The sequence below is a fragment of the Cetorhinus maximus genome, chromosome 13, assembly GCF_964194155.1.
Source record: "Cetorhinus maximus chromosome 13, sCetMax3.hap1.1, whole genome shotgun sequence".
Classification (NCBI taxonomy): domain Eukaryota; kingdom Metazoa; phylum Chordata; class Chondrichthyes; order Lamniformes; family Cetorhinidae; genus Cetorhinus; species Cetorhinus maximus.
Window position 1 is genome coordinate 70641460 of NC_135891.1, and position 143770 is coordinate 70785229.

General features: G+C 45.4%; 3 protein-coding genes and 1 non-coding gene across 5 annotated transcripts in view; 2 read left to right on the forward strand and 2 right to left on the reverse strand.

The window, feature by feature from the left end:
• Positions 1-4322: 4322 nt before the first annotated feature.
• trnat-ugu (transfer RNA threonine (anticodon UGU)) lies at positions 4323-4395 on the reverse strand. Its single transcript has one exon. It is a non-coding gene; the product is annotated as a tRNA-Thr (tRNA).
• A 549-nt stretch (positions 4396-4944) lies between these two features.
• On the forward strand, positions 4945-56678 carry LOC144688683 (deoxynucleotidyltransferase terminal-interacting protein 1-like). Its single transcript, XM_078555517.1, has 13 exons — positions 4945-5101; positions 20251-20321; positions 21591-21687; positions 28045-28143; positions 29159-29227; positions 31923-31979; positions 33391-33452; positions 35022-35067; positions 35812-35870; positions 36886-36946; positions 50883-50954; positions 53176-53231; positions 55858-56678. Exons 1-13 carry the CDS (start codon positions 5036-5038, stop codon positions 55964-55966), a joined length of 924 nt encoding a protein of 307 aa, XP_078411643.1. The 5' UTR covers positions 4945-5035; the 3' UTR covers positions 55967-56678.
• Positions 56679-67109: 10431 nt separating this feature from the next.
• LOC144688684 (ubiquitin-conjugating enzyme E2 C-like) lies at positions 67110-77088 on the forward strand. Its single transcript, XM_078555518.1, has 6 exons — positions 67110-67547; positions 68531-68558; positions 68735-68821; positions 69722-69926; positions 75765-75824; positions 76861-77088. The coding sequence occupies exons 1-6, from the start codon at positions 67450-67452 to the stop codon at positions 76908-76910; spliced, it is 528 nt and encodes a 175-aa protein (XP_078411644.1). The 5' UTR covers positions 67110-67449; the 3' UTR covers positions 76911-77088.
• Positions 77089-136756: 59668 nt separating this feature from the next.
• The window catches only part of LOC144688685 (E3 ubiquitin-protein ligase RNF182), a 7444-nt gene continuing 430 nt past the window's right edge, over positions 136757-143770 (reverse strand). The window contains exons 1-2 of one of the 2 annotated variants that reach the window (XM_078555520.1): positions 143738-143770; positions 136757-137843 (exon numbers count right to left, since the gene is read on the reverse strand). The exon at positions 143738-143770 is cut by the window's right edge and continues 430 nt beyond it. In XM_078555520.1, the coding sequence (XP_078411646.1) occupies positions 136923-137654 (732 nt within the window). In that variant the 5' untranslated portion in view covers positions 137655-137843; positions 143738-143770 and the 3' untranslated portion in view covers positions 136757-136922. Of the gene's footprint in view, positions 137848-143093; positions 143497-143737 lie in introns of those variants that run through there. The other variant, XM_078555519.1, reaches the window with a different exon arrangement.

The window sequence follows — 143770 nt, forward strand, 5'->3', positions numbered from 1 at the left end:
CCTTTGACAGTCTGCTCGGGGAACCATCGGACAGGATCCTACTAGGCTTTGAGGAAGTTACATGTGGATCACTGCCTGATGGACTTGTGGGCAAAGGTGTGTTTCTGAACAAATATTCCCATGAGGGACAGGTGGAACGGCACATTCTGACTGCTTGGAGCGTTCTGCAGCAACATGGTCAGATCCATCCTTCACATCAGGGAAAATGTGGAAAATTGTCCAGGTACGTTCTGTCCTCAAAAAGCAGGACAAATCCAACCCAGACAATTACCGCCCCATCAGTCTACTCTCGATCATCGGCAAAGTGATGGAAGGTGTCATCAAGTGTTATTAAACAGCGCTTAATCAGCAATAACCTGCTCACTGATGCCCAGTTTGGGTTCCGCCAGGGCCACCCAACTCCTGACCTCATTACAACCTTGGTTCAAACATGAACAGAGGAGCTGAACTCCCGAGGTGAGGTGAGAGTGACTGCCCTTGGCAACCTGGCAGCATTTGACCAAGTGTGGCATCAAGGAGCCCCAGCAAAACTGGAGTCAGTGGGAATCAGGGGGCAATCTCTCCACTGGTTGGAGTCATACCTAGCACAAAGGAAGATGGTTGTGGTTGTTGGAGAGTCAGCCCAGAACATGCAGTTGAAAGGCAGTTTCAGTTGTTGGGGCATATAGAGATAATCCTGTCATTTGCTTCCTGCAGTGTAAGGATTCCAGGCAAATCAATGACTTAGTACCTGGTAATGAAGTGGATAGGTCAATACATCAAACGATGGCTACCATCTGGATGAGTGCAGATCTGACAACAAGAAGCTCAACACCATCCGAAACACATTAGATAGAGGTGTTTATAATCATGAAGGGTTTAGATGGAGTAATTAAAGAGAAACTGTTTCCAGTGATTGAAGAGTTGATAACCAGAGAGTCCAGATTTAAGGGAAAACAACCAGAGGCAACACGAGGAAAATCTTTGTTCTGCAAATGAGTGGTTAGGATTTGGAATGTACTGCCTGGAAGGCTGATCGATCCAGATTCAACAGCAACCTTCAACAGGGAATTGGATAAATACATGAAGGAGAAAAGAATGCAGGAGGATGGGAAAGAACCGGAGATTGGAACTAACTGGATTGTTCTTCGAAAGAACCCCTTCTCTGCTGTACTATTCTATAACTGCATGATGGGTACAGAAAGATTCAGAACAGAAAGGAGAGGTAGAGAAACGACAGGGAGTGAAAAGATGGCTGCACCTGCACCAAAAAGAAACAAAGGGCTGCAAAATTTGGCTCCATAGTCCAGTTGCTCCTGGTTTTGCCAGAACAGTCCTGAATTTTCATTGAACATCCTGATGACCTGACAATGTCCTCAAAATCGTTCAAATTGTCCTTTTTCCCTTTATTCTTTCATGGGATGTGGGTGTCACTGGCAAGGCCAGCATTTGTTGCCCATCCCTAATTGCCCTTGAACTAAGTGGCTTGCTAAGCCATTTCAGAGCGCAGTTAAGAGTCAACCACATTGCTGTGGGTCTGGAGTCACATGTAGGCCAGACCAGGTATGGACGGCAGATTTCCTTCCCTAAAGGGCGTTAGTGAAAGAGATGGGTTTTTACAACAATCAATGATAGTTGTCATGGTCACATCACTATCTCATTACCATAACTATTAACCCATTATTCTACATCTGCTACTTCTTGGAACCAGACCTGAGCCTCAGAGCAGGGCGAGGATGGCACTGCCAGTGTCTGTAAATGTGACTGTAGCCGTGAATTTCTTCATGTTGGGATCCTTCCAGGCTGGCAGCAGAAACGTATCAAACATCTCCCAGTTCACCATCCACTGCTGCATCAGAGAGATGACAGAGGCTCTTCATACCTGGAGTTCATTGTGTTTACTCTGAATGAGAGAAGCATGTGGAAAGTGTACTGGCTTTGCTGGGATAGTGACTTACCCATGGTACAGGGTGCCAGTGACTGCACACATGTGGCTTTGTGGGCACCACATTTCAATTCTGAGATGTACTATAACCATAAAGATTACCACTCACTGAATGTGCAGTGTGTGTGTGTACCCATACTCAGGACATCGTGCTGGTGAATGCCAGTGCCAGTCCCCCATTCCCTCCATCTTTCAGCCACCACATCAAACCAGAGGCTGGCTGCTGGATGACAAGGGCTATCCGCTCTACTCTGGGTGAGATTCCCCTCCACAACCCAACCACACGTGACCAGTACATGTGCAATGAGAGTCACAAGAAACCTCATCGAACACACCATCCGCGTGCTGAAGCAACAATTCCAGTGAGGGCCCTGATTCATTGTGGTCTGCTGTATCCTAGACAACCTCAACATCATGAGGGCATAGCCCTGACACCAGGGATTCAACAAGAAAGAGGAGGAGAAAGAAGAGAAGGAAGAAGGGAAGATGAGGGAGGGGAGGATGAGGAAGGGAGGAGGAGGAAAGAGGGGAGGATGAGGAAGGGGAGGAGGGGAAAGGGGGAAGGCAGTCGGCACATCACTGTTTGGGCCAGGTTGCATGTGAGTGCCTCATTCAACTCCAGTTTCAATCCCAAATCTCCTTTGGACAACAGTCCCACACATTAACATTTCCTCTGTTACTCACCATCACAACCATCTCTTCATCACATTCCTGAATTAAAATCCACCACAAAACAACCAATCCATACCAACTTTATCCAACAAACTCTCCAATATTCCACACAAAACTCCATTATTCACCCTGTGCAGGATGTCCTCGAGCAGCTCTGGGTCTTGTGGACCTTGCTTCAGACAACACCATCATGACATGGACAGCAGCAGCCTGGGCTAGTTTGCTGAAAGGCATTAGCAGGGGCACTGGATGAATGCTGTCAGCCTGAGAGAGGGCAGCGTGTTAATGCTCCATGGAGGCACTGCCACTCCCCCATGATCTTTTGATGTAATCTGTAGAGGACAGATTGCTGGAATGCCATGACAGCCTGCCAACCCCTTTGAACAATATCTCACTATACACTGAACCCCCCTCTACACTACTTCTAAACTACACACAGTGTCAGTGATCTGGTGGTTGTGGGTGTCAGGTCAAGTGGCAATGTTTATTCTGCATCAGTCTCTTTCCTCTCTAGGACTTCAGTCTCCTACATAACACACTGGCTAAGCAGCAGTTCTTGAGTACTTGGGGGGTGCTGGGTGGGGAACTTGAGGTGCATGCTTACGCTATCTGCAGCTTGTTAATTATAACAAGTTGTGGGATATGGGGGAAGTAGTATGTGAGAGGAGGAATAGATATGTGCATACTGTCATCCTCTGTAATTTCAGCCCCTACCTTGGTAATGGCATCAGTCATGGCTGCACCAAGGATTAGCAGCACTCTCTCTTCCAAGAGGGTGAAGGCTCATGGCTATGGTTGTCCTGCTGGTTCGGTGCCACTTCTTCTGATTATGGGTTACCTTGTCCTGTGTGTGGGGATGGGAGTGTGAGGTATGGGGTGTGATTGAGAGAGATTGTTAGTAAGTGAGTAAACGGAGCAGTGTATGAGTCTGGTGGTGCAGTTAGAATTTGACATGTGAAGATACATTCACCACTGGTGTGAGGTCATTAAACTTCTTTCAGATCTGTGTCCAGGTCCTCAATGCTAGACTGCTGGCATTGACCACAATGACAACCTGCTCCCACTGCCACTGCCACGTGGAAGAGGCCTTCTCTCCTCATGTCCAAGGGACACCTTTCCCTACTCTCTTTGTGTTTCCTTCTCCCTATTCCTGTCTCTATTTCCCTTTTCACATAAATAAATCGGATAGAAGCAAAATATGTGACACCAGCCCTAGATCACTAGGCCACTTCTTTCACATCTACACCTTGCACACAGCGCAGAAGGCGGCCATTTGGCTCTTCATGTCTGTACCGCTTCTCCGAATGAGCAGGTTCAATGGGACAGTCCGGCCAGGGTGATGGTTGGGACCAGCTCTGAAGAAATCATACGGACTGGAAATGTTAACTGTTTCTCTCTCTCCACAGATGCTGCCAGACCTGCTGAGTATTTCCAGCATTTTTTGTTTTTATTTCAGATTTCCAGCACCCGCAGTATTTTGCTTTCATCGTGATTTTTGGGGCCTTTAATTCTTTTGAAAACTCTCTCCTCCCTCCTTCTCACCATTCCACCCCTCAACTCTCTCTATCCCACTAATTCTCCCTCCAGCCTTCCCTTCCTCCATCATTTCCTTTATATTTCTATTAATTTCTCTGCTCCTTTCATATCTTTCCATCTCGCTTCTGCTCGTGTACACGTTCCCCTTCCACAGAAATAAAACAGATTTTTGATGTTAAAATTGCGGGAAAGGCCCCAGCGAGATTTGAACTCGCGACCCCTGGTTTACAAGACCAGTGCTCTAACCCCTGAGCTATGGAGCCAGTTAGATTAGCAATGGGAAAACCGGACCTGAAGGAGCTGAGGAACCGGCAGTCCCGGGTTTGATTTCCAGGGGGCAATATCGTCGGAGACCATCGGCCCACCGCCGGTATATTCGCGGAATATGCCGTTTCGCGGAGATGCTGCGATCAGGAGGATGGAAACTGTGAGGGACTTTTCATTTGAATTGCAAGCCGGGCCTAAAAGGCCGCTCCCTGCATAGTCTTCATCATTTGGTCGGTAAAATCGGCCATTCGCAGCCCGCACACAGAATCCGGACACCTGCCACGCACTAAAATGGCGGCATTACCCACTGTAGGGAGCAACAGGACACACCCTCGCCCCGCTTCAATATGGCGGATCCACCCTCGCTCCGGTTCGACATGGCGGACCCACCCGTGCCCCGCTGCAACATGGAGGATCGACGCTCCCCCTGGTTCAATATGGCTGACTCACATAAACATGGTGGACCCAATCGCGCGCTGAGCAGCGGAAGTGGTATGGATGCCTCGCACAAAGATGGTGACAGGACTACTTCCTGTGGGCGGGTAAGGCCTTTGCGGCTTTGTCCCGGAAGTGACGCGTGGGTGATTTCCAGTGGGAGCTGAGAGTCCGGCACCGGCGGCTGGAGGTCCTGTTACCATGGGAGCGAGCGGAGAAGGCGGCAGCCCGGCTGGAGGCCTCCCGGAACCTGAGCAACCCGGCACGGTGAGGAGCGGGGCCCGGCCTGGGCTCGTTTCCGGTCAACAAACCCCCACCCCAGAGCAGCTCTGCCCTGGGGAAGAGAGCGTTAAACCCCGGCGAGTAGAGGGGGTGTCCGGGAGGGGGGAGGGTGTCGGTGAGGGCTGTGGGCGGGGGGGAGATATCTGGGGTGGGGGCTGCAGAGGGGGAGGGTGTCGGTGGGGCTGCCCGGGGGAGGGGGTTCCTTCTCAGGGCACTTGCTGCTTCCTTACTCCAGAGAGGTGGTGTGTGTCTGTGTTGATATTGGGTGCTGTGTGGTTGGCAGGTAGCACTGTGGTATTTGAAGAGTTGGATTAGTGCAGTGAGGAGCCCAGTGTTAGGGTTGGTACCCATTGAGATTTCTATTTATTTCTGGTTCATGGAATCAACTCACTGCAGCAAAAAAAAATCATATTAAGGCAAGCACACAATTCTGTCAATGTAAGATTTCCATTGCTCCACAATTGGCTGTCATACCTGGGCATTAAGCTCCAGAATTCCATCCTTAAACTTCTCTGCCTTGCTCTCCATTAAACCTACCCCTGCACCAAGCTTTTAATCACTCTTCAGTTGTCTCCTCATCTAATTCAGTGTCATCTTGTCTGTAAATGCACTGTGAAGCACCTGGGATACTTTACTATATTAAAGGTGCTATGTAAATGCAAGTCGTTGTATTTTATTCACCTATTACTGCTGACAGCTTGTCAGAGAAAGCTTTGCAGCTCACAGTCACTTCCCTTTCTAACCAGGGAGTGACAGTCATCTATGCTGTACCCTCAATCTGGAAGAAAACAGAAAATGCTGGAAATACTCAGCAAGCCTGGTAGCATCTGTGGAGAGACATCAAGAGCTAACATTTCTCTGCGCTTTCATCAGAACCCAGTTGGTCATAGACCTGCCATTAACCCTGTTTCTCTCTCATAGATGCTGCCTGGCTTGCTGAGATTTCCAACATTTTTAATTTTATTTATTTCAGATTTCCAGCATCTGTTGTGTTTAGCTTTTATCTTGATCATAAGAGATGTGAATGTTTTAAATGTAAATTGAATTGCCTGCTCCTGGTGACAGTGAAACAGATTTGTTTTTTGTGTCTCAAGTGTGTGTGCGCGCACTCTGGTTTGAGGGTCTCTGTCAGTCCAGCTATCAGCTGTAGCTCAGTGTATCACTCTGGCCTATGACCTGGATGGTTGTGAGTTGAAGCCACATTCCGAGTTGGCACTCCGAGTGCAGCACTGAGGGAATGTTACAACAAGCACCGATGCATTGCTGTGGGTTTGCCTTCGATGTGTTTTTTTTGTATTCACATTGCACCCTTAAAATAGTAAAATGTTCCAAACAGTTTAGCAGGGGCATTATCAAACAACATTTGACACTCAGCCACATAAGCAGACTTTAGAACAGATGAGGAGAGGCTGAGTTAGATAGATTTTTGACCTACAAGGGAGTTGATGGTTATGGGGGACAAGCAGGAAAGTGGAGTTAAGGCCACAATCAGATCAGCCATGATCTTATTGAGTGACAGAGCAGGCTCGAGGGGGCGAATGGCCTACTCCTATTTCTTATGTTCAAAGAGGTAAATTTTAAAGAGTGTCTTAAAGGAGTAAAGAGAGGTGGCGAGGTTTAGGAAGCAAATTCCTGAGTTCAGAGTCTAGGCAACCGAAGGCACAGTTGCCAATGGTGGAGTAATCCACTAGAGGTTAGGGTTGTTAAACTGAGCTCCTGAGTTCACCTCCCTGGAACATTTTTGATTCAGGCTGTGTGTTTTAAAATGTGTCACCTGGCTCAGTATGCTGCTAGTTTTCCTCCCTTCTCCTTACTGGAGTGCCAGCTATAACCCCTGGTACTTCATTCATTGTATCATGTGTAAGCCTGAGGCCATAACAGTGACAGGCTGTGCAACCTGAGAGTGCTTCAGAGAGCTCTGAGCGGTGACAGCTGAGGTGGGAGGAGTGCACTGTCTGTCTCTAGTTCCACTACTCCATGGGCCACAGCATATGTTCAAATGATTTCTCCTGCTAGTTATATGGCCAAATATGTGTTTTACCTATGAATCTCAGAATGACCACGCGATGCCTAGGTTTAAATTTTTAAATTTATTATAAAACAAGCCTTTTCAAGTAGAAAGGCAAAGCTTATTAACATACAATATGAAAGTATAATAATTCTTTCTAAATACCCTAACACTCTCTCTCTCACACACCATAAAATAAAATATAGGAGTTCTGCCAAATGGTTAAAAGTCAACAGTTCAAGGGAAAAGGATAGATGATGGAGTCCTTGAAATGGCGTCCGGGTTATACAGTTGGTTTCTCAGCACTGGCCTGTGAAACAATCGATAACTCTTGCATTACTTTACAGGCAGACTTCGAGGAAACCTTGCAGTCAGTCAGTTTCAGAGCGTAGAGCGACTTCGGAGCAACTTTCATTCACTTTTTGCTTTTGACTGGGTCTGAAGATTCAGGACCTGTTGTCTTTACCTAAGCAGTTGATCCGCCTTGTTTTCTGCCAAAGCAAAACCAGCCTACCAGCTTTTAAACACGGCTTAGAACCAGCCTACCAGCTTTTAAACACAGCTTAGAACCAGCCTACCAGCTTTTAAACACGGCTTAGAACCAGCCTACCAGCTTTTAAACACGGCTTAGAACCAGCCTACCAGCTTTTAAACACGGCTTAGAACCAGCCTACCAGCTTTTAAACACGGCTTAGAACCAGCCTACCAGCTTTTAAACACGGCTTAGAACCAGCCTACCAGCTTTTAAACACGGCTTAGAACCAGCCTACCAGCTTTTAAACACGGCTTAGAACCAGCCTGCCAGCTTTTAAACACGGCTTAAAACCAGCCTGCCAGCTTTTAAACACGGTTTAAAACCAGCCTACCAGCTTTTAAACACGGCTTAGAACCAGCCTACCAGATTTTAAACACGGCTTAAAACCAGCCTACCAGCTTTTAAACACGGTTTAAAACCAGCCTACCAGCTTTTAAACACGGCTTAGAACCAGCCTACCAGCTTTTAAACATGGCTTAAAACCAGCCTACCAGCTTTTAAACACGGCTTAGAACCAGCCTACCAGCTTTTAAACACGGCTTAAAACCAGCCCACCAGCTTTTAAACACGGCTTTCCAGGCATGACTTTTTTTCAAAGCCATAAACCACCATGTGACCCTTTTATAAACAGTCCACCAGGGTCAAGAGGTTTCCAGCTTCTTTAAAACTGCTCAATTACCTTTTCTTGTAAAATGCTGTCTTTTCCAGGAACAGCAGCAACCAGAGTCCTTGCATTAACCCTTTAAGGGACAGTGTCTTTTAAAACACAAATTCTTCCAGAATGTTCTTAGCCCTTGAAGATGAGTCATTTTCTGTGACACTTCCCGCCTTGGAGAAATTAAAAGCCAGATTTATGTGTTTCATTACAAAGCATAAAAATACTAACGTATATCCATGCACTCATTCATTCACTCCTTACACAAAACTGATTGCTATTCTCGGTATCATTTTGGCCTTTATACAATTTGAAGCAAAGTTAAATTCTAGACAGAGCGTCGGCAGTTATATTGTTTTTCCCTGCAATATGGACAATCTACAAGTGATAAGGCTGTAGTAATAAACCCCATCAAAATAGTCTGGCATTCTGGTTTTTAATTTTTTCCACAAAGGCTAGGGGATTGTAATCAGTATACACAAGTGTCTCCCTGTATCCATGGCGGACATATACAGAGCTAATAGCAAGCCCAAGGTTTCCTTTTCCACTGTAGAGTATCTTTTTTGGTGCTGATTTAGCTTTTTGGAAAAGTGTCCCACTGGCCTTTCTATGCCTGATTCTTCATCATGCACCAGGACTGCACCTACGCCCAGGTCACTAACATAAATTGCTACTTTGAAGGGTTTAGTGAAATTTGGAGCAGTCAACACTGGTTCATTGTTCAAAATTGTTTTCAGCCTTTCAAAAGATGCTTGGTACTCCCCTGATCATGCTACCTTGGCTTTCTTTTGTAGCAGTGGAGCCGCTATAGTGCTGAAATCTGGCACAAATTTACGGTAAAGCCCACACCTACCCAAAAACCTCATGATCTCCTGCTTAGTTTTAGGGGCAGGGAACTCCATCAAAACCTGTACTTTTGCTGTTCTTGGCAGCACTTTGCTTTCCCTACTATATGCCCTAGGTATGTTACCTGCGCTTTCTCAAATTCACTTTTGGCAAGGTTTATTACCGTGTCAGCTGACTGTAGTTTTCTAAACAAAGCTTCTAATATTTTTAAATGGCTCTTCCAAGTGTCACTATATATCAGTACAGTAAAGTCCTGCCATTCAGCGGGGTTATGTTCCCGTGATATCTCGCAAACGGCAACATTGCAAATGAGGAACATGTTTTTAAATAGGATTCAATTGGATCGGTGCGAGCCATGCGAGGACAGTACTGGACTCCCTAGCAAAAAATGTCGTGCAGTCCTGTAAAGGCAGTACCTGAATGGGGGGAGCTTCTGAGCAATACATCAGTGAAGTTTTAATATTGAATAGAGCTGTTATTGTAGCTCCAGACCCAGCAATTCTGACATTTCCGGGTTAACCCCTTCATTCAGGCTGTACTGCAGCTGAAACTATTTCAGTCTCAGCTCTGTCATGGCTGTCATCTCCCCAGGAAAAGGAGAGAGAGAGAGAAGAAACTGCAGATAAGCGAGAATTTCTCACGTGGTGAGTGATGCTGTCTTCAAAGTAAAAGCGCAGGTAAGTGAATTCGCAAACAAGGTGGGACTTTACAGCATCAAGATAACCCACGCAGTTAGGAACACTGGCTACCCCTTGGTTCGTTAGTTTCTGAAAAGTTGCTGGGGCGATTTTTGCCCGAATGGGCATCACTTAGCATTGGAAAAGACCGTCTGGTGTGACAAAGGCTCATATTTCTTTAGCTTGGGGTGTTAATATCCCTTCAGCAAATCTGTTTTGGTAAGAAACATGGCACTGCCTTGTCAGCGCAGTCTTCCAAGCAAGAATTGGGTAGGAAAATGCTTTTGTGGCTGCATTGTGATGCAGAATCTGGTTGAACCATCTGGTTTAGCACTAACACAACTGGTGAACTCCAGCTCCTTTGGCTGGGTTCAATGAGGTGATTTTCCAACATGTATTGGATCTCTGCTTTTACCTGAGTCTGTTTCTCTGGTCCTCAGCGGTAAGGATGCTGTTTTATAGGAAAGGATTCTCCTCCATCCACATCATGTATGGCTGCATTTGTACATTCTGGTTTATTCCTACAGACTCCTTTAAATGCGGTGAGAAGCCTTGTTAGGTGGTCTTGGCAGAAATTGTTCTCAAGGGAAATGGCTTCAGAATAACCATATCCAATATGAGCTAATATATACTGGCATCCCATTTTTGTTTTCGGTAATGGTCCCACACAGTCTACCAACACCTTACTAAATGGTTCTACAAAAACTGGCATGGGAATTAAAAGTGCCGGTTTGATTGTTGGTTGTGGTTTTCCCACCACCTGGCATGGATGGCATGTTTTACAAAACTGTGGAGACCTGGCCAGTAAAAATGCCGACTTATACGTGCTTGAGTCTTTCAGATCTCTACACATCCTGCCATTGGAATCTCATGAGCTATCCTTAATATTTCCTGATGATATTTGGGTTGTACCACTACCTGATAAACAACCACCCACTCTTTGTCCACAGGTCTGTGAGGAGGTCTCCACTTCCTCATCAGAACCCCACTTATAGTTGCATTCCGGAACCCCTTCTGCTTCAGCTTCGGTTTGAGCTGATTGTGTCACTTTAGTTAACCCTGGATCGGCTTTCTGAGCCTCAATCAGGCACGACTTGTTGAACATTTCCTTCAGATTGTCCAAATCCTCAAAGAAAGTTTCAGATAGCTTTGTGGTGCCAGTTTTACCTCTGACGATGGAACTTGTTTAGCCATTGCTTGGGTCACTACGCAAGAAAGAAAATACCAGGAACCTTTTCCTGCAACTGCTCTGTCTCCTTGACCTCACTTGGTCTTTCCATAACTACTGGAGAAGCTACTACTTTCGCTCTGGCCAAATCATTTCTGAGGACGAAGTCAAGTCTGTCGATAGGCGAACAATGAAGAACTCCTGCTGTTATCATTCCAGGCATTAGGTCACACCTAAGGTACTAATCCCCGCCAATACCATTCACTAAAACCTTGACATTTAGTGAACTCTCTGGTGGAAAAGTCAGGCCTTTCCCCAGCAAAAGAGTTTGGGTAGCCCTTGTATCGCTAAGTAAAACTATAGATTTATCTGCTATATTTGAGGGTTAAGGAGTTCACGTCCGCTGTACTCAGCAGTTTTTATACTTGGCTTTACAGCTGCAGTCAGAGCTACAGCCTGGTCTGCAGTACTTTTGGTTTGGGTCCCTTTCTCTACACTTGTGTACTCCAGTAAGTCCCATAGATTTACCCCGTAACTTGCAGCAATTTGCAAGAAGGTGTCCTACATTGTGGCAAGGAAACACTTAGGCCTTTGGACGTTACTACCACCTTCAGAACTTTCCTTTCTGGTCTGAGGTGGAGATTTCAGCACATTCCCAGGGTATTTTGCCATCCCTTTGTGTTAGCTGCATCCTACGATTTGATCATCTGCAAGTTTTGAAATTATACTTCTGATTCCAGGGTCCAAGTTCACGTAAATAGCGGCCCCAGCACCAATCCTGGTGGAACACCTCTTCTCACCATTTGCCAATCTTAGTAATACCCTTTCACCCTTACCCCGTTTTATGTTTTTGTAATCAGCTTGCTTTTCATTCTGATACTTGTCCACTGACTCCATATGTTCTGACCTTAGCCATTAGTCAATTCTGTACCTCATTGAAGGCCTTTTGAAAATCCAAATGTATTGTGTGTGAGGATGGGTGTTATTTTTTAAAATATTTTTGAGGAATATTGTGTCATTCTGTAAAGAAGGCTGTGTGTGTGTAAATTATTAAGCTGAGGAAAGGTTAATAGAGACAACCTGTCTGGGGGAGTTGAGAGGTAAAAGGGGTAAAGGTGCTAAATGCATGCAGTTGTAATGATAAGTGATGGTAAAGTGGATTTATCAGGAAATAGGTTGGGTTTAGAAATTTGCATTGAGCTAGATAATGACTTGGTTTTTCAGCTGTTAAATTTCAAAGGGGGTTAAGGGACTTTTACAACTTAAAGGTTTCATAAGTAAAGGGAAGGTTATTAAATTTTATTTGTCAAGAGGGGAAGCAATAGGAAAACGTGAAAGATTTTATATTTTGGAAAAGTTGAGTTCTAAGAGGTGCTGAGGACAATGGAATCGAAGATGAAAGGGAAAAAGGATATTGAAGAAAAGATGTTGAACTGAGTTGTGTTGGCTGTGTGGGGGAGGTACCAGATCTGTGCTAAAAGGTGTGAAATCTGAAACAGCCACCCAGTAACCAGAAAAGTCTGTTTCAGGAAGCAGTCTTGTTTCGAATATTCTTGGATTTGCACAGCAAAGTGGAAGAGAGTGAGAAGTTGTGTTGTGTACCTTTACAAAAGTGACAGCAGTTTTGCCTTGGGTAATATTACTGGGTTTTTAGAGTTAAAACTGTGTAAGGGAGTGTTGCAAAGAAGGTGTTCTTTGAGAGTTCTGACAAAGTGGGTTCTTTAGGGGGGGGTATTGTAAGACTGTTTTAACTGTATAACTTTAACCTTGTGTGCTTAAGTTTTCTTTTCTGAATTTAATTTTTAAAAATCCCAGTAACACTTTTGGGATCTATGCTTCTGGGATCAGTAGGTTACTCGTCGTTTTCATAAAAAGGTTATGATCAGTAAGACAAGTTTCCCCCTGGGATTTGGCTTGCTCAGCGAATAAAACCAGTTGTGGTCATAACCTATGTTATTGTATTACCCTTATCTAACCTTTCTTTTACTACCTCAGACTTCAGTAAGATTTGTTGAAATGTATAAACAATGAGGATAGAAACAGACTTCAGGAGAACATAGGTTAGTAAAATGGGCAAACACAGGTCAGATAAAATTTAATGTCGAGCAGTGTGAAGTGATGTATTTTGGCAGGAAGAATGAGGAGAGGTATATAAATAAGGAATGTAAATGAGGTGGTGTACAGTTTTAAAGCAGGTGCAGAACAGAAGTTGGAGTGGTGGTGGTGATGGTGTACACAAAGCTTTGAAGGTGGCACGGCAAGTTGAGAAGTCTGTTAAAAACCATATGGGATTCTGGGTTTTATAAACAGATATAAAGCACAAAAACATCAAAGGTCTGGGTGACCTTTATAAATCACTAATTAAAGCTCAATTGCAGTATTATGTCCAATTCTGGGCACCACATTTTAGGAGGACTGTCAAGGCACCAGAGAGGGTGCAGAGGAGATTTACTAGAATGGTACTAGGAATGAGGAACTTCAGTTATGTGGAGAGACTGGAGAAACTGAGATTGTTCTCCTTAGAACAGAGAGGTTTAAGAGGGGGGGTGGGGGGGACTTATTAAACGTCTACAAAATCAAGAAAACGATTTGAATGAGTAAATAAGAAGAAAGTGTTTCCATTGGCAGGAGGACCAGTAACCCAGAGTGTGCAGATTTCAGATCATGGGCAAAAAAACCAGAGGAGGAATACAATGTTTTTTTAAAACCGCAATTTGTTGTGATCTGGATTGCACTGCTTAATAAAAGGACACTGAAAGCAGATTCAATAGTAACTTTAAAAACAAAATTAAGTAAATACTTGAAAGATTTGCAAGAAAGTAGGGGAAATGTTTGATGGGGACAATGTAGAGGGAGCTTTACTCTGTATCTAACTCCGTTCTGTATCTGCCCTGGGAGTGTTTGATGGTGACAGTGCAGAGGGAGCTTTACTCTGTATCTAACACCGTGCTGTACCTGCCCTGGGAGTGTTTGATGGGGGCAGTGCAGATGGAGCTTTACTTGGTATTTAACCCCTAGCTGTACTTGTCCTGGGAGTGTTTGACACTGAAACTGGGTGTCTAACATGGAAAGTGTTACACTTCCATAGAGTCAGAATTATACAGCACAGAAACAGGCCCTTCGGTCCATCATGTCTGTGCCGGCCATCAAGCACCTATCTATTCTAATCCCATTTTCCAGCACTTGGCCCGTAACCCTGTATGCTATGACGTTTCAAGTGCTCATCTAAATACTTTTTAAATGTTGTAAGGGTTCCTGCCACTACCACCCCCTCAGTGTTCCAGATTTCAACCACACTCTGGGTGAAAAAATATTTCTTCAAACCCCCTCTAAACCTCCTGCCCCTTACCTTAAACCTGTGCCCCCTGTTTATTGACATCTCCGTTAAGGGGAAAAGTTTCTTCCTATCTATGCCCCTCATAATTTTGTAGCCCTCTATTAGTTCCCCTTTCAGCCTTCTCTGCTCTGAGGAAAACAACCCTAGCCTATCCAGTCTCACTTCATAGCTGAAACGCTCCAGCCCAGGCAACATCCTGGTAAATCCCCTCTGCACCCTCTCCAGTGCAATCACATCCTTCCTATAGTGTGGCGACCAGAACTGCACACAATACTCCAGCTGTGGCCTAACTAGCGTTTTATACACCTCCAACATAACCTCCCTGCTCTTATATTCTATGCCTCAGCTAATAAAGGCAAGTATCCCATATGCCTTCTTAACCACCTTATCTACCTGTGCTGCTGCCTTCAGGGATCTATGGACATGTACACCAAGGTCCCTCTGATCTTCTGTACTTCCTAGGGTCCTACTATTCAATGTGTACTCCCTTGTTTAAGTCCTCCCAAAATACATCACCTTACATTTCTCAAAGATTAAATTCCATTTGCCACTGCTCTGCCCATCTTACCAGCCCATCTATATAGAAACTAGGAGCAGGATTACGCCATTTGGCCCTTCGAGCCTGCCCCATCATTCAATGTGATCATGGCCGATCCTCTATCTCAACGACATATTCCCGCTTTCACTCCATTGTCCTTGATACACCTAATATCCAAGTCAGTTTCTTTCTTGAATATACTCAGTGACCTGGCCTCCAGAGCCTTCTGTGGAAGAGAATTCCACAGGTTGACCACCCTCTGAGTGAAGAAATTTTTCGTCATCTCAGTCCTAAATGACCTGCCCTGTATCCTGAGACTGTGGCCCCTGGTTCTAGACTCCCCAACCAGGGGAAACATCCACCCTGCATCCAGTCTGTCTAGCCCTGTTAGAAGTTTTACGTTTCAATCAGATCCCTTCTCATTCTTCTAAACTCTAGTGAATACAGGCCCAGTCAAACCAATCTCTCCTCACGATAGTCCTGCCATCCCCGGTATCAGCCTAGCGAATCTTCACTGCACTCCCTCTATGGCATGTATGTCCTTTCTTAGGTTGGGAGATCAAAGCTGCACGCAATACTCCAGATGTGGTCTCACCAAGGCCCCGTATAACTGCAGTAAGACATCCCTGCTTCTGAACTCAAATCCTCTTGCCATGAAGACCAACATACCATTTGCCTTCCTAATTGCTTGCTGCACCTGCCTATTTACTTTCACTGGTGTAAAAGGACATCCAGATCCCTTTGTACATCCACATTTGCCAATATACCACCATTTAAATAATACTCTGCCTTTGTTTTTCACACCGAAGCGTATCCATTTATTTATCCATGTTATACTGCGTATGTCATGTTTGCCCACGCACACAACTTGTCTAAATTGCCCTGAAGCCTCCTTGCATCCTCCTCACAACCCCGCCCAGTTTTGTGTCGTCAGCAAACTTGAAAATATTGCACTTGGTTCCCTCATCCAAGTCATTTATGTATTTCATGATTGGCTGGGGCCCAAGCACTGATCCCTGCGGTACACCACTAGCCACTGCCTGCCATCTGGAAAAAGACCCATTTATTCCTATTCTCTGTTTCCGGTCTGCCAACCAATTCTCAATCCATGGGGTATATTACCCCCAATCCAATGTGCTTTAATTTTGCCTACTAGCCTCTTATGTGGGACCTTATCAAAAGCCTTCTGGAAATCTAAATACGTCACACCCACTGTTTCTCCCTTATCTATTCTACTAGTTACATCCTCAAAAAACTCCAGTAGATTAGTTAAGCATGATTTTCCTTTCATAAACCCACGCTAGCATTGTCTAATCCCGTTAATGCTTTCCAAGTATTCTGTTACCATGTCTTTTATAATAGACTCTAGCATTTTCCCTACTACTGATGTTAGGCTAACTGGCCTGTAATTCTCTGTTTTTTCTCTCCCTCCGTTTTTAAATAGTGGGGTAACATTTGCCACCTGACAATCTGTAGGAACTGCTCCAGAGCCTATAGAATTTTGGAAGATAAGCACAAATGCATCCAATATTTCCAGGGCCTCTTCCTTTAGTACTCTGGGTGTAGATTATCAGGCCCTGGGGATTTTTCAGCCTTTAATCTCATTAATTTCTCCAGCACCATTTTTTTTGCTGATACTGATTTTCTTCAATTCCTCCCTCTCACTAGACCCTTGGTTCCCTAATATTTCTGGCAAATTATTTCTGTTCAAATCTTCTGCCATTTCTTTGTTCCCCATTATAATTTTCCCTGTTTCTGACTGTAAGGGACCTACATTTGTCTTCGCTAATCTTTTTCTCATCACATATTTATTGAAGCTTTTACAGTCAGTTTTTATGTTCCTTGCAAGTTTACACTCATACTTCATTTTCCCCTTCTTCATCAATCTTTTTGTCTACTTTTGCTGAATTGTTAACTGCTCCCAATCCTCAAGCTTGCTCCTTTTTCTGGCAATTTTATATTTTTGGATCTAATACTATCCCTAATTTCTTTTGTAAGCCATGGTTGAGTCACATTTCCTGTTTTACTTTTGTGCCAGACAGGAATGAGCAATTGTTGTGATTCATGCATACATTCCTTAAGTATTAGCCATTGCCTATCCACCATCAACCCTTTTAGTAAGGTTCCCCAATCCATCATTGCCAACTCGCGCCTCATACCCTCGTAGTTCCCTTTATTTAGTTTCAGGGCCCTAGTTTCGGATTCAGCTTCTTCACTCCATCCTAATGAACAATTCTATCATTTTATGGTCGCTCTTCCCCAAGGAAAGGCACAACAAAATTGTTAATTAATCCTTTCTCATTGCACAATATCCAGTCTAGGATAGCCTGCTCTAGTTGGTTCCTCAACGTATTGAGGAAAAACCATCGTGTACACACTCCAGGAAATTCCCCTCCACAGTATTATTGCTAGTTTAGTTTGTCCAATCTATAAGTAGATTAAAGTCACCCATGATTACATTTGAAACCTTATTACATGCGCCTCTAATTTCCTGCTTAATGTCTTCCCTTACATATCCATTACTGTTTGGGGGCCTATAGACAACCCCCACTAACGTTTTCTGCCTCTTGGTGCTTCTTATCTCTGCCCAAACAGATTCCACATCATGACTTTCCGAGCCAATGTCCTTCCTCGCTATTGCATTGATTTCCTCCTTTAATAACAGTGCTACCCCACCTCCTTTCCCTATTTGTCCTTCCTAAATATTGAATACCCCTGGATGTTCAGTTTCCATCCTTGGTTACGCTGCAGTCATGTCTCCATAATTGCAAATATGTTATAACTGCTTATATCTATTTGTGCTGTTAATTTATCTACCTTATGTTGAATGCTCCGCGCATTAAGGTACAATGCCTTTAGATTTGTCTTTTTAACCTTGTTAGTCATCTTAGCTTTATTTTGCACTATGACCTCATTTGTTTTTCGCCCTTGTTTTTTCTGCCTTCCGCTTTTGCTTCTTTCTTTTGTGTCTTTTGTTTCTATCCTTGTTTCCCTCTGCTCGGTCTCCCTGCTCAGGGTCCCATTCCCCTGCCATTTTAGTTTACACCCTCCCCGACTGCACTAGCAAACACCTCTCCCCCCGCCCCCCTTTGGCCCTCCAAGCCTGCGCCAATCATATTGCCTGTCAAATAAAAACATTTTGCACTTCCAGGGTCCGTATCCCTCTATTCCCATCCTATTCATGTATTTGTCAAGCTGCCTCTTAAACACCACTATCGTACCTGCTTCCACCATCTCCTCTGCAGCGAATTCCAGACACTCACTACCCTCTGCGTAAAAAAACTTGCCCCACACATCTCCTCTAAAGTTTTCTCTTCTCACCTTAAATCTATGTCCCCTAGTAATTGACTCTTTCACCCTGGGAAAAAGCTTCTGACTACTCTGTCCATGCCACTCATAATTTTTTAAACTTCTATCAAGTCGCCCCTCAATCTCCGTCGTTCTAGTGAGAACAATCTGAGTTTCTCCAACCTCTCCTGATAGCTAATAACCTCCAGACCAGGCAGCATCGTGGTAACCCTCCTCTGCACCCTCTCCAACATCTCCATAGCCTTCTGGTAATGTGGCGACCAGAATTGCACGCAATATTCCAAGTGTGGCCTAACCAAGGTTCTATACAGCTGCAGCATGACTTCCCAGCTTTTATACTCAATACCCCTGCCGCTGAAAGCAAGCATGCCATATGCCTTCCTGACTACCTTATCCACCTGCGTTGCCACTTTCAGTGACCTGTGGACCTGTACACCCAGATCCCTCTGCCCGTCCATGCACTTAAGGGTTCTGCCATTTACTGTATAATTCCTACCTGTATTAGACCTTCCAAAATGCATTACCTTGCTTTATATATTCATTTGATATATCCTGTTATTTCTACTCGCTAGCACGTAGCACTGATAGTAATCCTGAGATCACTACCTTTGAGGTCCCACTTTTTAATTTATGGCCTAATTCCCTATATTCAGCTTGTAGGGCCTCATCCCTTTTCTTACCTATGTCATTGGTATCAATATGTACCATGACACTGGCTGTTCGCCCTCCCCCATCAGAATGTCTCGTAGCCTCTCCAAGACATCCATGACCCTGGCACCAGGGAGGCAACATACCATCTTGGAGTCTCTTTGCAGCTGCAGAAATGCCTGTCTGTTCCCGTTACTATTGAATCCCCTATCACTGTAGCCCTGCCATTCTTCTTCCTCCCCTCTTGTACAGGAGAGCCACCTATGGTGCCATGGATTTGGCTCCTGCTGCTTTCCCCTGAGAAGTCATCTCCCCCAACTGTATCCAAAATGGTATATCTGTTAGAGAGGAGGACGGCCACAGGGGACTCCTGTACTATCCGCCTTCCTCTACTCTGCTTAGTGGTCACCCATCCCCTTTCTGCCTGTTTAGCCTTTACCTGCGGTGTGACCACCTCTCTGTCCTCGCGCTGCTTTCAGCCCCGAGTCTCCCTGGAACTCTGGCTCTGTCCTCACGCCACTTTCAGCCCCGAGTCTCTCTGGAACTCTCACTCTGTCCTCGCACCTCTTTCTTCCCCAATTCTCCCCGGAACTCTCACTCTGTCCTCGCACCGCTTTCAGCCCCGCGTCTCCCTGGAACTCTTGCTATGTCCTCGCACCGCTCTCAACCCCGAGTCTCTCCGGAACTCTCACTCTGTTCTCGCACCGCTTTCAGCCCCGCGTGTCCCCGGAACTCTTGCTCGGCTCAGAGCTGTGACGCACTCCCAGGTTGCACAGCCCATCACTGCTCACTGCTAGAGCTGTGACATATTCCTGGGTCACACAGCCTGTCATTGCTCCCTGTCAGAGCTGTGACGCACTCCCAGGTTGCACAGCCCATCACTGTTCACTGTCAGAGTTATGACCACTCCCGGGCCCTATAGCCCATGTCATAAACGTTTTAATTACTAAACTTGAAGAATGGGCAAATGGAACATTAATTTTGCTGTAACTGAGGTGGTCCATTTCGGTAGGAAGAATAAGTAGGCCATACACTCTTTAGAAAATAAATGGAGTACAGGAACAGGGGTCTTGGGGGTACAGCCACACTAATCACAAAGTAGCAACCCGGGTGAATAAGATCTTTTTTTTAAAAAAGCCAACAAAGCGCTCGAATTAAAAACAGAAAATGCTGGAAACGCTCAGCAGATCAGACAGCATCTGTGGAAAGAGAAACAGAGTTAACATTCCAGATCGCTGATCTTTCATAGAACTGGGAAAACTGGGGCCGAGGGCACCTCGTGAGGCCCAAGGGTGCGGGGCAGAGGGTGCCACGTGGGGCATGTTTTTGCTGAAGGCGGCGGGGGAGGGGGGGGCGCTTGATGCTGGAGGAGTTGTTGTTCCGGTGATCTTACCATGTTTCCCTGTTTTGCAGAACCCCTGGAACATCATGATTAAGCACCGCCAAGTTGCTCGAAGGGGTCGGAGATCACAGATGGCAGTGAGGTAAGGCATCTTTATTGATCTCAGTGCTTGTGAGTGCACTGACTTCATAATCCTGGACCCAGAGATCTGTGGATTGGATGCCAAGTTGGGAAGTAGAGCTACTAATAAATCAGTTAACTCTGGCAGGCACTGTTAAATGACAAAGTTACCAGATTGTTCTTAAAAACCTAACTGGTCCACTAATGCCCATTTTTAATGGTAATCTGCTACCTTTACTTGGTATGGTGTACATGTGACTCCAGTCACACACTGTGGTTGACTGTCAGCTCACTTCAAGGTAACAAGGGTTGGACAATAAATAGTGTTGCGAGTGTCTCTCATGTCCAGGAAGACGCACATACCTTCAGCCTTTGTATCTTTCTGTGTCATGTAGTCATCATTTGTTGGTGTGTGTGAATCTTTCTTTGCAGTTGAAATCATCAGGCTTTGAAACCTTTTGATTTTTATCTAAAAAGGAAGAATGTGCAGGGTTATGGGGAGAAGGCAGGAGAATGGCACTAATTGAATTGCTCATTTGGAGAGGCAGTGCAGACACACTGGCTCTGATTCTGTAATCCAGATCAGGAGGTTAATTGGGACATATCAATCCGGGGTGCACTTGGCCCTGCTCTCTCTCTCTGTCTCAACCTTTATTGATACTCTGCTCTTCATTGCTCTTCTTTGCCTCTCAGAACCTCCCTCTCCTTAGCTAGAATAATTCTTGTGTGCTCTCCATCCTTACGTTTCATTGTTGAAATCAAAAGTCCTTGAACTGACTTGATCTCATTCTTCAGCAGAGGCTAAAAACATTGAATTCCTGAACTCCCTCAACTCCTCTCCTCTTATAGCCTGTAGCTTTTTGAACCCAAGCTTGGCAGCATCTAAATACTACTTGGCCAACCTTGTCTTTTCTTTTTGACCATGGTGCTGTTTTTACTTTGGATTGAGGCAAAAGCACCTTATGCTGATCATCAAATCCTTTGAAAGGGGACACATTGTTTAACTTGGATTACATGAGGCAGACTCTCATTAGGATTCTGTGTTCAGACACCCTCCACATTTCCAACAGGTCTTTGTAACATTATGTTGGTGTCTTGGATTTGGTGGAAGTAAAACTGATGACTGCCTGTGAGCACTACAGGATGGGAATGAAATAACACACATTCACCTGCAGGTTATTCGTGGTTCTGTAGGAACTGTGGACTATCAGGGCCTTTGAATGTACTATTAAATGTTTTTTTTGCCATAGAGTTTACAAAGTTGAAATATCACACTGCTTCCTTTTGTCAGCTTCACCAATCCAAACATATCCATGGATCTATTGCGAACTGTTCTGCAGCCTCACATCAATGAGGAGATCCGCGCTGTGATCAGCAAGTATACCAAGGTAAGCTCTTCCAGCCCACTGCATTTTACATTACAATGTGTGGGTAAAATTCTGTCTACCCTGCTCACCCTGTGGGTTGCTGGGTTAACTGCCACATACCAATCTCAGATTTAGGGGTATATATTGGTCCTGTATTTGGCTATTTTTTAATATACCACCCACTGCTTCTGTGGCTTCAGCCAATAAAGCTTTTGACCAGTTTGCTATTGTCAGTCTCTCTCATCTCTTTAAAGTTATCCTCACCAAAATCTGAAATCTTAATAACTGTTAAGATTTTGCTTTACAAATTTAACACAAAATTTGATCATGTTATGATGGCACCGTTAGATAAATGTCCCTTACTGTTAGAACTAAGTCTGGCTCATCACTAAATCTACAATGGCCTACTCTCACATTGACAGTAGAGCATATTGCTCCAGAAAATTTTCTTGAATGCACTCAGGGAATTTGCTTGAGTGACTCTGCTTTTATATACCAATTCTTATAATCTTAGCATTATATAACAATTGAAATCTCCCCTTAAAACAATTTTGCTTTTGCTACAAACCTCTCTTATCTTGGAATTAATATATTTTGTCATTTCATTTCTGTTTTGAGGAAGGATGTAGATAACTCCCATTACAGATTTAAACCCTCCCTTGTTACTCAATTCTAATCATTCTAATCTGCTGATGGCTGACCATTACTAATTTTAAGATACCGTGTTCCATTTGTGTCCTTAATCAATGATGGTAATTTTTCTCCCCTTCCAGTTTCCATCTTCTTTCTAAAGACCTTATCAACTGGATTTTTTTTTGTTCACAGCATGTGAACATTGCTGGCATGGCCAGCATTTATTGCCCGTCTCTAATTGGGAAGGTGGTAGCGAGCTGCCTTCCCGAACCGCGGTCGTCCATGTGGTGATGGTACTCCTATAGTGCAGTTAGTTAGGGAGTTCCATGATTTTGACCCAACAAAGAAACCTAGAGGTCCAGGTTCATAGATCATTGAAACAGGTACAATAAAAAAATCGAAAAGGCTAATGGAATGCAGGCATTTTTTAATAGATGACTAGAATACAAGGGAGTAGCAGTCATGCTGCAGTTATATGAAGCACTGGTTAGACCACACCTGGAGTTACTGAGAGCAGTTCTGGCCACCACACCTTAGGAAAGATCTATTGGCTTTGGAGGTTTGGTTGGAAGGATGTGATGAGTGGAGTGCCACAGGGATCAGTGGTGGGGCCTCAACTCTTTACAATTTATATAAATGACTTGGATGAAGGGACCGATGGTATGGTTGCTAAATTTGCTGATGACACAAAGATAGGGAGGAAAATAAGTTGGGAAGAGGATATAAGGAGGCAACAAAAGGATATAGGTTAGGTAAGTGGGCAAAGATCTGGCAAATGGAGTATGATATAGAAAAATATGAAGCCCATTTTGGCAGGACGAATAAAAAGGTGGCATATTATCTAAATGGTGAGAGGATGCAGAGGGATCTGGGTGCCCTAGTGCATGAATCGCAAAAGGTTAGCCTGCAGGTACAACAAGTAATTAGCAAAGCTAATAGAATGTTATCGTTTATTGTGAGGGTAATTTATTATAAAAGCAGGGAGGTTATGCTTCAGTTATACAGGACATTGGTGAGACCAAATCTGGAGTTCTGTGTACAGTATTGGTCTCCTTATTTAAGGAAAGATGTAAATGCATTGGAAGCAGTTCAGAAGAGGTTTACTAGGCTAATACCAGGAATGGGCAGGTTGTCTTATGAGGAAAGGTTGGGCAGGTTAGGTTTGTATCCACTGGAGTTTAGATGGGTAAGAGGAGACTTGATTGAAACTTTTAAGTTCCTGAGAAGTCTTGACAGGATGGATGTGGAGTGGATGTTTCCTCTTGTAGGAGAATCTAGAACTTAGGGTTACTGTTTCAAAATAAGGGGTCACCCATTTAGGATAGAGATGAGGAAAACATTTCTTCTGAAGGTTGAGAGACTTTGGGATTCTCTTCCTCAAAGGGTAGTTGAGGCAGAGTCCTTGAATATCTTGAACGTAGAGATAGATAGATTCTTGATAAGCAAGGGGGTGAAAGGTTATCGGGGGCAAGCAGGAATATAAGGTTAAAATCAGGTCAGCCATGATTTTATTAAATGGCGGAGCAGGCAGGCCCGGTCAAGTGCCTACCTTTCCTAATTCGTATGTTCACATGAAGGTGTACAGTGTAAATTTACCAGAACAATACCTGGACTTCAAGGGTCAAGTTACAAGGAGAGATTACACAAACTAGGATTGTATTCCCTTAAATTTTGAAGTTTAAGGGCTGACTTGATCAATGTCGTAAAGATATTAGGGGGAACAGATAGGTTAGATAGAGTGAAACTTTTCTTGTTGGTTGCTGAGTTATGACTAGGAGGCAAAGTCTAAAATTTAGAGCCAGACTTTTCGGGAGTGAAATCAGGAAACGCTTCCACACACAGGCATGTAGAAGTTTGGAACTGGCTTCTGCAAATGGCAATTAAAGCTAGAAGAGTTGAAAGTTTTAAATCTTAGATTAATGGATTTTTGTTAGCCAGAGGAAATGAGGAAAAGGCGTGGATATATGCAGTTAGGCTTCTGATCAGCCATGATCTCATTGAATGGCAGAACAGGCTCAATGTGCCAAATGCTCAACTCGTATTGCTATGTTCCTAAGAATGTTGTCCAGGTCTTGCTGTGTGCAGACATGAGCTGTCATTATATGAGGAGTTGCAAATGGAACAAAACACGGTGTAGTCAACAACCAGGCTTGTGCTATGTATGATTCTAACCAGTGGAAAGTTTCCTCCTTGATTTGATTGACTTCAGTTTTGCTAAGACTCCCTTCATGTGACACTCAGTCAAATGCTGCCTTTGTCAAGGGCAGTTACTCTCTCCCTACTTTTTGGAATCAAGCTTTTTGCCCATGTTTGGACCAAGGCTGTAATGAGGTCAGGAACTGAGTGGCCCTGGTGGTACCTACACTGTGCATCAGTGAGCAGGTTAATGCTGTGTAAGCGCCACTTGATAGCACTGTCGACAACCCCTTCCGCCACTGTGCTGATGATCAAGAGGAGGCTGATAGGGCAAGAATAGTGAGCTTCTGTAAGTATTTAACAAGAAAAGAATAACTAAAGTGAGCAATGGTCCTGCAAAGAGTGAGAATGGGAAATAAGGAAATAGTCTTTTGGTATTAAAAAAAGTGCTGGAAAAATTCAGCAGGTCTGGCAGCATCTTTGGAGAGAGTAACAGATTTAACGTTTTGAGTCCATATGACTTCTTCAGAGCTTTTGGTTGTACAGAACTTGAGTATTGCTGAGAAAAGACTTTGTCGAAGCTTTTCTTCTTGCACTCATCAGGACAATCGCAAGAATACCAATGTCAGGTGAAGCAATGACTTTATACTATGAGAAGAGAGTGCTGATTGGTTGGCAAGTGGACTCTGATTGGTAGAGGTGTGCCATGGAGAATGCACCAGCTAATGGTGACTGACAGTTAACTGCCAAGCATTGTTTGAAATTTAAACCAGGCAGCTTAACTCTGAATGGTCAAGGCATTGCCCTGAGGAATGAACCAGCGAATGGGCTATCACTAATTTTGTTTAGCTGAAACAGACACAGTATGTGTATATGTTCTTTCTGCCTGCAAGGAGCAAGGGCCTGTGTATTAATATATGTAGCTTCCAGTTATTTGCATACAGAACATGTATACACATTGTGCCTGTTTCAGCTAAACAAAATAAGCGATAGACATTCGCTGGTTCATTCCTCAGGGCCATTGCCTTGACCAATAGAGTCAAGCTGCCTGCTTTAAATTTCAAACAATGCTTGGCAGTTAACTGTCAGTCATCATTGACTAGTGCATTCTCCATGGTGCGCCTCTACCGATCAGAGTCCATTTGCCAACCAGCCGGCTCTTTCTTCTTGTACAGTATAAAGTTGTTGCTTCCCCTGACTTTGTATTCTTGCATTTGCCCTGGTGAGTGCAATGCAAAAAGCTTTGACAAAATGTATTTTATCAGCAGTACTCAAATAAGGAAATGGCGGATGTACTGAATAATTATTTTGTCTGTCTTCACTGTAGAAGGTACAAATAACATCCCAAAAACACTTGTAACTCAAGAGGTGAAAGGGAGGGAGGAACATTTACAATCACCAGGGAAAGGATACTGTGAAGATTATTAGAACTAAAGGCTGACATGTCCCCAGGACCTGATAGACTTCATCCTAGGGTCTTAAAAGAAGAAGCGGCTGCTGAGATAGTAGATGCGTTGGTTGTAGTTTTCCAAAATTCCCTAGATTCTGGAAAGGTCCCATCAGTTTGGAAAATAGTGAATATAGTTCTCTTCAAGAAAGGAGGGAGACAGAAAGCAGGAAACTATAAGCCAGTTAGCTTAACATCTGTCATAGGAAAAATGCTAGAATCCATTATTAAGGAAGTTATAGCAGTGCACTTAGAAAATCTCAGTGCAATCAGGCAGAATTAACATGGTTTTGTGAAAGGGAAATAGTGTTTGACTAATTTATTGCCGCTCTTTGAGGAAGTAACAAGCAATGTGGATAAAGGGGGACCTGCGGATGCGGTGCACTTGGAGGCAGCACATCAAAGGTTATTGCACAAAATAAGAGCTCGTGGTGTAAGGGGTAATATATCATGGATAAAGGATTGGTTAGCTAACAGGAAGCAGAGAGTAGGGATAAATGGGCCATTTTCGAGTTGGCAAGAGGTAACTAGCGGAGTGCCACAGGGATCAGTGCTGGGGCTGCAACGATTTACAATCTATATCATTGAATTGGATGAAGGAGCCTAGTGTATTGTAGCCAAATTTGCTGATGATACAAAAATAGGCAGGAAAATAAGTTGTGAAGAGGATATAAGGAATCTGCAAAGGGATTTAGATAGGTTAAGTGAGTGGGAAAAAAATTGGCAGATGGAGTATAATGTGGGAAAATGTGAACTTGTCCATTTTGACAGGAAGAATAGAAAAGCAGAATATTAAATGGAAAGAGATTGCAGAACTCTGTGGTACACAGGGATCTGGGTGTCCTGGTACATCAATTACAAAAGGTTAATATATAGGTGCAGCAAGTGATTAGAAAGGAAAATGCAATGTTGACATTTATTGCAAGGGAAATGGAATATAAAAGTAGGCAAGTTTTGCTACAGTTGTAGAGGGTGTTAGTGAGACCACATTTGAAGCACTGTGTATAGTTTTGGCCTCCTTATTTAAGAAAGGATATAATAGCATTAGAAGCAGTTCAAAGAAGGTTCACTGTACTGATACTTGAGATGGGGGAGCTACCTAATGTGGACAGGTTGGGCCTGTATCCATTGGAATTTAGAAGAACAAGAGGTGATTTTACTGAAACCTATAAGATCCTGAGGGGAATTGCCAGGGTGGATGTTGAGAAGATGTTTCCCCTGTGGGAGAAACTGGAACTAGGGGACACAGTTTAAAAATAAGGAGTCTCCCATTTAAGATGGAGGCACAGAGAATTTTTTTTCTCTCAGAAGGTCCTTAGTCCGTGGAATTCTCCTCCCCAGAAAGCAGTTGAGGCAGGGTAATTGAATATTTTTAAGGCTGAGTTAGATTCTTGATTAACAAAGGAGTCAAAGGTTATGGGGACTGGACAGGAAAGTAGAGTTGACACCACAATCAGATCAATCATGTTCTTATCAAATTGTGGTGCAGGCTCGAGGGGCTGAATTGCCTACTCCTAATTTATATGTTCATATGTATGTTCACATGTTTGTAATTGCTTGGATTACCTGGGCAATTTTCCACATTGTTGGGTAGATGCCAGTGTTGTAGCTGTACTGGAACAGCTTGGCTAGGGGCGCAGCTACTTCTGGAGCACAAGTCCTTAGTATTATTGCAGGGATGTTGTCAGGCTCATAGCTTTTGCAGTATCCAGTGTGTTCAGCCATTTCTTGATATCAGGCTGCTGCTCCTGGCATACATTTCTGCAATTCCAATCATGACAAGCTTTCTGCCATGTGTCAGTAATGTCTTCAAAGCTATATTTGAGCCTCTGATTCACTTGATTTATATCTTACTCTCCTTGCCTTAGTATATAAAACTCTTATTTAGGTCTAATCTCTAAGCTGTCCTCTTGCCCTGATGTTGCCTTCACACCATTTAACTTAAAAGGTTTCTTATTTGTCACTCCTTTAGCTTTTGTTATTTTAGTATTCCCTTCACCTGGGTCTGTGGGCTGTTTACAAGAGTCTGTGCCCTGTTCTGTGAATGGGTTGGTGGGTTCAAATGAACTTTTTGCTCACTGGGTTGAAGTGTTACTGTTTAGGTGCAGAACAGTCCCTGAAGTCTTTTTGCATGTTTTGCTGCTGACTGAATCTGTTTTCAGTTTTTTCAGAAGGCTGCATGGAATGTGAAGGAGAATATTGGGGAAGACGTGGATCCTGAGCAACTAGTGCAGGAAACCTGTAAAAACTGTTTGGAACAGGTAGGGAAATGATGGGAGGAGAGGAGAGAGCTGCTTGTTACACATAACGCCTTCACTTGGATTTCTGCTAATTATATTTTACAGTGCAGGGACTATCTGGGCTACATCTGGATCTTTCCAGCACAAAGAGTCAAACTTTAGTATTCATGCTGGAAGCAGAAAATAAAAGGAAAATAATCTTTATTCAAATGTATGGAGGGCGCAGAATCCTTCCAATGTTAAAGAATGGATGTTATTAAACTATTCTGCAGGATTATGGGGTTTAAAACTATATATTAGCCGCCTTGGAATTAAGTATATGAAGTTAACCGTTGCTAGCAATAATGACACACTCGGTTTCACATTTACAATTCAATGTACTGGAGAATTCACCTCGGAGGTCAAGTCTTGGCAAGTTCTGAAGTATTTACTCTAACACCCCTCTTTTGCTTTAGTACAGATTCATATGTTATCAAAGGATTGCCTCAGAAGCCCCTATCAATACTTTGACTTGACCAAATTCCCAAGCGATGCTCTTGGAGAAGTTGATATTTAAAACCATAGTTCCTCAACTTGATGGCCAAAACATAGCCATGGATATCTCACTGCTGGAAGACCTGAAAGCTGAGTGAACAATGATAGATTTAGCCTCTGTTGTCTTGTTTTTGCTTTTCATTTCACAAAAATGGAGACTGAAACCACCATTTCCAGCCTTCTAATGAAAAGTTACTTAACATACAAAAGCTAGAAGTTAGTGTTTAAGAATTAACCACTTCTTCACGCTGATTAATGAAGATTATCAATCATAATGTTTGAGGAATTTGGGTAAGCAGTCAAGAAAATGCAGTTAGGGTGGAGAGCTCCAGTGGATGCACAAACAGGATGGGTCGAGTGACCACCTCTTGTGTTGTAATGTCTGATGATGTCGTTACATGCTGGCGAATTACTTGGATGGGAGAGGGTTCTTTGTTCTTTTTGTGTGTACTAGTAATTGTGAGCCAGTACCTCACTGTCTTATCCCCTCTCCCTGCTGCAGGCTAAGATGATGTATGCAGATGGAGGGAAGATGATTACCAAACCAATTGGAGAGCTTTCTGCCATAAAGGTAGGCATAGATTTTAATTCTGAGCACAGGACAACCAAATACAATTAATACCCTGCTCCACTGAATGTCAGGCCAAATCTGGAATAGTCACAATGCTGTTTCTTTCTGTTGTTATAGACAGGAGGGGGGTTAATTCAATCAGCACTCATTTTTCCACTCCCCCACCCATCCGTCAACAGCTGTTTTTGGTGCATTTCCCTCTTTATAAGTGGTGGCGTATTTTCCAACCTCTTGGTTTTGGTGCAATCCAATTTTCTATTAATAACCCCCAAGCAGACTATGGATAGGATGAACTCAAAGGATTAGTTTATTTGTGCGCATTCAAAATGCGAAAGGTTGCAAGTTTGCCTCCACACTCAGACTGTAAAGAGGGAATAGAGAAAAGAAAGATTTACAGTGCAGAGACCACAGATAAAAGAAATATTGTTTCACATGGGTTCCAAAGCCTAGAATCAAAGTCCAATGAGGAATTCCTTCTCTGAGTTCAGTCAGTTGAAAACTGATGCCGGATAATTCACTTTTCCGGTGGTGTTGACTTCACATGATGAGATAGGCATGAGAGATGAATCAGTCTTGTAGGTGATGGTACAAAATTTCCAGCCGAAGCAGTGTAGCTGGGGCCAGGCGTTCAACCTGGGCAGAGCTCTTCTGTCAGGCGGCCAGTTAGATGGGAAATAGCAGACTGAGCTTTTCAGTTCAGTAAGGCAATATTACTGGTTCCACAAACCAGAGGCCCATGCCACATGGCTCCCACCTCTCCACACTGTCTTTGACAAGGGATATGTATCCGCTGTCTGGTCCCTGAGTTTAAATGTCTCAATCATTAAGAATGGAAAGGAAGGTTGTGGGGCTCTTTGTCTTAGCAGATGAGCAGACTCCTGTTGGCCAGCCTGGGTTATGAAATGCAGATGGCCTTTGTATAACTCTTTGAATTTGGCTTGTGCAGCCCACAGGGGAGTCGTTAGTGGCTCCCCAGGGATAACGATGTGTGAGTTTCCCCGATACTGCCAGGTAGCTTCCTTTGTTCGGGGTAGGGGGGGCGGGGTCACAGTCAGACATAGATTCAGCCATTTTTAAAGGTGTTTGTCCAGTTTTTAAAATTTTTGAAACAGCCAAGAGGATATCTATATATAATAAAAATATACATTATGGAATCTTAGTCACCTCACACTGTACAGAATGTTCACTAGCCATTTGATAGTTGGCAGAGAGCTGGTCACTGTACCAAGCTGCCACCATTCAGACCTGCTAAACCAGCCTTAAATAATTCCATCTGGGGTCAGGTCTACCTGTTATCAGGCATGTCACAGGGAAGAACTGCTGCAGCGGCCTTTCCTGTTAGTCTGAGAACATTATCGGTCAGCTTGGTGAAGTCTGCAGTCTGGACACCGTCCTTACAACTGAAGGAAGAGACAAGTCTTGGGAAGTAAAAGGACTCTGAGCCTGTACTCTAAGGGGACTTTGAAAACTAACAGGTTGAGCCATGTACCTGATGACTGACTATTCCTGTTGTAATAAGTGTTCAAAATTCTTTTTATCCTGTTAAACCTTGGTAAATTTCAATTGATTCAGCTTTATTTTGACTTCCAAAGATGTGGTTTCAAAGCTGAATGCATTCTTCAACCTTGCCAGAGAGCTTTTGGAGAGATTCATCTATCAGTTTGGTAGTGACTCGAATGCAACAGTGGAACATCACTCAGCCCGTCATTTCTACTGTGTTTTAGTACAGTGTTAGTACATTTCCCATGGCATTGCTTGCAGGCTGGCACAGGTTGTAGGTGAAGCTTCAGCACCACCTCGTGATTGCAGCCTGTAATTACTACATGATCAGGACCTGTTTACATAGGGCTTTACCACTTTATGTACATTTTCAACGCGAGATGTTGACTAATGTTAAAAACCATGACAACCAGAAATTATATGTGTAGACAGGAAATGTCTGCACCCCTATTTTTATGGGTACTCAATGAATTACCACACTTTTTTGTTCCTTTTCCTCTCATGAATACACTGCTCATGAGAGAGCGTAGTTTCCCATGAGTGGCAGCTCTTCATAGTGAGCTAGACAGTGAATGTTGGCAGGCTAATTCACAATAGAGGTCATGACCACCATACCAATTCTATCTATACACCTGGGTTGCCAATAGGGGTCAATGGATAGCAACCAAGTGTGAAAGACCTAGCCGTTTTGATTTGACTGCACGATAGTCCAGGAATGCTGGGGCTAAAGGGTATGGAAACTTAGTTCAGTGAAATGGGATGACAAGGTCGTGGATCCTCTGGTTCAACTCAGACAGTTCCCAGGGAGTGGGGTGAGTCAGGGGTTAGAGGATGGATTTTGTGACTGTAACCCTGTTTATTCTGTGGCACTATTTTGAAGAAGAGCAGGGCAGTTCTCCTCAGTGTTCAGGCCAACATCTGTCTATCAACCAACATCTATCATTCATCCAGCCTCACTATAGCACATTGCCTGTTCATGATCATCTACCTGATTGTGGATTCTTGCTGGCTTCCCCATTTCCTACTTGACAACCGTGGGTACACTTCAAAAGTACTTCATTGTCCGTGAAGTGTTTGAGATGTCCTGAGGTCATGAAAGATGCTGTATAAATACAAGTTATTTTGTCCTACTTTTTCATTTTCAGCTTGAAAACAACCAGTGTGATATTTTAAAGTAAAATGTGTCTTATTACAGCGCTCACGACAAATGGAGGATGACCTGAGCCAGAGAGGGAGTCCAATCCCAAAGAAGGTCAGCATGAGTGATGTTGGACATGAGAAGCTGAATGAAGGACAAATCCAGTAGTTTGGAGTTTGTAGGAATTTAGGAATGTGGTAGTCCCTGCTGGGCAAGATACTAAGATTGCTTTTCCAGGGTTTTGCCCTGTCCCTTCTGAAGGCATTGCCCCTAACCCTTGCTAGTGATGGCAGCTTAATGGTTATGTTGTGGGATGAATAGTCCAGAGTACTGGACCAAAAATCTGAAGGCATTACTTCAAATCTCACCTGGAAATTTATATTCAGTTAACTCAATTTGCCTGCAACGCAACATCCTGTGATTGAATTAAAAAGGATGGAGCCCGGGTGCTGATTGCCAGCCTGTAATTTAGCTGAATGACCATTCTTCATGTGTAAGTCCAAATGGTGAGGGCTTGGCAGGCTTTATGACCAAGGGACACATCACAGTGTGAGCCACTTTGTAGCAGAGGCCACCAGGCAAAGCCGTAGGGCATTGAGGCAAGTGATAGGACCCAATTGCTAGCGCAGATTAGACCATGTAACTTGACCCCAGCCCAGGAACTGAAATGGGGACATTCTGAACTGTATGACTTTATGCAATAGGATTAGGTGTCATGGTAATGCAGTAATGGAATAAGAAGGTGCCACACAGCCGATACAAAACGTTCAGTATCTTGCACATCAGAAAACCTGATCATCCTTTCCCAGCAGACATTGACTTCAGAGTGCCCCCCATGTCGACAAGCAGTTTTTAAATACTGGGCTAATATCACCGTAGGGTGCAGTTTGTACATATTAGCATAGTGGCTATGGTATTGGACTAACAGCACAGAGTCATGATTTCAAATCCTATGGCAAATTGAATTCACTTAATCCTGTTTTTTGCTATTTTGCTGTAGAAATCCAACTAGTTCACCAATGTCCTTCAGCCCTGTCAGCCTTACCAGCGTGGTTTGCCTGTAACTCCAATCCCACACCATGTGACTGAAACCTTATGCCGTTGGTCAATAAATGCTGCCTCGCCTGTGTCACCCATATCCCAAGAACAATGTATTGCCCTTTCACTTACCTCCCTAACTGACCACGGTCTGAGATTGCCTCAGTAATTGGTTTGTCTGTTGAGACAATCCCAAATACTGGATCTCCACAGAACCCTGGACAATCCACAGTTCAAGTGTTCCAGGGCATTTTTCCCACTGGACTTCAGGAACAATGGTGTCATGTCCAGTAAGGATCTCCTACTGTGCCTCAGGTGAAGGGTATATTATTAATGTGACAACAGAGAGCATAGAGCAGATGATGACTAAGCTGAGCAGGACCTAGGTACATTTCCAACCCTACTCCATCCCATACAAAGATGTAGGAGAATCTGGAAACTGTGAAGGACGCAATGTTCTAAATAAATTGCACTCGTACTTTTGCAGAGAAAAGGACGACCACCAGGACATCTGATTTCATTTGACCGGACGACCCCAAGTGCTACTGTGTGAGTACAGCTCCTCTGGAGTGCGTGTAACCTGTGACATTTAGTGTTGGAGGGGACTTGGGTAAACTGTTGCCCTCCAACTGACTGCTTTTCCAGCAGGTTAACTTTGCTCAGGAATGATTGTAAATCTACAGCAATGATGGCACATCTCTTTTCCTCAGCTTCACTGCCTGGGTAACAGTTACTTGATCCTACAAGAGCAAAATGACAAAACTGCAAGGTGGGAGGAAAGAAGAGGGAGGCTTCTTCCTCACTCCAGGTTCCAGTGTCCCGTGGTCAGGGAAGGGGTTGGTGGGACACGGTCAGAGAACCACGCCTTCAGGGCCAATGAATGCTTTGAGCGTTTACTGTAACTCTGCTACAGTAGCATTGTGTACAGTATGAATATACTGCCAAGCTTGAAGCTAACCTTTCATAAACAGTCATGCTCAGACCTTGTGTTTGGAGCTGAGTGATGCCAGTAGCAGCCTCCTACCACTACTGCTCAAGAAGTATTGCTGTCAATACAGGTATTATAAAATATACCTTTTCCAAACAAAAACCTATATCTTGTTTCAGTGTGTATGTCGCAATCACCAGTACTATACATCCTTCAGTTGCTTAGCCCCTAATCCCTGGGTTATGCTGGTAAACATCTGCCCCTCTATTCCTTTTTCCCTTTAAGACACTCCTGGGGCACGATCGGTGGGCTCGGGAGCGGCCAGGGAACGGTCCGCTGCCTGCAATCGGCCTCCGACTACCATTTCACGCTGGCTGGCCAATTAACGGCCAGTCAGTGTGAAGTGCATGCCGAAATGCTCAGCACTGCTGGGATGGGGGCGGGAGGAGGGTGGACGCTGACGTCGGCGCAAGCAAGCACTGAATGAAAGCTCTCTGAAGGCAGAGAGCTGCCTCAGGGAACTGAAGACTTCAGATGTATTAAATAAAGATTTTAAAATCAGAACAAAAATGTCCAAGCATCACAAACAGTCACCTGAACATATACATTATAAAAATTCTGTCCACAGATTTTTAAAAATTTAATAACAGAAACCTCATCCCAACCTTGGATAAGGTTTCATGAAAAATGCAAAGGCCCTCTGGCCGATTCACCCATCAGCCAACTGAGGTTACATGGACCACAAAAAAATGGGGACAGTTACAACTTTAATGGACTTAATTGCCCTCTTAATTGTCAGCGAGTGCGTTTCCAACTTTTACGTCCGTGCACAGACCGAAATATCATGCGAGCACGGGCTGACGTCGTGATGACATCGGGCAAGCATACCGTGCTATTTTACGCTCGAGCAGGTCGGGTGCGCACCTGTGCGTGGGCCTGAAAATTGTGCCCCTGGAAACCTCCTTTGACCAAGCTTTTGGTCATCTGCTCTAACATCTCCTTATGGGGCTCAGTATGAAGTTTTGTCTGATAATGCCCTGTTTGACTCTGGAGGGCATCATGTCAACATCCAATCACGGGGTGAATCTGGGTGAAGTTTGGTGTGAGACAGGAACAGGGTTGTTTGAATTCAAAATAAAACCCAAAGCACTGTTATCAGAAAGGCTGTAACTTGTTAACCTCTCTCTCAGCTCAAAGGTGAAGTATACTGAGCCAATCAAACGGGAAGGACCTAAGGTAATGTTTTCAGCTTGTGTTCTCTTTCTAACTGGATTTTGAAAAGTTACTTTTTGTCACAAATAAAAGTTGCCAATTCCTTTCACCAATCACTCTTGTTGGAGCGCAAACCATCGAATGCTCTTGGATATCTCCCTATTTTGAGCATGAATAGTGGATGTGACTGTAGAGGGCAGTGTCCAGTTTTGTCCTCGGCTGATGGCCACTTTCTTGTTTCCCAAGGGTTAATGAAAGCAGCTCTGGCTGATTTCCTCTTCCTCGCCAGCATTGGAAGCTGTTACTACATCGCAGCTTATCTCTGGCTGAGTAAAGAGGGAATTGATGCAAAGAGCTGTTCTTCTAGGATGGCTCAGTACAACATTAGGCATTGCCTTCATCTGCACTTCTCTCCTTAAATGTGTCAGAGATGAGAAGTGCTTCAAAGCCACTATGGCATCACACTCTGCAGACACTGCAGAGAGCCACAGTTAACCCATTTGAGTTTGGCTGGCATTGGATCACAGTCCACCCCAGGTAGTTCACCATTCCCTCATATGGGAGGCAGCACTGACTGGTCACCCTGCTGGGATCAGAGGTAGCCCAGGAGACTTGCAGCCTTGCCCACAGCCCAGCTGTTTATGTTGGAGCAGGCAACTCTCACTGACCCCTTTTGCTGGAAGTGAAAAATGGGCTGTGTTGGGAGACTGAAGGGAATAACAGATATAAGTGATGTACTAATTGTTTTTGCGTTCTATATCTTCACAGTGGGACCCATCCAGGCTGACTGCATCAACCACATTTGTGCTTGGGTCACGTGCTAACAAGTAAGCTACCAGTTTGCATGTTTTGCACATCCTCAGTCAGAGATCACTGTCTTTCTCACATCAGCTGTGTCTAGAGGTTCACCTATTGTGCAGGATAATAAGACCCAAATTGAAGTGAAGAGATTAGGAACTCCTGCCCCCTGAGCTGGGTGTTGCAGCATTCCTGCTCCATACTCTGATGTCCTACAACCCTCATTGTATTTTCTTGGCACGAGAAATTGCATAGTAGAATACATTATTCTTTGTGTCTGTGTTTGACCTGTGATTTCTTGCATTCTCAAAGTGAGGATATCATTATTGGGGACTGGAATATCTTTAATTATTTGAACGCTGTCCCCACCAAACGCTCCCAGGGCAAGTACTGAATGGGGTTAGATACAGAGTAAAGCTCCCTCTACACTGTCCCCATGAAACACTTCCCAGGACAGGAACAGCATGGGGTTAGATACAGAGTAAATCTCCCTTTACACTGTCCCCATCACACACTCCCAGGGGAGGTATAGCACAAGGTTAGATACAGAGTAAAGCTACCTCCACACTGTCCCCATCAAATGCTCCCAGGGCAGGTACAGCTCGGGGTTAGATACAGAGTAAAGCTCCCTCTACACTGTCCCCATCAAACACTCCCAGGACAGGTACAGCATGGAGTTAGATACAGAGTAAACATCCCTCTACACTGTCCCCATCAAACACTCCCAGGACAGGAACAGCATGGGGTTAGATACAGAGTAAAGCTCCCTCTACACTGTCCCCATCAAGCACTCCCAGGGCAGATACAGCACAGGGTTAGATACAGAGTAAAGTTCCCTTTACATTGCCCATCAAACCATTGCAAGGCAGGATAAAAAGAGTAACAATATGGGTTAAATGCAAAGTAATGCTCCTTGTACTCCATGTACTAAACTTATGCCATAAAGATGGATCCCAAATGCAGAATGCTGATGTGACTAGGTGCAAACCACTTCAAAACAGTTTTGTTTCTGTGGCTTAGCTGCTGTTGCCCTTTCTTTTCCAGGGCCTTGGGAATGGGCGGCACCCGTGGAAGAATCTATATCAAGCACCCTGAATTATTCAAGGTAAGAGTAAGTGAACCCTCACCCTCAGCACCTAGTGCTAGGAGGCTTGCTATATAATTTAAATAATCACACTCATTGCCTATTGGCTGAACATTAGTGAAGAGTGTTACGGTTACAAGTAACATTCATGCCACACAAGTGTCAGGCAATGTCCATCTCCAACAAGAGAGAATCTAACCATCGCCCCTTGATATTCAATGGCATTACCATCACTGAATCCCCTGCTATCAACATCCTGGGTGTTACCATTGACCAGAAACTGAACTGGAATACTGTGGCTGCAAGAGCAGGTCAGAGGTTAGGAATCATGCGGTTAGTAACTCACCTCCTGACTCCCCAAAGCATGTCCACTATCGACAAGGCACAAGTCAGGAATGCGATGGAAACTCTCCACTTGCCTGGAAGAGTACGGCTCCAACAACACTCAAGAAGCTTGACACCATCCAGGACACAGCAGCCAGCTTGATTGGCACCCCGTCTACAAACATTCACTCCCTCCACCACTGACGCACAGTAGCAGCAGTGTGTACCATCTACAAGATGCACTGCAGGAACTCACCATGGCTTCTTAGACAGCACCTTCCAAACCTGTGACCTCTACCAACTAGAAGGACAAGGGCAGCAGATAGATGGGAACACCACCACCTGGAAGTTCACCTCCAAGTCCCACACCATCCTGATTTGGAAATATATCACCATTCCTTCACTGTCGTTGGGTCAAAATCCTGAAACTCCCTCCCTAACAGCACTGTGGGTGTACCGACACCGCAGGGACTGCAGTGTTTCAAGAAGGCAGCTCATCACCACCTTCTCAAGGGCAATTAGGGATGGGCAATAAATGCTGGCCTAACCAGTGACGCCTACATCCCATGAAAGAATAAAAAAACATCCAGGCTTTTCCCACAATGTTTCTGAATCTATACTGACCAAACCTATAAACTTATTAGCTGAGAAAGGATTAGTGCTGCCCAGGTTTCAGGGTTAACTTTCAGTCACAGTAAATGGTCTACTGGAGAATCTTAGAATGATTACAGCACAGAAAGAAGCCATTCAGCCATTGATGTCTGTGTTGGCCCCTTGCAAGAGCAACACAGCTGCCCTTCCCCATAGCCCTGCAGTTTGTTCCCTTCAGATGTTAATCATTTCCCTTTTGAAAGCCACGATTGTATTTGCCTCGACCCCACACTCAACCATTGCATTCCAGATCATAATGACATGCTCAATAAAAAATATTTTCCTCATGTTGCCACCAGTTAAAGATGATTGATAAAAGAATTAATGGCAGCTTGAGAAAAATATTTTTTCTAATCTACCCATGTAACTCATCGCTGGAACCATTCTTTTCTGCACCTTCTCTGAAGCCTTCACATCCTCCCTAAAGTGCAGTATTCAGAATTGGACACAATACTCAGTTGAGGACAAACCAGTGTTTATACAAGTTTATTGTACTGTCCTTGCTTTTGTACTTTGTCTCTATTTATGAAACCCAAGATCCAGTGTGTCTTTTTAAGCACTTTTCTCAGTCTGTCCTACTACCTTCAACGATTTGTGCACTTATACCCACAAGTCTCTGGTTCTTGCACCCTCTTTAGAATTGTATCCTTTATGTAGCCTTTCCTTGTTCTTGCTACTGAAACGTATCACTTTACACTTCTCTACATTTCATTTCATCTGCCATGTAACTGTCCATCCCACCAGCCTGTCTATGTCCTCATGAAGTCTATCAAGCCTATCACTATCCTCTTCACAGTTCACTATGCTTCCACGGTTTGGAACGTCTGCAAAATTTGAAACTGTGCCGTGTATATTCAAGTCTAGGTCATCAATATAGATCAAGAAAAGCTCCTAATACCAACCTCTCGGGGAAACCCCACTGTATACCTTCCTCCAGTCTAAAAATCAGCCATTCTGTTCTCTTTCACTTGACCAAGCTTTGTATCCATAGGTTTTCCAGCAGTGATGAAGCCTATTATGTGGTACATTATAAAATGTCTTTAGAAGTCCAAGTACACTACATCAGCTGAGTTATCCTCATCAACCTTCTCTGTTCCCTCTTCGAAAAACTCAGCTAAGTTAGTTGAACACAATTTGCCTGGAACAAATCCATGCTGAATTTCTTTAATTAATCCACACTTGCCCAAGTGACTGTTAATTTTGTCCCAGGTTATCGATTTGAAAACCCTTCCCCTTACTGAAGTTAAACTGACAGATCTTTAGTTGCAGGGTTTATCCTTACACCCTTTTTTGAGCAAGGGTTTAATATTTGCAATTCTCCAGTGCACTGGCACCACTCCTGTACCTAAGGAGGATTGGAAGATTATGGCCAGTGTCTCTACAATTTCCACGCTTGCTTCCTGCAGCATCCTCAGAAACATCCTGTCAGGTCCTAGTGACTTATCGACTTCTAAGTACAGCCAGCCTTTCTAATTTATTAATTTTTAGCCCATTCAGCCTCTCAGTTCTTAAAAGGCAAAGGTGGCAGAGACTATCTTTGTAGCTCTCTGCAGATTGCTCCAGGTCTCTTCTAAGTTTTGGGGTAAAAGGATTTCAGTATCAGAGAACCAGTTTCAGTCACATGGCCAGCGGCGATTGATATACAATGAAAGGTAGATGGTGGTCTTCCACACTTGTGGATAATTGGTTTTATGAGCTTTCCTTTGTTACATTGCAAACCTGGAGACAGTGTCTAAGAGTCCATTGACTCTGTGTTTTTGAGTAAGCTTTGAACAGTGGCAAGTGTGAATTCCACAAAGGAGTGCTGTTTACGCATGCCCATTCAAAAGGGAAAACCCCCACCCAATATGATTCATTTCAGAACTTTCTGGAAGATTGATAGTTTGTGTTGAGGTTGCAAATTTCACCTGCCACCCTTGGCAGCCATCTTTACAGTTCATCAGTGTCCATTTTTAAATAAAGGCAGGTTCCAGAAGTTTCCATACATGCAAAGTTCATGTTTAAAGTAATGAATATGGCATGCCTTTTGCTGGGCATGACACTAAAGACACTTAAATGCTGACCCAGACCTGTCTAATGTGCAGTAAAAAAAGAAAGCCTTGCTGTGTTTTACATAAGAAAGTATAAGAAATAGGAGTTTGGCCTTTCAAGCCTGCTCCCCCATTAAACAAGTTCATGGCTGACCACCTACCTCAACTCCACTCCCCTGCACTATCTTCATTTCCTTTAATTCCTATCAGTACCCAAAAATCTATCAACTCTGTCTTGAATATGCCCATGATGGAGCATCCACAGCTCCCCTGGATAGAAAGATCTAAACATTCACAACACTCTTAGTGCATTTGTGTTCAGTGTGTATCAGAATTGTGTTTAACCCTGCGTGTTTTTAGTATGGATCAGAACTGTGTTTTACGCTGTGTATGTATTCAGTGTGTGTCAGAATTGTGTTTAACCCTGTGTGTTACACTGCGTGTCTTTAGTGTGAGTCACTGCTGTATTCTATCGCGTGTGTGTTAGTGTGGGTCAGTGCTGTTTGACCCATTGTAGCTTGGTGCTGTGTTTAATGCTGTGTGCGTTCAGTGTGTCAGTGCTATGTTTTACCCTGTGTGTGTTCGATGTGGGACAGTGCTGTGTTTTACCCTGTATGTGTGTTCAGTTAGGGCAAAACACCGCACTGAGCCACATTGAGTACTCACAGAGCAAAACACAGTACTGGCACAGTGCATATTCAGTGTGGGTCAGTGCTGTGTTTTACTGCTTGTGTGTATTCAGTCTGCGTCAGTGCTGTGTTGTAGCCTGCGTGTTTTCAGTGCGGGTCAGTGCTGTGTTTACCCTGTGTTTATTCAGTGTGGGACAGTGCTGTGTTTTATCCTGTACGAGTGTTCAGTTTGGGCCAATACTGTGATAAAGACAAAAAGCTAAAAGCTACTGCGGATGCTGGAAATCCAAAACAAAAACAGAATTACCTGGAAAAACTCAGCAGGTCTGGCAGCATTGGTGGAGAAGAAATCAGTTAATGTTTCGAGTCTTCATGACCATTTTCCACACACGGTCGTTGACAGGGCCCTCAACCGTGTCCGGCCCATATCCCGCGCATCCTCCCTCACGCCTTCTCCTCCTTCCCAGAAACATGATAGGGTCCCCCTTGTCCTCACTTATCACCCCACCAGCCTCCGCATTCAAAGGATCATCCTCCGCCATTTCCGCCAACTCCAGCATGATGCCACCACCAAACACATCTTCCCTTCACCCCCCCTGGCGGCATTCCATAGGGATCGTTCCCTCCGGGACACCCTGGTCCACTCCTCCATCACCCCCTACTCCTCAACCCCCACCTATGGCACCTCCCCATGCCCACGCAGAAGATGCAACACCTGCCCCTTCACTTCCTCTCTCCTCACCGTCCAAGGGCCCAAACACTCCTTTCAAGTGAAGCAGCATTTCACTTGCATTTCCCCTAACTTAGTCTACTGCATTCGTTGCTCCCAATGCGGTCTCTTCTACATTGGAGAGACCAAACGCAAACTGGGCGACCGCTTTGCAGAACACCTGCGGTTTGTCCGCAAGAAAGACCCAAACCTCCCTGTCGCTTGCCATTTTAACACTCCACCCTGTTCTCTTGCCCACATGTCTGTCCTTGGCTTGCTGCATTGTTCCAGTGAAGCCCAACGCAAACTGGAGGAACAGCACCTCATCTTCCAACTAGGCACTTTACAGCCTTCCGGGCTGAATATTGAATTCAACAACTTTAGATCTTAAACTCCCACCCCCCCCCACCCCATCCCCACCCCGTTTCTCCCCCTTCCCTTTTTTTTCAATAATTTATATAGATTCTTCTTTTCCCACCTATTTCCATTATTTTTAAATCTAAAACTAAAACTTTGTTAGTCTTTCCACCCCACCCCCACTAGAGCTGTACCTTGAGTATCCTGTCTTCCATTCTTAATTAGCACTTTTCTTAGACAATATCACCACCTTCAACACCTCTTTGATCCTTTTGTCTGTGACATCTTTTGATTATCTGCTCCTATCACTGCTTGCTTATCTCCACAATCACCACACCCTCAACTTCTCTCTCCCCCCGGCCCCCCACCTTAGACCAGCTTATATTTCATCTTTCTCCTAACTATACTCAGTTCTGCCAAAGGGTCATGAAGACTCGAAACGTTAACTGATTTCTTCTCCACCGATGCTGCCAGACCTGCTGAGTTTTTCCAGGTAATTCTGTTTTTGTTTTGGGCCAATACTGTGTTTTGCCCTGTGTGTATTCAATCTGCATCACTGCTGAGTTTTACCCTGCAGTACCCAACTAGAATGGCAGGGGAATGGGACCCTGAGCAGGGAGACAGAGCAGGAGGAAACAAGGATAGAAACAAAAGACACAGAAGTAAGAAGCAAAGGCGGAAGGCAGAAAAAACAAGGGCAAAAAACAAATAGGGTCATAGTGCAAAATAAAGCTAAGATGACTAACAAGGTTAAAAAGGCATTGTATCTTAATGCGCGAAGCATTCACAATAAGGTAGATGAATTAACAGCGCAAATAGATATAAACGGTTATGATATAGTTGCAATTATGGAGACATGGCTGCAGGGTGACCAAGAATGGGAACTGAACATCCAGGGGTATTCAATATTTAGGAAGGACAGACAAATAGGGAAAGGAGATGGGGTAGCATTGTTAGTAAAGGAGGAAATCAATGCAATAGTGAGGAAGGATATTGGCTCAGAAAATCATGATGTGAGTATAGAAGGTATGATTAGTAAGTTTGCAGATCACATGAAAATTGGTGGTGTCGTAAATAGTGAGGAGGAAAGCCTTAGACTACAGGACCAGAGTAGGACCGGGAGGCAGTGCGAGAGGAGCGGCGGCCTTGGCAAGACTTAAAAAGAGCGGGAGCTGAGAGTCAGAGCAGAGATTTAAAAAGACCAAGAGCTGGACTTGGGGCTGAAAGTGGCACGAGGACAGAGCGAGTGTTCCGGGGAGATGTGGGGCTGAAAGCAGCACGAGGACAGAGTGAGAGTTTCGGGGAGACACGGGGCTGAAAGAGGCGCGAGGACAGAGCGAGAGTTCCAGGGAGATGCGGGGCTGAAAGTGGCACGAGGACAGAGCGAGAGTTCCAGGGAGACGCAGGGCTGAAAGTGGCACGAGGACAGAGCGAGAGTTCCAGGGAGACACGGGGCTGAAAGCAGCACGAGGACAGAGCGAGAGTTCCAGGGAGACGCGGGGCTGAAAGTGGCATGAGGACAGAGCGAGAGTTTCGGGGAGACGCGGGGCTGAAAGTGGCACGAGGACAGAGCGAGAGTTCCAGGAAGATGCGGGGCTGAAAGAGGTGCGAGGACAGAGTGAGAGTTCCAGGGAGACGCGGGGCTGAAAGCAGCATGAGGACAGAGCGAGAGTTCCGGGGAGATGCGGGGCTGAAAGTGGCACGAGGACAGAGCGAGAGTTCCAGGGAGACGCGGGGCTGAAAGAGGTGCGAGGACAGAGCGAGAGTTCCGGGGAGATGCGGGGCTGAAAGAGGTGCGAGGACAGAGTGAGAGTTCCGAGGAGACTTGGGGCTGAATGCGGCACGAGGACAGAGCGAGAGTTCCAGGGAGACGCGGGGCTGAAAGTGGCGCGAGGACAAAGCGAGAGTTCCAGGGAGACTTGGGGCTGAAAGTGGCACGAGGACAGAGCGAGAGTTCCAGGGAGACGCAGGGCTGAAAGTGGCACGAGGACAGAGCGAGAGTTCCAGGGAGACGCGGGGCTGAAAGCAGCACGAGGACAGAGCGAGAGTTCCAGGGAGACGCGGGGCTGAAAGCAGCACGAGGACAGAGCGAGAGTTCCAGGGAGACGCGGGGCTGAAAGTGGCATGAGGACAGAGCGAGAGTTTCGGGGAGACGCGGGGCTGAAAGTGGCGCAAGGACAGAGCGAGGGTTCCAGGGAGACTCGGGGCTGAAAGAGGTGCAAGGACAGAGAGGTGGTCACACCGCAGGTAAAGGCTGAACAGGCAGAAAGGGGATGGGTGACCACTAAGCAGAGTAGAGGAAGGTGGATAGTACAGGAGTCCCCTGTGGCCGTCCTCCTCTCTAACAGATATACCATTTTGGATACAGTTGGGGGAGATGACTTCTCAGGGGAAAGCAGCAGGAGCCAAATCCATGGCACCATAGGTGGCTCTCCTGTACAAGAGGGGAGGAAGAAGAATGGCAGGGCTACAGTGATAGGGGATTCAATAGTAACGGGAACAGACAGGCATTTCTGCAGCTGCAAAGAGACTCCAAGATGGTATGTTGCCTCCCTGGTGCCAGGGTCATGGATGTCTTGGAGAGGCTACGAGACATTCTGATGGGGGAGGGCGAACAGCCAGTGTCATGGTACATATTGATACCAATGACATAGGTAAGAAAAGGGATGAGGCCCTACAAGCTGAATATAGGGAATTAGGCCATAAATTAAAAAGTGGGACCTCAAAGGTAGTGATCTCAGGATTACTATCAGTGCCACGTGCTAGCGAGTAGAAATAACAGGATATATCAAATGAATATATAAAGCAAGGTAATGCATTTTGGAAGGTCTAATACAGGTAGGAATTATACAGTAAATGGCAGAACCCTTAAGTGCATGGACGGGCAGAGGGATCTGGGTGTACAGGTCCACAGGTCACTGAAAGTGGCAACGCAGGTGGATAAGGTAGTCAGGAAGGCATATGGCATGCTTGCCTTCATCGGCAGGGGTATTGAGTATAAAAGCTGGGGAGTCATGCTGCAGCTGTATAGAACCTTGGTTAGGCCACACTTGGAATATTGCGTGCAATTCTGGTCGCCACATTACCAGAAGGATATGGAGGCGTTGGAGAGGGTGCAGAGGAGGGTTACCACGATGCTGCCTGGTCTGGAGGTTATTAGCAATGAGGAGAGGTTGGAGAAACTCGGATTGTTCTCACTAGAACGATGGAGATTGAGGGGTGACTCGATAGAAGTTTAAAAAATTATGAGTGGCATGGACAAAGTAGTCAGAAGCTTTTTGCCAGGGTGGAAGAGTCAATTACTAGGGGACATAGATTTAAGGTGAGAAGAGAAAACTTTAGAGGAGATGTGCGGGGCAAGTTTTTTACGCAGAGGGTAGTGAGTGTCTGGAATTCGCTGCAGAGGAGATGGTGGAAGCAGGTACGATAGTGGTGTTTAAGAGGCAGCTTGACAAATACATGAATAGGATGGGAATAGAGGGATACAGACCCTGGAAGTGCAAAATGTTTTTGTTTGACAGGCAATATGATTGGCGCAGGCTTGGAGGGCCAAAGTGGGGTGGAGGGAGAGGTGTTTGCTAGTGCAGTCGGGGAGGGTGTAAACTAAAATGGCAGGGGGATGGGACCCTGAGCAGGGAGACCGAGCAGGGGGAAACAAGGATAGAAACAAAAGACACTAAAGTAAAAAGCAAAAGCGGAAGGCAGAAAAAACAAGGGTGAAAAACAAATGAGGTCATAGTGCAAAATAAAGCTAAGATGACTAACATGGTTAAAAAGACAAATCTAAAGGCATTGTACCTTAATGCACGGAGCATTCAAAATAAAGTAGATAAATTAACAGCACAAATAGATATAAGCAGTTATAACATATTTGCAACTATGGAGACATGACTGCAGCGTAACCAAGGATGGAAACTGAACATCCAGGGGTATTCAATATTTAGGAAGGACAAATAGGGAAAGGAGGTGGGGTAGCACCGTTATTAAAGGAGGAAATCAATGCAATAGCGAGGAAGGACATTGGCTCGGAAAGTCATGATGTGGAATCTGTTTGGGCGGAGATAAGAAGCACCTAGAGGCAGAAAACGTTAGTGGGGGTTGTCTATAGGCCCCCAAACAGTAATGGATATGTAAGGGAAGACATTAAGCAGGAAATTAGAGGCGCATGTAATAAGGTTTCAAATGTAATCATGGGTGACTTTAATCTACTTATAGATTGGACAAACTAAACTAGCAATAATACTGTGGAGGGGAATTTCCTGGAGTGTGTACATGATGGTTTTTCCTCAATACGTTGAGAAACCAACTAGAGAGCAGGCTATCCTAGACTGGATATTGTGCAAGGAGATAGGATTAATTAACAGTTTTGTTGTGCTTTTCCTTGGGGAAGAGCGACCATAAAATGATAGAATTGTTCATTAGGATGGAGTGAAGAAGCTGAATTCGAAACTAAGGTCCTGAAACTAAATAAAGGGAACTACGAGGGTATGAGGTGTGAGTTGGCAATGATGGATTGGGGAACCTTACTAAAAGGGTTGATGGTGGATAGGCAATGGCTAATACTTAAGGAATGTATGCATGAATTACAACCATTGTTCATTCCTGTCTGGCACAAAAGTAAAACAGGAAATGTGACTCAACCATGGCTTACAAAAGAAATTAGGGATAGTATTAAAATATAAAATTGCCAGAAAAAGGAGCAAGCTTGAGGATTGGGAGCAGTTAACAATTCAGCAAAAGTAGACAAAAAGATTGATGAAGAAGGGGAAAATGAAGTATGAGTGTAAACTTGCAAGGAACATAAAAGCTGACTGTAAAAGCTTCAATAAATATGTGATGAGAAAAAGATTAGCGAAGACAAATGTAGGTCCCTTACAGTCAGAAACAGGGAAAATTATAATGGGGAACAAAGAAATGGCCGAAGATTTGAACACTTCCCAGAAATATTAGGGAACCAAGGGTCTAGCGAAAGGATGGAATTGAAGAAAATCAGTGTTAGTAAAAAAAAATGGTGCTGGAGAAATTAATGGGGTAAAAGTGCTGAAAAATCCCCAGGGCCTGATAATCTACATCCAGGGTACTAAAGGAAATGGCCCTGGAAATATTGGATGCATTTGTGGTCATCTTCCAAATTTCTATAGACTGTGGAGCAGTTCCTACAGATTGGAGGATGGCAGATGTTACCCCACTATTTAAAAACGGAGGGAGAGAAAAAACAGAATTACAGACTAGTTAGTCTAACATCAGTAGTAGGGAAAATGCTAGAGCCTATTATAAAAGACATGGTAACAGAATACTTGGAAAGCATTAACGGGATTAGACAAAGTCAGGATGGGTTTATGAAAGGGAAATCATGCTTAACTAATCTATTGGAATTTTTTGAGGATGTAACTAGTAGAATAGATAAGGGAGAGCCAGTGGATGTGGTGTATTTGGATTTCAAGAAGGCTTTTGATAAGGTCCCATATAAGAGGCTAGTGGGCAAAATTAAAGCACATGGAATCAGGGGTAATATACTGGCATGGATTGAGAATTGGTTGACAGACTGGAAACCGAGAGTGGGAATAAATGGGTCTTTTTCCGGATGGCAGGCTGTGACTATTAGTTGTCTGCGGGATCAGTGCTTGGGGCCCCAACTATTCATGATATATATAAATGACTTGGATGAGGGAACCAAATGTAATAATTCCAAGTTTGCTGATGACACAAAACTGGGTGGGGTTGTGAGGAGGAAGCAAGGAGGCTTCAGGGCGATTTGGACAAGTTGTATGTATGGGCAAACATATGGCAGATGCAGTATAATTTGGATAAATATGAAGTTATACGCTTTGGTGTAAAAAACAAAGACAGTATTATTTAAATGGTGATATATTGGGAAATGTGGATGTACAAAGGGATCTGGATGTCCTTGTACACCAGTCAATAAAAGTGAATAGGCAGGTGCAGCAAGCAATTAGGAAGGCAAATGGTATGTTAGTCTTCATTGCAATGCAAGAGGATTTGAGTTCAGAAGTAGAGATGTCTTACTGCAGTTATACAGGACTTTGGCGATACCACACCTGGAGTATTGCATGCAGCTTTGGTCTCCCTACCTCAAAGGATATACTTGCCATAGAGGGAGTGTAGCGAAGGTTCACTAGGCCGATACCTGGGATGGCAGGACTATCGTATTCACTAGAGTTTAGAAGGATGAGAGGGGATCTGATTGAAATGTGTGAAATCCTGACAGGGCTAGAGAGATTAGATGCAGGGAGCATGTTTCCCCTGGTTGGGGAGCCTAGAACCAGGGGCCACAGTCTCGGGATATGGGGCAGGCCATTTAGGACTGAGATGAGGAAAAATTTCTTCATTCAGAGGGTGATCAACCTGTGGAATTCTCTTCCACAGAAGGCTCTGGAGGCCGGGTCACTAAGTATATTCAAGAAAGAAACTGATAATTTTTTGGATATTAGGGGTATCAAGGGGTATGGAGAAAAGTGGGAATATGGCGTTGAGATAGAAGATCAGCCATGATCATATTGAATGGCGGAGCAGGCTGGAAGGGCCGAATGACCTACTCCTCCTAGTTTCTATGTTTTTGTGTTCAGTGTGACTCATTGCTGTGTTTTACACTCTGCATGTTTACTGAGAGTCAGTGCTGTGTTCCACCCTGTGTGTGTTAGTGTGGGTCATTGACCCATTGTGGGTTGGTGCTGTGTTTAACCTTGTGTGTTCAGTGTGGTCCAGTGCTGTGTTTTACTGTTCGTGTGTGCAGTGTGTGTCAGTGCTGTGTTATCCCCAGTGTGTGTTCAGTCGGCATCAGTGCTATATTTTAGCCTGTGTTCAGTGTGGGTCAGTGCTGTGTTTTACCCTGTGTGTATTCAGTGTGAGCCAGTGCTGCATTTTGCCATGTTCAGTTTGGGTCAGTGCTGTGTTTAACCCTGTGTGGGTAGGTGCTGTGTTTAACCCTGTGTGTTCAGCGTGGGTCAGTATTTTACCCTGTGTTTTCAGTGTGGTCAGTACTATGTTTTAACATGTGTGTGTAAAACACAATGCTGTGTTTTACACAGTTTATGTTCAGTGTGGGTCGATTCTACATTTTACCGTGTGTGTCTTTAGTGTGAGTCAGTGTTGCATTTTCCCCAGTGTGTGTTCAGTCACTCTGTGTTGTGTTTACCCTGTGTGTTCATTGTGGGTCAGTGTTGTGTTTTACCCTGTGTGTGTTAAGTCACCGTCAGTGTTGTGTTTACCCTGTGTGTTTAATATTGGTCAGTGCTATGTTCTACCATGTGTGTTCAATGTGGATAGGTGCTGTGTATGTTCAGTGTGGGTCGATTCTACATTTTACCCTGTGTGTCTTTAGTGTGAGTCAGTGCTGCATTTTCCCCAGTGTGTGTTCAGTCACTCTGTGTTGTGTTTACCCTGTGTGTTTATTGTGGGTCAGTGCTGTGTTCTATCCTGTGTGTCTGTTACTGTGGCTGTTGGACCCTTTGTGGGTTGGTGCTGTGTTTAACCCTATGTTTGTTTAGTGTGGGCCAATGCTGCGTTTTGTCCTTTGTTCAGTGTGAGTCAGTGCTGTTTTTTGTTCTGTGTGGGCCAGTGCTCTTTTTACCCTGTGTGTGTTCAGTGTGGGTCTGTTTTACCGTGTGTGTTCAGTGTGAGTTAGTGCTGCGTTTTACCCTGTGTTCAGGGTAAGTCAGTGCTATGTTTTACGCTGGGTGTGTTCATTGTGGGACAGTGCTGTGTTTTACCCTGTGTGTGTTCAGTGTGGCTGCGTTTTCCTCTATGTGCGTTAAATCACCGTCAGTGTTGTGTTTACCCTGTGTGTTTTTAATATGGGTCAGTGCTATGTTCTACCATGTGTGTTCAATGTGGGTAGGTGCTGTGTATGTTCAGTGTGGGTCAGTGCTATGTTTTACGATCTATATATTCAATGTGGATCAGTGCTGTGTTTTACCCTGTTGTGTATTCAGTATGGGTCAGTGCTGTGTTGTATCCTGTGTGCATCAGTGGTGTTTTATCCTGTGTTTTCAGTGTGGATCAGTGCTACATTTTACCCTCTGTGTTCAGAGTGGACCAGTGCTATGTTTTACCCTGTATGCATTCAATGTGGGTCAGTGTTTTGTTTTATCGTATGTGTGTTCAGTGTGGGCCAGTGCTGTGTTTTATACTGCGTGTGTTCAGTGTGGGTCATTGCTGTTTTTTACCCTGTGTGTGTTCGATGTGGACAATGCTGTGTTTTACCCTGTATGTGTTCAGTTTGGGCTAGTACTGTGTTTTGCCTTGTGTGTATTCAGTGTGGGCCATTGCTGTGTGTGAACAGTGTGTGTCAGTGCTATATTTTCACCAGTGTGGGTCAGTGCTGTGTTTGACTTTGTTGTATATTCAGTGTAGGTTAGTGCTGTGTTTTATCCTGTGTTCAGTGTGTGTCAGTGCTGTTTTTTCCCCTGTCTGTTTTCTTTGTGGGTCTGTGCTGTATTTCACCCTGAGTGTGTGTCAGTATTGTGTTTTACCCTGTGTGTTCAGTGGAGGTCAGTGCTATATTTTACTCTGCCTTTATTGTGGGCCAGTGCTGCGTTTTACCGTGTGTGTGTCAGTATTGTGTTTAACACTGTGTTCAATGCTGTGTTTTACCCATGTATATTCACTGTGGGTTAGTGATGTGTTTGACCTTGTGTGTGTTCAGTGTGGGCCAGTGCTGTTATTTAGTGTGTGCGTGTGTATGTATGTGTTTTTAGTTTGTCTGTATTGTTTAATCCTGTGATAAAAGCAAAATACTACAGATACTGGAAATCTGAAATAAAAACAGAAATGTTAAAAAATCTCAGCAGGTCTAACAGCATCTGTTTGTGCATCAGTTTAACCCTGTGTGGGTTGGTTCTGTGTTTTTCTCTCCACAGATGTTGTTAGACCTGCTGAGTTTTTCCAGCATTTTCTGTTTTTGTTTAATCCTGTGTTTGTTCAGTGGAGGTCAGTGCTATGTTTTATCCTATGTGTGATCAGTTTTGGCCAGTGCTGCGTTGAACCCTGTATGTGTTCAGTATTGGCCAGTGCTGTGTTTTACCCTGTGTGTGGTCAGTGTGGGTCAGTGCTGTGTTTTACCGTGTGTGTGGTCAGTGTGGGTCAGTGCTGTGTTTTACCGTGTGTGTGTGTTTAGGGTGGGTCTATGCAGTGTTTAATCCTGTGTGTGTTCGTTTCATCCTCTGGTGATGTGAGTGATTTGTTTCAGCGTTTAAGTTGTGTATGTTCTCATTTGTACTCTTGTCTTTTTTTTTCAGTATTCTGCAGACTCGCAGGACAAGCACTGGCTCGGGGAGAAGCATCACATGCCAGCCACAGGGGGCAAGATGGTGAGTATTGATGCTCAAAGCAACTCATCAGTCTCAATTTTACCTTGAGCAAAATGTTCCATCTCTGCCATCATGTTCGGTCTGTGACTGTATGTATTGGTGTGTTTGTTTTGCAGGTGCACCTTTGGCTGTCAGTGTGTGGATGTGTTTGTAGGTGTCTGTGCATGGATCTGTGTCTGTTGGTGTGCCTGTTTTTGACTATCTGTGGGTGTGTAAGTGTGTGTGGCTGTCAGCCTGCATGCAAGAGTGTCTCTGTGACTGGGTTTCTATGTATATATTTGTGTGTGGCTGATTGCACTGATAGCTTCCTCCCATTTTGTGTAATTTTTGCCCTTTCCATGTGCCACTGCTTCTGCCAGCACTGCTGTGCAGAAGTTGCTAGGAGGCTGGTGATTCAACTGATGAAGGGTTTGGGCTCCTTGCTCCCGCCCAATGAGAAGCTGCCTTTCTGTTGCCCACTCACCACTTGCTTACCTCGTGTTCATGGGTAAGAGCAGCTCCATTAAGCAAATGGAGCCTCATATGAACTGAAAGCTGCTGGCTTTGTGCTTGCTGCATATTGGGTGGCATACCAAGTGTTCACAATACCCACCCCGAGTCATGGTTTATCATTCTCTGGCAAACATATAAGATGGTCACCATGTCTTCCTGCCACCTTTACAAGATGGAAACAAACCGCCATTAAACCCATGTATAAAGGACAATCAACTGGCTTAGCATTTACTTACAGGTTAAATAACACACACAAGACAACGTACACTGTAATATACTGAAACTGCAAAACAATAGCAATTATTATTTAAATTATTATATACCATATTTAGATTGGTATTTCTTAGTGTTTGGTCAGCAGCAGAACTTTGGGTGAAACAGTCACATTTTCTCTTGAAGCTGAGCTGTTATATATTAGCCCATGGCATTTGGATGACTGGCCGCAACTATAGCTTAGCAACCAATGATGTGGTTATACCAAGAATCTCCATTCACCTTCTGATTGTTAGTTCTGAAAATTCCAGGGTCTGAGGCAAGTACAGTAAAATAGTTCAATTTACTGTGATACACATGAACTTGTTGAGCAAACTTATTCAACACTCTGAACTCCTACACTTGTGGTAGAACACGTGATTATGGCATTACAGATTAAATGGGCCAGCAGTCAAAGAGCTAGTCAGAAACAATGATTCAAAATCAATCTAAAATTTATGGCTGTGTTTCGAACCCTGTCAATTTGCATGAGTGTGGGATCATAGATCTGTTTTTACAAAGAAATTTTCCAAGAGGAAATCAAACAAAAATTAAAAGGCAGAAGAAAGAACCTAGGAGAAGTCACAATGTACAATGTCCAGACTTTCAAAAAAAAGCCCCTGCAGTTTCTGGGAGGTTTTCTACAGGAAAAGAAGCCACCATTGGGCAGTTCTAGCCTGTTTTTAAACAAATAAGTAAACCCACTGAGAATTCAACATGTTTTACACCTTGAGGCATTAATACCGAGGAATTGCTGTTTCCCCCTAATATTCCCTTATACAGGGCTTAACACTTGCAGAGGACTTTGCAAATGGCTGAGTGTTGAGAGTGGTGTTGGAGTGTTACACCAGAATCTACCGATACACACAGATTAACATGGTAGCTGCCTACTCGGTTGGTTTCTAAGTAAGGCTATTTGCTTTCCCATATACAGACAGAACCAGCATTTTCTCATTGATAATACAGGGATTGTATATTTAGCCCAATGTCCACCATTTCCAGAAGTTTGTAAATTTTACTGAGGAATGATAGCTTCCAGTCTAACTCAAACTTACATTTTAGCTATTTCAATAACTGTAAATTAAGACAAGAATTCCGCTGTTTGCTGGGCTTCATGACTCACTCAGCAACCAACTTGCCCATTCCTTTTGAAAGCATTACTTAATCAGGAATCTGAGGACAGGATATAAATCTCGTACATGTCCTTCAACTGACTTAATCTCCAATTTACTTTTCACAACCCTGAATTATTTTATAGATTACTTCAAACATGCACAGGTCATAAGCATTTTAGTCTCCTTGGACACTCATATGCCTCCTTAGTTCTCTGGAGAGGGAGCATAGCCTGCAGTCTGTATTTCCGAGGAACAGACTTGCCCGTGCATAAACTGAACAGGGATTCCTTTGCATGAGATGTAAATGATGGTGGGGGAGTCCAGTGGGAGTGCATACTGACTGCAATGTATTTATGTTTAAGGCTTACCTGCTAATAGAAGATGACATTCGAGAACTGGCTGCCAGTGATGACTACAGGTGAGAACCTTAGCAATGAGACAACTGATCATTTCAAACTAGTCCTATTGAGGGAGGTGTGGCACTGAGAAGCTGGGAGGTCAAAGACGAGTGTGATGCTTTGCATAATTGTAAATGATGATGTAACATTTAGTCTCGACCTTGGTCCAAAAATGATGCAGGAAGTTGAAGGGTGTATGAGAAAAGGGGTTTATAGAATGAATATCACATTCCATGGTAAAAGTTTGCTGCCGCGCAGCCTTGTGCCGCAGGGAGGAAAAGAATAGACTTCTGAAGAGACGTGTGAAGAGGGGAAGAGAGAATTAACCTCTGCTGGAGGCAGTCTGTCATGCATGCCCATGCAGAATCAGACAGTCCCAACGGATAACCCAGAGTTAGTTTGGACTCTGATGAATGAAGCAGCGTCAAGGGTGAAGGCAAAAGGACAGATGTTCCTCAGGAGATGAGCACACAAGCTGTTGAAGGGATAGTCATTCCAATTCAGCTCAGCGTAGGTAGAACATGTACCTTAATACAAGAGTAAAAGGTAAATGTAATAGTTCAGTGCAGAAGCACTGTGCAGGCATGGCTCAGTGTCGGCACGCTGCTCTGGCGTGGCTCTGACGGCACGCTGCTCGGGCGTGCCCTGGGGTTGACATATTGCGCCGGTGAGTCGCGCTGGCCTGTCCCGGGCGTGGAGCACCACGCCTGCTCAGTTCAATGTAGCCAAACCACGCCTGTGTGGTACGTTGCGGACGGACTGCTCTAGCTTCACCATGTGTTGGCACACAGCGCCTGCATGTCTCAGTGTAGGAACACCGCGCATGCCTATCTCAGTGTCGGTTCCTGGCGCCTTCCTGCCTCGGTGTGGGCACATCGTGGTTTCTAGGAACACTCTGCATCTCGCTCCCCCTCCCTCGCTCCCCCTCCCTCGCTCCCCCTCCCTCGCTCCCCCTCCCTCGCTCCCCCTCCCTCGCTCCCCCTCCCTCGCTCCCCCTCCCTCGCTCCCCCTCCCTCGCCCCCCCTCCCTCGCCCCCCCTCCCTCGCCCCCCCTCCCTCGCCCCCCCTCCCTCGCCCCCCTCCCTCGCCCCCCCCTCCCTCGCCCCCCCCTCCCTCGCCCCCCCTCCCTCGCCCCCCCTCCCTCGCCCCCCTCCCTCGCCCCCCCCTCCCTCGCCACCCCCTCCCTCGCCCCCCCCTCCCTCGCCCCCCCTCCCTCGCCCCCCCTCCCTCGCCCCCCCTCCCTCGCCCCCCCCTCCCTCGCCCCCCCCTCCCTCGCCCCCCTCCCTCGCCCCCCCCTCCCTCGCCCCCCCCTCCCTCGCCCCCCCCTCCCTCGCCCCCCCTCCCTCGCCCCCCCTCCCTCGCCCCCCCCTCCCTCGCCTCCCCCTCCCCCTCTCTAGGGACATCTGTCTCCCTTTCTCTCTCTCTCCCGGGACGTCCGCCTCTCTCACCGGGACGTTTGCTCCCCCTCTCTCGCTCCCCCTCCCTCGCTCCCCCTCCCTCGCCCCCCCTCCGTCCCTCCCCCTCCCTCTCTCTCTCCCGGGACGTCCGCCTCTCTCTCCCGGGACGTCCGCCTCTCTCTCCCGGGACGTCCGCCTCTCTCTCCCGGGACGTCCGCCTCTCTCTCCCGGGACGTCCGCCTCTCTCTCCCGGGACGTCCGCCTCTCTCTCCCGGGACGTCCGCCTCTCTCTCCCGGGACGTCCGCCTCTCTCTCCCGGGACGTCCGCCTCTCTCTCCCGGGACGTCCGCCTCTCTCTCCCGGGACGTCCGCCTCTCCGGCTTCCAGAGCGCCCGTCGCTCCGGCTCCCTCCCGGAGCGCCCGTCGCTCCGGCTCCCTCCCGGAGCGCCCGTCGCTCCGGCTCCCTCCCGGAGCGCCCGTCGCTCCGGCTCCCTCCCGGAGCGCCCGTCGCTCCGGCTCCCTCCCGGAGCGCCCGTCGCTCCGGCTCCCTCCCGGAGCGCCCGTCGCTCCGGCTCTCTACAGGAATCCTGCGTCTATGTCTACGAACTCTGTCTGTAGCAATTCTCTGTCTCTGTCACTATGGGAACTCTGCCCCTCTCTCTAGGAACACTCTCTGTCTTTATAGGAACTCTCTGTGTTTCTCTATAAGAAACCTGTGTCTCTGTAGAAATTCTGTGTGCCTAACCCCACAGCAATGCACTCTCTCTGCAACCTTCCCTCCCTCTAGGAACCCTGCGTGCGCCTCTCTCTCTCTCTCTCTCCAGCAACTCGATGTGTCTCTCTCTCTCTCCAGGAACTCTGTGTCTCTCTCTCTCCAGGAACTCTGTCTCTCTCTCTCCAGGAACTCTGTCTCTCTCTCTCCAGGAACTCTGTCTCTGTCTCTCTCTCCATAGAAGTTAAGTGTGTCTGTTGTTCTCTTGGACCTGTGTGTGTGCATGTCTCCTCTCTCGTTATAGGACGTGTGTGTGTCTATATCTCCATCTCTCTCCCTCTGTAGAACCTCTTTATGTCTCCATATTGCACTCACTCTCGAGGGCGTGTGTGTGTGTCCATCTCTCTCTTTATCGGACCTCTGAATGTGTCTCCATCTCTCTGCTCTCTCTGTTAGACCTCTGTGTGTCTCTCCACCTCTCTCTATAGGATCTCGTGTCTGTGTGTGTAACAAACCAACTTTTCATGCTGTGTTGCAGGGACTCCCCTGAGCTGAGACTGGATGAACTCCGACCCTTTGTCGTTCCCTACTGGATCCTGGAGAAGATGCAGAAATACATGATGGCTGTACGGACAGAGAAGGAGTAGGAAGTTGAGCAGAGCTAGGGAGGGAGGGGGGTACCAGGATATGAAACTTTTATTTCCAGGATCGGCTGGGTATCCCGTGGTGTAATTAGTCCTGTTGAGGACTGATTGTAGTTTCTATCACTGGTGTTTCTGAAAGAGATGCTCAGTGCGAGAGAGTAACACTTGACTCAGGAACTGCCAACGATCATGAAGCACTGAAGAGGCCAGACTTGGTTGTTGTAATACTGTGTGAAACAATTAAGGCTGGTCACATTAACAGGTGCCTCTGTTACTGTGATACGTAAAGCCTGTGTCTGATAGTCACTGAGATGTGCTTTTGGGCCTTGCAGGAATCTGGGCCAGGAGGGAACTATTCTCCACGTGTTTGAAATATATAATCTTGTTGAAGTAAACTGTTGTTCATTGACTGTGGTGCTGGGAGTGCTGCTGCCTGCACCTCAGGGATGAACAGTTGAAATGTGACAGTATCCTGGCTCAAGGACTTAACAATGGCATCCATTTGAAACAGCACAGCCCAAACAGTAAAAAGGATCGGCGGAGCAGGCTTCTGAATTACCAGTGTGACGTCTTGATTTCACAATCCACATGCGGGCTCAGATTGATGTAAATGGCACACAGACAAAACCACAGCACGATTACAGATTTCTTGTCTGTGCATTTGTGCGGTGAATACAGTTAAAGATATTTTTCAGTAAACAGTATTGAGACCGTGCACAGTTCTTGTGTAGTGCTTGGTTAAAAGAATCCCTTCCAGAGATCAAAGTGTTAATATTAAGCTCTTATTTTGGGGGCTTATGAGGGAAGCTTTCCTGATGTGATCATTTGTAGCAAAATGCTGAACAATTATTCAGAACAGCTTTACAGTTTTATTGCTGTGAGAAGTCACCTGCATCTCCCTCCCTCCCCTTACCCCTCTCTCTCCTGCTTTCTCTTCTCTCACGCACTTCTCTTGTACGGCTTTCTTTCTTCAACGTTCTCCACCCTCCCTCCGCCCCTACCCCACTCCCTCTCTCTCACCCCCCCCCATCCCAAACCCCCTCAATCTGCTGTGCCCACTCTCTCCCAACTTTCAGTCCCTCCCCCACTCTCTCCCTCACTCCCTCCCCCTCTCTCCCTCTGCCACTGTCCCTCCCTGACCCCACCCTCCCTCCCCCGAACTCACTCACTCCCGTCCTCACCCCACTTGCTCGCCCTCCCCCTGCCCTGCTCGCCCTTGCTCCCTCCCGACCTCTCCCCACCTCTCTCTCTCCTTGTGCTGTGCTCCCCTCTTTCAATATTTTACCCACCTCTCCTCCGGCTGCTCCTTGGTACATTGTACAATGGACAAAGTCTGCATTCTGTTCAGCTTGATGGTATTTTCCACAATGAGTGGATGTAGTTCATTGCTGTATATCTAAACTATACAAATACGTGAGCTATCGCTGGGTTATTGGGTGAGATAAGATGAAATTGAATCAGCTCTAGAGCGAACAGACATTATATAAATACATCAAAAATAGTGACATCAGAATAGATGTTTAATTGTATAAGATGTAATTACAAACGTTGACTCTAGACCTGCCAACCCCAGGAAAATCAAACTTTCGTGACTTTAGCAAACCAAAATGATCCCTCAATCTTGTCAGTTTTCCGAAGCGCTCTTTTGAGAGAAAAGCTGTCAGAGTTTCTGGGGGATTATGTTATCTGTGTCAGTGTTATTGGAGATTATCTGCCTTAGTGCTGCGGTTAGATGCAACATCTCTCAGCTGGGGAGCAGTGCTCAGTAGGTCTTGGCTTTGTGACTTATTAAATTGTGCAAGCTTAGACGCGCAGCTAAATTGTTAGCTTTGGACCTTTCCCTCTACTTTTGTAGAATAGAAATGTGGGGAATTAAATACAAGGCTCTGCCATGCCTGTATATTCAACTCTCTAACTTTGAGAATTGGAACTTAATTGCTTTCTTGTCATCAATTAAAAGTGTTGTTCAAAAGTTGTCTGGCTGTTGCGGTCCCTTTGAAGAGTGTGTGTGTGTGTGTGTGTGTGTGTGTGTGTGTGTGTGGGTGGGGGGTGGGGGGTGGGGTTCATTCCTGTATCCGTGGCAATGCTTGACACCTAGTTAAGAAGTAAATTTCATTGCCACAAGCTGGGTCAGTGTAGTGAAGCCATGTACTGTATGTAGCCAGTTGATGGCCCAGGAAGAGAAGGTCATGAGCTCACTCCTTCAGCTTTAAACAACCCACTCGGGCTAAGGTTGTCCCCCACGCAATTATGCGTTTGCACTCCTATCGGGCTCATAGAGTAATTCATTGACTACTTTCTCCAGCTGTCTTTGTTGAGGTGGCAGCAATGAGGGGTGAGTTTCCACAATAAGTGGGTTGAAGCAGTTAGGAGCTGATGACCTTTAAATAGAACCCTAGGAACAGGTTATTCAGCCCAATCAATCCGTGTTGGTATTTCCTCTCCCATATGAACAAAATGTTCACATTTATCAGTCTTATTCTTGACAGTTTGCTGGCCCAGACAGGGCAGCAAATGCCCTCTAGGTGCCTCTGTATACAGAGGCTCTGGAAATATAGCCCAGCCACACACTACCTGGTTAAACCAAGGTCATTTTTTGGTGCAATACAAGAGTTGCAGGAAGCTTCAAATAACACATCCCACAGCAGACCATGTGAAATGGGACCAAGGAGAAAGTGTTTGCTCACTCCCCACCTCTGTCCCAATGTTATGCTAATTTCCCCAGTTATGATTGACTACAACAATTTATATTTGCAAAATTCAATGGTGCCATTCAGCAGCAGGAAATTGGATGAATGCTTGAGTAGGAAAAGCATTTGTAAAGAGAAGGTTGAGAGGAGATTTTATAGAGGTGTTCAAAATCATGAGGGGTCTGGACAGAATAAATAGGGAGAAACTGTTCCCATTGGTGGAAGTATTGAGAAAAAGAGGGCACAAACTTAAGGTATTTGGCAAAAAGAAGCAACGGCATCATGAGGAAAAACTTCTTCAAGCAGTGAGTGGTTAGGATCTGGATTTGCAAAAGAAATCTGGAATTGAAAGCTAGTCTTAGTAATGGTGACCATGAAACCATTATCGATTGTTGTAAAAACCCATCTGGTTCACTGATGTCCTTTAGGGAAGGAAATCTGCCTTCATTACCTGGTCAGGCCTACATGTGACTCTAGACCCACAGCAATTTGGTTGACTCAGAACTGCCCTCTGAAATGGCCTAGCAAGTTCCTCAATTCAAAGGCAATTAGGGATGGCTAACAAATGCTGGCCTTGTGTTATGACTGAGATGGGAGGAGTGCACTGTCTGCCTTTAGTTCCACTACTCCATGGATCACAACACATACTTAAATGATTTCTCCAGCTAGCTATGTGTATATAAAAACAGCCAAATATGTGCTTTACCTATGAATCTCAGAATGACCACTTAATGCCCAGGTGTCTTCAATAAACAACAAAGTTATTAGTTTATTATAAAACCAGACTTGTCAAGTAGAAAGGCAAAGCTCATTAACATGGAGTATGAAATATGAAAGTGTAATACTCTAAATACCCTAACATCCACAAATATATAATAAAATATGGGAATTTTGCCAAATGGTTCAAGGATAAATGGTAGAGTCCTTGAAATAGTGTCCAAATTATACAGTTGGCTTCTTAGCGCTGGCCTGTGAAACAATCGATGACTCTTACACTACTTTACAGGTGAACTTCAAGAAAAACTTGCAGTTAGTCGATTTCAGAATGTACAGCGACTTCGAAGCAACTTCCATTCACTTTTTGCTTCGGACCGGGTCAGGAGCTGTTGTCGTCTTTACCTAAGCAGTTGATCTTCCTTATTTTCTCCCAAAGCAAAAACAGCCCATCAGCTTTTAAACACAGTTTTCCAAAGCATGTTTTTTCCCCAAAGCCATAAACCACCATGTGAACCTTTTGTAAACAGTCCACCGGGGCCAGGGGTTTCCAGCTTCTTTAAAACTGCTCAATTACCTTTTCTTGTAAAATGCTGTCTTTTTCAGGAACGCAGCAACCAGAGTCCTTGCATTAACCCTTTAAGGGACAGTGTCTTTTAAAACACAAAATTCTTCCAGAATGTTCTTAGCCCTTGAAGATGAACCATTTTCTGTGATTAAAGCATTTGTGAAACTTGCCAGTGATGCCCAAATCCCACGAAAGAATGAAGAGAAGAAAAAATTGTTCATTCGGAGAGCTGGTGCAGACACGATTAGCTAAATGGCCTCCTCCTGTGCTGTAATCATTCTGACATACTTTCAATCCCTTTTCCCACTTGTCTAATCTAGTCTTGGCTTTTGACAGTTTCTGCCTGTTGCACTACCAGGATACCCATCTGTAAGTGACAATGGGCGGACAATATAACTCAAAACAAAAACAGAATTACCTGGAAAAACTCAGCAGGTCTGGCAGCATCGGTGGAGAAGAAAACAGTTGACGTTTCGAGTCCTCACGACCCTTCGGCAGAACTGAAGTAATATTAGGAGAGAGGTGAAATATAAGCTGGTCTAAGGTGGGGGGCGGGGGGAGAGAGAAGTTGAGGGTGGGGCGGTTGTGGGGATAAGCAAGCAGTGATAGGAGCAGGTAATCAAAAGATGTCACAGACAAAAGGATCAAAGAGGTGTTGAAGGTGGTGATATTATCTAAGAAAAGTGCTAATTAAGAATGGATGGCAGGACACTCAAGGTACAGCTCTAGTGGGGGTGGGGTGGACAGACTAACAAAGTATTGTAGATTTAAAAATAATGGAAAAAGGTGGGAAAAGAAGAATCTATATAAATTATTGGAAAAAAAAAGGGGGAGGGGGAAGAAACGGTGGGGGGAGGGGGAGTTTAAGATCTAAAGTTGTTGAATTCAATATTCAGCCCGGAAGGCTGTAAAGTGCCTAGTTGGAAGATGAGGTGCTGTTCCTCCAGTTTGCGTTGGGCTTCACTGGAACAATGCAGCAAGCCAAGGACAGACATGTGGGCAAGAGAACAGGGTGGAGTGTTAAAATGGCAAGCGACAGGGAGGTTTGGGTCTTTCTTGCGGACACACCGCAGGTGTTCTGCAAAGTGGTCGCCCAGTTTGCGTTTGGTCTCTCCAATGTAGAGGAGACCGCATTGGGAGCAACGAATGCAGTAGACTAAGTTAGGGGACATGCAAGTGAAATGCTGCTTCACTTGAAAGGAGTGTTTGGGCCCTTGGACGGTGAGGAGAGAGGAAGTGAAGGGGCAGGTGTTGCATCTTCTGCATGGGCATGGGGATGTGCCATAGGTGGGAGTTGAGGAGTAGGGGGTGATGGAGGAGTGGACCAGGGTGTCCCGGAGGGAACGATCCCTACGGAATGCCGCCAGGCGGGGTGAAGGGAAGCTGTGTTTGGTGGTGGCATCATGCTGGAGTTGGCGGAAATGGCGGAGGATGATCCTTTGAATGCGGAGGCTGGTGGGGTGATAAGTGAGGACAAGGGGGACCCTATCATGTTTCTGGGAAGGAGGAGAAGGCGTGAGGGTGGATGCGCGGGATATGGGCCGGACACGGTTGAGGGCCCTGTCAAGGACCGTGGGTGGAAAACCTCGGTTAAGGAAGAAGGAGGACATGTCAGAGGAGCTGTTTTTGAAGGTAGCGTCATCAGAACAGATGCGACGGAGGCGAAGGAACTGAGGGAATGGGATGGAGTCCTTACAGGAAGCGGGGTGTGAGGAGCTGTAGTCGAGGTAGCTGTGGGAGTCGGTAGGCTTGTAATGGATATTGGTGGACAGTCTATCATCAGAAATTGAGACAGAGAGGTCAAGGAAGGGAAGAGAAGCGTCAGAGATGGACCATGTGAAAATGATGGAGGGGTGGAGATTGGAAGCAAAATTAATAAATTTTTCCAGGTCATGATGAGAGCATGAAGCAGCACCGAAGTAATCATCGATGTACCGGAGAAAGAGTTGTGGGAGGGGGCCGGAGTAGGACTGGAACAAGGAATGTTCCACATACCCCATAAAGAGATAGGCATAGCTGGGGCCCTTGCGGGTACCCATAGCCACACCTTTTATTTGGAGGAAGTGAGAGGAGTTAAAGGAGAAATTGTTCAGTGTGAGAACAAGTTCAGCCAGACGGAGGAGAGTAGTGGTGGATGGGGATTGTTCGGGCCTCTGTTCAAGGAAGAAGCTAAGGGCCCTCAGACCATCCTGGTGGGGGATGGAGGTGTAGAGGGATTGGACATCCATGGCGAAGAGGAAGCGGTTGGGGCCAGGGAACTGGAAATTGTTGATGTGACGTAAGGTGTCAGAGGAATCACGGATGTAGGTGGGAAGGGACTGGACAAGGGGAGAGAGAAGGGAGTCAAGATAACGAGAAATGAGTTCCGTGGGGCAGGAACAGGCTGACACGATCGGTCTGCCAGGACAGTTCTGTTTGTGGATTTTGGGTAGGAGGTAGAAGCGGGCCATCTGAGGTTGGGCGACTATCAAGTTGGAAGCTGTGGGAGGAAGATCTCCAGAGGAGATGAGGTCAGTGACAGTCCTGGAAACAATGGCTTGATGTTCTGTGGTGGGGTCATGGTCCAGGGAGAGGTAGGAGGAAGTGTCTGCGAGTTGATGCTCAGCCTCCGCGAGGTAGAGGTCAGTGCGCCAGACAACAACAGTACCACCCTTGTCAGCGGGTTTGATGACAATGTTGGGGTTGGACCTGAGAGAACGGAGTGCAGTAAGTTCAGAGAGAGACAATATAACTGCCAAGTTAAACTTAGAAGAGCCACTTTACCTAGAGCGATCAATTGCCGAGAGAAAGGTGGCCCTTTAAGATTTAGCAGAACTTCCCCTCACTCTTCCCAGTCCTTCAGCAATGTCTCCACCCTGCCACGAGCAGGGGCTAGGTCAGAGGCATATGTGAGGCACCATTCCTGCCAAGGTTAAGCTGCCACTACTAGAATGGTTCCAGGGATAAGTTACATGGATAGACTGCAGGAGCTGGGGTTGTTCTCTTTAGAACAGAGGTGGTGATAAAGAGATTTGAGAGAGGCATTTAAAATTAGATTGTAGATAGAGTAAATGAAGAAAAACAGTTTCCAATGCCTGAAGAATCAATAATCAAGATACAGATTTAAGGTGATTCGTAAAAGAACTAGAAGTGACTTGAAGAAAATCCCCTTTTATGCTGTAAGTGGTTAGGATTGAAATGTACTGCCTGAAATGGAGGTGATTTTCTGGCATGGAAGTCTTCCCTGGGCTAAGCCATTGACCCCCACCGTAGCTATTGGGCAGTACAACACAAGTGAATACTGTGCAACACATTTTATGATTTCCATTCTTCCCCCACCCCAATAGGGTTATTTAGTCTTCTCCCAGGATAGACACTAGCAGTTGTTCTGTGCTGAACAGCAGCAGCAGCTTCCTGTTGATATTTGTCCAGTAGAATTGGAGGATTTTACTCCCATTGTCCCCCCTCCCTTCCTCTCCACTTCTCCCATCTCTGGTATCCACTTGTTGCTTCTGGGCTTTCTATAAATATCCTCTTCTAATACTTTACCCCATCCAGTTATCCCTTCAGATTTTCTGTGTTCAGACCTTGCTTGTGCTGATCCAATTCATGCCTTTGTTAGTGTAACCCTGTATCCCTGATTTCTCATATCTAATGTCATCTCATACAATTCCATTATACTTTGCTAGTATAAGAAAGGTGTCATAGCTGGATCCTCTCTTGATGACACTATGTCTGAATTTGCTTCATCTCTGGCTGCAAGCTGGGAACAGAGCTGTGGAGGTCCAAGCGAGTGCACCAGATCATCAGTCTGGTATGTTTTAAAAACAGAGAGAGAGAGAGAAACAGTTAACATTTCAGGACCATGGCCTTTCATTAGAATTGGAGATGTAATAGGTTTTCAGCAAGTACTGAGCAGTGATAGGGAAAGCAAGAGAGATTGTGTCCAAAGCGTTGATAGCACAAGGCAAAGGTAGATGGTAATGGGTCTAGAGAAGGTGTAAATGGAAAAAGCAGATTCATCACTTACAACTGCCATCTGTAAAAATAGAGACAGGGTGCGATTTGAAATTGTTAAACTGTGTCAAGTCCAGAAGGTCAAATTGAAAGATGAGATGCTGCTCTTCCAGCTTGCTTTATTAGAACATACAGGAAGCTGAAGACAGAGGTCAGAACGGGTGGAAATTACAATGACAGACAACTGGAAGCTGAGGGCCACAGTGCAGTCAGATCACAATAAATAAAACACAGAATGAGGCTAATTGACACATCCTGTCCCCATTGCAAGAGCAACTCAGCTAGTTCCACTCCTCTGCCCTTTTTCCTGTCGCCATGCAATTCTTTTCTGTTCAGGTGCTTATCCAGTTCCCTTTTTGAAAGCCTGTTTCAGTCTGTCTCCACCACATTGTCAGGCAGATTATTTCAGATCCTAACCATTCACTGCTTAAAAAAAGTTATTTTGCCAATCATCTTAAATCTGTGCCCTCTGGTTCTCAGTCCTTCTGCCAATGCGAACAGTTTCTCTCTATCTACTCTGTGCATACCCTTTGTGATTTTGAATACCTCTATCAAATCTCCGAACAACCCCAGCTTCTCCAATCTATTCACACAACTGAAGCTCCTTATCCCTTGAACCTTTCTTGTAAATCTTTTCTGCAGCCTCTCGAAAGCCTTCACATGCTTCCTAAAATGTGGCTCCCAGAATTGGACACAATCCTTCAGTTGAGGGTGAACCAATGTTTATACAAGTTCACCATAACTTCCTTTCTTTTGTACTCTATGCCTCTATTTATAAAGCCCAGGATCCTGAATGCCTTATTAACCTTTTCTCAACCTGCCCTGCTATCTTCAATGATTTGTGCACATATACCCCCATGCTCCTCTGTTCCTGTACCCACTTTAGAATTGTGCTTTAATTTTTTATTGCCTCTCTACATTCTTCCGACCAAGCTGTACAACTTCTCTGCAGTAAAATTGATTTGCCGCTTATTCATCCATTCCACCAGCCTTTCTATGTCCTCTGAAAGTCTATCACTATCTTCCTCGTAGTTCACAACACTTCAAAGTTATGTGTCATCTGCAAATTTTGAAGTAGAGCTTTGCAGACCCAAGTCTGGGTCACCAATGTTTATCCAGCAAAGCTGTGGTCCTAGTACTAATCCCTGTGGAACCCCACTGTGTATGTTCCTCCAGTCTGAACAACAATTGTCCACAACTGCTCTTTAACTTCATAGCCATGCTGCTGTGGGCTTTACTGACAAGCCTGTTACGTGGCACTTTATCAAACACTTTTGGAAGTCCATGTACACCACAACAAAAGCATTATCCTCATCAATTCTCTCTAATACCTCATCAAAATAACTCAGATTAAGTAAAAAAATTTGCCTTTAACAAATCAATGTTGGCTTTCCCTAATTAATTCACGTGTCGAGCTGTAGTTGCTTACATCCAGTCCCCGTGCACCATTCCTGTATCTAAGGAGCTTTGGAAGATTATGGCAGTGTCTACAATTTCCAACCTGACTTCCCTCAGTATCCTTCAATGCTGCGCATCTCATCCATTCCTGGTGACTTAGAAAGCCTGGCTGTACTTCAACTTTATAATCCTCCTATTTTAGCCCATTTAATGTGTCAACTATCTCCTGTTTCACTGTGGCATAGGCAACATTGTCTTGGTAAAAATCAGATGCAACATGAGCACTTTGCATTTAATGCACAGGCAAGCCCCCTGCCTCCAATCAGCTCCAGAGTAAGTGCCTCAGCGCACCAAGCAGCTCACAGCAAGTACCTCAGTGCACCAAGCAGCTCACCGTGTCTTGGGCCCAACCATCTTCAGCTGCTTCAACACTGACCTTCCATCATTAGGTCAGAAGTAGGGATGTTCGCTGATGATTGCACAATGTTCAGCACCATTCATGACTCCTCAGATGCTGAAGCAGTCCATGTCCAAATGCAGCAAGAACTGGACAATATCCAGGCTTGGGCTGACAAGTGGCAAGTAACATTCATGCTACACAAATGCCAGACAATGACCATCTACAACAAGAGAGAATCTAACCATCACCCCATGACATTCAATGGCATTACCATCACTGAATTTTCCCACTATCAACATCCTGGGGGTTAACATTGCCCAGAAACTGAACTGGACGAGTCATAAAAATATTGTGGCTACAAGAGCAGGTCAGAGGCTGGGAATCCTGTGGCGAGTAACTCACCTCCTGACTCCCCAAAGCCTGTCCACTATCTACAAGGCACAAGTCAGGAGTGTGATGGAATACTCTCCACTTGCCTGGATGAGTGCAGTTCCCACAACACTCAAGAAGCTCGACACCATCCAGGACATCCGCTTGATTGGCACCACATCCACAAACATTCACTCCCTCCACCACCGACACATAGTAGCAGCAGTGTGTACCATCTACAAGATGCACTGCAGGAATTCACCAAGGTGCTTAAACAGCACCTTCCAAACCCACGACCACTACCACCTAGAAGGACAAGGGCAGCAGATAGATGGGAACACCATCACCTGGAAGTTCCCCTCCAAGTCACTCACTATCCTGACTTGGAAATATATCACCATTCCTTCACTGTCACTGGGTCAAAATCCTGGAACTCTGTTCCTAACAGCACTGTGGGTGTACCTACACCACATGGACTGCAGCGTTTCAAGAAGGCAGCTCACCACCACCTTCTCAAGGGTGATTAGGGATGGGCAATAAATGCTGGCCCAGCCAGGAGTGCCCACATCCTGTTAATGAATAGAGGAAAAAGTTCCATTCCCCAACCACTCCTGTGCTCTCTGACCTACACTTGTTCCTAGTTCAGAAATGCCTCAATTTTAAAATTTTAGAAGCTAGTGAAACCCACATCCCCTGAATGATAAAAAAGCTGGCGGCTTAGTGCACCAATCAGTTTGCACCATGTCCCTCAGTGTACCAGTCAGATCACAGCTTGTCCCTCAGTACACCAATCAGATCACAATTTGTCCCTCAGTGCACCAATCAGATCACAGCTTGTCCTTCAGTGCACCAATCAGATCACAGCTAGTGAACAGTTGTAACAACGTTCCATTCATTGTTTGTCATCGGTCATTTCTATGACGTAACCTGCTACTAGGCAACAAGTACATAAATAGCCGCGGATGATTGGCTCAATTAAATATAAACTCCAGTGTGATTGGTGGAGTGTTCACGGGATTAAATTTCAAATAAGCTGCGGGCACGAACTGAATTTCAGAGACAGAGAGCGAGCGAGATACAGATACACGCACAGAGACAGACAGACAGACAGAGAGAGATATACACACACACACACACACACAGAGCGGAAATACTGAGAGGCGATAAATAAAGAGGGAGCGACAATACAGAGACAGACAGTGAGTGAGTGCAGAGCCAGTCAGGGAGAGCCAGGCAGGGAGAGCCCGGAGTTCCGTGTCCAGAAACTGGGTCACAGGGACAGGCAGCCGGCGGGGAGACACTCAGAGCCGGGTCCGGGAGAGGCAGTAAACCCAGGAGTGGCCCAGGCAGCATGGCCCAGAATGTGGATCCCGCCGCCGCCGGCTCAGGAGCCGCCCGGAAAGGTAGTGAGAGCGGTACGGCCATCGCCCGGGGCTCGGTGTCCAAGCGGTAAGTGCCCTGGGTGGGGGTCGTGGGGTGAGATCTGGGGGAAAGGGGACTGGTTGGGGGGGGGGAGTGGGTGGGAGTGGGGAAAGGGACTGGTTGGGGGGGAAAGGGACTGGTTGGGGGGGGGAGTGGGTGGGAGTGGGGAAAGGGACTGGTTGGGGGGGAAAGGGACTGGTTGGGGGGGAAAGGGACTGGTTGGGGGGGGCAGTGGGTGGGAGTGGGGAAAGGAACTGGTTGGGGGGGGGGACAGTGGGTGGGAGTGGGGAAAGGGGGGAGTGGGGATGGGGAGGGGGGGAGTGGGGATGAGGATGGGGAGGGGGGGAGTGGGGATGAGGATGGGGAGGGGGGGAGTGGGGATGAGGATGGGGAGGGGGGGAGTGGGGATGAGGATGGGGAGGGGGGGAGTGGGGATGAGGATGGGGAGGGGGGGAGTGGGGATGAGGATGGGGAGTGGGGATGAGGATGGGGAGGGGGGGAGTGGGGATGAGGATGGGGAGGGGGGGAGTGGGGATGGGGAGGGGGGGAGTGGAGAAAGGGGAGGGGTGGGGGGGAGGGGTGGTGGGGAAGAGGAAAGGGGGTGGTTGGGGGGAAAGGGGGTGGTTGGGGGGAAAGGGGGTGGTGGGGAAGAGGAAAGGGGGTGTTTGGGGGGAAAGGGGGTGGTGGGGAAGAGGAAAGGGGGTGGTGGGGAAGAGGAAAGGGGGTGGTTGGGGGGAAAGGGGGTGGTGGGGAAGAGGAAAGGGGGTGGTTGGGGGGAAAGGGGGTGGGGGGAAGAGGAAAGGGGGTGGTTGGGGGGAAAGGGGGTGGGGGGAAGAGGAAAGGGGGTGGTTGGGGGGAAAGGGGGTGGGGGGAAGAGGAAAGGGGGTGGTTGGGGGGAAAGGGGGTGGGGGGAAGAGGAAAGGGGGTGGTTGGGGGGAAAGGGGGTGGGGGGAAGAGGTGCTGGTCTGGATGCACTATCCTGTCTTACTGTGTTGGTGTCTCTATTGCAGGTTGCAGCAGGAGCTAATGACTCTGATGGTGAGTTGTTTTATTGGGTCATCTTGCTCCTTGGTTGTGAAAGTGTCATTTTGGTTTATTTTGTTCAGATCTTACTATGTTTGCTTTTTACTAGAAAACCCGAGGTGAAACAGTTCTGTGTGGGTTTTTTTTTCAAAGTTAATTTGCTGAGGAGGATATCCTGTTTTGACTTTCAGATGTCTGGTCACAAAGGAATTTCCGCTTTCCCTGAATCGGACAACCTATTTCGGTGGATTGGAACCATTGATGGTGCTGCAGGGACGGTGAGTGAGTTGTTGAGGTTGTGCTGGTTTTACTAGTTTAGATTTGAAGTGAGTGCCAGTGGACTGGAACCTTTTGGAGTGGGACAGGATCTATAGTAGAACCATTTCCCTGGGCTATCTCATCCTTCCAAGCTGCAGCGTCAGTTCATGATCCAGATCTCTGCTTTGGTTCTGATGGAGTCTGAAGTATAAGGGCTGAGAACATCCTTGCTCTGTATCACTGGACTTCATTCCATTGACTCTGACTGATCCACAGTGATAACTGGAATGCTCAGATCTTCAACTCCTCAAGCTGGGTGTTGGATAACACTGATCAATATTCCTGGGGTGACATTCCTAAAACACTCTACTCTGTCATCGTCCATGGGGTCAGCTATACTGAAGCGAAAGATAATTCATGTGAACAGAAGTAAACCAATTTGACCTTTGAGCCTGTTCTATTATTCATTTGTTTATGGCTGACTCTACCTCCATTCGAGCTTTTGCATTGTCTCCAACAGGTTTCCTAATTTTATCAAACCAAAGTGTCTCCTTAGATGGCACAAAAAATGATCATAAACACCCTGAGAAAGAAAGGAGCTGTAATTAATTAAATCATTGTGCATCTTTCTGAATGCATATACCTCTGTACACACGGACTGGGTAGTGAGTGGGCTCTGGGTTTGTCCGTCTCTACACATGGACTGGGTGGTGAATGGGCTCTAAGTTTGTCCATCTCTATACACGGACTGGGTGGTGAATGGGCTCCGGGTTTGTCCGTCTCTATACACTGACTGGGTGGTGAATGGGCTCTGGGTTTGTCCGTCTCTACACATGGACTCTGTGGTGAATGGGCTCTGGGTTTGTCCATCTGTTCACACGGACTGGGTAGTGAATGGGCTCTGGGTTTGTCCTTTGCAGGTTTATGAAGGTCTGAGGTACAAGCTCTCGCTGGAATTTCCCAGTGGATACCCATACAACCCTCCAACTGTGAAGTTCCTCACTTCCTGCTACCATCCCAATGTAGACGGAGAAGGGAATATTTGCCTGGATATTCTCAAAGACAAATGGTCAGCACTTTACGACGTCAGGACAATCCTGCTCTCGATTCAGAGTTTACTGGGAGGTAAGAATACTCATTCTGTCCTATACTGGAAGGGGCTACTGCAGCTCACAACTCCCTAGCAAGATTTGTGCAACTGATTGGCTGGGCGTCTCCAATAGGGGAGTCCGCAAGGCATGCATCTGATTACTGCCTTTCCATAGGAAATAGCAGGAATAGGCCATTCAACCCCTCAAGCCTGCTCTGCCATTCAGCTAGATCATGGCTGATTATATACCTTAAACCATTTTCCTTCATTATCCCCATATCCCTATCCCTTGATATCTTTAATGTCTAGAAATCTATTGATCCCTGTCTTGAACATAATCAATGACTGAGCGTCCATAGTCCTCCGGGATAGAGAATTCCAAAGATTCACCATCCTCTGAGTGAAGAAAAACCACTTCAATCCTAAATGGCCTGCCCCTTATTCTAAGACTAAGTCACCTGGTTCTAGATGACCCCCCCCAACCCACCCACCAAGCCAGAGGAAACATCCTTCCTACATCTACCTTGTTGAGCCCTGCAAGAATTTTGTAGGTTTTATTGAGATCACCTCTCATACAGGCTCAGTTTCCTCATGCTGTCCTTTGTTGTACTCCTTCTATGGCAAGTATGTCATTCCTTGGGTAAGGAGACCAAAACTGTATGCAAGACTCCAGGGTGTGTTTTGTGGTCATTTCCATTTGTCAGGGCTGTTTATTCTAGACAGTGTCATCTCAGCAAGACCCTTGTTCAAAACTGCCTCTCACCAAGCTTAAAGTCACTATCTTTTTGACCTTTCTAATAAATTCAAGTTGTGGCTCCCCTTAGCTGAATTACTGACTGGATGTGGTGCTGTTTGGGGGCCCTTGTCCTCAGCCTGTCAAGGTCAAATGACACCCTAGACTTCTGTGACAAAAGTAAACTATCTTTCCTCATCCTTCTTGACCTGTCTCCAGTCCTTAATGTGATTGACTACACCATTCTTTCCAAAGCCCCTCCACTGTAGTCCAACTGGTTTGGCAGGGACACTAGAGTAATTAATATATTAAGTAAAATACAATAGTCATTGCAGGACCGGTGATGTGTTGCTACTGCAGCATATGGGAGCTGCTGGATACCAAGATGATCCAGGGCGCAAACATCTGTAGTAAGTGTTTGCAGCTCAAGGAACTTCAGATCTGAGTTAAGGAGCTGGAGTCTGAGCTGCACACACTGTGTCACATCAGGGAGGAGGAAAGTTACCTGACACTTTGCTCCAGGAGGTGTTCACACTCCTTAGATTAGGTAATTCAAACTAGGACTGTGATCAGGGACAGGAGGGTGTGACTGCAGGTGAGGCAGATATAGGGACCTAGGGAGTAACGTTTGAAGAGCCTCGGCCCCTGTAACTGTCCAACAGTGACGAGGTTCTTGCAAGCTGTGTGGGTGGGAACAGGGACTGCAAGGGGGATGAACGAACTGACCATGGCACCGTGGTACAGGGAGCCATTCATGTGGGGGAGGAAATAGGAACATAGTAGTGGTAGGCGACAGTATAATTAGGGGGACAGATACTGTTCTCTGCAGTTGTGAGCGTGAGTCCCGAAGGCTGTGTTGCCTGCCCGGTGCCAGGGTTAAGGACATCTCCTCAGGGCTGGAGAGGAACTTGGAGTGGGAGGGGAGGGACCCAGTTGTCATTGTCCCCGTTGGTACCAGTTACGTTGACTGGACTAGAAAGGAGGTTCCGCTGAAAGAGTTTGAACAGTTAGGAGCTAAATTAAAAAGCAGAACCTCCACGGTAATAATCTCAAGATCACTACCTGAGCCACGGGCAAATTGGCATAGGGTAAATAAAATCAAGAAGTTAAATGCATGGCTCAGAGATTGATGTGGGAGGAATGGGTTTCAGTTCATGGGGCACTGGCACCAGCACTGGGGTAGATTGGGGCTGTTCCGATGGGACGGGCTTCACTTGAACCATGCTGGGGCCAGTGACCTGATGAATCGGAATAACTAGGGCTGTAGAGGGGGCTTTAAACTAAATAGAGAGGGGGGAGGGTTCTGGAGAGGGGATACATAGGCTTACAATGCAAAAGGATATGGCAGCATTGTAGGGCAGCTATTGAGGTAATGATTCCCAGAGTGTGACCGGAAGGGACAGAGTGTACAAACATAAAAAACAGCGGCAATAGAGTCAAAGGGGGGGAAAATGGTAAAAAGGCAAATTTAATGGCTCTTTAATTAAACACACGCAGTATTCTGAACAAAATAAATGAATTAACGGTACAAATAGATGTTAACGGGTATGATCTTGTAACCACATCTCTAATGGCTATAAGGAGATCAAAGCTGGGAACTAAATATTCAGGAGTGAGTGACCTTTGGAAAGGGCAGGAAGGAAAGGGTGGTGGGGTAGCTTTGTTAGTACTGGATGGAATAAGTACAATGGCAAGAAATGGTCTTGGATAGGAAGATGTAGAATCCATATGGGTGGAGGTAAGAAATAACAAGGGGAAGGAGACTCTGGTGGGAGTAGTCTATAGGCCCCCTAACAGTAGCTATACTGTAGGACAGAATAAATCAGAAGTTAATGAGGGCATATAAAAAAGGCAGTACATTAATCATGGGTGACTTTAATCTTCATGTAGATTGGGGAAAATCAAATTGGCTGAGGTAGACACGAGCAAGAATTCAGAATGTATTCAGGACAGTTTCCTAGAACAATATGTAATGGATCTAACCAGGGATCAGGCTATTTTGGATGTGGTAATGTGTAATGAGGCAGGTTAAATAAATGATCTTGAGTAAAAGGTCCCCTAGGAAACAGTGACCATAACACGGTAGAATTCAGCATTCAGTTTGAGAGTAAGAAATTTGGGTTGGGAACAACTGTGCTAAACTTAAGTAAGGGTAATTACAAAGGAGCGAGGGCAGAGTTGACTGTTGTGGACTGGGAAAGGAGTTTAGCAGAAAAGACGGTTGTTGAACCAATGGCAGACGTTTTTTTTAAAAAAAATAGTTCATGACTCACAACACAGATATATCCCAGTGAGGGAGAAGGATACTAGGAAGGGGGTAAATCAACCATGGCTAACCAAGGAAGTTAAAGATACTATCAAATTGAAAGAAAAACACACAATGTGACGAAGATTAGTGGTAAGCCAGAGGATTGGCAAAGTTTTAAAAACCAACAAAAGATGACCAAAAAAACAATATAGAGGGAGAAAACAAACTGAGGCTAAACTAGCAAGTAATATAAAAACGGATAGTAAGAGCTTCTTTAAATATATAAAAAGGAAGAGAGAGGCCAAAGTGAACAGCCCCTTACAGAGTGAGGCTGGGGAAATAATAATGGGGAACCAGGAAATGGCAGAGGAGTTGAATAAATACTTTGCATCAGTCTTTACGGTAGAATGCACCAATAGCATACCAAATATACTAAATAATCAAGGGACAAAAGGTGGGGAGGAAATAAATACAATAACTATCACTAGGGAAAATGTATTAGGGAAACTGATGGGGCGAAAGGCTGATAAGACCCCTGAACCTGATGGGTTGCATCCTAGGATATTAAAGAAAGTAGCTACAGAGATAGTGGATGCACAGGTAGTAATTGTCCAAGAATCCTTAGATTCTGGATAAGTCCCAGAAGATTGGAAAACTGCTAATATAACATCCTTATTCAAAAAGGGAGGGAGACAAAAAACAGGTAACTATAGTCCAGTTATCTTAACATCACTGGAAAAATGATTATTTTAAATTAAATGAAAAACTATTATAAAGAATGTAAGAGCAGAGCATTTAGAAACGCATAATATAATTAAGCAGAGTCAGCATAGCTTCACAAAGGAGAAATTATGCCTAACAAATTTATTAGAATTCTTTGAGGAGGCAACAAGCAGGATAGATAAAGGGGAACCAGTAGATGTAATATATTTGGATTTCCAAAAGGTGCTTGATAAGGTACTGCACACAAGGCTACTTAAAAAGATAAGAGCTCATGGTGTTGGGGGCATGGTAAGCGGATTGGATAACCAATGGAAGACAGAGTTGGGATAAGGGGGGCATTTTCAGGATGGCAACCTGTATCTAGTGGAGTGCCACAGGGATCAGTACTGGGGCCACAATTATTTACAATATATATTAATGACTTGGATTTGGGAAGAGAATGTACTTGAAGTGAATGCACTATCGCCAAGTTTGCAGATGACACAAAAATAGATGGGAAGGCAAGTGGTGAGGATGACTGGCTACAGTGGGATATAGACAGGTTAAGTGAATGGGCAAAAACTGAGGATGTCTGTGAGGGACCCTCCCTCTCCCCCTCCGGCCCCTCGGAGTTGCCATACTGAGTTAATCACTTCATTAGTGGCTGTGTTTTCAGCTAAGCTCTAAGCTGAGGAATTGCTTTCCTCCCCTTTCAGACACTACTTTGACTAAGCTTCTGGTCATCCGTTCTAACTCCATATGTAATATGTAGCTTGGTGAAAAATCTAGCTTCCCCCGAAGTGCCTTGGAATGTTTTTGCTCCAATAAAGGTGCAATAATAAATATAAGTAGTAGTTTCCACTGAGCTGGGGAGACCCAGCTCATTCTAATCAAACCTTCTTTGAAAATATTGCTGGTTTCAATCTATATTGAAGGTATTCTCATCACTGCTATTCCTCCATGCCTTGTCCTTTATGCTTTTTGATCCACAGAGTAAGTTGGCTCGCATACGATTACGGTGTTAGAGATACTCTCGTGCTGGTGGGTGGTAATGAATGATGTCGGGCTGAGGAAGAGCAGTGGGGATTGAGGCCATATTTCATTTGCGTTTTAAATAACTCGTGTACTGGTTGGTGCGGAAGCCCACCATACTGAGCGTGCACATTTCTCAATTCAAGCCAGGTCTGATACGTTAGTCAGTGCTTCAGGGACTTGTCTACCTGATGCCTACAATAGGGGTAGATGAAATAACTGATTTTATCCCCCCTCCTATTTCTGTGCTTGCCATGTAAAGCACTGAAGGAAGGCTTGGGTGGAAGGAACATGGCACCATCCAGAATTGACAGAGTTTGGGACACTGTGGCCAAAGATTAGAGCGTTGAGTCTTTATAGCTCACTACCATGCCTCTGTTTGGCATTGGGTAAAGTGTTTTTTAAATGTTTTATTGGAAAATGGAACTTTTTTATGCAAGTACTTCCTTGCTCCTGCTCAGCCACCAAGTTGGAAAGGTTATTCCCTTGGAATGAATCAGTGTAGGAATGCCATCTAATCAATTGAGTTAGAGCTGCCTACTGTGAGCTGTCTTATTCTCCAGCAACTGTGCTGGGTATTATTCGGTACAGACACTGTTGCCTTGTGCCAGGAATTTGAGTACAGAGGTGGGACTTGGAACTTTTTGTGAAATCAAGTGGAAATGGATTGGGGGACCCATATAACACCAAGGGAGAGATTAGGAGGGGTGGTGAGGCAGGACGAAGTTTATGGAAGCGGGGAGACCAGTGCTGAGTTCAACAGTGACTGAAGCCTTGGCTGAGTGGTTGAATTAGTGGTGGAGGAAATGAAGATTCCTGGTGATGGACAGGATGAGTCAAAAACAACAAAGGCTTGAGTAACCCTCGTGCAGTGTTAGTGCGTTTGACCTTCTTGTTAGAAGTTGGGACTCATGACTAAGGGGCAGTTTGTAGTGCACAAGTACAGGAGCACAGGTCCCTGCGGAAGCTGGCGGGTCTGCTAGAGCCATAGATAGCAGCCCAGGGAGATGTGGCCAACTGTATCAGGCAGCTGGGTATCAGTGGTGAATTCCAGGTAAATGTTGGTTTGGGTGAGAATGGAGAAGCAGGGGCCTCAACTGTATCTGACTCCAGACCCAATCTTTAATTAACTTCTCTGTTTCTTCACCTCCCCAATAGAACCAAATGTGCAAAGTCCCTTGAATGTTGCTGCAGCTCAACTATGGTCTAACCAGCAAGGTAAGAACTTGTTTAAACCTCCTCCACTCAGCTTGGGGTGCTGAGGGGAAGGAAAGGTACCTTTCTAAGTATCTACACTGCAATTACTGCCCCATGTGTCTCTTTAAGCTTAAATGTCCCCTCATTCTAGATCCACAATCAGAGGAACCACCCTCTACCTCACTCACTGCTTCACAAGAGCGTCAGTGAGCAGCTTATTGCTGAGTAAGTGCTGCTTGACAACACTGTCAACGACACTTTACATCACTGATGGGGTGGTAATTGGCCGGGTTGGATTTGTCCTGCTTTGTGTACAGGACATACCTGGGAAATTTTCCACAGTGCTGGGCAGATGCCAGTGTTGTAGCTGTACTGGAACAGCTTGGCTAGGGGCATGGCAAATTCTGGAGCACAAGTCTTTAGTACTACCCCGAGGATGTTGTTAGGGTCCATAGCCTTTGCCGTATCTAGTGTGCTCAGCTGTTTCCTGATACATGGAGTGAATTGAATTGGCTGAATACTGGCATCTGTTATGCCGGGGACCCAAAAAATGGGTTCTAACTGAAACCACTAAATTTGTGCTGATGTCCTGGGTTTCTAAAGGTAGATCAGTGGGTGAGGTGTTTCAAGTATATAGGGTTGTAATTGATGATAGATACTGAATGCATTGTGTCTGAGGCGGGAGCTTCAGGCTCGGGCTTCCAATCTAAATATATCAGTGACATGGGTGGAGAGAGAAGGGGAATGGTGAAGTCACCTTTTTAGTTAAGGTAATTTTAATGTGACCAAACTTTATGCGCTGAATCTGTTCCTGGTCTATATTATCAAGCAGGCTGTATTTGCTAGCTAGCTTTTTACATTTCCAGTGTCCCTGTGAAAGGTTAGGGTTGTTTTAAAGTGATGTCTCACTGGGGTTGGTGATCAGTGAGGTGTTTCTCCTGATTTTATTCAGTTTCTGCTTGACTGCAGGGTGTAATTTCAGTTGCCCTCTGCTGAAATGTCTTGAAGGTGTATTTGGGGAGAATCTGTCAGTCTGACAATGCTGTCTCTGTTACAGAGTACAAGCTGCGATTACATGAAGCATATGCTCGACAGCTGAAGAGTTAAACTGAGATCTGCTGTCTTACCTCCTGTGATCTTCCTCCTGGTTCTCCTGTGTTTCTCTTTTGAATGTTTGTCTGTCTGTCCAATTATGATAATGGGCACATGTTTATTTTTAAATTTACCATGTGAATAAAGTGCACTGTGGCTGAATATTTTCTAATAAACAGCATTGAAACAATAAGACCTGTTGTTGCTTTGTTCTGTGCTGGCTATGGGTGAGGTGACTACAGAGGGGATGGAGTGGTGAGGGAAATTTAAGTCTCCAGGAGTTTGAAATTATAGTGAGTGTAGGTGATGGACATTTTGATCCATTGCACCCATGAACCTTAAATGCTCTTTTCATACCGTATCAAATTCCCCATTACCTCATTGCCTGATGACTCTCTGGGATTGGATTTGTATATTACCTTTGTCCTACTAACTTAACGTTACTTCAACACTTACTATTGAAAACAACTTTACACTCAACCTTTCTTAGTCTTGCCCGCGTCCCTTGGATCCCCTGTTAATCCCTTGTAGTGATAAGTCCAACCTTTTCCTTTCTACCTTTTCCTCATAATTCTGCCCTCCCACCCCTGGTCTTGTGAATCTACAGTGTTCCTATAATAGAGCACCCATGACCACAGTGCAATAACTGGAGCCTAACTAATGTCTTAATGTACCCTGACTTGTTCCAAGTCCCATTCACCTAACATCTTGTGCTCACTGACCTATATTGGCACCCAGTCCATCAAAGCCTTAAGTTTAAAATTCTTATTCCACCACCTCTCCCTGTTGTCTCCAGAAACTCTGCTTATCCAACTCTGGCCTCTTGCAGATCACTCCCACCATTGGTGCTGTACCTCCCTAAACTCTGGAATTTTCTCCCAAACCCCTCTGCCTCCACCCTCTAAGGCCCTCATTTAAACCTTGGCTGCCTGCCCTAATATTTCTTTTGGATCAGACTCTGTTGTGAAGCAAACTTAAGGGCGATTTACTATGTTGAAATAAAATGTAGGAGCAGGAGTAGGCTGTTTGGCTCATAGAGTCTGCTCCACCATTCAATGGCTGACCTGATAATCCTCAACTCCACTTTCCTGCCTTTTCCCCATAACCTTTGATTCCCTTACTGATTAAAAACTTGTCTATCTTGGCCTTGAATATACTTAATGTCCCAGCCTCTACAGCCCTCCGAGGTAAAGAATTCCACAGATTAATTACCCTCTGAGAGAAGAAATTCCTCCTCGTCTCTGTCTTAAATGGGCGACCCCTTACTCTGAGATTATGCCCTCTGGTCCTAGACTCTCCCACAAGGAAACAACCTCTCAACATCTACCCTGTCACGCCCCCTAAGAATCTTTATATGTTTCAATAAGTTTGCCTCTCATTCTTCTAAACTCCAATGAGTACAGGCCCAACCTACTCAACCTCTCCTCATAAGAAAATCCCTTCATACCCGGGATCAACCTAGTGAACCTTCTCTGGACTGCCTCCAATGCCAGTACATCTTTCCTTAGATAAGGGGACCAAAACTGTTCATAGTATTCTAGGTGTGGTCTAAATAGTGCCTTGGATAGTTTTAGCAAGACTTCCCTATTTTTATACTCCATTCCCTTTGAAATAAAGGCCAATATTCCATTTGCCTTCCCTATTACCTGCTGAACTTGTATGTTAGCTTTTTGTAATTCATGCACGAGGACCCCCAAATCCCTCTGTGCTGCAGCTTTCTGCAGTCTTTCTCCATTTAAATAATCAGCTCCTTTATTCTTCCTGCCTTACATTTTCCCACACTACGTTCTATCTGCCAAGTTTTTGCCCACTCACTTAACCTGTCTATATCCCTCTGTAACATCTGCAAGAAGTTGTCTTCTACAAATTCAGTAACATTTCCTCATTTTTATATTTAATGGCCCTTTTATATGTTGAAAATGCAACATTTGAACACTAAATCTGAAATGGCACTAGGTGGCTCTGTAGCTGCAACATGACGCTTGCCCTGCCTGTGTTGGCCTTGCTCCGTTTTAGCGTTGGAAATGTCTTGTTTGGCTGAACTCAAACCGACTTTTCTTTCTTGATTCAGGGCAGTTTGGGAAAAGTTTGTTTATCCAATAGTGAATGAGAAATTGATCTTACCTGATGCGGAGATCCTCAGGTTGCTCTCTTTTATCAATACCAAACTGCTCGGTGCTTCTCTGAACTTTAATCTGAAATAGTGTCTCCCTGCACCCTTACTGTATTCCAAAAATGACTGCTTGCCCTAGCTGCTCCTGCACAGTCAGTCAGTCTACAAACACAGACTGCTCACCTCCCCATGTTTCCCCAAACTACAGACTTACAACCTGTTGGAACCCAACTTGACAAACCCCTGCCCTGTGAACTGAAATTTGAAGATCCAAGCGTAAGTCAAGTTAGGGTAAATGCTGGGTGAACATGGGCTGAGCATGGGGTCAACGCAAATCAATGCTTGTGGCAAGTGTCGATTCTGGGCTATTTTCTCTGCAGTGGTGTTGATCACTCCCATATGAGCTCTGAACTTCATGTTCAATTGTGTTCATGTATGAATTATATGTTCTGAATTGGTTATTTGTACTTTTTCCAATGTTTAAATATTTGGAAGACAGTAGCCATTGTTTCCAGTCCCTACTCCATACTCTGTACCCTAACTGCCAACTCCATCCTCCACCTAGGCAGCTGTCTGAGGCTCAAACAAATTGTTCTTAACTTTGGTGTCATACTTGATCCCAAGATGCACTTCTGACCCCATATTCACGGTATCACTGCGTAGTTCTATCTCTCTAACTTAACCCGTTGCAGCTCATCTGCTGAAACCCTCATTCTAACCTTAGTTACCTCTAGACTTGACTATTCTGAAGCGTTCCTGGCTGACCTACATTCCACCCTCTGCAAACTTTGAGGTCATCCAACAAACTCACTGACCTGCATTGGCTTCTGGTTCTCATCCTCGTTTTCAAATTCCCCCCTAGACCTTGCTCCTTCCTATCGCTATAATCTTCTCCTACCCTCTGAGATAACTGCGCTCCTCTAATTCTGGTTTTATGCATCCCCAATTTTAATTGCTTCATCATTGGGGGCTCTGGATTTCCATCCATACACCTTTCTTTGCTACCTCTCTCCTTTCAGATGCTTCTTAACCTCCAACCTCTTTGACCAAGCTTCAATCCATCTACCTTGATATCTCCTTACATCTCTAATTTTGTTTATAATGCTCCTGTGAAGCACCTTTGGGCATTTTCTTATGTTAAAGACACTATATAAATCTATGGCGGTGGTCTGAGCAAACACCTGTTGTGTTGTAGCCAGATATGGATTGATGAGCTGTTTTATTTCACAATGAATAAATATTGTTCAATCACTACAACTTGTTTTCACACAATACAGCTTAATGAAGATACTACACTTGTTGTTTTGGTTAACTCTTAACTATTCTCTGAATCTTCATGTTCTTGGGCCTCTGGTTGAACTTTTCTGATAGGTACAGATTTCTGATTTTTAAAAATATATGATCCTATGTAAGGGGCGAGTGAGGAGACAGGCGACTACGCCAGAGTGAGACAGAGACTAAGTGAGTAGTGAATTAGGTTCACGTGGGAATTCAGAGCACGTGGAAAAGAGGGTATACATAGGAATTATTCTAAATTAATTGAGTAATTAAATGAATTTAACACCCGTCCTGCCATTGTTACTCATGTTATGTTGCAGCTGTGCAACGTGGGAGCTTTTGGATGGCAAGCGATCCATGACAAACACATCTGTAGAAAGTGTAAGCAGCTGGAGGAATTCCGGATCAGGAAGCTGAACCGCAGATACTGCGCAGCATGAGCTGGGTGGGGGGGGGGAGAAATACCTGGACGCTTTGTCCCAGAAGACGGTCACACCTCTTAGAATAGGATCATCTGATATGGTCAGCAGTGAGGGACAGGAGGATGTCAGTGGGCAGGTAATGGGACCGAGCAGGCAGTAGGGGAGGAGCCTCAGACTTTGAAATTGTCAAACAGGCTTGATGCGCTCGCAACCTGTGTGGATGAAAGCGAGGTCTGCAAGGTGGATGAGCTGACTGGCCATGGCACCATGGTATAGGAAGCCGTTCAAGCAAAAAGGAATGTAGTGGTAGTAGGGGATAGTAAAGTGAGGGGGATTGACACTATTCTCTGCAGTAAAGAGTGTGAGTCCAGATGGCTTTGTTGCCTGCCTGCTCAGGGCCGGAGAGGAACTAATTGTTGTGGTTCCATGTCGGTACCAATGACATTGGCAGGACAAGGAAAGAGGTTCTGCAGTATGAGGAGCTAGGCACCAAATAAAGAAGCAGAATCTCAAAGGTAATAATCTCTGGATTATTACCTGAGCCACATGCAAATTGGCATAGGGCAAATAATATTAGAGAGATGAATGCGTGGCTCAAAGACTGGTGTGGGAGAAGTGGGTTCCAATTTGTTGGGCACTGGTACCAGCACTGGGGAAAGTGGGGGCTGTACCGTTGGAACAGTTTACACCTGAACCGTGCTGGGGCGAGTGTTTTTGTGAATCGCAAAATTAGGGAAGTAGAGAAGGCTTTAAACAAAACAAGGAGGGTGAGGGATCAAGCTTGAGGAGATGTGGCAAATCAAGGGGTAGATTCAAAGCAGGAGACCATAATTATAATATGGGAAATTAGGGGCAGAGAGATAAAAGCAAAGAATACACCAATAGTCAAGACTAGATGTTACAAAGATAACAAAAAGACAAAACTAAAGTCTCTAACCTGAATATGCATAGCATTCATAACAAAGTAAATTAATTGATAGTGCACATTGAAATAAATACATATGGTCTAATAGCCATTATGGAGACGTGGCTGCAGGAGGAATATTGAGAGGTACGTGACATTCAAGAAGAATAGGAAGCTAGGTAAAGGCGAAGGGGTAGCACTATTAATCAAGGATGGCATTTGTGCACTAGTTAGAGATGACCTTGGTTTAGGAGATCAGGATGTAAAATCAGTTTGGGTGGAGATGAGGAATAGTAGGGGGAAAAAGTCACTAGTGGGAGTGGTCTACAGGACCCCTAACATTAACCATAATTTAGGACAAAGTATACAAGAAGAAATATTGTACCCTTGTGATAAAGGAACGGCAATAATTACGGGTGATTTTAATCTACATATAAATTGGAAAAATCAGATTGGCTGCAGTAACCTGGACGAGGAGTTTATAGAATGCTTTTGAGATAGTTTCTTAGAGCAGCATGTTCTAGAACCAACCAGAGTGCAGGTTATATTAGACTTGGCATTGAATAATGTGACAGGATTAATTAATGTAGAGTAAAGGCATCCCAAGGTAGCGGCGACCACAATGTGATTGAATTTTACAACCAGTTTGAAAGGGAGAAGAGTGGGTCCGAGACTAGTATTTTAAACTTAAATAAGGACAATTATGTGGGCATGAAATCTGAACTAGCTGAAATGAACTGGGATATTAGGCTAGGGGACAGATCAATAGAGAAGCAGTGGCAGACATTTAAGGGATATTTCAGAATACTCAGAATAAATATATTCCTACTATAAAGAAAAATTCTACGGGGAGGACCCACCATCCGTGGTTAACTGAAGAAGTTAAGGAAAGCATCAAACTTAAGGAAAAAGCATAAAACTGCAAAACTAAATGGCAGGTCAAATGATTGGTCAGAATATAAAGAATGGCAGAGAATGACTAAAAGGTTAATCAGGAGTAAGAAATTAGTGTATGAGAGGAAGCTAGCTAGAAATGTAATTAGGGATAGCAAGAGTTTCTACAAGTATTTAAAAAGGAAAAGAGTAAGTAAAGAGTGTTGGTCCTCTAGTGAGTGACAGTGGGGAGTTAATAGTAGATAGTAAGGAAGTGGTGGAAGAAATGAACAAATATTTTGCTTCTCTCTTCACTATAGAGGATACAAAAAATGTTCCAGTAATAGCTGTAATCAGGGGGTGGAAGGGAGAGAGGAACTTGGTGAAATTACAATCACTAGGGAAGCGATACTGAGCAAATTCATGGAGCTGCAAGCTGACAAGACTCTGGGTCCAGATGGACTTCATCCTAGGGTCTTATAAGAAGCGACTAATGAGTTGTAGATGCATGGCTGTTAATTTTACAAAATTTCCTAGATTCTAGAAAGGTTATTTAAGGAAGGATGCAAATGCATTGGAGGTGGTTCAGAGGAGGTTTACTAGATGGATACCTGGAATCAGTGGGTTATCTTATGAGGAAAGATTGGACAGACTGGGCTTGTTTCCACTGGAGTTTAGAAGAGTGAGGGGTGATTTGATTGAAGTATACAAGATCCTGAACTGCCTTGACAAGGTGGACGTGGAAAGGATGTTTCCTCTTGTGGGTGTGTCCAGAACTAGTGGGCTCTGTTTTAAAATTAGGGGTCGCTTTTTTAGGACAGAGATAAGAAATTTTTTCTCTTGAGGGCTGTGCGACTTTGGAACTCTCTGCCTCAGAAGGTGGTGGAGGCGGGGTCATTGAATATTTTTAAGGTGGAGGTAGATAGATTCTTGTTAGGCAAGGGAATCAAAGGTTATCGGGGTTAGATGGAATGTGGAATTTGCAACACAAACAGGTCAGCCATGATCTTATTGAATGGTGGAGCAGGCTGAAGAGGTTGAATGGTCTACATCTGCTCCTATTTCATATGTTTGTATGAAATGATTTGAAGCCTTCATCGTTTGCCAAAACAGACTAAAAAATTAGACTTGATGGCAAAATAACATCAAAATCTTTACTTCTTTGGAATTTAACTACTTATTGTCCAATGCCTTTTTTAGCACTGCACTATTCTTTAAAACACAACTTGCAAATGTTGCTAATTAAAAATGCAAAATTCTGCAAATGCTGGAAATCTGAAACAATAAACAAATGCTGAACACTGATATCAATAAGCATCTGCAGAAACTGGGGGGTAAAATCACATAGTGTGTGTTTAAAAGTAGGCTGTTTTTCAAAATCCTTTTTATGGAAAATGGTTAAAAAAGTTCTGGAAATATGCATTATTTGGTTTAAGGTCTCACCCAAAATGTTGGGACCTCTAACAGTGCAGCACTACACAGGAGGCTCAGTCTATAGATTTTTTTGCTTAAGTCTGTGAAGTGGGGCTTGCACCCACAATCTCCTGTCTCAGAGGTGAGAGTGCTCCCACTTGAGCCATGGTTAACATGGACAAACTGATGCTGAAATTGGGTTAAACCAGTCAAAGGGGTAACTGGCAGGACAGAGAGCTACAGCCTGAAACAAATAGGTCACTGAAAGACAGAGTTAACGTTTCGAGTCCGTATGACTCTCTGTAGCTATGAAGAAGAGTCATATGGACTCGAAACGTTAACTCTGTTTCTCTCTCCACAGATGCTGTCGAACCTGCTGAGTTTTTCCAGCATTTTTTGTTTTTGTTTCAGATTTCCAGCATCCGCAGTATTTTGCATTGATGTCATTGAAAGAGTCATAGAGGTCTACAGCACAGAAAAAGGCCCTTCGGCCCATCGAGTCTGCACCGGTCAAACAAATGCCTCACTATTCTAATCCCATTTTCCAGCACTAAGCCCATAGCCTTGTATGCCATGGCATCGCAAGTGCACATCCAAATACTTATTAAATGTTATGAGGGTTTCTGCCTCTACCACCCTTTCAGGCAGAAAGAGTTTGGCAGAATTCAACAGAGCTGCAAGTCTTTTGAAGTCTGGCATTTTCCTTAAAAAATTACCCTACATTACAGAGATTAATGTTCAGGAGCCACACCCATTTTCTATATAATGTCGAGGTTAAATTATACATTGATCACAGAGGTTAAATGCATCAGTAATTGGCATCAATCCATCATTCTTCACCTGCCCAGTTACTGCTGAGAGCAAAGGGACTACTGATAACATAAAGTTAAATGTTGGCTATGGTGATTAGCTACTCATATAAGATGTTAGGGACTCCAGTGAGTGCTGCCACAGCTGGACTATGAGATGATGCAGCATTCTCTGCAGCTACAGTTGCTGCCTCCCTCTACTTCCTCTTCAGTCAACACTTCAGTCGAGGCTGTGTCGCACCCATCAACAGAGTTCACTTCTGCCCAAGGCTCTGTGGTGGCGTCTGAGCTCCACACAGGAGCCTGGACTTTCATCTCCACCTCACGCAACAATCTCCCAACTTCCAGTATTAGTGCATCCAAACTCAGCTCGATAGAGTCTGCCTTCTCACCATTCTCCAGATCCACACTCTGGTCACTGCTGGGCCTAGAAGGGTCGCAGGTCATCCCGGTGTTGGTCAGAAACTTGTCGGGACCATCCAGCAGGAAGAGCAGGTTGAGACGGTACACCTGCCGGAGATCTCTCTGGAACAGTTCCATACATGAAGCAAAGAGCATGCACACCTGCTGAAGCTCAGCTCGCTGCTCTGACTTCAGGCTCTGAGTACCGCCCAGTAAAAACATCAACTTAGTCCCAGTCACTGTACATGAGAGAGGGAGACAGAAACTCAAGCGATCAACTAATATTTAAAACACAGATCATACTGACAAAAAATTCAGTTCAAACACAGTGTACTAGTAGCAGGAGATGCAAGTTAAACTGATGGTACTGCCAAAGAAGATGATATGTTTAGTAAGGTGAGCATGGTCAGGAGAATACACCTGAGTGAGATGGAGACCGAGTGAGTAGTGAATTAGGTTCACATGGGAATGTGGTGAATGGGGAGAAAAGTACTTTAAGTAAGGTTTATTGCAACTCAAAGTGTGCTAAGTATTAGTCAAATTTATCAGTACTGGTAAGATTTATCAACAGTTGTAAGGTTTATTAATTTAAGGTCAAGTAAACTGAAGTTAATATAAGTAAACCAAAGTAAAATAAAGTTAACGTAAGTGAAGTTAAGATATGGCAGGGCAGCTCAGTCACATGGAATGCATGACCAGTAGTATGTGGGAAGTCGTGGACGCTGCTGGTGACCTAGATGACCACATGTGCAGGAAGTGTCACCAACTGCAGAAACTTAGGGCGGAATTTTCCGTGCCCACTGGCGGCAGGTGTGATAGGCGGCATGAGCAGACAATATGGCGCAATTGGTTTCACGACAGCGGGAAGGCAGGCTGTGATTGTCCACTCGAACCGCCAATGGCAGGCCGTGTTTCCCACTATCAGTCATCCGGAACCTCATTGTATCATTTATCAGGCCATCCCCCCCCAGGCTCTTGCACCCCCGCTGGATCGTCTGTCCGTGTTGGTGGGAAAGCACGCTGACATGCTTCACAACAGCACACAGGGGACATGCACTTGGTGGCCTGCACTTTGAGTGAGCTGGAGGCGAGCGCGCAGCAACGTTCTGCAGAGATCGCCAGGCTCACCTGTTGCTCTGCAGGCTTCAGGGGCGCAGGAGGGCTGGGATGAAGTGCTGCTCTGCCTCAGAGGAGACTGGTGGCGGGGAGTTGGGCAAGGGCAGCTCTGCCATTGAATATAGCGTACAAGCATTCAGGTTGTGGGGTAGAGTGGGCGAGGGAAATGGCCACGCATTCAGGAAACCTGTAGAAAGTGACCATTCCTCTGCAGATGAGACAGTTCAGGCACAGCCACATCGATATGATTGGGGTCGGGCTCCAGATTATCTGCCCACTCAAGCAACGCAGAGGCATTGAAGTGCCACCAAGTTCTGCAGAGCTGCACAGAGGGAGGAGCAGCACCCTCAGGAAGAAGGGGCAGCAGGGGCTCCCGCACACACTGCCCAGGAGTGACAGTGAGCCGTGGCTGGTCGGTGCTTAGCGATACCCAGGGTCTATAGACGCCGCCTGCTACTCCTGCAGATGACTGAGAACCAGTGTCGCCGATGACTGCGCATGTCTAGGGAACTGGTCGGTCACATCTGCCACTTACTGCAGGACTTGGCGCCAAGGGGACATGGAGGGCATCCACTGCCAGCGGCTGTGAAAGTGACCGCGGCGCTCAATTTCTACGCCAGTGGCTCCTTTCAGAGCTCCACAGGTGATCTCTGTGGGATTTCACAATCCACCACCCACAAATACATCCATGAGGTCACGGATGCCATCTTCTCCATGGCACACAACTTTGTGCATTTCGCCTGGGACTGGGACAGCCAGGATGTAAGGGCCATTGGATTCGCCCTGATCTCGGGATCCCCACAGGTGCAGAGTGAGATTGACTGCACTCATGTGGTTCTCAGGTCTCCATCGCTACACTCGATGGACTTCATCAACCGCAAGGGCTTCCACTCACTGAACGCGCAGCTGGTATACGACCACCAGAAACGCATCCTGCAGGTGTGCGCACGGTTTCCAGGGAATGTGCACATCTCCTACAGCCTGAGTCAGTCACAGATCCCTGGCGTCTTCCAGGGTCCACAGAGGCTGCAGGGATGGCTCCTCGGGGACAAGGGCTACCCCCAGAGGCCGTGGCTGATGGCACCCGTGCGGCAGCCTCAGACTGCAGCAGAGCGACGCTATAATGAGGCTCATTCAGCAGCTCGTAACTTGGTGGAGCAGACCATCGGGTTGCTGAAGATGAGGTTCCGGTGCCTGGACTGGTCTGGTGGAGCCCTGCAATACAGTCCACAGAGGGTGTCACACATCGTCATCGTCTGCTGCTCCCTTTACAACCTGGCGCTGCAACAGGGAGAGGAGCTGGCTGAGGGGGAGATGGAGGAGCTGCATGTCTCCTCCGATGAGGAGGTCAGTGATGGGGATGAGGGTGAGGGGGTCCTTGGTAGTGACGATGACGGGGATGAGGTTCTCGCACTGGCCAGATGAGGCAGGTGCACTCGGGAGGCCCTCACAGCTGCCAGATTTGTGGAGGATGATGACGACATGCAGTGAGGTGTCCCCGTAGATCCTCATGTCACAGTTGTAAATGTTTGACTCCAGTCTGGCTTATATCAGCGCCAAAACCCTCTAAGAGAATTCTCCCGTCATGGAGACCCTGTGGAGGCCCTAATAGTCCCTCAGTCACAGGAGAATGATGACAACGTGCAGTGAGGACACTCCATAGATCCACAAAGAGCCTTGGAGAATGTCTGACTCCTGTCTGGCTGAGGGCAGCTCGCTTGGGCTCTGTGATCAGGGCCATATTATAGAGAACAAAAACAAAAATACCTGGAAAAACTCAGCAGATCTGACAGCATCTGCGGAGAGGAATACATAACTGTGTTCCTCTCCGCAGATGTTGTCAGATCTGCTGAGTTTTTCCAGGTATTTTTGTTTTTGTTTTGGATTTCCAACATCCTCAGTTTTTTGCTTTTATCATATTATAGAGATGCAGCCATGAAACTGTAGACGCATCTGATACTGTGTCCGCCTTCAGCACCTCAGCCCTTCAGGAGCTGGGTCACAGCATCACTGGTCACAGATGCTGGTGTGATGGGGGCCAGCCTCACCTTAAAGGTGCTGAGAGCACACAGAGAGAATGAGAGAACTCTGTGGTGCCTGCCCACTACATTCTGGCAGCAATGACCAGCACTGCCGAGGTGCAGGCATCAGTAATGTTTCCAGGGAGTGTGAGGCTGGACCATCACTGTGGTCTGAAGGCTGCACAGAGCACAGGGAAGAGGCTCTGGACTGAGACACCTGCCTTTATCTTGTGCAGAAAGGTTTCACATTTGAGTGACACGAACACTGTTCATAGGCAGAGAGACATTCTTAGGAGTTTATCGACAATAGTGAACATTATGTACAAGTGATCAGCACCTAGGCCCAGGCTGTGCAACTACTTTTACCTAACTTTCCTAACCCTGCCACTATGTCTTGGTGCTCCCCGGACATCCACAGCGGAGATGGAGGCAGCCTGCTGACTGTGACGCCCTGTCTGTGGTGACTTTGGTAGGTGTCCCCTGGAGGGCTGAGACTTGGAGGCCTCGGCCTGTTTTCGGGGTCCTGCTGTGTGGCAGTGGCACCCCCCTCAGCCTGTGAAGCTGGAGCTTCCGGGGTCACAGGAAGAGAGGATTCGGATGGGTCGGACACTCCCTGAGTCACTGGATGGATGGCCCTGGAGTGTGCACCTGCTGATCCTCCTCCCTATGGGTGCCCGAGGGCCCCTGGCTGACTCCGTGAGTGGAAGGGGTAGCTGGAGTGAGATTGAGCTGCCCAGCACCCCTCTCACATACACACTTGGAGGCCAACTATGGCATCAGCAATGGAGTTGAGCCCACGCAGCAGTGCAGGAGCGATGTCCTGGGTCATGGACTCTGTCGGCTGTTTGGCTGATGTGCCTGTGAAAGCAAGGAGACATAATTAGTGCATGGCAGTGGCCTGTGAAAGAGGACACATCACTCACAGCATGGTTGTCTGATGGATGTTGCACTGCTGGATTCTTACTTGGTAGAGCAGCACCGACCTCACTGTCAGCACAGGACCGGTCCTAGTCATCACCGGCCAGCTGGATGGTTATATTTTCAATGTCCATGAGGACCTTGATGTCAGACATTCCTCCACCGGTCTGCGACCTCTCCGTCTTGAATGTCAGCTTGTCCTGCATGGATAGAGATGGAGAAAGTGTAAGCCAGATGCCTGCCAGGCCAGATGATAAGTATGCCTGGATTGTGTAGGTGGTGAGTGGTGCCATCGATGGGATGATGACAATTAAGGTGTGTGTGAAAGAGTGAATGATGATGTCCCTTGAACTGGCAGTGAGTGAGATCCCTGTGGATGTGTGATGGGTTTGTGAGTGTGTGAGTTCAGAGTAATGAGAAGAGTGACTTACCTTGGTGGAACGGAGGAGATTATTCATCCTGTTGCGGCACTGGGTGGCTGTCCTCTTTTGAAGGGTGTTGGCGCTGACCACCATGTCCCAAGCCAGGTTAGTGTTGTTGCTGCCAGTGAGACTGTACAGACTGTACTCACCAGTGCTGTACCACAGTGAAAGACTACCCCAGTGAGATACTGTAACCACTAGAACTGTACCCTAGTGAGAGACTGTACTCCAGTGAGTCTGTACTCACCAGTGCTGTACCCTATTGAGACTGTACTCACCAGTGCTGTACCCCAGTGAGAGGCTGTACCCCAGTGAGACTGTGCTCACCAGTGCTGTACCCCAGAGAGAGGCTGTACCCCAGTGAGACTGTGCTCACCAGTGCTGTACCCCAGTGAGAGACTGTACCCCAGTGAGTCCTTTTTTAATCATTCATGGGATGTGGGTTTCGCTGGCTAGACCAGCATTTATTGCCCATCCCTAATTGCCCTTGAGAAGGTGGTGGTGAGCTGCCATCGCGAACCACTGCCGTCCATGTGATGTAGGTACACCCACAGTGCTGTTAGGAAGGGAGTTCCAGGATTTTGGCCCAGCAACAGTGAGGGAACGGCGATATATTTCCAAGTCAGGATGGTGAGTGACTTGGAGGGGAACTTCCAGGTGGTGGTGTTCCCATGCATCTGCTGCTCTTGTTCTTCTAGGTGGCAGTGGTCGTGGGTTTGGAAGGTGCTGTCTAAGGAGCCTTGGTGAATTCCTGTAGTGCATCTTGTAGATGGTACACACTGCTGCTACTATGTGTCGGTGGTGGAGGGAGTGAATGTTTGTGGATGTGGTGCCAATCAAGCGGGCTGCTTTGTCCTGGATGGTGACAAGCTTCTTGAGTGTTGTGGGAACTGCACTCATCCAGGCAAATGGAGAGTATTCCATCACACTCCTGACTTGTGTCTTGAAGATGGTGGACAGGCTTTAGGGAGTCAGGAGGTGAGTTACTCGTGGCAGGATTCCTAGCCTCTGACCTGCTCTTGTAGCCACAGTATTTATATGACTAGTCCAGTTCAGTTCTGGTCAATGGTGACCCCCAGGATGTTGATAGTGGGGGATTCAGTGATGGTAATGCCGTTGAACATCAAGGGGTGATAGTTAGATTCTCTCTTGTTGGAGATGGTCATTGGCTGGCACTTGTGTGGCATGAATGTTATTGGCCATTTGTCAGTCCAAGCCTGGATATTGTCCAGGTCTTGCTGCATATGGACATGGACTGCTTCAGTACCTGAGGAGTCGTGAATGGTGCTGAACATTGTGCAATAATCAGCGAACATCCCCACTTCTGACCTTATGATGGAAGGAGGGTCATTGATGAAGCAGCTGAAGGTGGTTGGGCTGAGGACACTACCCTGAGGAACTACTGCAGTGATGTCCTGGAACTGAGATGACTGACCTACAACAACCACAACCATCTTCCTTCGTGCTCGGTATGACTCAAACCAGGGGAGAGTTTTCCCCTGATTCCCAATGACTCCAGTTTTGCTAGGGCTCCTTGAAACCACACTCAGTTAAATGCTGCCTTGATGTCAAGGGCAGCCACTCTCACCTCACCTCGGGAGTTCAGCTCTTTTGTCCATGTTTGAACCAAGGCTGTAATGAGGTCAGGAGCTGAGTGGCCCTGGCGGAACCCAAACTGGGTGTCAGTGAGCAGGTTATTGCTAAGCAAGTACCGCTTAATAGCACTGTTGATGACCCCTTCCATTACTTTACTGATGATCGAGAGTAGACTGATGGGGCGGTAATTGGCCAGGTTGGATTTGTCCTGCTTTCTGTGTACAGGACATACCTGGGCAATTTTCCACATAGCTGGGTAGATGCCAGTGTTGTAGTTGTACTGGAACAGCTTGGCTAGGGGCACGGCAAGTTGTGGAGCACAAGTCTTCAGTACTATTATGGGAATATTGTCAGGGCCCATAGCCTTTGTAGTATCCAATGCCTTCAATTGTTGCTTGATAACACATGGAGTGAATCGAGATTGTACTCAGCAATGCTGTACCCAGTGGGAGACTGTACACCAGTGAGAATGTACTCACCAGTGTTGCATCCCAGTGAGATACTGTACCACAGTGATACTGAACTCACGTGCTGTACCCCAGTCAGACTGTACCCTAGTGAGACTGTACTCCCCCGTGCTGTACCTCAGTGAAAACTTCACTCTCTCAGTCTCCACTTCAGTCAGCATTGTACTGCTGTTTGCACAGTAAGAGTATCCATGTTATATAGTGTGAGAGAGTGGAATAAGATATATTGCCATGTAAAAAGGACAGTAAATGTGAAGTCTGTGTGAGACAGGTAACAGTTTAAAATGTTGGAATCACACCCCATTGGCACATTCCCCACTCCCTGAGTCTCCTAACCAAGTCACATTCACTCTTGGTACCTGCACTCTGCTGGTGTACTGTCCTCCTGATGTCCAGAAGCTTCTGCCGGAGACAGACTGAGTCGCAAGTTCCTCCCAGAGAGAGTGCCAGGCTGTGGTGAGAGGTACTCAATTTATTCAGTAATTGCTGAGCCTGCCTACACTCGTTCAACATCTCAGGCCCCCAGCCAGGCTCACTTAGCTGAGACAGGAGGTAAGAACGGAGGCAGCTGAGGGCCTGGGAAGGGATGAGGGCCAGCCGAGATCCGCACACACTACTCATTGCTCAGTCCTGTGGTCTCTGCTTTGAGTTTGTTGATGTTCACAGACAGTTCCTGGTTGGCAGGATAAGCCAGTCCTCGTACTTCACAGACTTTCCTCGCTGCAAGATGTAGAACTCAGGGTGAATGAGGCTGTTTCAGTAGATTGGTGAGGCAGTGTGTAGTTCCGCACAGAGCCGTTCTGTTTGACGAGGGGTCTAGTCAAATTAGCTGCTGGTCTCTGAGGCTTAGTGCATCAGGACTGAATTCAGCGAGAGGGAAGGTGCTGCAGCCTCAGCACCAACACTGAGCTCCCTCTTCCTGTCTGGGAGGAGTACCGGGTGGCACTGAGCATTGAAAGAGAGGCAGCAAGCGGAAGCTGCTCTCTAAGGTACCGCCAGGGATTTGGTATCAGCTGGTAGTGCTTGAAGCTGTGGCAATGTTTGTAATTGAACCGGGAGCAGGAACAAGAAGTTCCTGCGAGTAATGAGGGAGGTTGGAGATTTAAAAGTAATTAGGAGTTTGGATACAGCTTTGCCCTGTCTGTAAGTGAAAGTTTGTATGACAGGAAGCACCTGCTCACTGCCATTAAGGTGGAGCTTGGGGACAGCCGCAGTATTTGAAGGTTTGATGATGGGCTGCAGTATCCATTGTCGAACCAGAGTCAGTGTATTCTCTGCTGACAGCTGACAAAACCATGAAAGAGTAGTCGTTTTTGACTTCCAGCACAGTGGGTCACAGTGGGCCATTCAGGCCATATGTCCAGGATAGATGAGAAAGAAAGAAAGGTTACATTCAGATAGCACCTCCCTCAACATCAGGATGTCACTATTTGACCAATGAAAGCTCTTTAGAGTTGTAGTTGTAACTGTGATGAAGCAACAGAGAATTTTTCACAAAGCAAGATTCCACAGAGAGTGAGGAGATAAAAGGCTAGATATTCTGTATCAGGGTCAAGTTGGATGAGAGCTACATACGGACAAGGACACTGGGAAAAAATTAAAGCAAAGAGCAGAAATGGAACTTAAATTTAACTTTGTATTCGAATGACGTACCTCGAACAGTGCAGAATTCACTCAGAAACATAGGGGCTGACACTCACCATCCTGACTTGGAAATATATTGCTGTCCCTTCACTGTCACTGGGTCAAAATCCTGGAACTCCCTTCCTCCCTAGGAGGATGCAGAAATGCTTCAGTGTGATCTGGACAAGCTGAGTGAGTGGGCAAATGCATGGCAGATGAAGTATAATCTGGATAAATGTGAGGTTATTCACTTTGGTAACAACAACAGGAAGGCAGATTATTATCTGAATGGCTATAAATTGAGAGAGAGGAATGTGCAAAGAGACCTGGGTGTCCTCGTACACCAGTCGCTGAAGGTAAGCATGCAGGTGCAGCAGGCGGTAAAGAAGACAAATGGTATGTTGGCCTTCATAGCCAGAGGATTCGAGTACAGGCGCAGGGATGTCTTGCTGCAATTATACAGGGCCTTGGTGAGATCACACCTGGAATATTATCACAGAATCTTACAGTGCAGAAGAGTCCCTTCGGCCCATCAAGTCTGCACCGACACGTGATAAACACCTGACCTACCTACCTAATCCCATTTATCAGCACTTGGCCTTGAATGTTATGACATGCCAAGTGCTCATCCAGGTACTTTTTAAAGGATGTGAGGCAACCCGCCTCCACCACCCTCCCAGGCAGCGCATTCCAGACCATCACCACCCTCTGGGTAAAAAAGTTTTTTCTCACATCCCCCCTAAACCTCCTGCCCCTCACCTTGAACTTGTGTCCCCTCGTGACTGATCCTTCAAGGGGAACGTCTGCTCCCCATCCACCCTGTCCATGTCCCTCATAATCTTGTACATCTCGATCAGGTCGCCTCTCAGTCTTCTCTGCTCCAACAAAAACAACCTAAGTCTATCCAACCTCTCTTCATAACATAAATGTCTCATCCCAGGCAACATCCTGGTGAATATCCTCTGCACCCCCTCCAGTGCAATCTCATCCTTCCTATAATGTGGCGACCAGAACTGCATTCAGTACTCCAGCTGTGGCCTCACCAAGGTTCTATACAACTCCAACATGATCTCCCTACTTTTGTAATCTATGCCTTGATTGATAAAGGCAAGTGTCCCATATGCCTTTCTCACCGCCCCACTAACATCCCCCTCTGCCTTCAGAGATCTATGGACACACACGCCAAGGTCCCTTTGTTCCTAGTGCCATGCCATTCATTGAATACTTCCTTGTCAAATTACTCCTTCCAAAGTGTATCACCTCACACTTTTCAGGGTTAAATTCCATCTGCCACTTATCTGCCCATTTGACCATCCCGTCTATATCTTCCTGTAGCCCAAGACATTCAACCTCACTGTTAACCACCCGGCCTGTCTTTGTGTCATCCGCAAACTTATTAATCCTACCCCTCACATAGTCATCTATGTCATTTATATAAATGACGAATAATAGGGGACCCAGCACAGATCCCTGTGGTACGCCACTGGACACTGGCTTCCAGTCACTAAAGCAGCCTTCTGTCATCACCCTCTGTCTCCTACAACTAAGCCAATTTTGAATCCTTATCAAATTACCCTGTATCCCAAGTGCATTTGCCTTCTTTATAAGTCTCCCATGTGGGACCTTGTCAAAGGCTTTGCTGAAATCCATATAAACTACATCAACTGCACTACCCTCATCTACACACCTGGTCACCTCCTCAAAAATTCAATCAAATTTGTTAGGCATGACCTCCCTCTGACAAAGCCATGCTGACTATCCCTGATCAAACCTTGCCTCTCCAAGTGGAGATAGATTATGTGCAGTTTTGGTCTCTTTACCTGAGGAAGGATGTTCTTGCTATAGAGGGAGTGCAGCGAAGGTTTACCAGACTGATTCCTGGGATGGCAGGACTGACATATGAGAAGAGATTGAGTCGGTTAGAATTATATTCGCTGGAGTTCAGAAGAATGAAGGGGGATCTCATAGCAATCTATACAATTCTAACAGGACTAGACAGGGTAGATGCAGGAAGGATGTTCCCGATGGTGGGGGAGTCCAGAACCAGGGGTCACAGTCTGAGGATACGGGGTAGACCATGTAGGACTGAGATGAGGAGAAATTTCTTCACCCAGAGAGTGGTGAGCCTGTGGAATTCGTTACCACAGAAAGTAGTTGAGGCCAAAACATTGTATGTTCTCAAGAAGGAGTTAGATATAGCTCTTGGGGCGAAATGGATCAAAGGATATGGGGAGAAAGCGGGAGCAGGCTATTGAGTTGGATGATCAGCCATGATCATAATGAATGGCAGAGCAGGCTCGAAGGGTTGAATGGCCTACTCCTGCTCCTAGTTTCTATGTTTCTAACAGCACTGTGGGTGTACCTACACCACATAGATTGCAGCGGTTCAAGCAGGCAGCTCACCACCACCTTCTCAAGGGCAACTAGGGACAGGCAATAAATGCCGGCCCAGCCAGTGACACCCACAACCCGTGAATGAATAAAAGAAAATTTTAACCATGACTTCCGATATTAAAATAATCTCACACTATTCCCTCCACCTTCAGGAATCTATCAAACATCCCATTAAAAGTATCAATGCTCAGATATGGCTTCATGTCGCAACAGAATACAAATTCTCATTGAGATCAGAGTGAAGAAAAGCCTCTAAAATTCATTATTGGCCACCATTTATACGATCACTGTGTGCCTGTATACGTCACTGAGCACATGTATAATTTGTGTGTGTGTGAGTATATTTGTTTGTGTATGTATATTTGTGTGTGTGCGCATGTGAGTATATTTGAGTGTGAGTTTGAGTGTGTTAATGTGAATGTGTGTCTGAGTATGTGTCTGAGTATAATTGTATGTGTGTAAGTATATTTGTGTGTACATTTGGGTGTGTGTGTGTGAGTATATTTGTGTGTGTGAGTATATAAGTGTGTGTGTGTGTTTGTGTGTGAGAGTATATTAGTGTGTGCCTGTGTGTGTGTGTGAGTATATTTGTGTTTGTGTGTGAGTGTATTTGTGTGTGCTTGTGTGAGTGTATTTGTGTGTGTGTATATTTGTGTGTGTGAGTATATTTGTGTGTGTGTGTATATTTGTGTGTGTGTGTGAGTATATTTGTGGGTGAGTTTGAGTGTGTTAATGTGAGTGTATGTGTGAGTATATTTGTATGTGTGTGTGAGTGTATTTGTGTGTGCTTGTGAAGTGTATTTGTGTGTGTGTATATTTGTGTGTGTGAGTATATTTGTGTGTGTGTATATTTGTGTGTGTGTGTGAGTATATTTGTGTGTGTGTATATTTGTGTGTGTGTGTGAGTATATTTGTGGGTGAGTTTGAGTGTGTTAATGTGAGTGTATTTGTGAGTATATTTGTATGTGTGTGTGAGTGTATTTGTGTGTGCTTGTGTGAGTGTATTTGTGTGTGTGTGAATATATTTGTGTGTGTGTGAGTATATAGTGCGTGTGTGTGAGAGAGAGTATATTTATGTGTGTGTGATTATATTTGTGTGTGTCCCTTGTGTGTGTGTAAGTATATATGTCTGTGTGTATGTGAGTATATCTGTGTGTGCATATTTGTGTGTGTGTGTATATTTATGTGTGTGTGGGTTTATTTGTGTTTGTGTGTATTTATGTGTGTGTGAGTATATTTGTGTGTGTGTGAGTATAATTGTGTGTGAGTTTGAGTGTGTTAATGTGTGTGTGAGTATATTTATGTTGGAGTGTGATAATGTGAGTGCGTGTGTTTGTGTGTGTGAGTATATTTGTGTGTGAGTTTGAGAGTGTTAATGTGTGTGTGAGTGTGTGAATATACTTGTGTGTGTGTGTGAGCTTGAGCGTGTTAGTGTGTATATGTGTGAGTATATTTGTGCCTTTGTGTGAGTATATTTGAGTCTGTGTGTAAATATTTGTGTGTGAGTTTCAGTGTGTTTGTGTGTGTGTGTATATTTGTGTGTGTGTGCAAGTATATTTTTGTGTGTGTGTATTTGTGCGTGTGTGTGTTAGTATATCTGATTGTGTGCGTGTGTGTGAGTATATTTGTGTGTGTGAGTATATTTGTGTGTGTGAGTATATTTGTGTGTGTGTGTGAGTATATTTATGCCTAGTGTGGATATTTGTGTGTGTGAGTTTGAGCGTGTTAATGTGTGTGTGTGTGAGTTTGAACGTGTTAATGTGAGTGTGTGTGAGTTTATTTGTGTGTGTGAGTATATTTGTGAGTGCGTGTGTGAGTACATGTGTGTGTGCCTGTGTGTGTGAGAGAATATAGTTGTGTGTGTGAATATATTTGTGTGTGCCTGTGTGTGTGAGTATATTTGTGTGGACCTGTGTGTGAGTATATTTGTGTTTGTGAGTATATTTGTGTGTGTGTGAGTGTATTTGTATGTGTGTGAGAGTATTTGTGTGTGTGAGTGTGAGTATATTTGTGTGTGTGTGAGTGTATTTGTGTGTGAGTGAGTGCATTTGTGTGTGTTTGTGTATATGTGAGTGTGTGTGTGTCGGCGAGTATATTTGTGTGTGTGTGTATTTGTGTGCGTGTGTGTGAGTATATTTGTGTGTGTGTGAGTATATTTGTGTGTGTGAGTATATTTGTGTGTGTGTCTGAGTATATTTGTGCCTAGTGTGGATATTTGTGTGTGAGTGTGAGTATATTTGTGTGTGTGAGTATATTTGTGTGTGAGATTGAGCGTGTTAACGTGAGTGTTTGTGTGTGGGTATAATAGTGTGTGTGTGTGAGTATATTTGTATGTGAGTTTGAGCATGTTAATGTGTGTGTGTGTGAGTTTGAGCATGTTAATGTGTGTGTGTGTGAGTTTATTTGTGTGTGTGTGAGTATATTTGTGAGTGCGTGTGTGAGTACATTTGTGTGTGCCTATGTGTGAGAGAATATAGTTGTGTGTGTGTGTGAATATATTTGTGTCTGTGTGTGTGAGTGAGTATATTTCTGTGTGTGTGAGTACATTTGTATGTGATTTTGGGTGTGTTAATGTGAGTGTGTGTGTGTATATTTGTGTGTGTGTGAGTATATTAGTGTGTGTGTGAGAGGGAGTATATTTATGTATGTGTGTGAGTATATTTGTGTGTGCCTGTGTGTGTGAGTATATTTGCGTGTGTGAGTATATTTGTATGTGCGTGAGTGTATTTGTGTGTGTGTGAGAGTATTTGTGTGTGTGAGAGAGTATTTTTGTGTGTGTGAGTGCATTTGTGTGTGTGTGTGCGAGTATATTTGTGCGTGTGTGTATTTGTGCGTGTGTGTGAGTATATTTGTTTGTGTGCATGTGTGTGAGTATATTTGTGTCTGTGTGGTTATATTTGTGTGTGTTAGTATATTTGTGTGTGTGAGTATATTTGTGTCTGTGTGGTTATATTTGTGTGTGTTAGTATATTTGTGTGTGTGTGTGAGTATATTTGTGCCGAGTGTGGATCTTTGTGTGTGTGTGAGTATATTTGTGTGTGTGAGTATATTTGTGTATGAGTTTGAGCATGTTAATGTGTGTGTGTGAGTATATTTGTGTGAGTTTGAGCGTGTTAATGTGTGTGTGTGAGTATATTTGTGTATGCCTGTGTGTGTGAGAGAATATGGTTGTGTGTGTGAATATATTTGTGTATGCCTGTGTGTGAGTATATTTCTGTGTGTGTGAGTATATTAGTGTGCGTGAGAGTAAATTTATGTGTCTGTGTGAGTATATGTGTGTGTGCCTGTGTGTGTGAGTATATTTGTGTGTGTGTGAGTATATTTGTATGTGCGTGAGTGTATTTGTGTGTGTGAGAGTATTTGTGTGTGTGACAATATTTGTGTGTGTGTAAGTGTTTTTGTGTGTGTTTTTATGTGTGTGTGTGCGAGTATATTTGTGTGTGTGAGTGTATTTGTGTGTGCTTGTGTGAGTGAATTTGTGTGTGTGTGTATACTTGTGTGTGAGTATATTTGTGTGTGTGTGTTTGAGTTTGAGTGTGTTAATGTGAGTGTGTGTGAGTTTATTTGTGTGTGCGTGTGAGTATATTTGTGACTGCGTGTGTGAGTACATTCGTGAGTGCATGTGTGAGTACATTTGTGAGTGCCTGTGTGTGTGAGAGTATATTTGTGTGTGTATGTGAGTACATATGTGTCTGTGTGAGTGTATTCGTGTGTGTGTGTGTATACTTGTGTGTGTGTGTGTGAGTATATATGTGTGTGTGAGAGTATATTTGTGTCTGTGCGTGAGTATATTTGTGTGTGTGTGCATTTGTGTGTGCTTGTGTGAGTGTATTTGTGTGTGTGTGTGAGTATATATGTGTGTGTGAGAGTATATTTGTGTCTGTGTGTGAGTATATTTGTGTGTGTGCATTTGTGTGTGCTTGTGTGAGTGTATTTGTGTGTGTCTGTGTGCATATTTGTGTATGTGCGTGTGTGTATGTGAGTATATTTGTGTGTGAGTTTGAGTGTGTCAATGTGAGTGTGTGTGCGTGAGTATATTTGTGTGTGTGCATATTTGTGTGTGTGTATATATTTGTGTGTGTGTGAGTTTATTTGAGTGTGTGTGCTTGTGTGAGTGTATTTGTGTGTGTTTGTGTGTGTGTGCATATTTGTGTGTATGTGTGAGTATATTTGTGTGTGTGTGTATATTTGTGTGTGTGTGTGTGAGTATATTTGTGTGTGAGTTTGAGTATGTTAATATGAATGTGTGTGTGTGAGAGTATTTGGGTGTGTGTACATAAATGTGTGTGTGAGTATATATAACTGTGTGTGTGTCAGTATATTTGTGTGTGCATATTTGTGTGTGTGTGTGAGTATATTTGTGTGTGTGTGTGAGTATATTTGTGTGTGTGCGGGTGTGTGAGTATATTTGTGTGTGTCTGAGTATATTTGTGTGTCTGTGTGAATATATTTGTGCCTGTGTGTGGATATTTGTGTGTGCAAGTATATTTGTGTGTGAGTTTGAGCATGTTAACGTGAGTGTTTGTGTGTGAGTATCTTGGTCTGTGTGAGCATATTTGCACGTGAGTTTGAGCGTATTAACGTGTGTGTGTGTGTGAGTATATTTGTGTGTGAGTTTGAGCTTTTTAATGTGAGTGTGTGTGTGAGTATATTTGTGTGTGCTGGTGCGTGAGTGTGAGTATATTTGTGTGTGTGTGAGTATACTTGTGTGTATTTGTGTGTGCTTGTGTGAGTGTATTTGTGTGTGTGTGCAAGTGTGTATATTTGTGTGTGTGTGTGAGTATACTTGTGTGTGAGTTTGAGTGTGTTAATGTGAATGTGTGTCTCTGTGTGTGTGTCTGTGTATATTTGCGTGTGTGTGAATATATTTGTATGTGTGTGTGAATATATTTGTGTGCGTGTGTATATTTGTGTGTGTGTGAGTATATTTTTATGTGAGTTTGAGTGTGTTAATGTGATTGTATGAGTGAGAATATTTGTGAGTGTGTGAGTATATTCGTGTGTGGGTGTGTGTGAGAGAGTATATTTATGTGTGTGTGTACTTGTGTGTGCGCGAGTGTATTTGTGTGTGTGCGTGTAAGTATATGTGTGTGTGTGAGAATATTTGTGTGTGTTTGAGTATATTTGTGTGTGTGTATATTTGTGTGTGTGAGTATATTTGTGTGTGAGATTGAATGTGTAAATGTGAGTGTGTGTGAGTATATTTGTGTGTGTGAGTGTATTTGTGTGTGTATGTGTGAGTATATTTGCCCGTGTGTGTGTGATTATATTTGTGTGCGTGTGAGTATATTTGTGTGTGTGGGAGTATATTTGTGTGTGTGTGAGTATATTTGTGTCTGTGAGAATATTTGTGTGTGTGTATATTTGTGTGTGAGTTTGAGTGTGTTAATGGGTGTGTGTGAGTATATTTGTATGTGTGTGTGAGTTTGAGTGTGTTAATGTGAGTGTGTGTGAGTTTATTTGTGTGTGAGTATATTTATGTGTGCGTGTGTGTGAGTATATTTGTGGGTGACTGTGAGTGTGTGTGTGTACACTTGTGTGTGTGTGTGAGTATATTTGTGTGTGTGTGTTTGAGTTTGAGCGTGTTAATCTGAGTGTGTGTGAGTTTATTTGTGTGTGTGAGTATATTTGTGAGAGCGTGTGTGAGTACATTTGTGAGTGCCTGTGTGTGTGAGAGTATATTTGTGTGTGTGTGTGTTTGAGTTTGAGCGTGTTAATGTGAGTCTGTGTGAGTTTATTTGTGTGTGCGTGTGAGTATATTTGCGAGTGCGTGTGTGAGTACATTTGTGAGTGCGTGTGTGAGTACATTTGTGAGTGCCTGTGTGTGAGAGTATATTTGTGTGTGTGAGTACATATGTGTCTGTGTGAGTGTATTTGTGTGTGCTTATATGAGTGTATTTGTGTGTGTGTGTGTATACTTGTGTGTGTGTGTGTGTGTGAGTATATATGTGTGTGTGAGAGTATATTTGTGTCTGTGTGTGAGTATATTTGTGTGTGTGTGCATTTGTGTGTGCTTGTGTGAGTGTATTTGTGTGTGTGTGCGCGCGCATATTTGTGTATGTGTGTGTGTGAGTATATTTGTGTGTGAGTTTGAGTGTGTTAATGTGAGTGTGTGCGTGAGTATATTTTTGTGTGTGTATATAAATGAGTGTGTGTGAGTATATATAACTGTGTGTGACAGTAAATTTGTGTGTGCATATTTGTGTGTGTGTGTGTATATTTGTGTGTGTGTGAGTTTATTTGTGTGTGTGTGCTTAACATAGGTTAAGTGAGTAGGCAAAGATCTGAAAAATGGGGTATAACGTGGACAAATGTGAAATCGTCCCATTTTGGCAGGAAGAATAAAAAAACAGCATTATTATCTAAGTGGTGAGAGGTTGCAGAGCTCTGAGATTCAGAGGGATCTGGGTGTCCTGGTGCACGAATCACAGAAGGTTAGTATGCAGGTACAGCAAGTAATTAGGAAAACTAATAGAATGTTATCATTTATTGTGAGAGGGGTTGATTACAAAAGCAGGGAGGTTATGCTTCAGTTATACAGGACATTGGTGAGACCACATCTAGAGTACTGTGTACAGTCCTGGTCTCTGTATTTAAAGACAGATCTAAATGCATTAGGAGTTCAGAGAAGGTTTACTCAACTAATACCAGGAATGGGTGGGTTGTCTTATGAGGAAAGGCTGGGCAGATTAGGCTTGTTTCCACTGGAATTTAGAAGAGTAAGAGGCAACTTAATTGAAACCTTTAAAATCCTGAGGGGTCTTGACAGGGTGGATGTGGAGAGGATGTTTCCTCTTGTGGAAAAATCTAGAACTAGGGGTCACTGTTTAAAAATAAGGGGTCACCCATTTAAGACAAAGATGAGGAGAAATTTTTTCTCTCAGAGGGTTGTGAGTCTTTGGAACTCTCTCCCTCAAAAGGCAGTGGAAGCAGAGTCTTTGAATATTTTTAAGGCAGAGCTAGATAGATTATTGATTAACAAGGGGTGAAAGGTTATCAGGGGTAGGCAGGAATGTGGGGTTGAGGCCACAGTCAGATCAGCCATGATCTTTTGAATGGCAGAGCAGGGTTGACGGGCCGAGTGGCCTACCCCTGCTCCTAATTCGTATGTTCGTAGTTTTGGGAATTAAAGTTTTAACTGTAGAAAATGGGTAAATGCAATTAAAACAAGTTTGGAGTCCATTATACTTGATGTGGGCTTACTTTGATAAAGAACTGGAGACATGATGCCTGCAATCCTTGCAGTGAGGACAGTCTTAAGGGCATACTTTACATAAAGGTCTGTTTGAGGACATCACAAAACATGTTACCTTGTCATGAAGATGGTGCAATTTAGGGAGGGTCCCTGGTTTAAATGACCTGGGCATTCGCTGAGAGAATTTGTTCCAGTTTGGACTTGGTGTATGCACCTCACTGAGAGAAGATAGCCAAAGTTAATGACAGTTAGTAGGCCTGCACTTTAAACAGAGAAAAAGCCAACTTCATTTTCAGCATGTGGAATGGCATAATCTCACTTTGGATTTCATGAGGGAAAAGAAGCTTGAAGATTGTCTGGTTTGAAGCTGGTGGAAGAATCGACAGTGGTCTTCACAGAGTCTTGTAAGAAAGAAAGTACCCAGCAGATTAGCTTGGAAGTATTGAGAAGGCAACAAGAACAAGGGACTGAGGCACCACAGTCAGGAGGTAGTAAATGAAAGTTTTATCTCTGAGAATAGCCAGCACTGAGGAAAACTGAAGTAGTTTCCAGAGGACTGTGGGTGGTCTTGGGCGGTCCTGACAGAAGTAAAGCATATTAAGATATCATAGAGTATAAGTGAATTCCATGATGAAATAAGAAGTAAAACTGAGTGCATGACCTACGTAGATATAAAGCATATTGTTCAGCAATAGTGCTTGTTTTGCTAAATTCATTTATGTACAATAAAGTTTATTTTTGTTTGAAAACGTGAACTCTGGTGGTGTAACTCAATTGGTTAAAATGAGGTGTTCAGATTTCTCTTTAAATGTTAATTTTCCTGACTAGGATGTAAAGCATAAAGTACTTTGTGACAGGGCTGAAAGCAGGGAAATGGCAAAGAGAGAGTTCCAGGGAGAGAGAGAACACAAAGCAGCGCGAGGGCAGAGAGAGGTTTGACGCAGTCCGTGGACAGAGCAAGAGTTACAGGGAGACTCGGAGCCGGTGTCGCAACGTCTAGAGTTCGGATATGTAAATCAAGTTGTGACATCACAGGAGGTGGGCTGCCTCACATCCTTTAAAAAGTACCTGGATGAACACTTGGCACGTCATAACATTCAAGGCTATGGATCAAGTGCTGGTAAATGGGATTAGGTAGGTAGGTCAGGTGTTTCTCACGTGTCGGTGCAGACTCGATGGGCCGAAGGGCCTCTTCTGCACTGTGTGATTCTGTGATTGGTATGAATTGCTACTTAGGCACATAGTCACAGTAACGTCTGCTTTCATAATAACTGATAAGCCCCAATAAGTATTAATATGGAACAAGTGAGTTGCTGGTCTGTAATATGTTTTATTTTTAAGTAAGATTTATTACAGCTTGCAAATATTGTTAAAATTGGTATATTTTTCAGTACCAGTAGGGTCTATAAGTAGTAAGGTCTATTTGTATTATTACGGCTGTTTTCTTTTAGCTCTACCAAGGTTAACTACTAAATAAACAAATGGAAAGCATGCTCCAACCTTGAGAATGCACACCCTGTGCTATGTGGGAACTCCAGGATGCTTCCCACGGTCTCATTAACCATTTGTGCACTAAGTGTTTTCAGTTGCAGCAGTTTGAGATCCAGGTTTTGGATCTTGAGCAGCAGCTGGCATCACCGCACCACATCTGTGAGGCAGAGAGCTATGTGGATGGCATGTTTATAGATGTGGTCACCCACAGTTTAAGTGTATGCAGGGAGATAGGGAATGGGTGACCACCAGACAGTCAAGGAGAAACAGGAGTCCCTTGAGTGTATCCCATTCTCCAACCAGCTCTGAATACTGATGAAAGTGATGGTTCACCTGGGCAGTGCAGCCAAAGCCAAGTCCATGGCACCACAGGTGGCTCAGTTGTACAGAGGGTGACAAGGGCACCTGGAAGAGTAATAGTGATAGGTGATTCGATAGTTAGGGGAATATACAGGCGTTCCTATGGTTGCAGATGTGAATCCAGGATGGTGTGTTACCTCCCTGGTGCTGCGTCCAGGTGTCACTGAGCAGCTGCAGAGCACTCTGAGGGGTGGGGAGGGCAAACAGCCAGCAGTCATGGTCCACGTTAGTACCAATGGCATAGACAGACAGAGGGATGTGGTCCTGCAGTCTGAATTTAGAGAGCTTGGTAGAAAATTAGAAGGCAGGACCTCAAAATTGGTAATCTCCAGATTACTCCCGGTGCCATGCGCAAGTGAGTACAGAAATAGGAGGATAAGCCAGATGGATGTGTGGCTGGAAAGATCATGCAGGAGGGAGGGCTTTAGATTCCTAGGACATTGGAACGGGTTCTGGGGAGATGGTAACTGTACAAGGACAGGGACCTGAACAGAGCTGGGACTGAGCTCCTTGCGGGAGGTTTTGCTAGTGCTGTTGGGGAGGATTTAAACCAACCTGGTAGGGGTGTGGGAACCAGGAGAAAATATCAGGAGAAAACCAGAAGAAGAATACCAGGATGCACAAAATCCCAGGAGAGACTGATAGCAATAAAATAGAGAATAGTAAGTTGGGGTCAGAGTAAGGGAGAACTTAACAAAATCTAAATCAGGGTTACTATGCATGTATGTAAATGCACGGAGTATAGTAACTAAGATTAGGGAGTTACAGGTGCAGATTCCCATGTGGAAATATGATATTGTGGTGATAACAGAGACCTGGCTCAAGGAAGGGCAGAACTGAGTGTTAAATATTCCTGGGTAGAAGGTGTTCAGGAAAGATAGGAAAGGAAGGAAAGGAGGAAGGGTGGTGGTATTGGTTAAGGAGAGCATTGCAGTGCAAGATAAAGAGGATGTCCCAAGGGGTTCAAGGACAGAATCAATTTGGCTAGAGCTAAGGAACAAAAGGGTGCAATTACATTGCTCGGTGTAGTCTGTAGACCACCAGCTAGTGAGAAGGACATAGAAGAACAACTCTGCAGGGAAATGACGGACAGGTGCAGAATTATAGAGCAATTATAATGGGGGAGTTTAATTTTTCACATATAGGCTGGGGTAGTAGTAGTGTGAAGGGCAGAGAGGGGCCAGAGTTCCCAGATTGTGTTGAGGAGAATTTTCTACAGCAGCATGTGCCCCGTCCAATATGAAAGGAGGCACTGCTAGACCTGGTTCTTGGAAATGAGGTGGGCCAAGTAGATCAAGGGGGAGAATTTTCTCCCCGTGGGGGGAGCTGAGCGGGAGTGGGCTCGGACGGGCGCGCAGCCAATCACCGCCCGCAATCGGCTGCGCACCACCATTTTACGTGGGCGGGCCAATTAAGGCGCTGAGCGCTCTCTGTGTGGGTGGGGGGGAGGAGGGAGAGTTGGGCCCTGAGCTCCTTCATGCGGAAAGAGCGCATAAAGGTCCCTGAGGCACAGAGCTGCCTCAGGGAGATCAGTTTGAGTTTCAAAAATTTTAATAAAGAAATAAAAACATTTAGGACATGTCCCCTCATGAGAAAGTGTCACATGAGCTGGGACATGTCTATGAATTTTAATGAAAATCTATATTTCACTTATAAATCATTCATGAAACCTCATCACGCTTGTGGATGAGGTTTAATGATAAATGTGAAGGCCACCTGGGCCTTCGCCTGCCCACCAACCTTAAGGTGGGTTAATTAGTTTTTAAATGGCCTTAATAGGCCTTTGACAGTTTGGCGGGCGGGCAGCTGACTTCGGTGCATACCTGCCGACCTGAAAATCGGAATGATGTGCGGTGACATTGGGACGCACGTCCGACATCACCGCACATCATTTTACGTGTCAGCGAGCGGGGCTGCCCCCACTCACCGAGCTGAAGATTCTGGCCAAAGAGTCAGTGGGACAACATTTAGGGGCTAGTGATCATTGTATCATAAGGTTTAGAATGACTATGGAAAAGGACAAAGAACAGTCCAGAGTTAGAATAATTAACTGGGAGAAAGTCAACTTCAATGGGGTAAGAACGGATTTGGGCTGAATAAATTGGAGTCAAAGGTTGACAGGAAAAACGGTAGTTGAACAATATGTCAACATCAAAGAAGAGCATGTTTGGGCACAGTCAGGGTATATTACCTCGAAAGGGGAATGTAGGACAAACAAATCCAGAGCTTCCTGGATGACAAAAGAGATAGAAATTAGGATAAAGAAGAAAAAGTGTGCTTATGAACAGGTGTCAGGTAGAAAATCAGTTGAAAACCAAGCTGAATAGAGATGGTTCAGAGGGGAGATGAAGAAGCAAATAAGAGAAGCGAAGAGAGAACGAAAAGAAACTGGCAGCTAACATAACATAAAGACAAATCCCTTCTATAGGCATATAAATAGTAAAAGAATGATAAAAAGAGGAGTGGGGTCGATTAGGGACCAAAAAGGGGATTTGCACATGGAGCCTGGGGACATGGCTGAGGCATTAAATAAATACTTTGCATCTGGCTTTACCAAGGAAGGAGATGCTACCTGATCATGGTGAAAGAGGAAGTAATTCAGGCACTAAATAGTTATAAAATTGAAAAGAAGGAGATATTGGATAAGTTATCTGTACTTAAAGTTGATAAGGCACCAGGGCTGGATGAGATGCATCCAAGGATACTGAGGGAAGTGAGAGTAGAAATTGCAGACACTGGCCATAATTTTCAGGTCATAATTCTCAGGGGAGGTGCCAGAGGACTGGAGAATTGTAAACGTTACACCCTTGTTCAAAAAATGGTGCAAAAATAAGACCATCAGCTAGAGGCTAGTCAATTTAACTTGGTGCTGGGGAAACTTCTAGAAACTACAATTCAGGAAAAATTATTGGTCACAAGCGCAAATGCAGATTAATTAAGGAAAACCAGCATTGATTCCTTAAGGCAAAATCATGTTTAATTAACTTGCTGGAGTTTTTTGAAGAGTAACAGAGAGAGTTGATAAGGGTAATACTGTTGATACGGTGTGCATGGACATCCAAATGGTGTTTGATACTGTGCCGCACAACAGACTTGTGAGAAAAGCTATAGTTCATGGAATAAAAGGAACAGGAGCAACATGGATACAGAATTGGCTGAGCGACAGGAAACAGAGAGTAGTGGTTAATGGATATTTTCTGGGCTGGAGGGAAGTTTGTAGTGGAGTTCCCCAGAGGTCAGTGTTGGGACTGTGGTAATCTGAGGTGCAATATACCTTTAAGAGAATATGAGCAGATTGACTGCATGACTGTATTACCCAATGGCTGCGTAGTGCGGGCTACAATGTTAATCAATGGTTTAGAATAGGGTCTGGTTTGAAAAGCACACACTGGCCGGGATTTTCCAGCCTTGTCGCGGGTGGGACCCACCATGGGTGAGGCGGTGCCCCAGCCAGAAGTCCATTTACTTGCGGTGGGACTGGAAGATCGCGGCAGTGGGCGGGAGTGGAAAATCCCACCCATTGTGTTAGTGCTCTGTTACTTGTGTAAATAAATGGCATGTGCTTCATCTTATGTTGTTCTCTGCATCTGCAGTATATTATTTGCCAACACAGCCACTAGCAGATAGGCGTGCAACCATGTTCACGAGCAAAGCAACCTGACAGACGGAACATAACAACTGACGACGAGGCAAAACACAACTAGTCGACGGCACCAAGGAAAACTGCGAAAATTCCCCTGAAGTGAATCAGCCATGCCTTCCAGGCCGATTATAATTACAGCGATGACCACAGACGAAGTTATCTCCCCCCAGTAAGCCACAGTTTGGCCGTATCGAACCGTTTGATCAGGCCACCGATGACTGGTCACATTGGGAAGAATTTTACGGTCCCGTAAAACGCGGCGAGACATTATAAATCCCATTGATGACAGCGGGAACGTAAAATCCTGCTGTCGGAAAATTCTGCCCATTATATTGAACACCTCGAGTTCTTCATTTTGGCCAATGACATATTGAGGGTGGGGAAGAGGCGGGTGATCCGCTTATCGAATGTGGCAGTAAAACATACGGCCTAATTCGCAGTCTAACGGCACCCAACACGCCAGATTCCAAGAGCTTTGATGAGTTGGTGGATCTTGTGAAAAGCCACTTTCAGACAAAATCCTCGGTAACAATGCAGCGTTTGAAATTCAATTCGAGGTGTTGCGCCCCTGGCAGAGCCCTGTGGGTTCGGGATATCGATTAACGACATGGTAAGAGACCGATTAGTGTGTGGGATTAACGAAGACGTCATTCAAAAAAGGCTGTTGTCAGAAACAAATTTAGACTTCAGCAAGGTGCTGGAGTTGGCGCTCACAATGGAGAGCACAGTCAGGGATTCAGAAACAATCAAGGGAGCACAAAATGGCACCGTCCTTCATGTTGGGAGGGAGGCATCGGTTAGAAATGGTGCAGAAGCGCAGGGCTCCGTGTAAAGGTGGGAGACAGCCACCATTAATAGACTCGTAAAAAGCAATGACTTAATGGATTAAGGAACTTAACGAACTAAAAACCACATTCATAATGGCAGAAATGGAGCCAGACAGCCTACAAATGAATGACAATTTAAAAGAATCGAGTGTTTCTACTGCCATCGCAATGGGCACGTTATGCGATATTGTAAAGAGAGATTGAAACAAAATTTAAAGCAAAAAGGTAGAAGTCATGAAATTTATATAATGGAGGAACCAGAAGAAACAGAGTCAGATATTCACTCACTATACAACTTAAAAATGGGTAAAATAGAGCCAATCTACATGACAGTGGAAGTCAACAGAAAACCTATCCGAATAGAGGTGGATACAGGTGCATCCACAACAGGCATAGGGGAACATACGTTTAATATCTGAATGCCGGAGGCTGCTCAGTAAAGCTGGAAAACTCAGATGCCAGAATAAAGACATATACTGGTGAAGACGTACGAGTAAAAGGTATATGCAAGGTCCCAGTACAATATGGAAGCCAGTCTGCTAACCCACTCCTCATAGTGGCAGCAGGCGAGGGTCCAAGTCTACTTGGTTGGAACTGGCTGAAGGAAATAAAGTTGGAGCGGACTGAGATTTTTCAACTCCGAATGAAAGATTTGCAAGAATTATTACAGAAATATGCCCCTGTGTTTAGGGAAGAACTCGGGAAAATTCAGGGGCTGCAAGCTAAAATCCACGTGGATCCTGGAGCAACCCCCAGATATTTGAAGGCGAGGCCAGTCCCCTATGGATTACGAGAAGAAGTGGATTTTGAATTGGACAGGCTGGGAAGGTTGGGAGTCTTACAACCTGTACAATTTTCCGCATGGGCAGTGCCCATAGTTCCAGTAGTAAAGCCTGACCAGAGGGTGTGAATATGCGGGGACTACAAGTTGACTGTTAACAAAGTGGCCAAACTAGACAGGCATCCCATACCAAAAATTGATAAATTGTACTCCAAGCTGGCAGGGGGAACCCCATATACGAAACTCGACATGAGCTATGCTTACCAGCAAGTCGAGCTAGAAAAGGCCTCCCAGGATTTGGTGACTATCAACACACATAGGGGGTTATACCAGTATACCAGGTTACCCTTCGGAGTCTCATCGGCTTGTGCCATTTTCCAATGGACTATGGAAAATTTGCTTCAAGGTTTACCCCATGTTGTGGTTTATCTCAATGATGTCCTAGTAACAGGACTGATTGATGAAGAACACCTGGCTAATTGGGAAGAGGTATTGAAGCATTTCTCATAAGCTGGAGTACTCTTGAAAAGGGAAAAATGTATCTTTCAAGCAAAAGATGTGGTTTGCCTGGGTCATAGGGTCGACTCGCAGGGCCTTCACCCAGTAGGAGACAAGGTGAGAGCTGTTCGTGAGCAGCCAGCACCAAGAAGCGCCACAGAACTCAAGTCCTTCTTGGGAATGGTTAACTACTATGGTCGTTATCTCCAAATTCATCAACAGTACTGACTCCATTATGTGGGTTACTCAAGAAGAACCACAGGTGGACTTGGCAAGCCCCACAACAACAGGCTTTTACAGCAGTAAAGCAGTTACTACATTCATCGACCCTGTTGTTGGTACATTTCGATCCAAAGAAAGAATTGATTTTAACCTGCGGTGTGTCCCCTTACAGAGTAGGGGCAGGACTCTCCCTCCGGATAGCGGATGGCTCCGAACAGCCCATTGGCTACGTCTCAAGAACACTCAGTGTGGCAGAATGAAGATACTCACAAATAGAGAAAGAAGGCTTATCCATTGTATTTGGCGTTAAGAAATTCCACCATATATCAGCAGGTCTGACAGTATCTGTGCAGAGAAAGACAGAGCTGACATTTTGAGTCTGTATGATCTTTCTTCAGAGCTACATTCTGCTTTCTATCCTTTATGCCACTATCAACACCTTTTTTAGCCCTAACCACCACCATTAATCCTCCCTTTGTCCTTTAGTTCATGACGTCTTTGTCAATCTCTCCTTTGTCCCCACCTATCGTTGGCCTTCTACCCAGCTCCACTAGCCCCACCCCCACATTTAACAGTATAAATTTCATCACATTTCCACTTCTCTATAGCTCTGAAGAAGAGTCATACGGACTCAAAACATTAACTCTGTCTTTCTCTCCACAGATGCTGTCAGACCTGCTGAGTTTTTCCACATTTTCTGTTTTTGTTTCAGATTTCCAGCATCCGCAGTACTTTGCTTTTATCCATCAATATATCCATGGTTGCCACTTCACCGCTGTATCCAATCACTACCAGGCCTATTTGGGGAAGATAAGGCAATACCTGCGCACATCCAAAGGTGGGCACTGATTCTAGCTACTTACAAATTTACTTTTATCCACCGGCCTGGAAGCCAGGTTGCCAATGCCGACGCACTGAGCCGATTACCTCTAAAATACAGCAATGTGAATGTCCCAATTCCTCAAGAACTTGTCTTGTTATTAGACTTTCTGGATTCGTCACCAGTACATGCCAAACGGATCAGAGAATGGACAGACCGCGATCTAGTTTGTCTCACGTCAGGGAACAAGTCTTGCAGGGATGGTATAACGAGCCGAAGTTGGACAAAATGAAACCCTATTTTAACAGGACATATGAGCTCAGCTGCCAGGATGGCATGTTGCTGTGCAGAGTGAGAGTCTTTGTGCCTCCCAGAGGAAGGCAACCAGCATTGATCGAATTGCATAGCGCTCACCCTGGCATCTCTAGAATGAAAATGCTGGTGCTCATGGTAGCCAGGGATGGACACTGAGGTCAAAAAAATGGTCAAGAGCTGCACACTGGCTAGCAGGTGCAGAAATTGCCCCCTTCTGCTCCACTGCATCCCTGGGAATGGCCTGGAAGGCCATGGGCCCACCTCCATGTTGACTATGTGGGGCTTTTTTTGGGCACAATGTTCCTCTTACTTATCGATGCTCTTTCCAAATGGATGGATGTTTACGAGGTGAGGTCACCCACATCTGCTGCCGCCATAGACAGATTGCGTCAGAGTTTTGCGATACACGGGTTACCAGAGATAATAGTGTCTGATAATGGAACAGCATTCACCAGCGGGGAATTCCAAAGATTTACAAGCCTCATTGGCATAACACATGTCAAGACCTCGCCATACCACCCTGCATCCAATGGGTTGGCCGAGATGGCAGGCCAGACCTTCAAGGCCAGAATTAGAAAGCTAGATGGGGACTCTATAGCAACGAAGTTATCATGTTTCCTGCTCAACTATAGGACTACGTCACACATGACCACACACGGTATGGTGTGTTAGTTACTGTGCAAAGTTATTGATGAAGAGATGTCTCAAGGCACGTTTGTGCCTCACAAGGCCGAATTTAGGGGGGAGGCTAGAGAGAAGTCAGGAGGCCCAGAAAAATGACCACAATTACCACAGTCATGAAAGAAACTTCATTGTAGGAGAAGCAGTTTTTGTAAAGAACTTTGGAGATGGGCCCAAATGGCTATCAGGTGAAGTTAGTGCAGTGGCAGGACTCCTGTCCTATCACATATCGGTCGAAGGTCGGATAATCAGGAGACACACAGATCACCTCAGGAAAAGGGAAACAGGTCTACAAGAAAGGATGCACCAAACATTTCCGCTGGAGTCTACAACATAGTACCTGTAGGATCTGTTGAGCCTGAGAGAGTCAAAGAGGGAAACTTGCAGGTTCCTACTGGGGAGCCGAGTGGATAGATAACTCCTGAGAGGGAGGCCTTTGATAAACCATCCGAAGTCGTAGAACTACAGTGCTCGATATGTTTGAAAAAGCCTCCAGAGAGATTGAATTTGTAAATAGTTTATTTATGTAAATAGTTGATATATTGTAAAGATTGTAAATTGTACCTTTGAGTAAAGAGTGAGGGATGTGGTAATCTGAGGTGCAATACACCTTTAAGAGAATGTAGGCAGATTGACTGCTTGACTGAATTACCCAATGGCTGTGTAGCGCAGGTTGCAGTGTTAAGCAGTAGTTTGGAATAGGGTCTGGTTGGAGAAGCACACATTGTGTTAGTGCTCTGTTACTTGTGTTAATAAACAGCATGTGATTCATCTTATATCGGTCTCTGCGTCTGCAGTATATTGTTTACCAAGTCACTCACCAGTAGATAGACGTGCAACCGTGTTCACGAGCAAAGCAACCTGACAAAAGGAACATAACAGGGACCCTTGCTTTCCCTGATATATATTAATGATCCAGATCTTGGTGTGCAGGGGACAATTTCAAAATTTGTGGATGATGCAAAACTTGGAAGCATTATAAACTGTGAGGACAGTGTAGAACTTCAAAGGGACATTGACAAGTTGGTGAAATGGGCGGACAGGTGGCAGATGAAGTCGAATGCAGAGAAATGTGAGGTGATTCATTTTGGTAGGAAGAACATTGAGAGATAATATAAAATTAAGGGTACAGCTCTAAAAGGTGTGCAGGAGCAGAGGGACCTGGGTGTATGTGTGTTTAAGTTGTTTAAGGTGGCAGGACAGGTTAGGAACACAGTTAATAAGTAACCTAGTCTTTATTAATGGGGGCATAGAGTACAAGAGCAGGAAGATTATGTTGACCTTGTATAAGACACTAGTTCGACTTCAGCTGGAGTACTGCATACAGTTCTGGGCACCACATGTTTAGGAAGGATGCAAAGGCGTTAGAGAGAGTGCAGAAGAGGTTTACAAGAATGATTCTGGAGATGAGAAACTTCAGTTATGAAGATAGATCAGAGAAGTTGGGACTCTTTTCCTCGGAGTAAAGAAGGCTGAGAGGAGATTTGATAGAGTTTTCCAAAATTATGAGGGGCCTGGACAGAATAGATAGGGGAAAAATTGTTTCCATTGGTGGAAGGATTGGGCTGAATGGCCTCCTCCTGTGCTGTAACAATTCTGTGATTCTGTGATTGTGAAAGGAGTTATAGAAACACAAGCTCTTTCTTTTCTGGGTGTCATATTCAGCTTTCCTGTACTAATTTGCCTGTTGTAATAACTCGGTACCTGAACAGACATAATCTGTTTTTTTTGGAGTGCCAATTGCTATCTCAGAATTTGCTGTGGCGAGACCCTCAGTCTGCCCATCTACGACCAGGACCACTGCTCTGGCCCCAAGCCTGGTAAACTCCAGGTGCGACAAGAGGTGGATTTGGGTGAGTGAAGGAGGCAGCAGTTGGTTAATATGGCTGATGACGTAATGTGAAGTGCTTTAGTTTGCCCTGAGGCCTTTGTTAGTAATTCCCTGAACATATCCATCTTCTTCCTTTCATCCTGTGAATCGTCCAGAGAGTTGCTCTTGCTCCCACCACCTCTCTGCTCCTGTTACCAAAGTGATGGCCCTTGTGCCTGTGAAACTAATGTTGCCAACTTTGGTTTGATGCATTCCTGGAGGTTTCATCTCCCTCCATCCACATTCTCTCTAACATTTTTACATCAAATAAAACAAGATATATTAATGCAACATTGTAATGACTTTTCTCCCTGGATTTTGCTCAAAGCCAGGTGTCCTGGAGATGCGGCTGTCATTTGCGGGAAGTGCAGGATTCTCTGGGAGGGTTGGTGACCCCACACGAATCACTCAGCAACATGATCAATAAAGTCAGCTCCTTCTTTCATTTCCAAATTCTCTGTGGGGTCTCCCCACCGTGGGGGAGTTGGGCGGAAGCAGGCGCAGGCGGGCGTGCAGCCGATTAGTACCGCCATTTCACGTGGGCGGGCCGATTAAGGCCCACCCAGCATGACGCACACCCAGAAACGTTGAGCACTCCCTTTGCGGGCAGGGGGAGGAGGCTGAGTCGGGGCCTGTGCTCTTTTGCGCAGGCACGTGAAAGAGTGCAGAAATCTCCCTGAGGCACGGAGCTACCTCAGGGAGATCAGTTTGATATTTTCAAATTTTAATAAAGGAAAAAAAAATTAAGACATGTCCCCTCATGTGAAAGTATCATATGAGCTGGGACATGTCTTATGAAATTTATTAAAAATTTTTATTTAAAGTTTAAAAACCTTCATGAAACCTCATCCCGGCCGTGGATGAGATTTCATGATAAATGCAAAGGCCGCCTGGGCTCTTCACCTTCAGCTCCGTTAATTATTTTAATTGCTGTTTAAATGACCTTAATAGGCCTTTGACAGTTTGGCGGGCACGCAGCCGACTTCGGTGTGTGCCCACTGAACTCAAGATCTGAATGACGCATGCCCAACATCACCACGCGTCAGTTTATGCATCGGCGAGTGGGGCCCAACCCCCACTCATCAACCCGAAGATTCTGGCCTGTGTCTTTAGAAATGAAGGCAGTCATTCGATGCAGTTACACATTTGGTTTAGAACCTTCCTGCTTGCACTTCGGGGCTGGTGTTCAAATCAAGTTCAACTCTCACTGACAAGGTAAAGGTTCACATGCAGCCTCACCACCAGTTGAGTTATGGGCCAAAGGCATTCATTAAGATCAGCCACCAATCATAACCCTGCTCCTAAATAAACTGACACACAGCTTTGTGATCAATCCCAAAACCCAGCTATTTCCAAAACTCACAGACAACAGCCCCTCTTTAATTCTAATTCTAGTTTGAACCAATCACTCCAACAGATACCAATAATTCCATAACTAATCCGTGACTGCAGCTGATAAACCCAACTCAACACAGGCTCAAACATGGGTCTCATTATTGATGAAATGGTGTAGACGTCTGTTTGAGTCAGCCTGCAGGGTATTAACATAAAACGATCTAGTTCATAGCATAACAGCTAAAGCTTCTACAGTGCCCAGAGTGATTACAATTTGAGCCTGAGCCTGTATCTCTGGACTCTGGAGCATCTGCTTTGTAAAACTCCTCCTCGCTCCATCGCTCCATCAATCAATTGAATTGAGTTTACACAATATTGGTGAATTTCCCATGATAATATCAGTGTCATTCCTGTGACGTGATTTGTGACATTTCTTTTGACCCACCACCACTGACCAATCAGCTTCCCTTCCTGTGCACCATCTTAGCTGATGTTGTTAATGATTCTTTCTTCTCAGATACTGTCCTCCCCTTTTTGAATCTTGCCATATCATCATCTCTCTCCTCGAAAACCCACTCTGGAGTCCTCTGTCCTTGCAATTTACCACCCCTTTGCTAACCTCCCTTTTCTTTCCAATGTCCTTGAATGTGCTGCCCTCCCACAAATTCATGCCAACTTTTACTAAAATTCCATAATTTGAATCCCTCCAATCAGGTCCCAACCACAGTAAGGAATGGCCCTTATCAAAGTCACAGTTCCTCCCAATCTCTGCTGACTGTGTCCCAACTCACAGTTAATCCTATTCACCCACCCCTGTGCTCACTGACCTACATTGGCTCCCAGTCTGCTTGCTTTCAAGTCTCTCCATGGCTTCGCCCTTCCTTATTTCTGTAATCCCCTCCAGCCTTACACTGCTCTGAGATATCAGCATCCCTCTAATTCAGACATAGAGAACCTTGGTTTTAATCATTCCACCAATGACACAATACCTTCAACTGCCTGGACCCGAAGCCATGGAATTCACTTCCTAAACCTCCCCACCTCACACTCCTCTTTACAATACTCCTTAAAACCCACCTCCTTAACCAGGTTTGTGGTTACTTGTCTTAACATGTTAGATGGTTTGGTGTCAATTTTAGTCTGATAATACTCTCGATAGAGCCTTGGGACATTTTGCTGAATTAAAGTGCTGTAAAAATTCAAGTTGTTATTATTGTGCATTATGCAATCTGTTTCATACCCATGACATTCTGCATGATGCTACTGGGAATATTTTGCTGGTTTTCATGAGAAAACACTGTGTAATTTCCTCCAGGTTATTTCAACATATTTCCATGTCCAGTCTGGGAACAGCATCGGAATCAGTTCTGGAAAATGTGGCTCCGTGTTTGAATGGGACAACCTTGGATGGGAGTGTTTGGGCAAAGTGTCATTGGCCGGATCTGTGCTGTGACGGTGTGTCATTGGCTGGGTCTGTGTTATGATGGTGTGCCATTGGCTGGGTCTGTGTTGTGATGGTGTGTCGTTGGCCGGGTCTGTGTTGTGATGGTGTGTCATTGGCTGGGTCTGTGTTGTGATGGTGTGTCGTTGGCCGGGTCTGTGTTGTGACGGTGTGTCATTGGCCGGGTCTGTGTTGTGATGGTGTGTCATTGGGAAATTTGTAAATGACACAAAGATTGGCCAAGTAGTGGATAGTGTAGAGGATAACCATAATCTCCAAAACAATATAGATGGGTTGGTGGAGTGGGCGGTAAAGTGGCAGATGGATTTTAACATGGAGAAGTGTGAGGTCATACATTTAGGGAGGTCAAATAGTTACAGGGATTACACAATAAATGGGAATATAATAAGAGGGGTAGATGAAGTGAGAGATCTTTGCGCACAAGTACACAGGTTCCTGAATGCAGCAGTTCAAGTAGGCAAGGTTGTAAAGAAGGCATATGGAATGCTCTCCTTCATTGGCAGGGGTATAGAATATATAAGTAAGGACATAATGTTGGAATTGTATAAAACACTGGTGAGGCCACAACTGGAGTATTGTGTGCAGTTCTGGTTACCACATTACAGGAAGGATGTAATAGCTCTGGAGAGAGTGCAGAGGAGGTTTACAAGAATGTTGCCAGGGTTAGAAAAGTGTAGCTATGAGGAGAGATTGGATAGGTTGGGGTTATTTTCCCTGGAACAAAGAAGGCTGAGAGGTGACTTGATTGAGGTGCACAAAATTATGAGGGGAATAGATAGAGTGGACAGGATAAAATTGTTTCCCTTGGTGGAGAATTCTAGAACCAGAGGACACAGATTCAAGATAAGTGGCAGAAGGTGTAGGGGGGACATGAGGAAGAACTTTTTTACGCAGAGAGTAGTGAGTGTCTGGAATTCGCTGCCCAAGTTGGTGGTAGAGGCAGAAACTTTAAACTCTTTTAAAAAGTACCTGGATCTGCATCTCAAGTGCTGTAAGCTGCAGGGCTATGGGCCGGGTGCAGGAAGGTGGGATTAGAAAGGGCACCTGGGTGTCCTCGAGCTGGCATGGACAAGATGGGCCAAATGGCCTCCTTCTGTGCTGTAACTGTTCTATGGTTCTATGGTTCTATGGTCTGTGTTGTGATGGTGTGTCGTTGGCCAGGTCTGTGTTGTGATAACATAAGAACATAAGAAATAGGAACAGGAGTAGACCATTCAGCCCCTCAAGCCTGCTCCACCATTCGATAAGATCGTGGCTGATCTTCTTGTGTTTAGATTCCTACATTCCCATCTAACCCCGATAACCATTGATTCCCTTGCCTAACACGAATGTATCTACCTCTGCCTTAAAAATATTCAATGACCCCAGCCTCACCACCTCCTGAGGCAGAGAGTTCCAAAGTCTCCAAACCCTCAGAGAAAAAGTTTCTCCTCATCTCTGTCCTAAAAGGGCGACTCCTAATTTTAAAACAATGCCCACTAGTTCTGGACTCACCCACAAGAGGAAACATCCTTTCAACGTCCACCTTATCAAGGCCATTCAGGATCTTGTATACTTCAATCAAATCACCCCTCACTCTTCTAAACTCCTGTGGAAACAAGCCCAGTCTGTTCAACCTTTCCTCATAAGACAACCCACTCATTCCAGATATCAATCTAGTAAACCTACTTTGAACCGCCTCCAATGTATTTACATCCTTCCTTAAATAAGGAGACCAAAACTGCACACAGTATTCGAGGTGCAATCTCACCAATGCCCTGTATAACTGAAGCATAACATCCTTACTTTTATGTTCAATCCCTCTCATAATAAAGGATAGCATTCCAATAGCCTTCTTAATTACTGAACCTGCATACTAACTTTTTGTGACTCATGTACTAGAACACCTAGATCCCTCTGCACCTCAGAATTATGCAGCCGTTCTCCATTTAAGTAATACTCTGCTTTTTTATTCTTCCTGCCAAAGTGAACAACTTCACATTTTCCCACATTAAACTCCATTTGCCAGATCTTTGCCCATTCACTCAACCTATCTATATCCATCTGCAACCTCCTCATGTCCTCTTCACAACATACTTTCCTGCCTTCCTTTGTGTTATCTGCAAATTTAGCTACCATGTCTTCACTCCCCTCATCTAAGTCATTGATGTAAATCGTAAAAAGTTGAGGCCCCAGCACAGACCCCTGTGTGACCCTACTCGTCACATCCTGCCTATCAGAAAAAGACCCATTTATGCATGCTCTCTGCTTTCTGCCAGACTGTCAATCTTCTATCCATGCTAATATGTTACCCCCTACACCATGCACTTTTATTTTCCATAATAACCTTTGATGTGGCACCTTATCAAATGTCTTCTGGAAATCCAAATACAGTACGTCTACAGGCTCCCCTTTATCCACCGCACATGTTACTCCTTCAAAGAATTCCAATAAACTGATTAAACATGATTTTCCTTTCACAAAACCGTGCTGACTCTTCCTGGTTGCCTTGAGCTCTTCTAAGTGCCCAGTTATAACCTTCTTAATGATCGATACTAACAACTTCCCTATGAAAGACGTCAAGCTAACTGGCCTATAGTTTCCTGTTTTCAGCCTCCCTCCCTTCTTGAATAGAGGGGTTATATTTGCTACTTTCCAGTCTGATGCTACCTTTCCAGAATCTAGCAAATTTTGGAAAATTAACACCAGCGCATCAACTACCTCATAAACCACTTCTTTTAAGACCCTAGAATGTAGTCCATTGGGACCCGGAGACTTGCCAACCTGCAGCTCCATCAATTTGCTCAATATCGTTTCCCTAGTGATTGTAATTTCACCAGGTTCGTCTCTCTCTTTCACCTTCCTGGTTTGCAGCCATCACTGTAACATTTTTTGTAACCTCTGTAGTGATCACAGGAACAAAATATTTGTTCCATTCTTCCGCCATTTCCTTATTACCTACTATTAACTCCCCACTGTCACTCTCGGGAGGACCAACACTCTTTACTTACTCTTTTCCTTTTTAAATACCTGTAGAAACTCCTGCTATCCATTTTTACATTCCTAGCTAGCTTCCTCTCATACTCTAATTTCCTTCTCCTAGTTAACCTTTTAGTCATTCTGTCGGTCTTTATATTCTGACCAATCATCTGTCCTGCTACTCGTCTTTGCAGAGTTGTATGCTTTTTCCTTAAGTTTTATGTTTTCCTTAACTTCTTTAGTTAACCACGGATAGTGGGTCCTCCCCTTAGAAATTTTCTTTATAGTAGGAATGTACTTATTCTGAATACTCTGAAATATCCCCTTAAATGTCTGCCACTGTTTCTCTATTGATTTATCCTCTAGCCTAGTTTCCCAGTTGACTTCAGCTAGCTCGGCTTCCATCCCCCATAGTTGCCCTTATTTAAGTTTAAGATACTAGTCTTAGACCCACTCTTCTCCCTTTCAAATTGCATGTAAAATTCAATCATATTGTGGGTCACTGCTACCTGGGGATGCCTTTACCCTGAGTTCATTAATTAATCCTGTCATGTTACATAATACTAAGTCTAATATAACCTGCTGTCTGGTTGGTTCTAGAACATGCTGCTCTAAGAAACTATCTCAAAAGCATTCTAAAAACTCTTCATCCAGGCTACTACTGCCAGCCTGATTTTTTTCAGTTTATATGTAGATCAAAACCACCCATGAATATTGCCGTCCCTTTATCACAATCACACAATATTTTCTCTTGTATACTTTGTCCTAAATGTGGCTACTGTTAGGGGTTCTGTAGACCACTCCCATTAATGACTTCTTTCCCCTACTATTCCTCATCTCCACCCAAACCGGTTTTATATCCTGATCTCCTGAACCAAGGTCATCTCTAAATATTGCACCAATGCCCTCTTTGATTAACAGTGCTACCCCTCCACCTTTACCTAGCTTCCTATTCTTCTTGAATGTCATGTACCCTTAAATATTAAGGACTCAATCTTTGTCATCCTGCAGACATGTCTCTGTAATTGCTATCAGATCGTATTTATTTACTTCAATGTGGGCCATCAATTCATTTACTTTGTTATGAATGCTACATGCACTCAGATGGAGAGCCTTCAGTTTTGTCTTTTTGTTACTTTTGTAACATCTAGTCTTGACTGTTGGTGTTTTCTTAGGTTTTTGCTCTCTGTCCCTTCCTGCCATCCTCTGACCCTCATTTATCATATTACTATTTTGCTCTCCTGTCTTGACTCTACACCTTGAATTGCTACCTCTACCCAAGCTTGATCCCTCACTCCTCTAGTTTAGTTTAAAGCCCTCTCTACTTCCCTAGCTATGCGATTTGCGAGAACACTCGTCCCAGCATGGCTCAGGTGTAAACCGTAAGCTAGTTCCAGGGAGCAGAGTCGGAGGGCGGAGTTCCAGAGCGGTGAGTATAAAAACCTTACCTCGGGGATTTGCGGCCTAGTTCCAGGGAGCAGAGTCAGAGGGCGGAGTTCCAGAGCAGGAGTATAAAAACCTTACCTTGGGGATTCGTGGCCTAGTTCCAGGGAGCAGAGTCGGAGGGCGGACCTCGGGTCTTATATAAAAAAATTAAAAGTGGCATTATGGTCAATCTGTGACCTGATTGGCTGGTAGGGAATCTACACTGAATTTGAAAATAAAATATTGTTAAACTAATTAAACCAAATAAATTAATCACTTAATTAATAAGTAGAGGGTATCTAGACCAGAAGCAGGGGATTACTGTTCTTAGAATTTAGCATTTATAGTAGAAATCTAGCCCTAGGGAACGTATAGTTAATAAGGAGTCAATAAGCAGTTATTAGATTGAAATTAATTTATTAAATAGTTCTAAAAATGGCAGTTGCTGGGGGGAAGTGCTTCACCTGTGGGATGTGGGAAATCTGTGACGCTTCAAGTGTCCCGGACAACTACATCTGCAGGAAGAGTACCCAATTGCAGCTCCTCACAGACCACATGGATCGGTTGGAGCAGCAGTTGGATGCACTTAGGAGCATTCAGGTGGCGGAAAGCACCATAGACAGGAGTTTTACAGACGTGGTCACACCCAAGGTACAGACAGATAGGGGCAGGCAGTCATTGCAGAAATCCCCTGTGGCTATCCCCCTCTTTAACAGGTATACTGTTTTGGATACTGTTGGGGGGGATGGCCTATCAGGGGAAAACAACAGCAGTAGCCAGAGCAGTGGCACCATGGCTGGCTCTGTTGTTCAGCAGGGGGGGTCAAAGCACAGAAGAGCAATTGCCATAGGGGACTATATAGTCAGGGGCTCAGATAGGTGCTTCTGTGGTCGTGAAAGACACACCAGGATGGTATGTTGCCTCCCTGGTGCCAGGGTTCAGGATGTCTCTGATCAGGTACGGGACATTCTGAAGCGGGAGGGAGAACAGCCAGAGGTCGTGGTACACATTGGTACTAACGACATCGGCAGGAAGAGTGACGAGGTCCTGCAGCGGGAGTTAGGCAGAAAGTTAAAAAACAGTATCTTTAGGGTTGTAATCTCAGGATTACGCCACGTGCCAGTGAGGCTAGAAATAGGAAGATAGTGCAGCTAAACACATGGCTGAACAGATGGTGTAGGAGGGAGGATTTCTGATATTTGGATCATTGGGATCTCTTCTGGGGCAGGTGGGACCTGTACAAGAAGGACGGATTGCATCTAAACTGGAGGGGCACCAATATCCTGGCTGCGAGGTTTGCTAGTGTCACTCGGGAGGGTTTAAACTAGTATGGCAGGGGGGTGGGAACCAGAGCAATAGGTCAGCGGGTGAAATAAGTGACTGGGAACTAGTGAATATTGCCAGTAGGACTAAGAGGAAGAGCAGGCAGGGAGAAATTACTGAACACAGTGGGACTGAGGGTGTGAAATGCATTTGTTTCAATGCGAGAAGTATAACAGGCAAGGCAGATGAGCTTAGAGCTTGGATTAGTACTTGAGACTATGATGTTATTGCTATTACAGAGACTTGGTTGAAGGACGGACAGGATTGGCAGATAAACGTTCCAGGATTTAGATGTTTCAGGCAGGATAGAGAGGGATGTAGAAGAGGTGGGGGAGTTGCACTGCTGGTTAAGGGGAATATCACAGCTATACGACAGGAGGACACCTCGGAGGGCTCATGCAGTGAGGCAATATGGGTAGAGCTCTGGAATAGGAAGGTGCAGTCACAATGTTGGGGGTTTACTATAGGCCTCCCAATTGCCGGGGGGGGAGATTGAGGAACAGTTATGTAGGCAGATTTTGGAAAGATGTAAAAGCAATAGGGTTGTTGTGGTGGGAGATTTCAACTTTCCCTATATTGACTGGGAATCACTTAGTGCTAGGGGTTTGGATGGTGCAGAATTTGTAAGGTGCATCCAGGAGGGCTTCTTGAGACAATATGCAGATAGTCCAACTAGGGAAGGGGCAATACTGGACCTGGTATTAAGGAATGAACCCGGACAGGTGGTCGAAGTTTCAGTAGGGGAGCATTACAGGAAAAGTGACCATAATTCAGTAAGTTTCAAGGTACTGGTGGATAAGGATAACAGGGGTCCTCGGGTTAAGGTGCTTAATTGGGGGAAGGCTAATTATAACAATATTAGGCAGGAACTGAGGAATCTAGACTGGAGGCGGATGTTTGAGAGCAAATCAACAACTGTCATGTGGGGGGCTTTCAAACGTCAGTTGATAAGAATTCAGGACCGGCATGTTTCTGCTAGGATGAAGGATAAATATGGCAAGTTTCAGGAACCTTAGTTAACGAAGGATATTGTGAGATTAGTCAAAAAGAAAAGGGAAGCATTCGTAAGGGCTAGAAGGCTGGGGACAGATGAAGCCCGTGGAGAATATAAAGAAAGTAGGAAGAAACTTAAGCAAGGAGTCAGGAGGGCTAAAAGGGATCATGAAAAGTCATTGGCAACCAGGATTAAGAAAAATCCCAAGGCCTTTTACACATTTGTAAAAAGCAAGAGGGTAGCCAGGGAAAGGGTAGGCCCACTCAGGGACAGAGGTGGGAATCTGTGTGTGGAGCCAGGAGAAATGGGAGAGATACTAATGAGTACTTCTCATCAGTATTCACCAAAGAGAAGGACTTAGCGGTCGATTTGTCTAGGGAAGAGTGTGTAGATAGCCGGGATCATGTTGAGAATATTAAGGTGGATAAGTCCCCAGGGCCAGATGGGATCTATCCCAGAGTACTGAGGGAGGCAAGGGAGGAGATTGCTGGGGCCTTGACAGAAATCTTTGTATCCTCTCTGGCTACGGGTGAGGTCCCAGAGGACTGGAGAATGGCCAATGTTGTTCCATTGTTTAAGAAGGGTAGCAGGGATAATCCAGGAAATTACAGGCCGGTGAGCCTTACGTCAGTGGTAGGGAAATTATTGGAGAAGATTCTTCGTGACAGGATTTACTACCATTTGGAAGAAAATGGGCGTATTAGTGAGAGGCAGCATGGTTTTGTGAAGGGGAGGTCGTGTCTCACTAACTTGATCACGTTTTTCGAGGAAGTGACAAAGATGATCAACGATGGAAGGTCAGTGGATGTTATCTACATGGATTTCAGTAAGGCCTTTGACAAGGTCCCTCATGACAGACCGGTACAGAAGGTAAAGTCGCATGGGATCAGGGGTGAGCTGGCAAGATGGATACAGAATTGGCTTGGTCATAGAAGACAGAGGGTAGCAATGGAAGGGTGCTTTTCTGAATGGAGAGCTGTGACTAGTGGTGTTCCGCAGGGACCTTGCTGTTTGTAGTATACGTAAATGATTTGGAGGAAAATGTAACTGAGCTAATTAGTAAGTTTGCAGACGACACTAAGGTTGGAGGAGTTGCAGATAGTGAAGAGGATTGTCAAAGGATACAACGGGATATAGATCGGTTGTAGATTTGGGCGGAGAAATGGCAGATGGAGTTTAATCCAGACAAATGCGAGGTAATGCATTTTGGAAGGTCTAATACAGTTAGGAATTATACAGTAAATGGCAGAACCCTTAAGTGCATTGACGGGCAGAGGGATCTGGGTGTACAGGTCCACAGGTCACTGAAAGTGGCAACGCAGATGGGTAAGGTAGTCAGGAAGGCATATGGCACGCTTGCCTTCATCGGCAGGGGTATTGAGTATAAAATCTGGGAAGTCTTGCTGCAGCTGTATAGAACCTTGGTTAGGCCACACTCGGAATATTGCGTGCAATTCTGGTCGCCACATTACCAGAAGGATATGGAGGCATTGGAGAGGGTGCAGAGGAGGTTTACCAGGATGCTGCCTGGTCTGGAGGTTATTAGCTATGAGGGAAGGTTGGAGAAACTCGGATTGTTCTCACTAGAGCGACGGAGATTGAGGGGCGACTTGATAGAAGTTTACAAATTTATGAGTGGCATGGACAGAGTAGATAGTCAGAAGCTTTTTCCCAGGGTGGAAGAGTCAATTACTAGGGGACATAGATTTAAGGTGAGAGGAGAAAACTTTAGAGGAGATGTGCAGGGTAAGTTTTTTACGTAGAGGGTAGTGAGTGTCTGGAATTCGCTGCCAGAGGAGATGGTGGAAGCAGGTACGATAGTGGTGTTTAAGAGGCAGCTTTACAAATACATGAATAGGATGGGAATAGAGGGATACGGACCCCGGAAGTGCAAAATGTTTTTGTTTGACAGGCAATATGATCGGAGCAGGCTTGGAGGGCCGAAGGGCCCGTTCCTGTGCTGTACTTTTCTTTGTTCTTTGTTCTTTGTCCCAACGGTATAGCCCCCATTTTCCCCAGTGCTGATGCCAGTACCCCACAAACTGGAACCCACTTCTCCCGCACCAGTATTTGAGCCACGCGCTCATCTCTCTAATATTATTTGCCCTATGCCAATTTGCACGTGGCTCTGGTAATAATCCAGAGATTATTACCTTTGAGGTTCTGCTTCTTCATTTGGTACACAGCTCCTCATACTGACTATGCAGAACCTCTTTCCTAGCTCTACCTTTGTCATTGATACCCACATGGACCATGACAACTGGATCCTCCCCCTCCAACTGCAAGTTCCTCTCCAGCCATGACCAGATGTCCTGAGCCCTGGTACCTTATGTTGCGCAGTGTCTGTATTTCAGCTTCCAGATCAATAATCACTTCCTGCAGATTTGTTTGTCATGGATCGCTTGGCATCCAAAAGCCCCCACATCTCTCAGCTGCAACATAACACCTGTCCCGTCATTCTAACTGATGTTATTTAGCTGCTTTCTCAAACACTGTTCCTTAGACTGAACAATTACTGGCCAATCAATTTACTAGCTTCTTGTGACATCACAGTTGCTTTTTTCTTTTTCCCTGACTGCAGCCTCACAGCAGCTGAAACTGTGCGCTCCTCAGCTCTGCTCCTCAGCTCTGCTCCTCAGCTCTGCTCTGACTCTCAGCAAGGTAGGCCGCACTCGAATCCCCAGTCTGTATTTAAAGATGCTCCTCAGCTCCCGACTGTCTCCCACAGGTTCACTCCATTCCTATTCCCAGCAAGGTAGTGTGTGATGGTGTGTCATTGGCCGAGTTTGTGTTATGCTGGCGTGTTATTGGTCAGGTCTGTGTTTTGATGATGTTTATTGGCCGGATGTGTGTTTTGATGGTGTGTTATTGGCCAAGTGTGTGTTATGTTGGCATGTCATTGGCCGGGTCTGTGTTATGTTGGCGTGTCATTGGCTGGGTCTGTGTTATGATGGCGTGTCATTGGCCGGGTCTGTTATGTTGGCGTGTTATTGGCTGGGTCTGTGATGTGTTGGCATGTCATTGGCCGGGTCTGTGTTATGTTGGCGTGTTATTGGCCGGGTCTGTGATGTGTTGGTGTGTCATTGGCCGGGTCTGTGTTGTGTTGGCATGTCATTGGCCTGGTCTGTGTTATGTTGGCGAGTTATTGGCCGGGTCTGTGTTGTGTTGGCGTGTCATTGGCCTGGTCTGTGTTATGTTGGCGAATTATTGGCCGGGTCTGTGTTGTGTTGGCGTGTCATTGGCTGGGTCTGTGTTGTGTTGGCGAGTTATTGGCCGGGTCTGTGTTGTGTTGGCGTGTCATTGGCTGGGTCTGTGTTGTGTTGGCGTGTCATTGGCCGGGTCTGTGTTGTGTTGGCGTTTTATTGGCTGGGCCTGTGTTGTGTTGGCGTGTCATTGGCCGGGTCTGTGTTATGTTGGCGTGTCATTGGCCGGGTCTGTGTTATGTTGGCGTGTCATTGGCCGGGTCTGTGTTATGTTGGCATGTCATTGGCCGGGTCTGTGTTATGTTGGCGTGTCATTGGCCGGGTATGTGTTGTGTTGGCGTGTTTTTGGCTGGGTCTGTGTTGTGTTGGTGTGTTATACTGGGTCTGAGTTTTTAAGTGTTTTGTAACAACTACAGCATTGTTCTAAATGCAATGTTTGGAACTGTCAGGCCTGACTCCACACCCAGGAGCGGCAACACCTGCTCAGAACACCCGGACTCGAGTCTGAACGGACACTCAGTTTTGGCTGCTCCAGTCTGACTTAGCTGAAATTATCTTAATTCTTCACTGTCGTTTTTAAATTATAATTTCTTCAGGACATTGTTTTAAACTTTACTCCCATTTGTCTGAATTAACTGAATTCAGAAAAATAATTGTTACAGTTTTTAACCTCTTTATATTTTAAATACATTTTAACTTGGCTCTGGGCAGGTCTGAATTAGCTGAATTCATAATAATTTTTTGTTCTAGTTTTTAACTTTTTCAGGATTTTTAACATATTTTAAGGTGATAATGCAAATGTGGGAGTTGTGTATAGGCCCCCTAACAGTAACCACATGGTAGGGTTGAGCATAAAGAAGAAATAATTAGAGCTTCTTAGAAAGGCACGGTAATAATCATGGGAGATTTTAAATCACATACAGACTGGAAAAGTCAGATGGGCATAGATAGCCTAGATGAGGAGTACATTGAATGTTTTCGGGATAGTTGCTTGGAGCAGCATGTTCTGGAGCCAACCAGAGAGCAGGCTACACTAGAACTGGCATTGTGCAATGAGATCAGAGTAATTAATTATGTCGTACTGAAGGCGCCTCTAGGTAGCAGTGATCATAATATGATTGAATTTTACATTCAGTTTGAGGGAGAGAGAAATAAGTTTGAGACTAAGTTTTTAAACTTAAATAAGGGCAATTATGAGGGCATGAAAGCTTAGCTGGCTAAAGCTGGCGAATTAGGTTAAAGGATAGGTCAATAGAGGTACAGTGGCTAATATTTAAGGGAATATTTCCAAATGCACAGAATGGATACATTCCAACAAGTAAGAAAAAGCCCAAGGGACAGACATACCATTCATGGTTAACTAGAAAGGTTAAAGATAGTATCAAATTTAAAGAAAAAGTAAATAATTGTGCAAAGATAGGTGGCAGGTCAGAAGATTGGACAGAATATAAAGAACAGCAAAGAATGACTAAAAGACTAAGGAAGGAAAATTAGCGTATGAGAGAAAGCTAGCCAGAAATATAAAAACAGATAGTGAGAGTTTTTATATATATTTAAAAAAGAAACCATTTAACAAAATGAGCATTGGTCCTGGTGAGTCTGGAGAATTGATAATGGAAAACATGGAGATGGCAGATGAATTGAACGGGTATTTTCCATCAGTTTTCGCTATAGAGGATACAAGTTACATCCCAGAAGCAGCTATAAACCAGGAAATAGAAGTGGGGAAGGAAGTCAGGAAAACTACAGTCACCAGAGAAGTGGTACTGAGTAAATGTTTGGAGCTGCGGCTGACAAGAGCCCGGGTCCTGATGGGCTTCACCCTAGAGCCTGAAAAGAAGTGTCTAGTGAGATAGTTGATGCACTGATTTTAATTTTTCAAAACTCCCTAGATTCAGGGAAGGCCCCATAGATTGGAAAATAGCAAATGTAACTCCACTATTCAAAAAGGGAGGGAGACAGCAGGAAACTGCAGGCTAGTTAGCTTAACATCTTTTGTAGGAAAATGTTAGAAGTTATTATTAAACAAGTTATAGCAGGGCACTTGGATAAGCTCAAGGTCATCAGGCAGAGTCAACATAGTTTTGTGAAAGGGAAATTGTGTTTACCCAACTTATTGAAGTTCTTTGAGGTAGTAACATGTGCTGTGATAAAGGGGAACTGGTGGATGTACTGTACTTAGATTTCCAGAAGGCATTTGGTAAACGGCCACATAAAAGGTTATTGCGGAAAATAAAAGCTCATGGTATAGGGGGTAACATATTGGCGTTGGTAGAAGATTGGCTGGCTAACAGGAAGCAGAGAGTAGGTATAAATGGATCTTTTTCAGGTTGGCAAGATGTTATGAGTGGTATGCCACAGGGATCAACACTGGGACCTCAACTGTTTGCAATTTATATAAATGATGAAGGGATTGAAGGGATGGTTGCCAAATTTGATGATGACACAAAGAAGGAAAGTAAGTTGTGAAGAGGACATAAGGAGGCTACAAAGTGACATAGATAGGTTGAGTGAGTGGGCAAAGATCTGGCAAATGGAGTTTATTGTGGTAAAAAGTGCAATTGTCAATTTTTGCAGGAAGAATAAAAGAAGCAAATTATCTAAATGGTGAGAGGTTGCAGTGTTCTGAGATGCAGAGGGATCTGGGTATCCTAGTGCATGAATTACAAAAGGCTAGTATGCAAGTACAGTGAGTAATTAGGAAAGCTAATAGAATGTTATCATTTATTGTGAGGGGAATCGAACACAAAAGTAGGGAGGTTATGCTTCAGTTGTACAGAGCACAAGTGAGACCATATCTAAAGTACTGTGTACAGTATTGGTCACCTTATTTAAGGAAGGATGTAAATGCATTGAAAGAAGTTCAGAGAAGTTTACCAGACTAATACCAGGAATGGACAGGTGGTCTTATGAGGAAAGGTTGGACAGACTAGGCTTGTATCCGCTGGAGTTTAGAAGAGTAACAGGCAACTTGATTGAAACCTATAAGATCCTGAGGGGTCTTGACAGGGTGGATGTGGAGAGGATGTTTCCTCTTATGGGAGAACCTAGGACAAGGGTCACTGTTTAAAAATAAGAGGTTGCCCATTTAAAACAGAGATGAGGAGAAATGTTTTCACTCAGAGGGTTGTGAGTCTTTGGAACTCTCTTCCTGAAAAGGTGGTGGAAGCAGTCTTTGAAAATTTTTAAGGCAGAGGTGGATAGATTCTTGGTAAACAAGAGGGTGATAGGTTATCGAGGGTAGGTGGGCTGCAGATTTCAGGTTACTATCAGATCAGCCATGATCTTATTAAATGGCGGAGCAGGCTCGAGGGGCTGAATGGCCTACTCCTGCTCCTTGTTCATGTGTTCCTTATATTGATCTGAATGAAATTCTTGGCGTTTTTATCTGCAATGTTTTATTTAACATGTATCCTCGCTTGGACTCAAGCAATTAACTAGCTACAAGATCAAACCCGGTTTGACCCTTTATGCTTCTTGTATCTCCTTGTTCTTACCAGTTTGAACCTATTCTGTTGTCGGGGAAACTCGGGACACTTCAACAAATATTGTAAATTAAATTGTAACGGTATTTGAGGCACCACTGCATCATAAACTGCCAGGGGAAGTGCCGCAGTGGCATTGTATCAATAGTGTTACCTTTAAGAGCCAAGCTCCATAGATAATGAAACAGTGGACAAGAACGGGAAAATGTTTACCAAATGTGTAAATCATCATGTAAATCTACACGTTCCACTCCTGGGGGGAGAAGTACTCCATGGTTTACAGGCTATCAAAAAGAACGTCCCCGAGAAGGAGAAACTATAAACCCATGTTAAACATTCTTGGTGGAATGACAAGCTTTCAAAGAAAGAGAAAGCCTGGATTCCATTTGAACAGCAGCAAACTGTGGTCAACAGGGAGATTTGACACGACAAGCAGAAATACAACATGGAATTGGCCAGGACTGAAACCTGCAGGAAATTTTGGAGGTATATTAAATCAAAAAAAAAGGATATTACTGGAATAGCAATTCTGCAAGTAGGGGATTAGTTATTATTGGATGACAAAAGCTCTAAGATCACAGTTTCAGAATGTCTTCAAGGAAGCAGTCAGAGAACCTGAGTATGAATCTGTAGTACGAGGGCAGCCTTACAAGAACATGCCTGATGTTCTAATTATAACAAAAGGTGCTGAGAAACTCCTCCATCACACTGATCCATCTAAAGTCCATGGCCCTGATGACATTACAAACCATGCACTGAAAACTGTAGCAAGTGAGGTTTGCTCCAAGTGAATTATACACTGACTGGCTATGAGCTACTGTCTCTCCAATTTACAGGAAAGGATCCCGTGCCAATCCAGCAAACTACTGACTTATTTCACTTACGAGTGGTTGCTGTAAATTACTAGAACACATCATTGGTAGTCAGCTAATGAGGCATCTTGAAGGATAGAGTATCCTTATTGATGAACAGCATGCCCTTCATTAAGCTCAATCAACTCCCTCACCACCCACAATCTGAACGATAATCTTGACAGTTCCATCACCACAGGTCTAGTTATTTTAGATTCTCCCAAGGTGTTTGTGTACCACACACCAAGCTACTGGACACACTATGGAGTCCAAGGAAACACTAAGCCATGGATAAGAACATTTCTTACCAAGCAGCAACAAAGGATCACAGTGAATGAGGAAACATCAAACTGGAAACCAGTCTTAAGCAGTGATCCCCAAGGTACTATCCTGGGTCTACACTTGTTTCTCCTCTTTATAAATTACATCCAGGATGAAATATCAAGCCCTACCAGACTCTTTGTAGATAACTGCCTAGTCTATAGAGCCATTACTGAAGCTGCAGATGGGGGTAGTCTTCAGGAAATCTAAATAATCTCATCAAATGGACTAATATCTGGGGAATTAAGTTCAACATAGAGAAATGTAACATCATCCGAATCCGCAATGCTGGTTCATCAGTCCCCAGCTACACATAGCATGAATCCCCCCTTGAGGTTACTAAAGAATGCCGTTATTTAGGAATCCACATCCAAAATAACTTAAAGTGGAATGTACAAAGTCAATACACAGCCTCCAAGGCATCTGAGGTGTTTGGGTTCGTTAAATGGAACTTCCATAATTTTTCAGCCACAGTGAAGGAAATGGTGTACTGGACATTGGTTAGACCACAGTTAGAGTATAGTGTGGCTGCTTGGGGCCCACACACTGCTAGAAACATTACCGTCCTTGAGTAAGTTCAATGCTGAGCAGCTCATTTTGTTACAAACAATTACTCAGCAGATTCTATTGTCTCCCAGTTGGCCACATGGTGAGGCTGGCAGTCACCAGAACTGAACGAAAGCCCACAGGTTGACATGCCCATTGCCTCTATAAAATTTTGGATGGACAATTAAATATTTCTAAGCAGTATATCAAGCCCAAAAGTGACTGAGCTCAAAAAGCTTGTAACCAACAGTCCCAGCTGTATACACCTCAATGTGCTTCCTTTACTAACCACTTCCTACCAGCCCCACCCCCGTCCCCACCAAGAACAATTAAAAACTGGAACAATCTTCCACAAACATTAATGTCCGTGCCCCCTAAGGATTCATTTAAGGAAAATCTGCTGAACGTTTTAAATTAATGTGACCATCGGCTGCACTCATTGGGAATCTCTGTGAAAACTCCCTCATGGAAGATTGTGGAGGGAAACCTTACCAAGTACCAAGCAGCAACAACTTGAATTTGTATAGTTTCTCTAACATAGTAAACCAATTCTGAGCACTTCATAGGACCTTACAAACAAACTGTGAGACCGAGCCACATAAAGAGCTGTTAGGACAGGTGGTTAAAAGTCTGGTCAAAGAGATAGGTTTGGAGAGGTATCTTAAAGGGGGAGAGAAAGGGAGAAAGATGTAGGGTTTAGGGAGGGAATCCAGAGCTTAGGGTCCAGGCAGTTGAAGGCATGGCCACCAATTGTGAAGTGAATAAAATTGGGGGATGCTCAGGAGGCCAGAATTGGAGAAGTGCAGATATCTCAGAGGGTTCTGAGGTTGGAAATGGTTACAATAATGGGGAGGGGTGAGGTCATGTTGGGGATATGAAGTGAAGGATAGAATTAGGACACAGGCCGAATTTTGGATAAGAACTAGTTTACAGATGGGAGGCCAGCCAAGAGGGTGTTGGAATAGTTGAGTCTAAAGGTAACAAAGGTATGGATGAGGGTTTCAGCAGCAGATAAACTGAGACAGGGGTGAGGTCGGGTGATATTGTGAAGTTGGAAGGAAGCAATCTTGGTGATGGAGAGGATAGCTGGCCTCCAGGTCAGATAAAATGCTAAGGGTGTAAACTGTCTGGTTCAACCTCAGTCAGTTGGTAGGCAGAGGGGTGGAGTCAGTAATTATGGAATACAGTTTGGAGTGGGCCAAAGACAATGGCTTCAGTCTTCCCAATATTTAACTGGAAGAAATTTCTGCTCATCAGTACTGGATGTCGGATAAACAGTCTGAGCATTGAAGCAGTGGAGGAGTCGAGACAGCTGCTGGTGAGGTGGGTCTGGGTGTTGTCAACGTACATGTTGATCTGAGCACTGGACTTTACAAGGTGATTATTTTTAAAAATATCTCCTTTAACTTAAGGTAAAATTGGAATTCTAGAAGTACCCCAGCTTAGAGACATGCCTACAGGATCTGATTGCCATGGGGTAGAATCTTAGACAGAAACCTATGGAAATATCAAGTGACAGTTTCCACACGTTTACACTGCGACTTACAGTAAAGGGACAGCTGGTTTGAGAGACACAGGGAAAGTGAAACAAAGCAGATACTGCTACGTTGTGAAGCAAAGCCTCTACTGCTGTGAAGAACAGGGGAGGACTGTTTCATGTTAGCAAACAAGCATGATGCTTGTGAGAGTTGGTTTTCTGTTCAAAAGGAGGGGGACAGAACTGACAGGACTTTTGGAGATTTAAGGAACAAGGAGTTGCTGAGGTGAGCTTCGTTGGTGAAGGTCGATTCTGGAAGACTCAGGCTGAGGAGGGCACTAATCAAGCATGGCAGAGAGAAAGGAGCCTACTGGAGAGCCAGGAGGAACTTTGGACCTGTTCTTGTAATGTTTCATATCTGCCAGAAGTCCGGTGCACAATGAAAGGAGTGTAACACATATCTCGATTGCATTAGTTAGTCAACGTGAAAGTGCCTTTTCTTTAGTTTGGTATAATTGATACCAATTGCCTGATTGATCTATGCTAATTTTAGTTTGTTTGTTACAGTAAAAGTTATAAAAAGTGAAATCTTGTCCTTTGGTTATTTCCATTGGTCATGTGCAAAATAAAGAGTTATCAGTTTCTATGGGGATCGTGTGTGTCTGTGTTTCAGTGTGTTGGTGTGTATGTCTCTGCATGTCTGTGTTTGTGTATGTAGCTTCATTTCTGTGTGCGTGTCTGTGTGTGTGTGTTTGCATGTACCTCTCTGTTGATGTGTCTGTTTCCGTGTTGCTGTGTATGTTGGGGTGTGTGTGTGGGTAGCTGTGTCAGAAGTGCTGAGTGTGTGTATCTGTGTTTGTGTGTATGTGTGCTTGTGTTTCAGTGTGTGTGCGCGCGCATGTGTGTTGGTGTATGGGTGTGTGAGAGAATTCACGTTAGTGTGTGTAATGCACACATTTCAATGTCTGTAGTGTGCTGGGGTCCATGCGTGTGCATGCATGTGTCTATGTGCATGTTAGTGTGCTTGTGTGTGTGTGGTGTGTCTCAATGTGTTTGTGTGGGTGTAGGTCTCTGTATGTGTCAGTGTATGTATGTCTCTACATCTCTGTGCATCTCTGGTGTCTTTGTGTATGTGTGTGTGTCATTCTGTGTTTTGGCGTGTATGGGTGGTGATGTGTTTGAATGTGCGTTTTTTGCTTTTGTGTCTGTGTGATTGTCTTGTGTCTCTGTGTGAATGACTAAACCTCCTAGAGCTGTGGTGGATAAAGACTGTGGCTCTAAGAGTAGGTCAGAGGCTAGGAATCCTGTGGCAAGTAACTCACCTCCTGGCTCCCCGAAGCCTGACCACCATCTACAAGGCACAAGTCAGGAATGTGATGGAATACTCCCCACTTGCCTGGAATTTGTTTTTATTGCTTGGTTTCGAACCGGGGACCTTCTGCATGTTAGGCAGGACAGAGCAGGCCACTTGATCAGCAGCCTATCCACCATCTTAAACATTTGGTCCCTCCACCACCGACACACAGTAGCAGCAGTGTGTACCATCTACAAGATGCACAGGAGCAACTCACCAAGCCTCCTTAGACAGCACCTTCCAAACTCACATCTGCTACCACCTGGAAGCACAACGACAGCAGATACATGGGAACACCACCACCTGCAAGTTCCCCTCCAAGTCACTCACCATCCTGACTTGGAAATATATCGGCCGTTCCTTTACTGTCACTGGGTCAAAATCCTGGAACTTCCTTCACCTGTACCTATGCCACATGGACTGCAGCGGTTCAAGAAGGCAGCTCACCACCACCTTCTGAAGGGCAATTAGGGATGGGCAATAAATGCTGGCCCAGCCAGTGAAGCCCACATCCCATGAATGAATAAAAAAAACTCCATGGCCCGTGGTTTCTGCAGTGTCCTGCTGCAATATGGAGGAGCGACAGGATAATGTAGAAACCCAAGCCCCTAATGGCCAGGGCTTAAATTTTGTGGAAGGCCTGAATGACCTGGAATGTAGGTTTCAGAACATCACTTGCATATGGACATTGCTGCCAGTACCTCATGTGTTGTGTCAGTGCTGCTGTCAGCCAGGCTCACATAAACACAGGCAATGTGGCAGGTGGGTGAATTGGGTCAGGAACTGCTGGCGCCTACACTGGGAGAGTTAGGCTCCTAATGGGATGCTCTTCAATGGGAGAACTTAGGTCTTAGAGAGATGAGCTTTAATGGAAGAGTTTGGGGAGCAGAGGAGTTGGTTTTGATTGGACATTTAAGGGGCTGCAGTGATTGAGAGTTTTTGAGACAGAGTTTGAGTATCAGAGGTTCTGATGAAAATGTCATTGATCTGAAACATTAACTCTATTTCCCGCCAGAGATGCTGCCTAACCTGCTGCATATTTCCAGCATTTTCTGGCTTGCATTTGCAGTATTTTGCTTTAGTATTTGAGTATTTTGGGGGGGGGGCACTGTGATTGGAGAATTAGGTAATTAGGGGGTGGGGGTTTTGATTGGCAAATTAGAAGGTGGTTTTGATTGACAAATCAGGGGTTGGGCTTTGATTGATGAATTAGGGGGTAGGCTTTGATTGGCAAATTAGGAGGTGGGTTTTGATTGGTGAATTAGAGGGTAGGTTTTGATTGGCAAATTAGAGGGTAGGTTTTGATTGGCAAATTAGGGGGTAGGTTTTGATTGGCAAATTAGGGGGTAGGTTTTGATTGGCAAATTAGGAGGTGGGCTTTGATTGGCGAATTAGGGGGTAGGTTTTGATTGGCGAATTAGGAGGTGGGTTTTGATTGGCGAATTAGGAGGTGGGTTTTGATTGGTGAATTAGGGGGTGGGTTTTGATTGGTGAATTAGGGGGTGGGTTTTGATTGGTGAATTAGGAGGTGGGTTTTGATTGGCGAATTAGGGGGTGGGTTTTGATTGGCGAATTAGGGTATTGGGAGATGGACTAAATGGTCTTTTAAATTCTGCTGACCCAGTTTAGGTTTGATGGAAAAGGTAACTTCAGTTTGTGATCATTCAGTTGAAAAGCCATGGCTTTTGTGTTTTATTTGAACGTTGGTTAAATTGTGCATTTACACATAATTCCAAACTATTGCAGTGTTGAGAGGTTACACCTCATCATTGTGGCAACAGTGGCAACTTCTGTTCCAAATCCTACACAGTGCTCAATGTTATCTGGTCAAACAGTGCAAGGTTTCATGGAACACACATTGACAGAACCCATAAACTACACATAGGACCAGACTTGAAGGGACAAGACTAATGAAGATTATTCCGAGGGTGACATTCTGGATCACTAGCAGATAGATGCCAAGGGGAACTGAGCTGAAATAAAAAAGCCCCAAAGTCCAAGTGAGCAAGTGGGGAAATCCCTTCCAGAGACAGGGCCTGCACTTGTCTGTCATCTGCTGACAGGATACGGATGTCAGGGAGTCCAAGCTGGAGGGTCTGTAGCTGATAATTGGTAATACATTGGTGTTGTTTGTTTGCGATGATTCTCTCTGGGGGTCTGTTATGGCGATGAGCAGACAGTTTGAGGAGTTGCTGGAAATCTCATGATTGGCAGGTGTCAACGTCATCTCAGATGATGAGCAATTCTTGGCCTTGTCTGGGAGGCTGAGGATAGCCATAATGTGTGGGTCATCTTGCAGTCGGCAGATCTTCTCTTTAGGTACACTCGTCTCCTGTCTGCAGAACGGACAACTGATGGTGTGGGGAGGGGAAGCTTTTAGTTTGGCAACCTTCTGGAGACATTTTGCACAAACACGATGATGGCAGTTTAACACCTTGGGCTTTCTGCTGTGCACATCGTAACAATTATAGCAGATCCTACACTCCAACTCGTTCAATGTACAGAAGTGAGGGAGTTTGCTTTCTGCCTCAGATATCTGCTGCTGGCTCATCTTAACCTGAAGAGAGGCTTCCAGGTCTGCAACACTGACTGCAAATCTTTAGGCACAAAGACGATTTTAAGGATGTCTCCTCGCTTTCTGAGTAACAATCCACAGGATAGGGAGTCACTGGGTCATTACCCAACAATTACTATTCGACCCATCAATTCCATGCTGGCTCACTCTTGAAAGGAGAAGAAACTCCCTGCAAAAAGTAGGAGAAACTGGTTAGTGCCATAGTTTCCATGGTTACAGCCCTACCCTCAATGACACCAGACCCAGAATTAGACAAATCAAGCTCTATTCGGTTCCAGTTAATTGATGGTTATGGGGTAAATTAGTCCTTTCCAAACCAGATACTGTTCCACCGTTTAGTCATTGCTAAATGGTTAAAACCTATCAGTAATTACAAGAAATGCCATAAAGATAAGTCTAAATGAAGGTTATTCAGTTCATCTAGTTCATCCTTCCAGAGACATTTGTGATTCTCCATCGCCCACAGCATCAAAGTGACGAATGAGTGACATCAGAGTGGTTTACACCAAGCTGTACCTGAGGGAGCTTTACTCTGTATCTAACTTTGCAACAGTATAGACAATGCAGAGGGAGCTTTACTCTGTGTCTAACATTTGCCCTCTCGAGCCTGCTCCGCCATTCAATAAGATCATGGTGGATCTGATTATGGCTTCAAATCCACTTTCCTGCCTTACCATTGCCCAGAGACTGAACTGGACTAGCCATATAAATACTGTGGCTACAAAAGCAGGTCAGAGGCTAGGAATACTGTGGCGAGTAACTCACCTCCTGTCTCCCCAAAGCTTGTCCACCATCTACAAGGCACAAATCAGGAGCCTGATGGAATACTCCTCACTTGCCTGGATGAGTGCAGCTCCCACAACACTCAAGAAGCTTGACACCGTCCAGGACAAAGCAGCCCACTTCTTTGGCATTACGTCCATAAACATTCACTCCCTCCACCACCAATGCACAGTATCAACAGTGTGTACCATCTACAAGATGCACTGCAGGAATTCGCCAAGGCTCCTTAGACAGCACCTTCCAAACCCACGACCACTACCATCTAGAAGGACAAGGGCAGCAGACACATGGAAACACCACCACCTGGAAGTTCCCCTCCAAGTCACTCACCATCCTGACTTGGAAATATATCACCGTTCCTTCACTATCGCTGGGTCAGAATCCTGGAACTCCCTTCCTAACAGCACTGTGGGTGTACCTACACCACATGGACTGCAGCGGTTCAAGAAGGCAGCTCACCACCACCACCTTCTCAAGGGCAGTTAGGGATGGGCAATAAATGCTGGCCCAGCCAGTGACACCCACATCCTGTTAATGAATAGAGGAAAAAGTTCCATTCCCCAACCACCCCTGTGCTCTCTGACCTACACTTGTTCCCAGTTCAGAAATGCCTCAATTTTAAACTTCTCATCCTTGTTTTTAAATCCTTCTCCAGCCTCACCCACTCCCTATCTCTATAACCTCCTCTAGCCCCATAACCCTCCTAGATACCTGCACTCCTCTAACTCTGGCCTCTTGTGCATCCCCAATTATATTTACTCCACCATTGGTGGCTGCGTCTTCAGTTGCTTTAGGCTCCAAGCTCGGGAACTCCCTCCCCACACCTCTCTGTCTCTCGAGCTCTCTTTCCTCCTTTAAGACACTCCTTAAAACCTACCTCTTTGACCAAGCTTTTGGTCTTCTGATCCAAGATCTCCTTATAAGGAATATGTGACTCAGTGTCAATCGATAAATCACTCCTGTGATGTGCCAGTTGAAAAGGATTTTATTTTCAAGATATTTTGTAATTGGAGCTTGTCATGTTCATCCCTGTTCATTTCTCTTCCCAATACATTCATTCTTTCTTTCTCCTCTATTTCTCTGCCTTGTTCTCGCTGTCTGTCTGTCTTTCTCACTCTCTCTCTCTCTGTCCTTGTCTCTCATCTCTCTCTCTCTGCCTCCTATTCTCCATGTCTTCCTCGCCCCTCCTCGTTTTTCTCTCACTCTCTGCTTTGCTTTCTCCTTCCTTTTCTCTCTCTCTTCCTTGTCTCTCTCTCTGGTTCCCTTAATCTCCCACTCACTCTCTCTCTCTCCCCCTGTGTATCCCCCTGTGTCTGTCTGCATTTCTTTATCTGTCTCATGTTCCTGCTCCCTCTCTCTGTTTCCCAGCCCCTCTGTCTCCCTGTCCCCCTCTGTCTCCCTACCTCTCTCTCCCCCTGCCCCCCCTCTGTCTCCCTGGTGCTCTGCCCCTCTGTCTCCCTGCCCCCCTCTGTCTCCCTGCCCCTCTGCCTCTCTGTCTCCCAGCCCCTCTGTCTCCCTACCCCTCTGCCTCTCTGTCTCCCAGCCCCTCTGTCTCCCTACCCCTCTGCCGCTCTGTCTCCCTGCCCCTCTGCCTCTCTGTCTCCCAGCCCCTCTGTCTCCCTACCCCTCTGCCTCTCTGTCTCCCTGCCCCCCTCTGTCTCCCTGGTCCTCTGCCCCTCTGTCTCCCTGCCCCCCTCTGTCTCCCTGCCCCTCTGCCTCTCTGTCTCCCAGCCCCTCTGTCTCCCTGCACCCCTCTGTCTCCCTACCTCTCTCTCCCCCTGCCCCCCTCTGTCTCCCTGGTCCTCTGCCTCTCTGTCTCCCTGCCCCCCTCTGTCTCCCTGCCCCTCTGCCTCTCTGTCTCCCAGCCCCTCTGTCTCCCTACCCCTCTGCCTCTCTGTCTCCCTTCCTCTCTGTCCCCCTGCCCCCCTCTGTCTCCCTGCCCCTCTGCCTCTCTGTCTCCCAGCCCCTCTGTCTCCCTGCCCCTCTGCCTCTCTGTCTCCCTGCCCCTCGGCCTCTCAGTCTCCCTTCCCCTCTGTCTCCCAGGCCCTCTGTCTCCCTGCCCCTCTGCCTCTCTGTCTCCCTACCCCTCTGCCTCTCTGTCTTCCTTCCCCTCTGTCTCCCTGGCCCTCTGCCTCTCTGTCTCCCTGGCCCTCTGCCTCTCCGTCTCCCTGGCCCTCTGTCTCCCTACCTCTCTCTCCCCCTGCCCCCCTCTGTCTCCCTGGTCCTCTGTCTCTCTGTCTCCCTGCCCCCCTCTGTCTCCCTGCCCCTCTGCCTCTCTGTCTCCCAGCCCCTCTGTCTCCCTACCCCTCTGCCTCTCTGTCTCCCTTCCCCTCTGTCCCCCTGCCCCCCTCTGTCTCCCTGCCCCTCTGCCTCTCTGTCTCCCAGCCCCTCTGTCTCCCTGCCCCTCTGCCTCTCTGTCTCCCTGCCCCTCTGCCTCTCTGTCTCCCTTCCCCTCTGTCTCCCAGGCCCTCTGTCTCCCTGCCCCTCTGCCTCTCTGTCTCCCTACCCCTCTGCCTCTCTGTCTTCCTTCCCCTCTGTCTCCCTGGTCCTCTGCCTCTCTGTCTCCCTGCCCCTCTGTCTTCCTTCCCCTCTGTCTCCCTGGCCCTCTGCCTCTCTGTCTCCCTGCCCCTCTATCTCCCTGCCCCTCTGCCTCTCTGCCTCTCTATCTCCCTGCCCCTCTGCCTCTCTGTCTCCCTGCCTCTCTGTCTCCCTGGCCCTCTGCCTCTCTGTCCCCTTGGCTCTCTGCCCCTCTGTCTCCCTGCCCCTCTGCCTCTCTGTCTCCCTGCCCCTTTGTCTCCCTGGCCCTCTGTCTCCCTGGCCCTCTGCCTCTCTGTCTCCCTGGCCCTCTGTCTCCCTGGCCCTCTGCCTCTCTGTCCCCCTGGCCCTCTGCCTCTCTGTCTCCCTACCCCTCTGCCTCCCTGGCCCTCTGCCTCTCTGTCTCCCTGGCCCTCTGCCCCTCTGTCTCCCTGCCCCTCTGCCCCTTTGTCTCCCTGGCCCTCTGTCTCCCTGGCCCTCTGTCTCCCTGGCCCTTTGTCTCCCTGGCCCTCTGTCTCCCTGGCCCTCTGTCTCCTTGTCTCCCTGGCCCTCTGTCTCCCTGGCCCTCTGTCTCCCTGCCTCTCTGCCTCCTTGTCTCCCTGGCCCTTTGTCTCCCTGGCCCTTTGTCTCCCTGGCCCTCTGTCTCCCTGGCCCTCTGTCTCCCTGGCCCTCTGTCTCCCTGCCTCCTTGTCTCCCTGACCATCTGTCTCCCTGCCTCTCTGCCTCCTTGTCTCCCTGGCCCTCTGTTTCCCTGCCCCTTTGTCTCCCTGGCCCTTTGTCTCCCTGGCCCTCTGTCTCCCTGGCCCTTTGTCTCCCTGGCCCTCTGTCTCCCTGGCCCTCTGTCTCCCTGGCCCTCTGTCTCCCTGGCCCTCCGTCTCCCTGGCCCTCTGCCTCCTTGTCTCCCTGGTCCTCTGTCTCCCTGGCCCTCTGTCTCCCTGGCCCTCTGTCTCTCTGGCCCTCCGTCTCCCTGCCCCCCTTTGTCTCCTTGCCCCCCTCTGTCTCCCTGCCCCTTTGCCTCCCTGGCCCTCTGCCTCTCTGTCTTCCTGTCTCCCTGCCTCTCTCAGCCCCTTTGTCTTTCTCTCTCTCTCCACCCTTGTCTCTCTTTCTCTCCTTGTCTCTCTCCCTGTCTCTCGCTCTCCCTCTGTCTGTCTCTCTCCCTGACTCTGTCTCCCTATCTCTCTATCCCTCTGTCTCCCTGTCTCCCTCTCTCCCTGTCTCTCCCCCGCCTCTCTCTTTCCCCGTCTCCCTTTTCCTGTCTCTCGCTCCCCGTCTCTCCCTCTCTCCCCATCTCACTCTCCCCCTGCCTCTCTCTCTCCCCCATCTGTTTCGTTCTCTCCCTTCTCCCTCTCTCTCCCCCTTTCTCTCTCTCACCCTTTCTCTCTCCCTTTTCTCTCTCTCCCTTTTCTCTCTCTCCCTTTTCTCTCTCTCCCCTATCTCTCTCACCCCCTATCTCTCCCCGTCCCCCTGTGTCTCTCTTCCCCTGTCTCTCTCTCCTCGTCTCCCTCTCCCCCCCGTCTCTCCCCCAGTCTCTCTCTCCCTCTGTTTCTCCCTCCCTGTCTCTTTCTCTCTTCCTGTCTCTCTCTTTCTCTCCCTGTCTCTCTCTTCCTGTGTCTCTCTCTCTCTCTCTTTGTCTCTCTCTTCCTGTCTCTTTCTCTCTCCATGTCTCTCTCTCTGTCTCTCTATCTCTTTGTCTCTCTCCCCTGTCTCTCTCCCCCCTGTCTCACCCCCATCCTTCTCCTCCATCTCTCTCCTCCTTGTCTCTCTCCCCGTCTCTCTCTCTTTCTCCCCCTGTCTCTCTCTCTGCCCCGTTTCTCTCTCTCCCCTTGTCTCTCTCCCCCGTCTCTCTCTCTCTCTCTCCCTCTCTAATTTGGCTCAGTTCTTTCACTCTCAGTCGGGTTTTCACTCTCACAGCCAATGCTGCTGTTAGGAACGCTCACTGATGCTGACACACTGCAGCAAAGCTGCTTATGTGCAATGGAGCAGCTCATCCATTCCTCACACTGCTGCTAGTCTGGTTTGTCATCCTCATTAAGGGTTACAGAGACTGCAAAAGCATGGAGATAAGATCAGAAATAGGCCCAAAGTTGCTATGTTTACCTGGTAGCTGTTGAGGAGGGTTCGAGAGGAAGAGACATCACTGCTTGTTGTATCTCTCAGCATTGGGCTGTGTTCAAGAGCAGGGAGCAGAAAGCAAGGGTTTGTACGTGATTCCTGACCTCCCCATGTCTGCTTTCAGACTGAATCCTCCTGACAGTGACTCACTGCAGCCTCTTCAATCAATCCGGATATGAGAGCGAATGTACCACAGCACTGAGAGTCTGAAACACAATGAGGTCAGTGTCTGGGATAGTAGCCAGGAAACACACACACAGCATCTTGTATAATTTATACCAGTACAGGAACCAAATACAGCGGAGAGGCCAACAGCTTCATCAGCACACTGAGACTTAGATAGACACACAATGAAACAAAGAGACAGAGAAGGAGAGAGACAGAGAGAGAGAGAGTGGCAGAGAGGCAGGGAGAGCAAGAGAGAGAGAGGCACACACACACACAGAGGCAGAGTGAGAGAGATAGAGAGAAAGACAGAGAGAGAGAGAGAGAGACGGAGAGGGTGTTTGGGTTTTGCAATGCAACAGTACTACTTGTCCCATCTGGCTTTCCATAGTCTGGTGACCTCTGCCATGAGGCAGTCTCTGTAAGCAGACATCTCGAGATCAATTCAACAAAGACTTACAAACCTATCAGGAGAACATCGTCTGGAGTTAGATGAG

Excerpts from the sequence above, each read along its gene's own strand:
- LOC144688683 (XM_078555517.1), top strand. The coding sequence starts at position 5,036 with ATGGGAGCGAGCGGAGAAGGCGGCAGCCCGGCTGGAGGCCTCCCGGAA. Across the intron at positions 21,688-28,044 it reads TGATCAGCAAGTATACCAAG|TTTTTTCAGAAGGCTGCATG; the intron begins GTAAGCTCTTCC and ends ATCTGTTTTCAG. Across the intron at positions 50,955-53,175 it reads CAGCCACAGGGGGCAAGATG|GCTTACCTGCTAATAGAAGA; the intron begins GTGAGTATTGAT and ends TTTATGTTTAAG.
- LOC144688684 (XM_078555518.1), top strand. The coding sequence starts at position 67,450 with ATGGCCCAGAATGTGGATCCCGCCGCCGCCGGCTCAGGAGCCGCCCGG. Across the intron at positions 68,559-68,734 it reads AGGAGCTAATGACTCTGATG|ATGTCTGGTCACAAAGGAAT; the intron begins GTGAGTTGTTTT and ends TTTGACTTTCAG. Across the intron at positions 69,927-75,764 it reads GATTCAGAGTTTACTGGGAG|AACCAAATGTGCAAAGTCCC; the intron begins GTAAGAATACTC and ends CCTCCCCAATAG.